The sequence below is a fragment of the Abramis brama genome (assembly GCF_963993115.1).
Source record: "Abramis brama genome assembly, chromosome: 15".
NCBI classification, from domain to species: Eukaryota; Metazoa; Chordata; class Actinopteri; order Cypriniformes; family Leuciscidae; genus Abramis; species Abramis brama.
The window spans coordinates 24,518,959-24,628,377 of NC_139977.1; the positions used below are offsets into that span (position 1 = coordinate 24,518,959).

Genomic DNA, 109,419 nt, shown 5'->3' on the forward strand with positions numbered 1-109,419 from the left:
CTGGTTTGCTCAATTATATCTATGTCTTAAGATGAATTTAGATATCAATCTGTGTGTCATCATGGATATCTAATAAAGAAGTATGACACATAATGGCTGGAATTTGGAGTATTCTAATAATGTTTGAACAGTTTAATGTTTCAGAATGTGTCCTATGTTCTCGAACTTAGTGGCAAAATGTATCTAACCTGCATGCTCTACTAAAACGGACCAGCAAAGAGTTTTTTTCATGAAATCATTATTATTTGCAATATCTGGCCCATTAATATTAATGAAGCTTTTCTTTTGCATTTGTTTTACATATTGAACTTTCTGTTAAACAAAACATTGCTGTCATACCCACCACTTTCCATTGCATTTGTTTTCACAGATATTTTCTGACTGTCTGTAAAATCTGAATGGTGATTGTGCTGTATAGTGATACATGATAAATTACTTTGGTTCCTGAATGTTTTTTAAAAGAGAAAGCAGCCATCTGTATTTACATAATGCAGAACCAACAAGTTACTAGAGGGTTTAAACAAATCATGTGTGTTCACATTTTACTGGCTAAACTGAAAGTGAGGAGCATAGAACCATAGAAATTGAGAACAGAGAAACAGAGATTGATTATCTGTTCATAATAAAAAACAGCTGCATGACATTTCCCTCCACAATCTGATTCTTAAAGACAAATCAAACATTCATACAATACTGTTAATCTAAAAAAATATATCTAAATATGTTCAATACATTGTCATTTGAATGGAAGTTTCCTCTCTCCACTTCAGTAACTGATGACTGACTTTTACATTGTCAAGCGGCTATATCCTATGTTTTTATGAATCATTATGTGTAGCCTACACTCATATGTACAGTATGGACAACCATTTGTGAGGTGTTTATTGTCAGAGATGTCTGAAGTTTACTAACAATATACATGTAAAGTGAAATATATTCGCTGATGCTCTGATATAATAAATGCATCATCAAACATACTAGTCACATTTTTTTTTTGGATGTTTTATTTTATTATTTTCTTTATTAAGGAAATATGTTCACATATGTAATTTCTATTGAAATGTAGAAAACATAGGCCTAATTTACAAAAAGTCATGATGATAAAGGAATGTTTAACCGTTTCAAAACAAGTTGAGCTACTAACCGCATGTGATAGTTTCGAATGTCACAGATATCTGACAAATCTGACATGTCTCAAACAGAAGTAAAGCAAAGGTAACAATGCAAATAATGCATTATGGAAGGTTTAAAAAAATAATATGCAGGTTGTATTTTTATTAAAGCTTTCCAATTATTTGATTCTTCCATAGTTTATTTGATTTGTGCAAATCATCCTTTAGCAGCATGATTGCACCTCTTATTGGAACACTTATTGTAATAACACGAATATATTAAGTTGGCCTGAATAAAATTAGACCACTGTCTACAAAAATATGTAAAGTATCACCACTCCTCCATCGAGCTGTCGGGCGGGACGTGAAACCCCCTCGGGACCTAGGGAGCGGGACAGGTTTAGAAGGGGAAGAAGTGGTGGAAAACACAGGGGAAGAGAGGGAGAGAGAGAGAGAGAGAGAGAGAGAGAAGCTGCTGGTAGGGGTTTGCCGACCCCGGGGCACGTCACCATCTGGGCCTACGACAGTTCGATGGCCTGGTTCAGCGACGTCGGGCGGTGGCACTGGACCCACTGCACGGTCTTTCTCGGCAGCCGCGCTACGAACTGCTCCAGCACCACCTTGTCGATGACCTCTTTGAGATCGCTTCCCCCGGCCATCAGCCATTTGCGGCAGGAGTCCCGGAGTTTTTGCGCCATTACGAAAGGTCAGCTGGTTTCTCCGAGGTCCAGCGATCGGAACCACTGTCGGTGTTGTTCTGGACTCCGACCGACCCGCTGCAGGATGGCGTGCTTCAGGTCTTCATAGACCAGGAGGTTCTGGATTGGTAGTTGCTCTGCGGGTACCTGCGCCTCTCCGGAGAGCAGAGAAATCATCTGAACTGACCAGTCTGTGGGTGCCCACCCACAGGCCTCAGTGGACCTCTCGAATAGGTCCAAGAAAGCCTCTGGATCATCCTGGGGTCCCATCTTGTTTAGAGGCCCGTGAGTGGGTGGGGCTGGGGCAGGTGGAGTGGCCCAAACCTCCCGATCAATCCAGCTCCGGAACAGCTCGCGGTCTTCCTGCTGGGCTTGGACAAGGACTCGGAACCGTCGCTCCTGGTCGTCCCTCATGCCCAGCAGTGCTTTATGGTGTTCCCGGTGAAGACTCGCGAGCGAATGGATGATGTCCACAAACAGCGATGGCGGCGGAAACTGCATGACGGTGGCAGCTTCTTCCTTCCCGGGTTTCGGCACCAGTGTGATGAGGTTCAGTGTTTGGCAGGAAGAAGACAGGGTTGGCGTGACGGGACTCGTACGTTTTATTGTGAAAATTCAAAACAATAAACAAAACAAAAGGTGCGCAGATAGCGCATTCACCGTAGCCTCGCTACAGCACTAAACAATCTCACATTAATATTCTTTCTGCGTGTCATCAACTCTTTCCACTTGTAACGACACTGACCGTCTGTCCGGTCAGATGTTCTGAAGTAGCGAATCATGATTGTTCTTCTCATGCTGACTAAATATGAACACTACACGTTCATATTCAGAAAGCCCTAATTGACTAGCTTTCTGACACAAGTCTCTACAAGCAGGCCCTGGTTAATGTTTTACCCGACCTAATGAAATCAACGAACAGGCCCCTGTTTGTTTCTCATACTATCACGTGCTGCGACCACAATTCCCTTACTGTGTCTAACGTTTGTTCTTTGTGTACTGAAGGAAAATTGCAAGACTTACCCCATTCAGTTGTTTTGGGACAACTAGGACTATCTTGCTTCTCTCAGCAAAATTATATGACGCCTCAGGCTGTCAAGTTAGTCTGCCCACAGAACTACCTTTGTTTTTGCCGAGTAACACATTCTCAAATAGCCCCCAACCCCTCACGTGGTATGCACCACGAGATGCAACAGATGCCGACCTCACAGATACACACACACATTGACATATATGGACTTCCACTAGTAAAATTTCATTTTACTAACTATTAAAAATGTACAAAGAGTGTTCCAGGTGATTTGCATGTTCACCAGTGTGATATTAGAATAGTTGTGTTTTTGAATTACAGTGATGTAATCTTTAAGTGCCTTGGTTCAACAAAAGAATGTATCTCTATGTTGCTATCTTTGTCAATATACGTCCTTAGTATTGTTTTGATCTCCTCTGCATGACGAAGAAGATTTTTGATAAGAGACTGTGATAAACGTTATGGTTCCATGCGTTTTTAATTCCCTGAGCATAATATCATACTTTGCCCCCTCGTGACTCCACACGAGGGTCGGGCTACATTAACACACAAGAAAATCTTCTGCTCGGAATGCTCTAAGAGGATTCGTCGACCACGAAAAAGGGGACGGTACACGGGACACTGATAAAAGCCTAAACCTTCAGTTTCCTCTCTCTCTTCTCCCTCCTCAAAAACTTTGGAAACCCAAGTCCGGACCGGCTTCGGCCTGCTTCTCTTTTCTTCTCTTTTATTTCTTTTTATGTTTTTCTATAGTCTAGTTTCGTTTTCCTATTCGCCTCTGTTCATTCACGGGCTGAATGAACTTAGCCTGAATCATTCCCGGCAACTTCACCTCAAAGAAAGAGACTCTTTGAACCTCCCGCGCTCGCGCTCGCATGGAAGACACAGCACGCGCTCACCGAAGCAAGCCCTGCTTTCTTAAAGAGACACACGCACGACTCTGCGTTCTTCAGCAACAAAGAGAACCATTTTGCAAGATAAGTTTATTGAACTTTTAATGTGATTTGATTCCTTGCTGTCTCTCAAGGTTACTGTCTGTGATTTTTGCCATGCTGAGATCATTTCGGTGATCTCTCTCATCCTGAACTTTAGTTTCACTTTCTCCCTTTCATCCTCTCCCTCTCTCATCTGTTATTCGTTTAGTCTTGTATTTTGTTTACGTGTCCTGTACATACATATTTACTCGTGTAAATTGTAGTATTTTGTATTCATTAGTTCCATGTATAGTCCAATTATTAAAATTCATACTTGATTGATTCTGTCTGCCTGCTCATAACTAAAGTCAATGAGATGTTTTCGATCTTAAGCTACAAAGCTGATTTGTTACTTTAAGTAACCTAATCTTATAAGAACAGGAGAGTTGTTTTTATGGCCAGAAAATAGCTTTCTTCAAATTATAAGAAAGAGATAATTTTTGTTGGGAAATTGTTAAGTTAATCTTACGGCCGTTTTGCTGGACAAAGTTTTCCCGTTTGATGATTATTCATTTCCATTAAGGGTTATCTCATAATCGATCTGGAATAGGATTAGTATATGAATGATGAATTATAATTAGTTGTGATTGATTATTCAGATATACAAATCGATCTATTTTCAACTTCGAATAAATTAATGTAACTGTATTATGCAAAATATTAATCATATTCATGATTAATTATTAAAATTCCCTATAAATCATTTGAGCTAATGTTAAATGTACTACTAATGCCAGTGCGGTTACACACTTGATCAGCTCAGACTCATTCCACTATGTTGTCGGCCACTCTTTCCACTTGATGACGGCCTACGAGTCCTCAGTCCTTCTCTCTCTCCCTCTCTCTCACTCCACACCGGCTTATATCCGGGCTCTCCTCGCCAATTACTGCAACAAGACACAGGTGTTCGTCATTTGCTCATCTCCTTTCTCTCTCTCCTGTTAGAGACCTCGCAGAACCACGCCCCCTTGCCACAATCATACATCTGGCAAGTTATTTTGGCAATAACGACAAGTAACCAAATTCAAGGTTATTTTGGCTAGAAGTGTGTTACTCATAGCCGGACTATATCAGGTCTATAATTAACCTAGACGGTGAAATGGCGGCTATTGCTTGCTGGGTTATGTCGCTGCTGAGCAAGTACAATAATTGATTTAGCATAGTCAAAATAACAAACAAAAGGACAAGCTGCTGCTGCAAAAAATGGTAGAATCCCTGTATCAGATCTCTACAGGTGCTGCTGGGACGGAGGAGGAATAGACAAAAGTTTTCATAATTGCTCAACTGGGCGATCAAAGCCTAGGCTAGGGTACAAGATTCATGGGCTGTGTCTGCAATCTTAAAAATGCTTCATCGGAGGATGCATTGAAAGGAAGGAAGGCATCAAGGATTGTCCAAATCCAACGTTTGCTTGACTTTGTGTCTCCTGAGATAATTCACTCAAAAAAATTAACTTGGTTGGTGTCAGTTTTACTAAATAATTTCTTGTTCACTTTACTTAACAAACACAAGTAACTGCATAGAATTAATTTAACTTAGTAATTTCAACAAAAGACAAGGCCAAGATCTTGTCATCTTTACATCGTTTTTGTTCAGTCAACAAAATTGTTCAGTGAAACCACAAATGCAAGAAAACCAAAACGGATTTCCCTTTGCACACACCGTATGCAAATGCAGCAGCGCGAAAGACAGACGAACGTTGAGGAGATGACGAAATTGGAGACTTCATTTGTGAGGTTTGAATAATTTGCTTGAATCATTTTCCATCCTGAAAAATACTTTACTCTAAATTGTATTACTTCGAGATGTCAGTTTATGTCAGAGAACGTGTTTTTCATTGTAGCCTAGATGAGCTGAGCTGAGCTGTGAAAGGCAGACGAACCAGATCGAATGTTTTGGCAACTTTGTAAGGTAACGTTAACTTAACGTATTAATATTTTGAAATCATTTGACATCTCGATAAATGCTGTCAAAACATAATTAAATGTGGAAATGCAGGTTAATGTTTCTTTTTTCTCTTTTAGTGCATAAATGTGTGTAACTTAATTTTTTTTTTTTTTTTTTAAACAGTTTTGTCATTTCTTTCAGTGGATAAAATGTGTTTAACTTAGTTATTTTATATATTTGAAAATAATTTGCCGTGTCTTGTCATCTTAACTTTAGGTGTTTTTGTTCAGTCAACAAATCATTGTTCAGTGAAACGTACACGCACACACACACACACACACAAAACACCAGGGCTGCGTTCAGCCCCGACAAAACGTTGCACAACGTTTTTTAAACAGAAACGGTGATGCGTTGAACACACTGTTCTGATGACGCAAGAGTTGCAACTATGGCAGCTGAGAAGGCTATTCTTTGTGTTCTTTGTGAAGAATTTTCGGAGCCTGATGAAGTCGGTATAAATATGTGTTTAATACTACAAAATATGCCCGATGTTACAGTTACTGCACTTGCCGCCCAGAACAAAAGAGAACATCCCCGTCGAGTGAAGGGATTGCTGAAACTGAAATGGAAACACACATATTACTCTAATTCAGACTAAAACACATCTATTTAGCCTCACATACTGACTTTATTTGTAGTTCATACTGTTTTAATACCCTGTATTTTCTTTCTCCTTTTTAGGAAAAGCACTTAATTACCATTGTTTATTTCTATACCAAATGTCATACACTTGCAATGAAGCTAAAAATATAAGCAACTACATCATGTTGATAACCTATATTTTTACAATAAAACAAACATGTCTTCTAATATCCTCAGTTGTTGCGTATACCGAGCTGCACCGAAGACATTTGTAAATTACTTTCCTTGAACCCATTGTGCGAGTTCACTTTAATACCGTGTGCTTTATATAGGCTACATGTTGCTGCTGATTGGACTGCAGTTCTGACACACCCACCAAACAAGAGAAAACGTATCTCAAACCCCGTTGCACACCAGTGCACGCCGTTTCCAGGAAACATGACGTTCAACCCGGAAACCGTAGCAAAACGTTGCGCACCGTTTTGAACTTGAACGCGCCCCTGGATGTCCCTTTGCACCCAATGTATGCAAATGCAGCAGCGCCAAAGACAGACACGTTGAGGAGATGACGACATTGGCGATTTTTTTTTTTTTTACATTGGCGACTTTGTGAGGTATTTTGTTTAAATTATTTGCCATCCTGAAAAATAAAAAGGATATGTAGTACACTATAAAGTTTTATTGTCAGTTTATGTCATAAGCTGCGGTTACACGAAATTATTAATTCCGATCGATGATTCCGTATGTTATAGTATTTGCATAAACGCTAAATAAAGTAAGTTAATCAAATTGATGTGCGCGTTTATGTTGCAAGTATCAAATCGAAAATGATATTTTCACTTGCGTAGACGGCACAAACCAACCAAACATTATACAGTTTCAGAAAGCAAGCGAATTACTAACGGATTATAAGTAGGCTAACATTAGCCATGTAAACGCAGCTAATGACTGGCTCTGCTTTTCTATTACAATATAACGTTATATGTTTATTTTATTTTATTGTATTGTAGAGCTGTTGCTGAGCTGTGAAAGGCAGATGCACCCGATTTAATAATTACTTTAGCAATTTAAAGTGATGTATAGCTATTTTTAAAATCCTTTGTCCTTATGACATATTTGTTGGAGTCTGGACATGCATCTTGAGTTTTTTTTTTAAAATTTTAATCAGTTATGTGAAGGACAACCATCAAACAATTAAACAGAAAATGGACAAAACCTTTGCTTACAGACGACATGAAGTAGTCCAAGATATACCATTCATTGCCAAATTCAAAAGCAGATGACCAGCTCTATTTGTGAAGATCAGGCAAGTTTAATAGCTGGATTTGCTGTTAATAGTAACTAGCCTCCCTCATGTCACATTATGCTTTTTTGTTCTTGTCCATTTAGGCTACATGTTGTTTTCTGTAGAATAATGAACAGTGCCATTCTTAAAATGTACATTATCCTTATGTCTTATTGTTATGTCTCTTAAATCTCTAGATGGCTATTGAGTTCACTCAAATCACCACCCTTCCACTGATTCAAACATTCATGTCAAAACTGGATGGCTACGCTAACACACTGGCCAAAGTCTTCAGGGAAAAAGGAGGAGCTGCAGGGCGCAAGATCAGTGAATTGATGTCTGCCATTGACAAGGTTTGTGATGTGTTGATTGTGAATGATATCTATAAATGATTTATGTTAAATAAATAGTTAATTTGGACGAAAATCATATCACGTTTTTTTTTCAGGAAAATCACGATTCACGATTTTATTGTGATTCTTTTTCATGTTGCTTTTACTATTTTGCAGGTGACTGAGCCATGCAGCCAAACTTACAAGGAAACAAAATACAAATAAAAAAAAAGAATGGCAGACATTTAGGCCAAAGTGGCGAAGATTGCATTCAAAAAAGAAATTAAATGAACACATAAAAATAAAACAATACATGGACTTTATTGTATAATACATTGATTCTTATTAAAGTTCTCAGTCAAGAGCAGTGAGTGTTTTTCTCCTTGTTTTTTTTTTATTTTTTTTTATTAACATATTAAAGGGATAGTTTGCCCAAAATGAAAATTGTCATCATTTACTCTCAAGTTGTTTTAAACCCAAAATATTTTTGAAAACAAAAGTTATTTTGATGAATGTGGGTATCCAAACAGTTGCTAGTCCCCAGTGACTTCCATAGTATAGTTTTTCCTACTCTGGAAGTTAAAGGGGACCAGCAACTGTTTGGATAGCCACATTCTTCAAAATAACTTCTTTTTTGTTCAGCACAAGAAATTAAAAACAGGTTTGAAACAACTTTAGGGTAAGTAAATAATAACAGAATTTGCATATTTGGAACTATTCCTTGAAGGACAACACGGCAGCATGTTTACTATAGGCTATACTGTCACTTAAAGACCGGCACGCATCTAATAATGCATATGACATGCACCCAATTTTCTCTCAAATGTTTGCTTTCAATTTAGACATAACCAACTGTGTTTATGTAAACCTATATAACCTGTATTTGACAGTGTTAGCGCAATAAGACTCGAAAGATGACTAGTCCAGTAACCAGACTCTGTTTGACAGGCTTTTAGTGCCTGTGAGCTTTGCGTGTACGCGCTCAGAAAACCACATGTTAGAACAGCGCATCAGCACGCGAATGAAGTGTTTAACTGGCAAGGCAAATAATGAACTTTTGTGAACTGATGTGTCCCGTGAGTGTAACTCTACCTCTGCATTAACATGTGATGTGAATGTACGTCACGGTGTACAGAATGTTGGGACAGAGGCGCCAGGACTGCAACTGATAGAATGCACTGATAGTTGCATGATGCAATGATATTTCTTTAAAAGCAGATCGTGGAGACAATTAAATTGTGATATTGCATACCCCTTATGCTATCCTTAGTTCAAACCGGTAATACTTGTATTAGTGCTGGTTGGACTCTGTGGGTTAATAGGTGGTGCTATTTTGTAATTTTCACTGCACAATTGCATGCACAACATAAGGCAGTTTGATTCTAGTTGTACGAGTGAGCAAATATGTGATCTAAAACACATAAATAAAATACACGCTCTCCTTTATTTTCTCATTTTAATTTTAATATTTGGATGTTCAGTCTTAGATGCGGGGTATTTTTATTAAGTGTCACAAGCAAGTATTATTGTTTGTTACAACGACAACAGCTTGTGCGTCTCTGTTGAAAAAGTACTTGGAACACATGAGAGGCAGCAACATCATGAGAAAAGTTTGCCACATATACAGTGTAAGATGCCCTTTAGGTGACTGTCTTTTTTTTTAAGCTATTCTATTCATTATGATATTAATATAGGAAGTGTTGTTGTCAAAGTAAGTTTCATGTTTTAAAACTGTTTAACTTTTGTTGTTTGTTTTAGGACAATGACTTGGAGAAAGCTAAGAGAGACATGGTTAATACAGTCACTGGTATTTTCATTGTCCGAGCTGAAGGTGAACGACCTGAACAACCACCATTGGATGTTGGGATCCTTGTTGAAGGAGTGAAAGTGCTTCAGCAGCTAGGAGATGTCACCAAGGCTTGTGCTCTCCTCTTAGCAGTAATATATAGCTTGAATCTGAGCTATCCATCTGATCTCAAGTATACCTTTGAGTTTCTTCAAAAGGTGTTAATGTAACTTGATGCAAGCAAACAAACTTGTGGAATAATTCATCAATGTTTAGTTCTCATTCCAGTACAATGCTGCTGTTTATATATTGTTTTTGTTTTTATGTATAAAAAACGTGCCAGTCATAAATATTCCTTTCTGTAAGGGTCAAGTTCTGTAGCACTTTGTAGAATTTATTGAAAAAAAAAAAAAAGACAGAAAATTACAAGTTTAAGGTTGAATTGCAAATAAAAAGCTTTTTGTTTCTGAAAAATAGTAGTCTGATTATTTAAAGGTTTTCTTGAACACTTGTATGGCAAAGTATTGTAATTAAAAAGCAACTGAAATCCTTAATGTCTATTGCACACTAAATGTTCGTAAATTTAACATAACATTAAGTATATGTAATTGTGACTTTACTAGGATTTATTTAGTCCATGCAACATTTAAATTGTCAACACAAACAATTTAGTAAATGCAACTTAAATTTTCTTGTTGTTATTACTGTTGTATTTAAGGAGTTTTTGTCAACTTTACACAAACTTTTTTAGTAAATACAACTTACATTTTGTTTGTTGCAATTACTTAAAAGTTTTTTTTTTAAAGTAACAAGTCAAGTCATCTGCCTAGTTTTCAGATGCAGCGCAGCCGTGCTTATGTGGATTAGGAACCATTTTGACTAATGCCAAGGCACTGAAAGGACAAATCAGCAGTTTCAAGACTGAACTATGTATAAATATTAGATGAAAAACTTCAACTAAATAAAAATGAGAAATGTTGCCTAGCCTTGCAAACTAACTGAAATAACCCAGATTTTTTTATGTAGTATTTCTTTTCATGTCAGCACATTGTTTAGAGCATAAGAAACAAATTGTAAAGAAAAAAAAAAAAACATTTTTGAAAAATGATATTCTATTAAAATGTTCTGCTATGTCCTCTGGAGTGGACACGAGGACTCAGATGTTTTAAAAATAAAACCACATGAAATGACGACATGTATAGGCAAAACCAATGGGATTTCTTTTCATTCACCGACCAATTTTTAGGTTGTATAAAGATGATTTTCAACTATGTTATAAAAAGTTATAACGGAATGAATTGATACACCATTTTATTTTATGCAATGTGTGGGTAAATGGCCATAAATGGGTTTTCCCATTCAATACAATGTATCAATAATTTGCATATTAATGTGTTCTTGGGGCAACATGTAATGAAAAAAGAAGTGTAATAACAAAAGTAATATTTGGCAACATTTTAATAATAATATCTAATATTTCATAGGAATATTGATGTATAATTTCTTTACCTATTCACTTTTTGTGTCTCCCAAAGTGCCGGATAAACATGTTTGCTTTCAATTTAGACATAACCAACTGTGTTTATGTAAACCTATATAACCTGTATTTGACAGTGTTAGCGCAATAAGACTCGAAAGATGACTAGTCCAGTAACCAGGGACAGGCTCTGTTTGACAGGCTTTTAGTGCCTGTGAGCTTTGCGTGTACGCGCTCAGAAAACCACACGTTAGAACAGTGCATCAGCACGCGAATGAAGTGTTTAACTGGCAAGGCAAATAATGAACTTTTGTGAACTGATGTGTCCCGTGAGTGTAACTCTACCTCTGCATTAACATGTGATGTGAATGTACGTCACGGTGTACAGAATGTTGGGACAGAGGCGCCAGGACTGCAACTGATAGAGGTCCTGGGGTCTCATTTATAACCGTTGCGTACGCACAAAACAGGCCCTGAAAGAGGCGTACGCCACTTCCGACGCATAAGTTGTGATTTATAAAAACAAACTTGACAGGAAAATTTGCGCACCTGCACGCAAACTCTGACCCATGCGTACAAACGTTTTAGAGATGGAGCAGTTTGGCGACACCGATGGTGAGCTGGAGTTAAGTGTCTTTTTAGTCACTTTTAGACAGAAAATCTAAAGAAAATGAAACATATACAGAAAGATAATACAAATATAATTTCACGCACCAAGCCTGTCACTTGAAGCAAATATCCATCCCTTCTTAAATGTCCGCGCCAGCGAGCGCGTTGGGCCGTTTAGTGAAACTCTCGCAGTTTAAATAAATAAAATAATGATTTAAACTATTTTTTACTTCTGATATAAACATTTAGATTAAATATGCCATTCAAATTAATGGAGTTAAACACTTAACATGAAATCATTACTGAAAAGTTACAAAAAAAAATTATATTCAATCAATAGAAATATTTGTTGTGGATGCGATTGTTTTTGAACACTTTTCCTGTGGCGTGCTGTGTTTTAATGTTTTAACCACAGAGATAATTGCTTATCATGATAATACCAGATTGTCTGAGAAAATAGTTTTGTGCAAATAATGCCCAAGGCCTATCTGTTTCCATTAAAAATATAAATCAATTAAAAATACAATTCGGCCAGTGGAAAAGATTGAGAAAAACTTTCTCTGAAATGTATTTTACACTATTTGATTTATGTAGGCTATTAAAAAACAAGGCAAGGATAGGCAACTACTTGATTTTTATTAATGTAATGAGTCTTAAACCGTTAAACGTTATCACGTGGATGAATAATCATATGCAAATGATATGCAGATGAGGATCTGCATAGTAAAACTAGGCATTGTAAGCTCCATATATGGTTATTTCGGGGTGGAGACGCATGTGCGCACAATCTTCCGCTGACTGTGATTTATAAAGTGAATTCTGCGCAGGTTCTGCCGTACGAACGGTTTTATAAGTCTGAATATTTTTTTGCGTACGCCATTTTTGGCTTTCGGGCGCACGTACACTTTTAGTAAGGATCCTACGCACAGTTTTATAAATGAGACCCCTGGTGTCCTCTGCATTGGGCATGTATGAAATCAATGCTCAGCACTAAATTAATAGGCTTTCAGTCATTTCTAAAGACCAAGGAGAAGTTGTTGTCCTGGTGAAATCTCCAAACATTTGTTGACAAAATACAACCACTCAGGTGAAATTTAGTTTGAGCTACTGAGTTTGTCCAGCACCTCCTTTGACTGAGGATTTTTTTTTTTTTTTTTTAAGTCCATATTTTACACCCCATTCGTTGAAAGTGCACTAAAAACAGTGCGCATGAACACACTCATTACATTATAAAGTAAACGACTCAAAAACGGTTACCTGGGCATTATTTTGCTTTTGGTTTTGTTGGATGCCTACTGTTTCTCTTACTTTGCTTCGTTTTTTCGACTTAGCTTCTGTGATGAGCACAAGTTTAGTCAAATATGCGCCTTCATTTTCACTTTAACGTTGACATTTTCGTCTTGATTGGGAATGATATCCATCTTTCCTATCTTAGCGCATACCAAACATGTTAAAATATTATAAAATAACCACATATCATATACAAATGTCTTTACAAACTAAAACTGCAGCACTGCATTCGGTTTAACGAAACACAATTTAACGAATCTGCAACTCTGAAACGCAAAGTTCTTCAACACGCCATATTTGTTTCAGCAGTGTGTTGATATGTGTTGGAGCAATTGCTAGCTGATATATATTATCCCACTTCTCTCACCTTTAAAGAAATGGTTATACATTTCTAAAAGTCTATCGCTTATTTTGCGTGTCTAGCGGATATTATCTGGAATGTACCGGCGCGGGGGGAGCAAGAAGGATCATAATAAAGCGGCTAAGGAGCAGAGCGACAGTAGCAAGTATGCGGAGCTGCTGGTGTTCGGCTACGCCTGTAAGCTGTTCCGGGACGATGAGAGGGCCAGCTACCACGAGCAGGGCAAACACCTTATCCCATGGATGGGGGACAAGAACATCATGATCGATAGGTCGGTTAAACAAACCTAATGGGAATCATTACTTAACCAACTTAATGTCTTCCAAAGGGACCCTGGATGTATTGTTGTTTTGCAGCACAGAAGGAGCTGATGGCATTGTGTGATGTTTACATGGCCAAACGTGAATAAAAGGAACTTGACAATGACAGATCTAAGATAACTTGCTTGGATTGTGATTATTTTTTGTAAGCTCAATGCAATGACAGAACTGTCAAATGGAATCAACAAGAACTTTAAACCAGCCTAAGATGGTTTGCTGGTCTTAACTGGTTTAAGTTGGTCTTCCAGCATGGCCAAGATGGTCATTAGCTGGTCTTCTGGCCAAGCTGGTTCTCAGCTTGTCTCCCAGCCTGCCAGCTAAAAAAGTGCCCAGACGCCTTTAAAACCATCTGAGAGACCAGCTAACCAGCTTAGGCTGGTTTAAGATGTTGTTTTTTCTCTGTAGGGTTAGGGGAAATTTGAAATCCGAGGCAGAGTCCTTGCTCACCTGGCGCCCTCAATTATACAATTTAAAATATAAAAGTCACATTGACTAGTTAAGTTTAAATGACTATCTATTTAATTATTTGGTGGTTAGAATAATTGAATTAGAAACATAATATGAACCTTTTGTACTGGTCATGTGAAGCCTCTGCTTCTTAACACTTAGTGAATTTGCTGTGGTCACATTTGTTGCATTTATATGATTAAATGAAAATCACAGCAAATTCACGTAAGATAAGCCTGCTACTGTAAATAAGTCCGTGCATTAAGGTGGTTCTCACATATGATGTGATCTATGAATGGAATCCCATTATATGAATTCTGTCTTTGTGCATAGATCCAAATAAGTCTAACGTTGTTCTTTTGCAGGAAGTACTTTTAACAAGTTGTCAGTCAAATATTGTGTTCTTTATCTGCTTTCTCTCTTCCTCAACACTTTTTCCAGTTCAGCTGCAGACGTTTTTAAAAAAAACGTGAAAATTGGTAATGAGCCAGGAGTGTGTTGAAACGCAGCGGGTTGCATTGAGCCACCTTAATCTGCATGGATCTGTTTCTTGTTTCCAATGTGTATGTGTGTGTCTCTCTATCACGTAATGCAGAACTTATTTCCTCAGCAATTAAGGCTAAGGGGTCCCTCCAGGCCCCGATTGCCACCTCATCGCCCACTTCTCTCTTTTGCCGAAGAAACTGGAACTGAGAAGTGGAATACAGGAGCGAGCGCAGGAAAATTTCCTCCATATGGGTTCTTACGGATAGGTATTTATGTGCTCGGGCTTGTGTGGATGTACTTCTTTTGCAGTAAATGTAGGAATGATGATGGCAGTTGTCTCAATAAGTCTCAGTTGTCTGACAAGGGTACAAGTTGGAATGGTTTGTTGAACCATGTAAGGTAAGAAGAGAGTTGTTGTTTGCGTTTTATTTTTATCTATTCGCCTGTTGCGTCTTTTTATGGTTTTAGTGAAGAATTAGATGGATTTAATAAGTTTATCATGCAAGTGCACTCACCTGTTGAGCCGTATGCCCTATGGAGTGCATCATATAGGCCATCTGCCTTTTGCTGCCCAGGCATCTCCTCATGCAAACCTTGTAAGCAAAGTAGAATTTTGAAAGAAAACCATATATGTGAATATACGAACAAAAGGCTTTACTTTTAGGGTTCTCCAGTGTGGTGAGTATTTGTTGTATGTAATCCAATGTTAAATTCCTCTCACCTTTAACCACATGATTCGTATTGCAGGTACGATGGCCGTGGTCATTTACATGATCTTTCGGAATATGACGCAGGCTCGTGGAATCACGACTACCAGCTGTCTGAGGAGGAGGCCAGGATAGAGGCTCTGTGTGATGAGGAGAGGTACCTGGCCATGCACACCGATCTACTGGAAGAGGAGGCCAGACAAGGTAAACGCACAGCGATCTATGAGCTCAGTCAATTTTTATGTATAATTCAAACCTGTGAAGTTCACGTCAGCTCGAGTGCAGTGTTGATTTATTTTTACACAGCTTAATGCTTTTTTGTATTTCTAAGTCAGTGGCAACTGGTTTAGGATGCGTTTGGGCATTGTTTACTGTGGTTTATTTGAAACAATAATAGTTTTCTTAAAGCATTTTTCCAAAAGATTTTAATAATCATTTTCAGTTTTCTTCAAAAATATTTTTTGTAAAAATACTGAATAGCATTTTCACTAGCAGTTGCAGACTTTTGGACCCCACTTAAACCCAATTAAATGCATTTTTTGTGCTATTTTATTAACTCATAAACTATATAGTTTCTCTGTTACCTCTGCATGTTCTGAAACCATGATATCTTTTATGTTTTTCTTGTCCTTGTGAGTTTTTTTTTTTCATTGGGATGCATATATAAAAGTAGAAAAGCATGAAGAGACCATTTTATAGCAGCACTTAAAAAACAAACAAACAAAATGATAACCTTTTCAGTTGGAATTGGAAATAATTAATCTAGCTTGTTTTTGTCTAAGTGGATAACCAGCACTCTTCAGTAAATCATGCTTTTCATGGTTTTTGACTTGTGCAGTCAGACTTTATGCATTCCTCTAATACTTGATTGTATTACGTTTCAAGAATAGTGAAAGGTACTTGGTTAGAATTGTTTGTGTGAAGAGTGTAAAACTGACATGGTTTGTTTTTTAGAATAAATATAAGTTGTGTTGCAGAGTGTGAAAGTGTTCTTGTTGGGTTATACTAGGTCACCAGACTGGCTCCTGGTTTTGTTTTTATGTGTTTGTTAAAGCTTGTTCTGGAATGTTCAGGTTTGTCACTTTGATTGATTGACAAGATTGACACCCAGCAATTAAACTGTTAATTCAGTGAAGTGCATTAATGTAACACCTAGGGTTGGCTCGATACCACAATTTTGTACCACAAAAATGTCAAAATCTAATACCTTTGGATTGGCCATGCCGTGGTTTCCAACGTACACTTATCTAAAGTAACATTAAATTAAAACAGAGGTAAAACACACACAAATTTAGATTGGTCAAGCAGCATTTGCTGTTCTAAACGGAAATTCACTTCTTGTCTTTGCAAACCAAGTACACTTGAATCAGTGCCAAATATTAGTCGTCACTAATCTGACGCAAAACTTGCGGGAACATACGAATCCGTTTAATCTACTTGGGGAAACCATTTTAGAGTCAGTCGGAATAAACTCAAATGTAACAATTTATTATGTCAGGTAAATGTATCATGCCAATTTCATAATCATTTCAAAGATAATAAATACAAAACATCAAATGCTCTGGAATAAAGAGAAAAGATGCGAACCTGACATTAGAAAAGACATGATGCTGAGTGGCCGAGACCACTCTCAAAGAGCAGTGATTTGTAAAAAGAGCAAAAGAGCTGCGATTTGTAGCTCCATACTAATTTGAGCTACAAATCGCCCTGAGCCTCTTGTTGCATTTCTTTATATAGACAGAAACTTCTTTCACACGGAAACATTTGCTAACAATTGGAATTTGCATTCAGAGTTTACACCTTTTGGGAGCAGGATGCCACTTGTTTGGAAGACACACCCTCCTCTGTGTGCGAGTTATCTCTAAACTCTTAAATACCTTATTACCTTTTGGTTTACTTCTTTGGGAATGAGACATTTGTACCAGTCGCACTGAGACATTTCAAATGATACCAAACATGTGTAATGTGTACTGTATGATAATTATTCACATTAAACCATGTAGATTCTTGGGTAAATTTTGGTGATCTCAGCATGAGAGAGAAGGATTGGGGGAAGAGGGAAAGATATGTAGATTAGGATGATTCTGAGGTGAGACTTGCATCTCGAATGGTGCACAAGAGTGAGTTAGACAGGAGAAACTGGAAGAACTGGAAGAGAGGGCAACTCTCTGAGAAAACAAAGGAAATTAACATTTTAACTCACTCTTGTGCACCATTCGAGATGCAAGTCTCACCTCAGAATCATCCTAATCTACATCTCTTTCCCTCTTCCCCCAATCCTTCTCTCTCATGCTGAGATCACCAAAATTTACCCAAGAATCTACATGGTTTAATGTGAATAATTATCATACAGTACACATTACATATGTTTGGTATCATTTGAAATGTCTCAGTGCGACTGGTACAAATGTCTCATTCCCAAAGAAGTAAACCAAAAGGTAATAAGGTATTTAAGAGTTTAGAGATAACTCGCACACAGAGGAGGGTGTGTCTTCCAGACAAGTGGCATCCTGCTCCCAAAAGGTGTAAACTCTGAATGCAAATTACAATTGTTAGCAAATGTTTCCGTGTGAAAGAAGTTTCTGTCTATATAAAGAAATGCAACAAGAGGCTCAGGGCGATTTGTAGCTCAAATTAGTATGGACGGAGCTACAAATCGCAACACTCTGCAGTAACAAATGTGATGCTTGTTTTCAAGCATAAATATAAGAACAACATAATAGCACTTCTCATTGCTCCATACTAGTAAAACTGAAGTGATACAATTAAAATAGTATTTGTTATTATTGAATTGTACAAAATGTGCAATCTTCATACAAAAAGTAGCACATTACATATAGAACAAGTGGCAGACCTATTCGTTTGCATTTAGCTACACTCCAAGACTTGATGCACAGATCTATATTGACATACAGTAACAGATTGTTTCCTGTCTGTTGCCATAGTTACCACTGTCAATCATCACAGTTTCGGATTCAATCCCGCATTTAAATAAGGCTGTCATTTCAGAAACTTTGCAATGGGCAGTTAGCAGCATGATGCATGCATATTGTATACAAAAAGCAAGCAAAGAGGGCTCCCAGTACAATCACTGAATCTCAGCGCTCCTAAACTCCTGTTTTAATCGATGAAGCTGACAACACTGCACAGTGAATCTCTTTTTTACATTGTGATGTTTTTTTTAATATAATGAAATGATTCACAAACTTGCTGAACTCCATGAGCTCGTTCTAAACAAATATACAACGTTTTTATCTGATGAGCAGCCGGTTTCTCATCAGTTTGGATAACACTGTCATAAAGCGATGAACTTCGGAACAGCAGCGAATCAAGTACCAAAATGAGCAAAGTCATGATATTGTACCATTTGGAATATAATATACTGATATTTTTCAGTACCGGTATGATTAACACAAGATACATCAAATATGTGTTATGAGAAAACAATAAGCTATATATTACTTCGGATGTACTGAAATATCATCCAAAAATATCATAAAACTTTATGTATGTGTATGTATAAGCTATTTTCCAAGTCACTTTTTAAAGCTGGAACGATCTGTTTTTTTTTGTTGTTTTTTTTATCACTTCTGTTGGAATGTTTATAAACATTTTCAGAATGTTGTTTGGTAACTAGTTAGTCTTCGGGCTATGCTGGTGAGTCAAGTGGAGCTAGTATTATCGCACATTATAATAACTTGATATATGCATCACAAGGTTCAAAAGTGATGTTCTTTAGCTCAATTCGCAGTTTAACCATCTTTAAACAGAGGTGCGCAGTAAGTGGGAGTGAATTATGATGTCCTTTGCTGATGGTGTTTGCCCTTCGGGGGAGACCTAACTTCATTCAACTTTTATCAATCCGTCTACATTAACATCCTATAAACTGTAATAAAGCATTTTGATTGTTTAATATTGGACTGTCCTTTTGCTCAATTGCAGTTTTGGTAGTTGTGATTCTGTAGTGAAATCGTTAAAGATGAGAAGAAACTGTGGCTGTTTGGATGTGCAGATTGGTATGAATATATGTTTCTTTGTAGACTGTGTTTCCAGAAGGTCAGTTTTAGGTAAACTTTTGTTTAGGTGAGTGTGTGTTTTAGGCTTTACATTAAATACAGCAACAGAGTTGCTTTGCCACTGTCATCAGCACACACCTTGTTTTCTTTCAGCTATGCATGAGAATCAATACAGTTTCTGTGCTGCATTTGCAGTATAAAGTTGGCTATGGATCAGTTTTTCTCAACTCCAGGCCTGGGGAATGTGAAACCAGAATGTTTTATATGTCTCACTAATTAAATCACCCGAATCAAATCAGTTTCTTTGTGTGTTGAGGGAACGTAACATGGACTGAAGACATGAAACAAAACAAAAACGTTACATTATGTCACAAGATGCGACCCTAAAAACATATAATACGCATGCAACTTCGTTTTCACAAATTTGCATTTTTGAAGTTCTAGGAACATTTTTGAAGTTTACAAAAGACAATAACAGTATTGTTTTAAAAAGGTGTACTTTGAAACCAGTTTTCAAAAAGTTTGCCGTTGTCGTGTAAAATTATTCCGTTTTTAGTTTAAAAAAAGTGTCATGTAAACGGCCCCTAAATATTATAGTGATGACATCTTTTTTTAATATGTATAAATATTATAAACGATAACATTATACATTTAATAAAATGGTTCAGCAAAATGAAAGAACTCATTACAATGCAAGTGAGTGAAAGTTTATTGCTAATTGCCAAGTCGCAGTAAAGACATTTTATAATGTTACATAAGATTTTTGTTTCAAATAAATGCTGTTCTTTTGAACTTTCTATTCATCAAAAAATCCTGAAAAGTAATGATCATGGTTTTCACAAAAATATCAAGTAGCACAACAGTTTTCAACATTGATAAGAAATGTTTCTTGAGCAACAAAGTTGCATATTAGAATGATTTCTGAAAAAACATGTGACAAAATTCAGCTTTGCCATCACTTGAAATAAATTAGCCTACATATTATTTTTTATAGAAAATAGTTGTTTTCAAGCCTTTGGTGAGCATAAAAGACTTCTTTCAAATCAAAAGCATTAAAAATATCTTACCCAACTTTGAACAATGCAAACTAAAAAATTAGATAGCACACCTAAAGATAGAAATGTTTAACTTACTAAACTATTTTCTATCTAAATTAAGGCTAGTCAAATAATGTATTGTTGGATCAGTGTTTTAGTCCCAACATTAGAATGTTCAAACTTTGAGGCAATGTGAATCAGCTGTAAAATTGTGGTGAACATTGCAATTAATTCAGAAGTTAAGTTGAGTTTTGTTCATGAGAATCTTTTGTTCTGTTTGCAGAGGAGGAGTATAAAAGGCTGAGCGAAGCTTTGGCCGATGAAGGCACCTACAGCGCAGTGGCCTTCCGTTACAGTGCAGACTACTACGACCCCTCCCAGCCCACTGAGGAAGAGGAGGCCAACAGAGAAGCAGGTGGGATCCGTACAAGTCTAGAAACCACACAACTTCAAAAACCACATACTTACTTTGAACTGCTGCTCGAGTCTGCCTAAGGAGATTCAGTTTCTGTGACAAGTTTCTGTTCTTCTCAGACATACTTTAGCCTACAAACTTCAAAATGCTCCGGGATGAAATGAGGCCATTTCCCTTAGGTCAAATAAGTATGGTTTTTGAGCCTCAAGGCACTGAAAAGCTCAAAGTTTTTTTTAAAGAAAATGAGCGTGGCAAGCAGTGGATATGCAAAGACTGTTAATGACCAGCACTGCTTTATAAACACTGAAGCCTAGAATTAGTTTGAGTCCTCAAAGCTCGTCTCGAGCGGAAATATGGTGACAAATGAGATTCTAAAACAAACCGCAATCACCTTCGATGCTTTCGTAATCCTCATTCATACCTGCTTGCAACAGTACTCTGTAGAGAACAAGACACTTGGCCTATTGACGCACAGTCCTTATCCACACACACACACACACACACACACACTCAACTAGTGTCATTGATTTCTTTTTCTCACTGTGACAATGAAGAATTCATCATTTTTGTAGGAGCTGAACTGGAAGCCAGACAGCATTTTTCCCCCCTCATCAGAGTAAGATTGTTCGCGATTGTCAGCCTCAGACATCACGGCCCACAGTCCTTTACCATCTTGATATTGCCCTCAAAATTGGAAAGTACTTTTTCATTGTCGCAAGCTGTAATCTGATCGGCTGGCTTTACACAACTTCCAAAAATAAGGGCCCACAGGATTTCTTTTTTTTTATCAGTTCACTTGGAAATAAAGTCATGTTTACAAGGTACCAGTGCCTAGTTGCAAGAAATTCTAAAGTGAAAAACAAAAAAAAACTAAAAAAATTATTTGTAATTGTAGTGGAATATTACTAGAGGAGTTCTTAACTCAATAAAGTTTTGAGCATCTAGGTGCGGGTTTATAGAACAAGCCCTTGTGAAGGTCGAAATAATTTAGTTGATTTGCCAGTTTAATGGCGTCTTATATTATGCCGCGTTCCAGGCAACCTGTAACCCGTGTTTTTCCAACTCGTAACTGGGAGTACATCGATCTAGTACGAGTTCACGGGTGGGAAGTCACGGGTTTGACTGCCGTTCCAGTGCACTTTCACGGGTATAAGGTTGGAAAAACACGGGTTACAGGTTGCCTGGAACGATGTACTCCCAGTTACGAGTTGGAAAAACACGGGTTACAGGTTGCCTGGAACGCGGCATTAGAAATATATTAGAATTTTTGTTTAAGGAATTTAGAAGCAAGATAACTTGATATCCATGAGCAGTGCAGCATTTTTTTGTTTTGTTTTTTTGAGTTATATCTATTAAATTTCCTGTGCTTGTTACTTTTGATATACATTTTCAGCTAATTCTCCAGTGTTTTCTGTTCAAAGAAAAGCCTTGTTTTAATGGCAGTCTATAATAATTATGGTATGATCTAAACATAAAAACAAAAGAAATTGTGTCCAGTCATTTACATGTTGTTCTGATGTTCTCATTGTGCGGGTGGCTCTTGGCTAAAATAATCTGCACTGTTGACCAGACCTTATGCCGTTTACTCAAAGATCTAGCTTTGTGAGACTATGTGAGATGCTTCAATTGCTAGGTTGTCTTTTGTAATCACCTACGTAAAAAAGTTAAGCCCACATGACAACTGACTATTTGTTGGAAAGGTTTAGAAGGGCTGTTTGATTTGTTAATGTGCCACTTGTAACAACTAAATTTATCTCCCACAATATCTTTGGCTCTTGCACATTATTGCACCAGCAATGTATTTCCATCTCGAGCCTCCATTTCCTTTCACACTGAATTCAGCATAAAATTTTAATTTGGTCTTTACCTGTCCTGGCCAATTCATGGAGGCCGAGGGTTGAAGAGTGCACGGAGGCAGCAGCGGTAAACGGAGATGACGGGGTTTGTGGTCTCTCAGGAAGTTGGAGTAACTCAAAATGAAACTTATAGAGCCTCCAGTTCTTACTTAAAGAAGATTCATAGTTGCATCTGTGTTTTTTTCCTCCCCCTCTTGCACCTCTGATTATTTTGTGCTACTTCTGCCTTGTCGATCTGATTTTGTGGGTTCATTCTGTTTTTCCCTCACCTTTGCCTTTCTCTCAGATCAAGAGCAGGCGGAGGAAGAGAGTGAGGAGCCGTTTGTGGCGCCCCCTGGCCTCCTCATCCCTCCAGATGTAGAGCTGGTAAATAAATTATGAACCATACCTATTTTGCAAAGTTTACTTGGGGATTCAGCAATAATTATTTTTTTGTTATGGCCTTTAATAGATAAATGGCCTATGGCTTTTCTGTACTATTGTGTCTAAATAAATTAAAATTCAACAATACAATAATTTTTTGTTAAATGTTATAAGTGAATTTTAGCATCACAATATTATACTGTACAGCATGCAAATGGATATTCATTTGGAGATTTGCTAAAGATTACATATAGCATTATTGTTAAAAGTGTTTTTAAAAATTAACTTTAAGTGATTTTAAATGCTATAACAAGTGAATTTAGGCATCACAGTGTTATAACGTACAGCATGAAATGGATATTCATGTATAGATTTGATAAATATTACATATAGTTATTTTTTTACATTAAAATATCCAGTAAAATATAGGCTATTAAATACTAAAATGATTTATTTAATTATTTATATAATTATAATGACGATGCAGATAAATTAAGTAAAATAAAAGTCTAATATTTGCAGATAATCAATATGGAACCAATATTTTGTGCATTCCTACTTATAATCACCATTACCTGCATTACTTACTTTGATTAAATATGTACTTGATTTGGTTTTCTGTTGTTGGATGTCTGTTAACTTAAACCGAAAATGTGTAGCTTTGCACTCGACAAGAGGCCATTTATGACTATCTAGCAAATAAAGACTTTATTCTGTTCTTTTCTATTCAGAAGATTGTGATTTGATTCGAGCTATAAAGATCTTCCTTTGTATAACCTGTGCGCATGGTGGGATGCTAACGTCAATATGGGCTTTTATAACTGCAGGATCCCTCGTTTCAAAGCCACATGTAATCACTGATGATTTTTTTTACTGTCCATAGCTGAAAGAAAGTTGATCCAACCAAATTATTCTTCTATAAAAGCTCTAATGCCCCTCCTTTATCCTCTTAAACCAAGGATTTGCCAGCACTTTCCCAGCAAGGCCTACTGGAAACATGGCAACATATATACTTATCCATCCAGTGAGCCACTTGTTGTGAAAAGAACAACCCTAACCTGCTCTTTCTTTGTTGGTGGGAGTGATCTTCGTCTCAAGGTTGAAATATAAGTGGAAGCCTTCAGTTTCTTAGGCTTGAATACTCCAATTAGTTTCAAGTCTGCAAGGTTCTTTGACGGAGCCTTGTGAATTATTAATCTTCAGCTGCTCTGATTACCTTGCTTATTGTACAGCACATAGCTTGAAGCAACAAAAGAATCCGATTTTGAAGACGACCGTTAAGTTGTTCATCTTCAAATTAGCAAGTCATTATTTGACTCTCTTGGTCTCTGAGGCTTTGAAAGCAATAGATTCTCTGTTTACCTGGACATTGGAGCCAAAATACAGCCCTTTGAAAAGTTATCATGCAATATTCATACTTCCCTCTAATGAAGGATGTGTGTCATTTTCACAACTGTGACGCTATTGGAACCATTTGTCATTTAAAATATGGCATTGCCATTAATCAGTTCAGCACATGAATATGATTTTGTCTGCAGCTTGAAAGATGTGTGACTATTTTAAATCTGTGTGTGTAGCTGGAAATGAATTAATGACGTCCCTGGTTAGATTCATGAAGCGCCGGCCCACACTCACACATCAATTGTTTGTGTGTTGAACTGCAGTATCTAGAAAATCTTGTGCCTGAAGTCATTGATGATGAATGTTCTTTACCAGTTTTTCCCTATACAAATTTTCTAATTAATCTTTATTTATATATTTTTTTTTTCATAATGGCATATATTCTCTCATAAGCTTTTTCAGAATTTCAGTCTTGTTTACCACATTTCTTTGCCATTTATTTCAGCCTGCGACCACCAAGACGCATGCTATTATTGAGCGCACCGCCAACTTCGTATGCAAGCAAGGGGCCCAATTTGAAATTGTGCTGAAGGCAAAGCAGTCTGGGAACTCTCAGTTTGATTTCCTGCGGTTCGACCACTACCTGAACCCTTACTACAAACACATTTTACGAGCTATGAAGGAGGGGAGATACACCCCGGCCTCAGAGGGCAAGCATGACCAGCAACAGGGTAAGTTTTTCATGTGTTACAGTTTATTAGGTTGTCCTTTGTTTTTAAGCAATTGTTGAAGTCAACTAGAAATTCTGACCCCTTATATTTATACACATTGTCCTTTTTTTCCCCACAATTCATTGGTGCGTATCATTATAAACAAACCAAAAAAACCTAACCAACCCCAAACTTTTGAACGGTATATATCACCATTATACAAATGAAATGGGTTGCGAATTCAGTTTGATATTGACTTAAATTAATGAATTTCATTTCTCTGGGTGCATTTCTCTCATTTTGTATATATTAAAAAAATTAACAAGAGTCAATTGTTTTTAAAATAACAAACAGATCTGAACAAATGTGACATTTCTGAAGTCAGTTAACAACCCAAACAATTGGTCCTTTTTAAAACAGAATCAAAGTCAGATGATTCTGATGATGATGATGGGGATGGAAACTACCTGCACCCGAGTTTGTTTGCATCCAAGAAGTGTTCTCGTCTGGAGGAAATAATCAAGGTATGACTTCAAACATACCCAATGCTGCTTAGAAATATTAATACATGCTTTTGACATTTTCAGACTGATTATGTACCTTGCACCTTGTATCAAATATTGTAAAATGCGTGTTCATAACTAAAACAGCAATGCCATGTAATTTAGCCCTTTGCTATGCACACTGTGCTTACACACACTTATTTGCACTCACTTAACCCAGTTAAATAGGTGGTTACCATTATTTTCTAATTTAATTGATAAGTGTTGAAATTCATACATTTCAAAATTAGTGTCAGATTGCTCTTAAGTTGTTGTATTTTTTGGCAGAACTGGGCCTGATATGAAAGCATCTGACATCAAAGTGTTCCCTTTTTATATATTTGTTCAAATAAGGATATCTCATCAGATGGTTAAGCTTTGAGTTCTTCATCTAATATTCTGTATGTTTAATCTGAGATGCTCTGTCATTTTTAGAGAGTGGCACAGAGAGTCATTGGAGATAAAAGCTTGTAAAATAAACTGATGTTGTCTGATTTGGTTTCCTAATAGAAGTCTTCAGCTCTTTGCTTGATGGTATAAGTTGGCTTTTCAATCATGAACTTTAACTTTTGCAATGCTTGTCTAATTTATTTAAAGGAGCTCACTTATGGTTATTACAGTCAAATACTGCCAGACTTGTCAGACATTATAAAACTAAGTTTTCTGCTGCAAAAGGAAGAGTGACTGTTGAACATTCATCTCAGGTCTTATGCTTGAGATCCCTCGGTGTGTCATGTTTTTCTGTGGCTTAGTCAACCTGTGTGTTCTGGTTCTTCCAGAATATGGGATTAATGCCACTCACATGGTATGGTGGATTGATAACTTAATAGCAGCTCAGGTAACTAGTCATACATTCTTAGGGGCTGTTTTCAAATAAAAAAACGACACCTTATTCAATTGAAAACGTATGCGTTTTGGCCATTCATTTGCACAACAGCGACATTTTGGGGGCCTGAAAACACGAATTTTTGAATATTGGATTTATAGTGCAAGTTTTTGAAAACGGTACTGTTTTTGTCTGTGTTAACTACAAAATTGCGAATTTGTGAAAACGGTGACGCCATGCGCATGCATATTACATGCTTAGTCTATAATAGTGTTTCTTTAGGTATTGTCAACTACTGGCCTGGCAGCATACTACAGCGTTTTTAGTCGTCTTTGCGGATTCCGCATGAACTGGGATCGTTCTGACAACGTTGTCGTCTGTATGCGAAAAATGTAAATGAAAAACTTTTAGTACATCGTTAATCACGAAAGCAGCATTATTAAGTTTGCTGGGCATTTGAAAATAATAAATTGCACACATTGCTAAATATTGCTTACTATAATCACATTTATGCAATGTAATTACATTTATTTAAATTTATGTAATGAAATTATAGTTATATAGAAGTTGTCATAATGTTATATAATGTAATTCACATTAAAAGTTATAACATCTACATTTATTAGGTTTATTATGTTTTTAATTAGTAATACATTTTACAGCTGTAATGAAATTCCAGGACAGCTATAAATTCAGAAACAGACTTGCTGGAAAAATGATGGCATATGGTGGTTTGTTTTTTAATTTTCACCTCATTTAAAATTATTTGTCCAAGACTTATCACAAATCATTCTCACAATTTCCACAAGACCTCATTTATGTTAGCCAGCTAAATGACTTCCTTGACGTATTTAAATCATCAGAGGTTGCTCTAGGAATGTTCAATCCATCACAGCAAACCAGATGTTTAGTTTTTGTAAGGCATAAAAACATAAGATCAACAAACTTTTTGCCTTATAGCTTTACCTTATATGTTATTATAATTTTGTCCTTTCTCTTACATTTTTTTTTTTTTTTCAGTCTGTTTGTTTGGAAATATTAAAAATGGAGCCAATTTCGTACTCACAGGTTAGAACCTTTTACCCAGAGAGCTCATTTATTGGAAGCTTGAAATATGAGCCTTTGAGGAATCATTTCTGCTTATGTGATGAGAATTCAAGAGCTCACACTTGTAAGATAGCACCTCTAGTGGTGAAAAGTAGTACTGCAGATTCAGCTGAAAAAGCTTGTGTTGAAGGAATGGTTCAGGCAAAAATGAAAATTCTGTCATTGTTTACTCACCCTCCTGTTGTATCTTAAAATATATGTTTGTTATTCAGTGAGCAACAGGCAAGCAAACTGGATTTTTAAGATATTTTGTCATAGTTCGGTGCAGACATGTTGAGACTAGACAGGAAATGCACTGGAAGACAAAAAAAGCTGTCTGCATCTGTTGAACAGTACTTAAAAGGTCACCTCCTTAGAGGACAGAAGGGATTCCAGTAAAGTGCGTGTTCAGCACTTTGTCTAAAAAGAAGTGGTCTCGCAGGGTAGGGAAAGGATCCGTTCATGCAGGACTGCAACAAGCAGAACTGATGACAGCGTTCAAAAGTCTATAAAGCATGGAGTGACATCCAGTGGCAGGAAGTACAGAGGAGAGACGAGTGCAGACTTGAAATCTTTGGTTAATATGGACGTCCCAGTATGTTAGACATCTTTTTCTTACATTGTTAGACTGGCTACCTGATACACAATTGGAGCGGTGTCTCACGTGGACAAGGAAAATAATTAAATGCAGTCAAACTGCAAGCATTTTGAAAGGATCTGCCACAGAGCCACCTGAAATAACTACAAAACAATGTGCTCCAGTGAATTGCTTCCAAGGGGAAACACAAAATACTGGCTAGGTTTATAACCTGATTTGTTGACTTAACTCAATTGTATGGTTACACGCAAATAAATCTTTTCTGTTTTGTTTAAACAGCTTTACACACGTTTTCTGGGTGAGAAATATATACATATTGAGGAAAGCCCATTGACCATGTTTTCATGTGTCATAGCCTCTGCAGGTCATTGATCCAGATCACCCGTTGGCAGCGCTCGTTCGAAAAGCCAAACAGGAGAATAATGGTGCTGTGGCGATAGCGGCCAAAGCAGAGGAAGAGCATCAGCCGCCGGCAGTAGCAACACAGATGGAATACAGCTCCGACCGTGAGTATGATGCCACATCAACATCTATATAGTTAAACAAAAGGAACAGCTTTTTAGAAGTTACAAGAGCTTTTGGCTTCACAATTAATTCAAATAAATACAAAATCATGATATGCATTTATTATTAATAATAATAACTAGGGGTATAACAATATATCGTGTCACAATATATCGTAATACAAAAATGCAACAATATGTATCGTGGATGGTGACAATCTGTATTGAGTATAGTTCACCCAAAATGAAAATTACTGTGTGAGGAAAAAAGTTTTAGTATCAGTACTACATTAAACTACTATATATAATGTTATATAATGTATAATAATGCAATGAGGGAATATTTGTGGTTCCTGATAATGGCAAAATGTCTTATGTTACCAGTAAAAAGTGGCCTATACATTAGAGTGCAAGCATATTCATTTAAAGTAATTATGTATTTTCAGCTTCAGAATCATAAATATTTTTATTCTGATGTCATCATTTTACTAAAGCGCTTTATAAAAATATTTATCTGCCTCATATACTGTTAGTCATTTTGTTTGTTCTATTGAAAGAACTGATTTGTGTTTTAACACATGGTGAACATAAATGGGCTTGACATTTGCAGTGTGCTTAGACTTACAATGCACCATAAAGCTTGACACAAACTGAACCTGCAGCATGATAGAGTTCTGTTTGTCTTTTTTGGATGTGGTCGGTAGTACTTGGCATAACTCATTCTGATGAAAAAGACGTATTTCTTCTCGAGATGAGCCGTTAATGGAAGTGGACTACAATGCCAGCTCTTTAAAGATTGTGGCAAATCATTAACATCTTGAATTCATTTTAGGATGATCGATTTTCAGGGCATCCTTGACTGAACATGGCAATGAAGCTGACCTTCCAATATGAGCAAAGTTCATTAAATGAAGTACTAAAGCAGGCAGACTGCCCTCCTTATCTTCAGTCAGTTCTAATTCAACAACTTTACAACTTTAAAGGCAGTTTTTCTTTCACCACTTGAATTGATTATTGATAATTCTTGATAATTCTCACTACATCCTCAGATTTTTGCAGCTGTTGTGCAATGGATCACAGACGTGTCCGTTGTGCGTGTGATTTCAATGGCGAAACAAAGGCCCTCAAATTGGTCTATAAGTTTGTCAGTAATAACATCTGCTCCTAATGAGTGAGTTTTTAAGCAGTCTGATCCACAGATGCGTGCTTTCTGTTCGCGCTGCCAAAATGAATGCACCTGATGCTCAAAAAGCAATTTTAGAAGTAAACCAAAAAGTAATCAGTGGTCATTTAGAATAATATTGAATTTGCTTGATACTGCAGCACTTGCTTGCAGTGTAGAACCCGTTATGCGGCAATCGAGCAACGTCAAAACTATGACTTACTATTATAATAATCAACAGGGCACTGACACAAATAAGAGATTTGTGCAATGTGGATAGAATTGCTCATTATAATGGGAAAGGAACATTTTGTTGCATCTGTTTTTGCTATTTAAATCTATTAAAAAACAAATAGCTGTTTTGTTTTTGCTGTTGCCAAGAGGACAGATGTGAAGTTGAAGTTTGATTTACTGATAAAACGGCAATGAATTAATTTAGCAACACCGTTCTCAGCTTGTTTTGATTGTGCCTGAATGAGCATGATGTCAAATGTATTTGAATGTGTATTTTATTTTTAGGGCCCAAGCCCTGAAAGGGCGAAGGCCCTATTGGTTTCGTAAGGATTCTTTTTTTTCTTTTTCTTTTTTCTTCATTATTTTTTTTTTTGCCTTTTTGCCACTTTTGGGGCCCTTAACATGCTCAAAAACTCTTGAAACTCTTGAAACAAAAACTCTTGAAACGCTTCCATGTAATAATATGAACCTCAGTACACATATAGATCTCATCGGGCCGCACAACTTTCGTGCTCTAAGTTTTACAAAAGCCCAACAGGAAGTCGGTTATTATACGTTGTTTGGAAAACGCATACAATGGAATGTGAAATACTCCTCCTAGGGAATTCATCCGATCACCACCAAACTCGGTGTGAATGAAGTCAAGACATTGAGGATGAATTCTTGCGAACAGATTTTTGATATCTCGAACGGTTTGGCCGTGGCGAGGAAACGAATTTATGGCGAATAATGGGACACAGGAAGTGTGTTATAACTTCTGCATACATTATCTGATCTTGCTGAAACTTCAGCAGTGTGTTCGTTGTCAGAGGCCGATCACATGGATGTGACTATTGTGAGTCAAAGTTATAGCACCACCAACTGGCAGCAGGAAGTGTGTCACTTTCAAAATGCTTTGAAATCACCCTCTTATTTTTGCCCGATTTGCTTAAAACTTTATTAAGTGATGTGGGAAGACTGTTCCATACCTTTGACCCTCTGTATAATACACTAAACTGTGTTTGAGTCGTACGAGAGTAGGGAGAGAGTTAAAGTGATAGTTCCTTAATTCTTTCTTCTGCTGAACACAAAAGATGATATTTTGAAGAATGTTAGAAGCCAAACAGTTGATGTACCCCATTGACTTCCGTAGTATTTTGTTTCCATACTATGGAAGTCAGTGGGGCCCACCAACTGTTTAGTTACCATTATTGTTCAGCAGAGGAAGGAATTTCATGCAGGATCAACTTGAGGGTGAGTAAATGATGACAGAATATTCATTTTTGGGTGAACTATTCCTTTAACAGTAGCAACACTGAATCAGGCATAATTATGCTTACAATTACTTGTGTAATGCTATTTGGTAAAATAAAGCTGCTGCTTGTCTTCGTAATTTGGCTGGGCAGTTCCCAATGTTGAACTGATTATAGGTAGTAGGACAATTATGACCAAAAAAAAAAAAGTTTCCCTACTACATACCCAGAGCTTTATCCTCTCACCTGGTCGTACTAAAAAAAACCGTTAGAAACTGCGCAGACATATTATGACGGCAAGCACTGGCAGATTTATTTTGACCAAAGAGTATAACAGAAAGTTTTTGTCCTCCAGAGTCCCATGGCGTTTAATCTTCCATTTGCTGTTAGCTGGTTCTCTTGCTTTAACTCGCAAGGTTTTAAGGTACTGTGGGGAACGAGCAATTCGCCTTTGATTGGAAATAGAGAATTTAGCGCTCAGCTGTTGAAACACTCAAGCTGGGACTGCTGATTTGTCTCAATTAGCTTGACTGAAAGAGCACCACTGGTTTCTTGAGGGAAGTGTCACAGGATTACAGTGCCCGAAGGCGATGCAGTGGGCCAGTTTCTCAAAAGAAAAGCTACTTTGACTGCAAATGTGTATTTTCTAGGATTAACCCTCTGAGGTCTGAGCTGTTTTCTGGGCCCTGGAGGTGTTCTGACATGCTCTGACATTTCTGGTTATTTCTGTTACTTGTGACATTTTCATGGCTAAAGTCTAATTACACTGTATTCAGCACAAACTCTGCTACAATAATATATCAGCAGCATGTATGTAAAAGTTTGTAGTTTTGAGATAATGACATTTATGCGTGGTTTTTGAAAATACAAAAAAAAATTATCACTGAAATAAGGCCATGAAACCCATACTGATTATTTCTTCACAAGACTTTTGAAAATTGTATGACGTAGCCTAGAATATTTGCTGCAAAACTATGTGAAAATCACCCTGACTGCTCATTCAGATAAGACAATATATTGATTTAAAAATTTTACGACGTGTTTTGTGTGAAAAAGCCTTATGCGAGAGCTCATTAATATGTAAGCTTTTCTCACCTGAGAAAGACAAAGAACCTCCCCTAACGGCCCTATTAGGAGCTATCAGGCCCCTATCATTCTGAGCAACCTTGCACAATACTGTAAATGAGGAGATTTAAAAAATAATGGCTTTTAAATTGTTTGGATTTATTTACAACACAACATAATCCAAAGATACACAACAAATGCCAAAAAAGCACTTCAAAGACAGAGACCTTTGTGCCATTCCTAAAAACATTGTACATACCTTTCATTTCCAAGATTTTCACTTTACCATGTTCACGTACTGAGACTCATGTGAATGTTGAAGTCCTCAGTGGCATCTGGGACCTGAAAAAAAAAAAAGTGAACATACTGATATCAAGAGAAAGGCCTGCACGATTTTGGAAATAAATATTAGATTTTTCTGGTTAAAATTGCTTTTTAAAATTGCTTTTTAAAATTCACAGAATACACACACACACACACGTTTCCAACGATATATAATATAATGAACACCAGGTTTGTTGTGCCTTGTAGGCATAAGGTATATGCGCAGTGCGGATAAAATAATAATAACAATAAATAACCTATAGCAGCCTATAAATCTTCCAAAAGAAGCTAGAGAAAAATATATTGATTATCATGTTACTTCAAATGTTTCCATCCGTTATGATGATATGAAATGAGATAATAATAAAAACATGAAGCCGTTTGGTGCGTTTTGCTTTCATCCAAAATATGATACATTCAAACGCGATCGCTTGCAAAATATGATACATTCAAACGCGATCGCTTGCAAAATATGATACATTCAAACGCGATCACTCTCAAATATAAAACATTATGGTTACCATAAACATATCTATGTTTGAGCAGATATCCACAAACACAGTAAACACGGGTCTAAATATTATAATATTCCCCATATATCTAGCAACAGTTCAGCTGCAACGTGACATTTATGCAACAATAACAAACTAGGCTATGTAAGAATTTCTTACCTTATCTTTCTTGTCTTCAAATCGCGGTCTTCTTCTTCTGAGGTACCCTAAATCCAATGTAAGCTCAGGCACGTCTTTCAAACTCGACGAAAAGTGAAGTGAAGTGTTTTGTTGTTGAGGTAACGAGCGCGTTCGCGTTCCATGTGGAGATTTGCATGTGAATATCTTTTGCGCGAGTAGGCGTGGCCAAATTAACTGTAATGAGCAAGCATTTGAGAAGCTGGACATCTTGTTGGTTTTATACAAATTACTTAAACAGAGAATATTTGTTTTCGTTTTGAATCCGATCATTTAAAAGTACACACTTAAATGTTTATAAAGGTATATGGCTCATAAATGTGTGACAAGTATTCGCTGAGTTTTGTTTCAGTTTATAGACGTGCTCAAGAAAAAAAAGTTCACCGCGACGGAGAGGCAGAAAGCACACCCTGTTTATTTTCTTTATTTTACAAAAGCACAATGTTTTGATTTGATTGTAAGTGGACACATACAAAAGGAGAAATATCACAGATTCTTTTTTTATATTTCTTTTTTCTGTATGACCATAAATGATGGAGTAATTTAAGTTTATAGTGCTACAATGTGGAGAAAATCCGGCAAAACGCGTCGGCGCGTTTGTCGACCTCAGAGGGTTAACAGCATTACAAAGAGGTTCTGTAGGCTTAACCACAGTCATCCTATAATATTTGTCCAAATGTGAAGGTAATTTTTCCAAGGCTTTGTATCTGAGGTTTGCTGTGTATTTGTCTTAGAGGGATGTTTGGCATTAAATTTGAAGTTTGTTTTAACATTGTTCCCTTTCTTCTCAAATCAAGTTGGAATTAGTTCCCCTGCTTGATCTATTTTAAACTGGTTGCTATCAAGTTCCAACCATGTGGTACGACAAAAGGAGAAAACGTTTTATAAAAACGGATTCCTTTGGTTAACTGGTGGTGGGATGTCATGAGACTCATGGAAGTGCACTCTCAGCGGGATTGAGAGACGTGCACGGCTGGCTGACCTCAAGCCTTCTTGGGAATCCTTATTTACGGCCAGTGGCCATAGCTTGGGCAGACTTCAGATTTATTACGTTACGCACGGCGTTCTGCTCGTTTGTCCCAGAATGCTCTGCTCATTCCCTGTGAGTCACCCTGGCGCCACATCACACACTGTGCCAGCTTCGCCCTCCCCATTACTCCAGTAAGACATCGCTCTTCTGCTGGAAAGAGCAGGCTATTCTGTCCATTTCACACTGCTAGAACAATTACACTGTCATTTCACTAGGGTTCAGTAGACCTTGTTGTTCCACATCCATTCAGCTTGCATGATTAATGCAGTTTATTAAGTATGTTGACAGTAGGGAGGTGTGACCTTTGAACTGCTCAGTTACTGGACTAAGTGTCTGCCAAAATCCCAGCAGATTACGTTGTCTGTTTTATATAATGAGTCATGATGTGTTGTAAAATGAGTGTTTTTAGTGTTCAGAGTACTTTTCTTTGTGGTTTTACTGTGTCATTGTGTCGGTGGTTAGAACTTGTCAGGAGGAACTGCATAATTAGGTTAATATAGTATTGGTATAGAACACCATACTAAACTACTCTGACATTATTTCCTGTACAGCAAAGGAATTGTTTTATCTGGGTTGTGGTTGTACAGTTGAATGACTCTTCTGAGTCAGTTCTTTGAAATGAATTAAACCACTCACAAATGAGTCACAGATGAACTCACTGGTCTAAAACGGATTACTTTCTCTTTGAATCAGTTGAAATGGTTTTTGAACGAACTAACTCACTGTAATACTGTTTATATACAGTACTGTTCAAAATGTTTGGAGTCTGTAAGATTTTTTTTTGAAAGATGTCTCTTATTGTCTTATTTATTTAATTAAAAATACAGTAAAAACAGTAATGTTTCCTAGATGAATATATTTAAAATGTAATGCAAATTTAAATTTATTCTTGTGATGGCAAAGCTGAATTTTCAGCATCATTTCTCCAGTCATTCTCCATAATTTCTCCAGTCTTCAGTGTCACACGTCACTTGCTCAAGAATCATTTCTTGCTATTACAAATGTTGAAAACGGTTGATGTTTTTTTTAATTCACTTCAAGTGTCAGAATCGGTTTATTCTTTGCAAATCCCATCTCATCCCGTTAGGACGTGTCTGTTAACCTCTGTATTACACTACATGCTCAGTTCAATTCTTAGGATTATTCTGGGTTACGGCCTCTCTGAGGTGACTTGTGAGATTCAGAAAATAATTAATTAAAGAGAACTCACTCAGACTTATTTGCCTGAGTAAGCATAATTTTGTTTGCGTTTGAGACGTGTTCCCTCAGGCATTGGGGATTATGTGTTGATTCTTCAGGCTAATCTTTCTCAAATAGCGCTCGAGTCAAATCCAGCAGCAGATGCCTGACTCTGGATCTTCCACAGCTCTCTACCTCTTAATCTCCACAGGGAGATGTCATAAATGATTAGATCCCATCATTGAAAATGAAGTTTGAGATGGAGGAAGGACCTATTAGTTATGAAATGTGTGAATTCTGCTGTGGCTTAATGGGGCAGTGATGTCATTCAGTTATATGATTGTGATATATGCCAGCAGCCATATCACCCTGTAGCCCAAGACTGGTTGCCCACTGAAGCTAAGCAGGGCTGAGCCTGGTTAGTACCTGGATGGGAGACCTCCTGAGAAAACCAGGTTGCTGCTGGAAGAGGTGTTAGTGAGGCCAGCAGGGGGCGCTCACCCTGTGGCCTGTGTGGGTCCTAACACCCCAGTGTAGTGATGGGGACACTATACTGTCAAAGAGCACCGTCCTTTGGATGAGACGTTAAATCGAGGTCCTGGCTCTCTGAGGTCATTAAAAATCCCAGGATGTCCTTCGAAAGAGTACAGGTTTAACCCCGACATCCTGGCCATATTTGCCCCATGGCCTCTGTCCATGATGGCCTCATAATCATCCCTATATACTGATTGGCTTCCTCACTGTCTCCTCACCACTAGTAAGCTGGTGTGTGGTGGGCTTTCTGGCGCAATATGGCTGCCGTCGCATCATCCAGGTGGATGCTGCACATTGGTGGTGGTTGAGGAGATTCTCCCCTTCCATGTTAAGCGCTTTGATTACCCAGAAAAGCACTATATAAATGTAACGAATTATTATTATTATTATTATACTCTGATGGAAATAGGCCTGTTAAAATGATTATATAATCGTCTGTGTATGATTATTTGATTTAAATGCCAAAATTTGATTAACGCGTGACTTCCAGTTCCAAACACAAATTGCAATAAAAATGATTTTTATTTTAATAATTTAAATGTTTATATATGTTTGTGTATTTCTGGAAATATTATAGTAAAATATAATTTTTTGATAGCTCAAATTAAGTTACGAGGATTTTGACCAGCGAATTTCAGAGAATTTAGGACCTACGTGTTTTGTCCATCATTAGAACGGCCGCATCTGAGGTAGTAAATGCATTGTGTTACATTTTCATCAACTTACGGGTTATGAAGTACACTGTAGCTATGTGGGCACTCAGTTTTTTCAGTCATTTTGACAAAATTTCATGTTATTAAAGATGAAGTGCTACACACAGGCTTATTAAATGGTTAGAAAATTCTGTCATCATTTACTCACCCTCATATCTTTCCAAACCCGTAAGACTTTTGTTCAACTTCGGAAAACAAATAAAGATCTTTTTGATGAAATCTGAGATTTTCTATCCCTCCATTGACAGCCTACGCAACTACCACTTTCAAGCCCCAGAAAGGTAGTACAGACATCATTAAAGTAATCCATGTGACTTCAGTGGTTTAAACTCAATTTTATGAAGCAACACGAATGCTTTGTTTGCGAAAAAACAAAAACATAATTTACCTCTTTATTTACGAAATTTTAATCTCCAACAACATCTGCTCTCGTCAACAACATGTATGCGTTGTAGTGCTCTCGTGAACACACGTTGAACTGTTTTACTGACAGTTTGAGGATCCACTGGAGATTCAAGATTTAGTCACAAGTTTAGTTACGTAAAGGGTAACCAATAGTAAGGATTTATATTAATAAAAATGACGAAATCTGGGTATACCAGGTTTCCGCCCGACAGCGACAACAGATATATGATATATATAGTTAATTTTTACCATACTGTGTGCTGCTCAAGGGGTATATTTTGCAATAATGACTGGCTGACTTTGCATCATCCCACTTACTACAGTCTAGCATATAAATGGAGATGAAATATGTTTTATAGTATCGTTTTGTAATATTGATCTTGTTTCATTAAATTTTATGAGTCACATCTCAAATAAAATGTTGGAGATACACTTGCCACACACATCTCTCGCTCTCTCCTTCGTTCTCTTCTCCAAGAATCTCGTTTGCTGCTCTTTCTTTTTCTTTCTTTCTGCTATTTTCTGTTTGACTCTTGTGCTCATTTTCTCTTGCTCCTTTCTCCCCACACTCCCATGCACGTTCAAACATTCACAGTCAGTCATGAAGTAAATGTAGTTGTGTCCAGATTCCCAGCGCCCCTCTCCTCCCTCTCCCCTTCCTCTTTCAGCTCACTTTGATGTGTGGCTGCAGTCAGACAGAATGCTAAACTCGCCCAAATGAGCAGGACTCTTGGTCTCTTCTAGGTCCTGAACAGCCCTGACTTCAAGAGTACTCAGGAGATGGCATTGCTTTAATTCCTTTATCTTTAAAATCTCTTTATTGTTTCTTTTTTAGAATGTCATCATTGTCAGAGTGCTGCAGGTTCATGTCTTTACCTTTATGAAGTCTAAACACCTCTGTGCACACTTAAAGGAATAGTGTACTCAAATTTTTTTTTTTCATTTACTTGCACTCATGTTGTTCTAAACCTGTATGAGGGTAAGTAAATAATGACAGATTTTTATTCTTTGGTGAACTAAAGCTTTAAGCTTCTAAAAAAATGTGCACACAGCAGCCTAATGGCACAGATTTGGTTGTATTGTTAACAGAGCTTGAACTCGCGGCTCTGTTTGCATTGCGTTCTTATTAAACTGCTTTGTTTAATGGTTCTTTTTTGCCACAGTAACAGTTGACTGAAGGAAAGGAGCAGCGCTTGACTGTAATTAGGCTTTATTAAGTGTTTTTCAAGAACTATGTCTTTACATGCTTGCCATCTCAACATGAGGACAGTCTGATCCTAATTATTTGTGGTAGAGCAGAACAAACGAATGTGATTTTTCTCTTCCGCTCGCTTTTTATCTTCTGCTTGAAAAAGAAATTTAATTATGCGGACAGTGATCTAAACGTAGATTATTTTAATACTTAATTTGCATCAGCAGTTCCCTCCGTGTACTTCCCTTGCCGTATAACCAAAGCAGAAATACTATCAATGACTAATGTTTAATGCAGGGCTCGACAAATATCACCAAAATGAAGCTCCGTCTTTACATTGCAAATGGGGCAGAGAAAATGAGCCAGATATATAATAATGATTTATAAAAATTGTGGAACTACTGTGTGTTACCGTTCAAAGGTTTAGGGACACTTATTTTACGTGCATCATATTTAAGAATTCTGTGTGGTGTGTGTGTGTGTGTGTTACAGCCATGTACTATGGCTACTGTATGTTGCCTGATGGTACATATTGCCTTGCACCACCGCCACCTGGGATTGACGCCAGCGCCTATTACACCTCGCTGCCACCTGCCATGATGTCAGCTCCTCCTGCATCTTGTCCTCCTCCTCCCCCTGGCACCACACCTTTGTTGGATCCTGTAGCTGCAATCCCATCAGCCCCTGCTGCAGGTCCAGTCACGGTGTCAGCTCCTGCGTCTGCTCCACTCTCCCAATCTGCTCCTGCCGTCCCTCCAACTTCCAGGTAAGCATCTGTTTTTGCTTTCTGTAGATATTGAAGTATTTCAAAAATCCTATATGTGTCTTTTATTTTTCTTTTCATCCATCAGTTCTCGGCCCCCTCAAACCACAGTCGCCCCGACGGTGGTGGCCGCTGCCGCCCCTGTTGCAGCCATCATCCCTCCGCCTCCTGACATCCAACCTGTCATTGACAAACTAGCCGAATATGTGGCCAGAAACGGGGTGAAATTTGAGACGAGTGTGCGTGCCAAGAATGACCCAAGGTAAGCAATTATGCTCCTGCTTGTTACAGTCATCCCTACTGATACGACGGTCTCACTGCTCCAATTAAATTACTGTAATATGTAATAACTATAAACCACTCTCTGTGTGTGTCTTCTTCACCCTAAAGGTTTGACTTCCTGCAGTCCTGGCACCAGTACAATTCCTATTACGAGTTTAAAAAGCACTACTTCATGCAGAAAGAAGGCCTGAGTGTGCAGGAGGTAGTTTAATCTTTCTTTTTAATTTCTCTTTCCTTTTCTTTTCTCGCACGCTAGTTTTTATCTCTTTTAAATTAATTTCTAATTACACTGAAATGTATTTGTGTAGCAGATGCAGGTACATTTATTACAGCAACAGCTCCTACTAGCAAACTGTTTTGCATGTATATGCGATGCTTATAGCACAATATGACCTATTTAGCATCTCAATAACTACTCATTTGGTTTCAGAAATTGATGTTTACCAACTTAAATAATCATGTTTCATAACCTTCAAGGTTTTTAATACTTGGTGGCTCTTCTCCAAGGCCACTTCTGTGGATTCTGCATTGCTTATTCACCCCCATATATTTCTGTTCATTAATTTCTCACATTTTCAAGGAGAGAGCCTTGATTTGACATTTGCTGACTTGCATCAGTAGAAATATTAAGAAACATCAGTATGCAAAAATGTAGTACATGGATTTTGAGAGAAATGTAGTGTTTTATCAACTGTTCAAGATGGTAACTTTTGTGAGTGATGGTTTCTTGTGTACCGGTAGGATAAAACAATTGTAATATAGATGCAAGAAAAACCCCAGCTTAATGCAGATGAATTATTAGTCAGTGCAGTAGGCAGATTAGCACCTTATGGTCCTCTTTAGTAATGTAGAAACTGTGCGATACAATACTATAATGCAATTCAGTTTAATGGTAATTCAATAAGGCAGTTCAGGACAGTGTAAAGGGTGTAATATAAGGGCAATTAGTAAACAATAGAGGGTTTCATGCAGTCAATACAGAAACAGTTTTACTTTGATCCTTGCTCTACTTTAACACTGGCATACTGTGGAAGGAGATTGAGCAGCTGTTTTTCAGAGCAGATATATTAGAGGTTGCTAATCATTTGTTGAAGAGCATTCTTTTAGCTGAATCGGTTTAATTTGACTTGATTTTCTAGAATAATCCGTCAATTATCATTTAATTTGCCCTTATAATGCTACTTTAAAAGGATTCTAATTTTGTTTTGGAGTCTCCTACAATAGATTTGCATGCATCCAATTCCAATGTAAAAAAAACACTTAAGTTTTCTCATAATATACTTTGCAACATCACCTCATTTCTCAAAGAGTCTGAAAACGGTTTGTTCGCTCTAAACCACAACTTACCGTAAGCCTACTCTGCTCTGATTGGTTAGACGGCCCTGTCTTTTGTGATTGGTCTAGCGCATGTTGGAAACAAAATTTCTGCTTCTGAGGTTTCCTCATCACTTGATACACAGTGATACAAACGATGGTGACAGTTTTTCCGTGTCAATTCCAGCGCGAGTCCTCAGCCTTTTGAAGTGCATGCAAATTAGATTCACAGCGTCTTCTCGACAACACGAACCAAACTCTTCCAGGCCTCAACTACAGCAACAGTGTTTGAGGGCGGGTCAAAGTAGACATCATTCGCAAAGACCAATGTAAACCATAGGCTGGCATTATGCACATTTGTTACATTGTTACAAAGGTATGTAAGAGGAAGTAAGACTGGAATTGCTGATGACTCGTTTCAGCAGTTCAGAATTGATTCTTTTTTAAGGAGACAATAACTTTTTTTGTCATGTGCTTTGATTTGTAAAACTTTGCAGACATTTTACCTTCACAAACAGTTATATTACACACTGCATGAAAGGTAATATTCGAAAAAACATAATGTGGCACTTTAAATTGAATGATTAGTTGTCCATTTTTAACTAGAATTTAAATAAAAATACTTAGTATTTTCCAAATATTGCATAACGTTTTCAGAAAGTGTTTTAGTATGAACATTTAATTTAATAATATTTTTTACCGTTAATAATTGTTTAAAGCTAATAAAACTTAATAAGCTTAATCAGTTAAACATTGAATTAATCATTTATTCATTAAAGCTGAAGTGTGTTAGCCTGGGAAAACCCAGACGAACTTCCGGCAAATTTAGATTTGCTCTGCAAGTCAGTCTGGCCAAGAGCCCATTCAAGCCCATTTCCAATCTTTCCAAATCTTGGCACCAATCACAAACGTTGAGGCGGGCTTTACGCAATGACGATCGCTCAGATTGGTTTTAGGTCTATCCAATTGCGCCTAGAGGCATTTGAGCGACGTCCGTTGGTGACGCCCCTTTGGAAATGGGATGTGAATGAAGCTTCCCCAGACCCACTTTCAGTTATGACTGAGAAGGGTCTGGTGTAAACCAGGCTTGAAGTGTGTAGTTATTTCAATATTAAAATAGTCTCTCCTATCCCTGTATCTTTTTAATTTGATTTAATTTTCTAAAATGCAGTCGATTATCATTAAAAACAATTAGTTGTCCATTTTCAACTAGAATTTAAACGAAAAATACTTACAAATTTATTAGAATTTTCCTCATAATTCATTACTTGTATGTTTAATTATGTTTATCCAATAAAACATGAATCTTAATCAGTTAAATTATTAACATTGAAGCACTCATTGATTTATCATTAAAACTAAAATGTTCAATCTTAAAATAATCTCTCCTATCCCTGTTTCATGTGCAGAGACAACTAACTAAACTATACACTCAATCAGTGGTATTATTTTGGGCCAGGACTCTTTGTTTGATTTTTTTTCATTATGTTTTTACCAAATTATTTTTGCAAATCCATTTGCCGCAGAAATTACACACTTCAGCTGTGTGTCTTCAGGTAAATCCATCTTGATATGTTTACCAGTCAATTAGTCATGGTGATGTGAAAAAGATGTCAAGAAGGACAGAAATAATAAGGGCTCGTAATTCCGTCCTTGATTATAATTTTTTTGGCCAAATTTTTTTCTTTTTTATTTGTTTTCATCTGTATTTTGCCTCTAATGGTGTGTGCGATGCTGTAAATCCATTATGCCAAGACTACTTGTTGTTTTCCCTGTCATTACTGATAATTAACTCACTGGTCATTCTTAATGCATCGAGAGGCAAGATAGACTTAACTGCAGCTGCGCATTATTGAATATAGAGAACGTTCCAGTGAATTGAATTAGAATAAGAGGGCTTTTATGGATGCATCTGCCTGTAAGTGCTCAGAGTGGCCTCTCTGTAATTCTCCCACGCATGGCACTGGCTAATACAATTTTTGAAAGCAAGTGATAGACTGGCATAATGTTTATTGTAGAAATGAGGCGGGATTCTTCATGGTTTTGAATGGAACGCATGCATGCTTTAAGCGATTGTTTACCTCTGGTCTCCGTAAGTGAATCTAAGGCCAATGTTCCCATTCTCTGCTTTACATTGATATTGCACTTGTACTGTTTAACATTGAAGTGATCTAAATTCCCAATATATCTCCTTAACAATAATATTCTGTTTACAGTTTGGTTCAGAAGCACTTGTGCTCGGTAGCTCAAGCAGTAGAGCATTACTGAGGTTTTGATTCCCAGGGAAAGTATGGAACTAATGAAATGTAAACTTTGAATGCACTGTTAGTTGCTTTAGGTAAAACACTCTGCCAAATGCATAAATGTTAATGTAAGGAGCACAGTCAAATGGTTTTAAAGACCATAATTTTAATGTGTTCATCTGAATATTTGTTACATGTTTGTCCAAGGGGACTAAATTTCTGGGTTAAAGGAAGACATTAAAGATGCAGTAAGTGATTTCTAAGAAACGCTGTTGAAAGTGGATTGGACAGAGCAGCACAACACACAGCCAATCAGCAGTAGGGGGCGTATACACTCGTGATGGAGGAGGAGAGAGAGTGAGCAAGAGGGAGATTTGAAGAAAGACTGTATAAAGAGAGATGGCTGAGAGACATTACAAAAGAGGTCAGAGGAGTCTCACTGGAAATAGAAGGGTTATGATCAGGCAAGGACCAGCAATGTAAGCGGGAAAGCCTGAAAACGGGCACTGAGGTCGCTTTGTTTTTGCTCCATATGCGATTAACAATGGTTTTGCTGTTTCACAGAACCAAAATAGGCTGTTGTTATAATGTAAGCTATAAAAACAGGACGGTTTTGAGTGTCATTGTTTGTCTGGAGCTGGTGTGCTGCTGGTTACAAACATTGAACTCTTGTTTGTATATACTCTTGTGTACTGTATGTTCATTTTTTGTTCTTCCTTGTCATTCATCATCTTCGTTTTATTTTTCGCAAAGCATTATTTTGCTTCACTTTAGCTATGATAAAGAGATATCCACTCTTGCTTTGCGTGCCCTTGCATTTTGGGGGTGGAGCAATGAAGGGAGGGGTGTGTTTGTTTGATTTCAGATATCAACAGTGTTTCTTAAAATACGCTTACTGCACCTCTAAGCATGTGCAAATTAAGGAATCCTTTTATTGTAAAGGCGTCGTTCATGAATATTTATTAAGTTACTTGACTGGACTCCCATGGAAGGTTGCCAAGCAACTTCTGCATGATCTAATTAATATTCGCTATACCTTGAATTCATTGGGCGTACATGCATAAAAAGGTTATTTGTTTAGAAACAGCTAGATGAAGCATGACACAATGGAATAGAAAAATGGATGGAATGTAAGACGTACTTGCATATACTGTATATTAGCAAACTTTTACATGCTGTCTGTTCAATCACAATGTGGAATGTAATTTGCATAGTTTAAGGTGTTTTTATTCTGATGGTTTTATACAAATTCATATTAAGTGTTGATTTGTTTTCATATGTCACTCTTACACACATTGAGTTGAGTCTGTAGCTGCTGATTTTCCACAGTGTGTGATCATGACTGAAGATCCTCCTTCCCTTAATGAGACCGTCGGCTGCGAGCTCTGGCTGTGTGTCTCTGTCGGTATTTGTTTTGGTCAGAAATGTGAGGATCAGGCTCTGATGTGTGGTTTTGTGTGTGATGCACTGCTTTCATCCAAGGCTAAGCAAAGACTACGGGAGCTCAGATGAAATCAAATCCTTATTTAGCTTCCATGTCATAGTCATCTCTGCTAATTTGGACTGTGTGTTTTTTAGGGTAGATCTTCTAGTTTGGTCAATTCTCTCATCGGTAGAGGTTGTACTTTTTCATTCTTGCTTGGGATTTAAATATGATTAATCATTAAGTAACACGTTTAAAAAATACACTATTAATCAAACCCCCTGATCCATACTTAAATTGTGATTTATTTTATTTTTTTCCACCATTGGTGCAATTAAAGCCTGATTTAATATGATTAATTAATCAGGCGTATGTAATTAATTAAATTTTAAAAAAATTAGATTGACAGTCCTTGTTCTAACCAGTCTTCAAACCAGTTTTATTGGTTGCCTATAGGGCTGCACGATATCCACGACATTTGAAAACAGTTTCACCAGATGGATAGCTTTATTTGGAAAGAATTAATCATTCTAGTATGATTGGGTTGATTTTGTAGGAGAGTAACAAGTTACAAGCATAGATAAATACAAATAAAATAAACAGTGCTTCAGTTTGTGTTTATGTCTATGTTTTTCAGGTAATTCTAACTGTATTTAGGTATAGAAATTATCTAATAATTAATTTAATAATATAAATTAATAATAATATAACGATAATCAAATGTAAAATAAGACTGCATAGTCTTCACTGTATTAAATTTAAATTAAATTTAAGCTACAGAAGTGATTTTAAGAGCCAAATTACAGATCCAATATAATGATAAGCATCCGTTTACGTTTACGTAAGCCAGAAGCGACTGTGTTTATTACGAGGATACTCGCCGAGATTTTGACATAGCTTTGCATGTGTGTGTCCGTTCAAGCACAAATAGATGGTAAAAGAACGGAATTTGGTGTTCGCGTTCTGTCTGCACAGCTCTGTGTGCGCACAGAAAACAGCACGCAAGTTCTGAATTGAGTTCTCTTTCGCGTTTTCTTGCACTTGAATGGTTTAAAATCGCTTGAATGTTTAAACTGACTGGACCTAAACACAGGCAAATGATAGACTTTCACTCTATGATGGTTAAACCTTGCAATTAATCTGAGAATCATGTGCGTTTCAAAGCTGGTGCCTTGTCCGTATGGATCACATATCAACTACGATCCCTATATTTGACATTGCATTCTGCGATGTGACTATCGCAGATGCATACATCGCAATATTGATGCTAAAACGATGTATCGTTCAGCCCTATTGTCTATGGTCAGGAATGTTTAGACGTAGGGGCTGTTTTACATATAGTTGCAATTGAATATTGTCTTGAATTGTTTCCTGTAGAGTTAGCATAGCTGGTACACTTAAAAATGAAGATTCTTTTTGTGAACAGTTCTTAAAAGAACCATTTTTTCTTAGTGTGAATAATAATCAGAGGTTTTTTTCACTATAAAGAAACTTTTATGCAATGGAAAGTTTCCATGTATGCTAAAGGTTATTTATGCCCAAAATAAGCTTTGTTTTCAAGAGTGTACCATCACTATGTCAGAAGAGATGTTAGATCTACAGCCTACATCTCTCAAATATAGAGTTAGGGAGTAATAAGTAATGAAAGAAAATTGGAGCTTATAACATTGAAGACAAACAGAGGAAGAAAGTGTTTTGGTGAGAAAATTAGATGAAATGTTCCATTGTCGCAATCAACTCATCAATGCTGTGTTCACAGCAGGATCTGTTGTTATTTGCTTGCCCTGCCTGTAATATCGTCTCCAGAGACAGAGCTAGGCTACGGCTTTAGCTAATTTCCTCACTTTTTCCTCACTTTTTGTATTGTAAGCTGTGCAATTTTTTTGTTTATTCATTTTGAATGTCTTCCACTCTTAATTGTACTTCCAGCTGGGTGGCAATCATTCCAGTTGCCGCATGTGCTGAACGCTTCCCAAACTCTTAAAGCTTTGGCTTTGCTTTGGGTGCATAAAATTCACCATGCATTCCCCAAATTAACTGGGTAGATCAAGTTATATACAGTGGCCCCAAGAAGTATTTGGATTCTTTTGGATGCTTAAATGGATAGTTCACTCAAAAATGAAAAGTTTTGTCATCATTTAATCACTCTCATGTCGTTCCAAACCAGTATGACCTACTTTCTTCTGTGGAATACAGAATATTATGAAAAATGTCGTTTTTTTTTTTTTTTGTCCATGCAATCAAAGAAAGTTTACTGACCCAAACATTCTTCAAAATCTCTCCTGTCATTCACAAAAAAAGTTTTATATAAGTTTTTAACATATGGGTGAGTAAATGATGACATTTTTCTTTTTTGGCTGAACTATCCCTTTAAATCACTCTTAAAATGATCAACTATGTATTAACTCAAGTGGCATAAGCAAAAAAATAATGCTAGAGATCTTCTGAGAACTTCACTTTTCTTTCTCTTGATTTGATATATTTATTTATGTAATGTAATGGCAGAAAAATACAGTTTCATGCCCCGGTAATTTTTATGGACAGTACATTTTCTCAAATCGAGGCTGTTGTCAAGAAAAGTTTTGCACACTGAATTGTTTTTTCTGCTTGAGTAGTTTAATATCTTAAATTGTGCGTTTTATCATGTCATTAGAAGAAAACTTATAGAAAAACTGAACCATGTCTAAGCATTGTAAGATGACGTGAGTTTACAGTGCATCTGCATTCATGCACACTTAACTGCTCTTTAATTCAAGTCAGTTTGGAGGATTTTTATTTGCACGGTCAGGATAGAAATTCGGAGGTTCAGAGGAAGGACAGAGGAACCCCCAAGCCTCTGAAAATCAATTTATTCTTGTAACATTTTTGTATGCATACCTCAAGGACACCATCCCACAACCAATTGCTTTGAGTTTCACACTACACTTTAGTAGTTTATTTGGACAGTCATATTTCACTAACTAATCCCTCATTAAAACCCATGTCCTACCAAATGCCAGAAAGCCTTTTTTCTTCTTATGGGTGAATAAAAGTTATCCAATTTTATGTTCCTTTTTTGTCACTAATTCAGGGTCCACAGAGGACGTTTGGCGTGATTCGCAAAGTTCAGCAGCCCTGTAAATTCGTCGGTCTCAGCCAGCATTTAAACTTGATCTTCTGGGATCTTCTTCAAAGCAGATGACATTTGGTTCAGATTTGACTGTCTGACTGTTCTAAGTCAGCTATATGTAACCACATTTCACGTGTTTTTCCCTCTTCGTATTTCTTTTTTTTATATATGAGGGAACTTGTGCTGTATAAAGCTTTTACAAGGCAGAATTGTGTCTGGAGACTCTCAGAGACTGCTGTGGATTGACTTTTAGAGGATAATGTATTATCCTGGATGGTTCAGGGGCTTTGAATTATTTTTAAGGTCAGGTAAGAAGTTTGACCTTAAAGCTGGCAGGTTATGAAAGTCCCGATTCTTGTAATTGCGACCCGGTCTCATATTTAAAACCGTCTGCTTTAGCCATCATCACAGTTCTTGAAGTGTTCTCTTTGAAGAACATGTATTCTTGTTTAATAAGGTCTTTTAAAACATGGTTATGGTTGTCTCAGGGTCCATTGTCCTTTTTTATTTCTCCTCATCAGACCTTTCTCAGACAAGATTTACATGTCAGTTGAACAGTTCCATTAAAACAAGTCTAGTATGGCACTAAATGGCAGTAAACTGTGTCTGGTGAGTTCCAGATCAACGATAGCATAGAGTTGTTGTTTTTCTGGTTTTATTAATGGTCTAATTATTAGATTTTTCAGTTTAACCATACAACTACTCAAGTTTCCCCTCTTAAGTTAATTTGAATGAAATCGACTAAGTTTTGTTCTTGTGTGGCATTCTAGGAACCTTAGTGGGATTTTAATTTTTGCTTGCTTTGGTGAGGTCCTTGTTAATATTTCCCTGTGTAATAATCAAGGCGTTTGGCTGGTCCCTGAACTTCATAAATCATCAATAATGTTTTTGTGCTGCAGCCTTTGAGTTTCTCCATAAGACATAATGCTGCACCGCCAGCGGTTCCAGCTTTGAGGTTTTGGCACACTCTCATGTTTAAATGAAATGGTCGGCCTTTTTGCTGCTTTTAATGAGAAGTGGAAACATTTCCCTGCAGTTCCAGACCTCTGTGTAACTGAGCTTTAATTTGATGCCCCCCCCCCCCCCACACACACACACACACTGTGTTTGATGCATGCAATAGCAAGGACTGGTTTGATATTTTATTTGTCATAAAAGTGCATATCTATGCCATAAACAACTATATATATCCATTTTATTTTCCTTTTCCCCACAAACATGTTATTAAAAATTTGATCAAAATGTTCTTCTTTTTTCTCCACAATACTACATTTCCACCCTCTACTCTGAGCGACTATTTTTGCACATTAGAAGGATTTCTGAACTACACAGAGTTTTCTTCTGCAACAGAGCATATCTTTTTCTCATTACACTGCTCTCTAGAGCAGAGGTTCCCAACCCACCCGCTCTGCACATTTTGAATTGCTGCACCCAAATTCGCATACTATCTGTCCTAAATAGTATTTGAAATTAGAATTTTAGTGTGTCCCAAATTGTAGTATGTTGAAAGTAGTTTATGAGTATTCCAAAGTTACCGAGTTAGAATCCGAAGGGCAGATCTATATTTCATGTTCTTTTTATTTATTTATTTGGTTCTGTTATTTATTTATAATATCCTTGTAATCATGAACAAGAATAATGAACTGCCATTATCACAAAATAAACTTCAAGGTCTTACTAGACCGCTCCACTTTGCTTTGGGATCCTGATCACCCTGTTTAACCGGCACTACTCTTAACATATAATCTGAGATATTTTTTTAAATAAATTATACAAACATTTTTATTTTTCCTCTCTGCTCTCTTTCTCCCAGCTCTTGCCTCTACCAATATTTCATGTTTTTTCTTAATTTAGTAAATTAAAGCTTTCGTTTTTAGAAGTGTTTCGTTTTTCTACCCTCTGGCATGGTTTCGGCATTCCCTTTCATATCCAGCAGACTGCTTTAAAAACATGAAAAGTGAAAGACAGGAATTATCTTTGTTGTGGCTTAGTAAAGGAAAAACATTTGCATGTCTTGCGTACGCATTTCAAAATATCTACCAAATATATCATGCTGAAAATTGCATTAATCTAAAAATCTTTTTGAATTAGACTTATTTTTTGTTTAATCAAAAGAATATATTTTGATGATTAGGGCTGTTCCTAAGACCTGGAGGAGGTTAAAAGAAGGTGGCTGTAATAATCCCTTCATGTTTTATTTTGGCAGACGGATATGTGCTACTCATGTCAGTGACTTTGAGAAGTGCCTCTGAGCACCAGTATCTCAGCTACGACAGCAACGCTTAAAGGCTGTCTGCACATTTTTAGCAGCATGCCATTTTACAGACCCCTCTAGGGCACTTTTTCCACGGCTAAATCATTTTTGATCCTGTGTCCCTCTCTCTTTTTATGTACATCCAAGGCTACTGCTTCCCTTTGGTTTTTGGTGACTTAAAATACTTGAAGAAGGAATAAAATCCACAGGCTCTTGAATATAGACTACAGACAGTATGAGGAGGAGGAGACGACTGACCACTCGTAGAAGGATGTCGTTCTTTTTCTTTTTTTCTTTTTCTTTTTTATAAAAAGGAAGGTATTCCTTTAATGTAAAAGAGCCAAATTACTTATTGGTAAAGGCATATCCTGGTCTAATTGCTTAAGAGGATTAGCTAGATTATACTCGTATATTGAATTATTTGAGCTAAATAATTAAATTATTACCATAGTTGTCAGATTTAATTGGTTATTTGTTATGTTTTTGTATATTTACAGTACTTTTTAAAAAGTTTGAGTTTAAGTTCACCCAGGCGGCATTTATTTAATCAAAAATTTAAAAAACTAAACTAGAAAAACAGCAATCTTTGTGAAATATCATTACAATTTAAAGGGTTAGTTCACCCAAAAATGAAAATTCTGTCAGTAATTACTCACCCTCATGTTGTTCAACCCCGTAAGACTTTCGTTCTTCTTCGGAACACAAATTAAGATATTTTTGATGAAATCTGAGAGCTGTCTGACTCCTCCATAGGCTTCTATGTTATTGAAACTTGCCGGCCCAGAAAAGTTAGTAAAGACAATGTTTAAAATAGTCCAAGTGACTACAGTGGCTCAACCATAAGTTTATCAAGCGACAAGAATACTTTTTGTGCGCAAAAAAACAGAAATAACGACTTTATTCAACTATTCATTTTCTTCTATGTGGGCCTCTTGAGTGAGTTCACGTAGTGTAACAGCGCATCGCTTCTGTGTTGTACGTCACACGCATCACACACATGACCAGCGTCGGCCAATAGTGAGCCTACGTTCTGACGTACAACACAGAAGCTCAAATTTGTGTTAAAATGCATAGTTGGATGGACATTGTCACATTAATTTATTGTCACTCACAACTTTCTCACATACAACGTGATCTCTTCACCTCCACTCCTGGCTGTGACTCTCGCATAAGTTCACTTAAGGACCAACCGAGGTGCCTGGGTATCTGCTTTTTTTTCAAACCCTAATACTCCCGTATTCTCTCTCATACCTACTTTAAAAGCACAGTCTGTAATTACTGCATCTGGCTGGCCATTAGCGACGGTGTAAGAACAAACAGCAGCTCTTCCTGTTCGCTTTTGTGGTGATTAAGCAGGCATATTTGAAAACCCAAACCTCTTTTTTAAGCCTCTGAGCTGAGTCTTTGTCTTTGACTGTCTGCTTCATCAATTATAGATTATATCTGTAATTAGTCTCTCCACCAATCCTAGCATTTTGTATGCAGTAACCTCGTTTATTATGTCTCTTTTAGTTGTAAAGAAAATTATCCTGTGTATTTAATCAAAGTCTTGGTGATAACAGTCTTACAGTATGAACATTCCATTATTTCAGAAGAAAGTTATTTCATCTCATCTCTCAGTTTGTAAAAATTATAAATGGGTCACAATGAACAACTAGCTTTACACTTTATACTTATGTAAATGCTTAAAATACTTTTTTACAGCATTTATTAATCTAGATTAATGTTAATTCATAAACACACTATTGTTCATTGTTAATCATGTTTATTCATAAAACATTGTCGAATTGTAATTATACAACTTGTGCTTTACACTGATATTAACATTCGTTGACAAATGCTATAAAAGTAGTTTCTTGTTAGTTTCCTTATACATAATAAATTCACTAATGTTAACAAATTGAACCTTATTGTAAAGTTACAGTTTTTCTTATATTTTCGTTTGTAGTTATTTTTATGAGGCAAGACATTGCTAAAAATGCCTGTTGTTTCTAGTTTATCCACAATACTTGAAATATGTTGTATTAACATGACAGCAGTGAAAGTGCTAATCTTAGCTGTGCATATCCAGTCTTTCAACTTTGCTTTGACCATCCTCATACAACTGTAGTCACTTTATCAAACTTTGAAAATTGCCTCAATCTTAATCAAACTTTTTATAAAAAAAAATCACCTGTCAAGTTTATAATGTATATTTCATCAGATTCAAATTGGACGACTACAGGGACTCATCTCAAGATCACTCATTTAACAGTTCATCTATTGCCAAAATTATGAAAAAGAAAGCTCAGTAAAGAATAGAAAATTATTGAAAATGTTCAAATCAGGAATGTCAGAATCAGAATGCGTAGTTTGTGCATAAAAAAAAAAGTTTGTCAAAACTCTTTGAACGATGTTCACTAACCCGGCAAAGTTTTTCAATTGGATTGTCATTTATTCTCTTTTAGCTCTGCTTCTCATAAATACTACCATGTTTTGTGCACATTATTTTTTGACACACATCGATGTCGTGTTATTAAAATGATGTGGATTTAAAAACAGATGGACCGTAAGGTAATAGTTATTTATTTCTTAGCCAGCGTGTATTCAGTGAAGTGATTGATGCCAAGGAGTGCGTTATGTAGATGTTTTTAGTTCTGATATTTCAACCGACCGCCAGCCTAATGTTTTGAAATGCGTAATAACGTACGTAAGGGGTGAACTGTTTGATTTTTGGGTAATTATAAAATGGGCTGGAGATGTTCTAAATGCTTTTTGTGTAGTTAATTATACTCATTTTACGGAAGTTTAGTTCGTGGCTTAAATAAATGGCATATTACTCAAAGTATGACATGTTTGGCTTGTCAAAATGTCAAATTCATTTTTTTTTTTTACCGGGAAAGAAATGGTTTGGATGCACAAAGTTGTTTTTATTGTCTCTTATAACAAAAATCTTTTATTTAAACCCATGAAAATGCTGATCTTGTTGTAAATAATAGTGAAAAATCACTTTTTAACACTGTTGTTACATTAATTACCCCTTAGCAGATTTTGACTAGAAAGGTTTTAGCAAAAATATGAGCTTAACATTTTTGCCTTAAGTCTAGCCCATACAGCTCCATTGGAAATGCATGTATACATGTTTTTAGTTTGTTTTTACATACAAATTGAGAGATATCTTTCTCTTCCTCTCTCTTTCTCATTCGCTCCCTTATCTCTCACTCTCTTCAGCTACTAGCAATCCTTTTAATCGTCATCCTTAACATATCAAGATGCATTTTTATACCCCAATTAGCTCTGTGCTTGCAGCTCGGAAGGCATTGTTCTTGATTTGCGCCCGTTTTTCTTTGCTCGGTCTGCAGTACTTCAGCTCACCTTTGAAGAGGTGAAACACCAGTCACCCTGCTTTCTTTGTTTGCTTCCTTCCATTGTGTTTTCCTCTGGGGAAATGAACCTGGATTGCACCTCTCCTCCCTCAACTCACCCTGCTGTCTCTTTTTATTCCAATTTGTTTTGTGCCCTTTTTGTATCCAGTGTTGTGGTAGTGCCCTGCTGTGTCATGTCGGCAGTGGATTCGTCAGATAACCCAGCCGTCCTCGGGCCACTGCATTGATGGCTTTATTAGTGGAAATAATCAAACTGTTCACAACACAAGTCCTCCAGCAGCTCATTTAGACTGATTAACTAAAGGAACAGGGGCAGCATCTCTAAAAGAGTCACCAGTTTCTTTAAAGCAGAATATTACTGTTGATGTTCTTCTCGGTCTCTTGATTTTGTTGTCTTCCTCTATCTGGAGAGCACTTTGGTTCTACTTTTGACTTTTCAGATAAGAACCCTACTTTTGTTGTCTAAAAACTCTGTTTTTGTTTTCACTTTCTGCATTCTCTGCCACCTGAACTTTTAGTGAATCTTTACAAGTTGTTACGAAAGCAGTTTTGCCACTGCTCAGAAAACATTGTACTTGCAGTGAGACATTTTTACGTTGGAGTTTTCTGTCTGTTTGATGTCAAAGTTCAGTTCGGTTTGCATGAAAGTTACTTTCTGAGTTAGGATGTGAGAAACCGCACTGAGAAAGTCTTGAAGATGCATGTTAGAAAACATTCTGGTTTAATTTACCCAAGTGATGCTCGTCTCTGCAGAAAATGCCTTAGGTGGGCAGCTTGTATTCTTTGCATCTTGGATGCAAGACAAACGCAATAAGCATGTAGGCAAGACACAACCATTTGCTTTTGCAAAGGCACATTTTCTTACAACATGTAAATTGGCATAACTTTTATGTTTTAACACATAATTCTATCATGTTTGTTCTCATTTTTCAGCTTAAGATATGAATTGAAATGTAATGCAGTCAGTAGAAATATCGGAGCATCTTCAAATAAGAACTGTTGCTTAAACAGTAGTGCAGTTTTGAATAGTGGCATATACCTAATGTTACAAAGAAAGGTGTTAAGCAGCATTTTGGTGCTTTGGTTTCATTGGTTATCTTTTGTTATATTTGCTTGTTGTTAAAGGTCCCGTTCTTCGTGATCCCATGTTTCAAACTTTAGTTAGTGTGTAATGTTGTTGTTAGAGTATAAATAATATCTGTAAAATTATAAAGCTCAAAGTTCAATGCCAAGCGAGATATTTTATTTAACAGAAGTTGACTACATCGAACGGCTGGATTGGACTACACCCCTCTACTTCCTTCTTTAATGACGTCATTAAAACCGTTTTTTGACTAACCTCCGCCCACAGGAATACAGGCGTATTGATGGTGAAATGTCAACAGACGTGGTTGATGTTTATCTATAATCGGATACTGCAAAAGTTTAATTCGAAGTTGTTAGTTTGCTCTGTCCATTTCACCACGGACTGTTTTTCTAACCTGGGATAATATCAAGCAGGCTTCTCTCAGCGTTTCATACTTACGAAGGGGGCAATTTCAACTATATTCCAGCAAGCGGTAAGTAACGTTAGTGATTTACTATGGAAGTAGCGATCAACTTCACATCGTTTCTCTTTGTAGGATGAAAATAATCTTACTTAAACTGTGATTAATATACAGAAAGCGATCAAAGAACAATCCCTTTCAAATCGCCCAAGCTGTCAATCACACAGCGCGAGTTTATCTGGACACTTGCCAAAACTCGTTATGAAATCAATGACGCTGTTACACTGCACAACGAAGCTCTTACTGTATTTATATACCTCATGTTTGCATTGGTGAAATCATTAGTGAGAGTGCAGAAACTGCGTTGCAATGATAAGATCTTTTTTCACGCGATCAACAGACTGTCATCTGCTCAATGCTCATCACTGCAACCTTTTATGTGATTGAAATAGATCTAAATACTTAAAAAAAACTTCTCACGATTCGTTAATCCCGATAGCTGTAATAGTAAAAACGTATAATAGCTGTAATAGTAAAAGTTTTCCAGATAGTTCTACATGTAATGCCAGATATTTCATATGCAAGGCAAGCATGTCAGCCAATCACAGCAGTGGGCGTTTACTCTGAAGTCTCTCAGCAGACACGCCCCTTCAAACAGAGCGTTCAAATCAGGGGATGAAATCAGGCTAGGAAATATGCCTTTTATTTCTAAATTATAACAATTTTTGATCTAAAAAACATACTAACATTATAAGGGCACCCCAGGAAACATTATAAAATAATAAAATAATCCATGGAATGGGACCTTTAATAAGTAATTTACAGCTTTATCCCCGTTTTTTTAAAGTGTCATCTTTTCTTTAAAATGTTCTTTGAAAGGTTAACAAAAGGGATTTTTTTTTTTTTATAAAAAAAACTTCACCTTCTTGCATTAAAGTCTTCTTAGTTTTGTTTGTTCACTTATCACAGTTCAAAAAAAGGTTAACCTTTTCTGTTGTTTAACAAAAACTTTATTGAGAAAGTTAAACAATCAAATTGCATGTCATCCTTCAGCTCTTTTTTCTTTTTTTTTTTGGTTCAGATTTTTTATTCAACTTATAAGTATGTAGGTTTCAGTCCTGTACCAAATAGACAAAAAACATGTGTCAAGAAAAAAAGTCAAGCGAACAATATATTCCTGTTTTTATTCCTTCTCCTCCCAAGTTGTTACTTAGCAACCGAGCTAAACAGCTGTCGCTAGTATTCATGGTGGAACTGTGCTGATGGCGCAATCGCACCGCTGTTCGCAACCAATTAATACAATGTGATGTCAGGGGATTGGGGCGGAAATGTGAACTCAGAAATCTGAAAATATTCTGAGATTTAGTACATTGTGTGAAGAGAGAAATTTTGTTAGTGAATAGTCTGATTTAACAAGATCAACTTAATAGTGTATTTAATTATCCGTGTATCATATTTTCTTAGAGATGATGGCAGAGTTATATTTCCTATAGCATCAGAATCTCTTTGTAATCGTTCATGAGAGACACATGTCATTTTACTCTGAATTACAGCATTCTAACTCTTCCGTAGGCACATTGCTCATCCGTGGTTTGCTATTGTAGAGCTACTTCCACATGCCATGGTCCATCAGCATGCATTTCTTCTGCTGACTTTACCCATAAACAGGATTAAGGGATTATTGCCTTTATATGAGAGAATGAAGACATTCAGTATGGCACCATCTCTGCAGGGGAGAACGTGTTTAAGAAAATCTAGGAAATGTTGCTCTGAGGGGGAGTCTATACAACAGCCCTTGATTTGTTATTAATGTTCATTTGATATTAATTTGGTGATATAAGTTGACAACAGAGGTCTCTACCGAAGGATTCTCTGGAAACCACAGCACACTGAAGTTCACGTTTTTCAAGCAGAGCAAACAGGCGGAAACAAATACACTGCTCAGGAGAGTGCTTGTAATTCAGATCAGTTTTTTTTCCTCTAGGTAGGAGTAGTGATGGGAATTTTAAGAAATGTAATGATTTTGCCTAAACGCCTCCACTAACAAATCTTTTTTCGACTTTTGAAGAACCATGACATAATTAATACTGAATATATTGAACCATATATAGCCCCCTCTATTTTATATACATGTATTAATTGTTGTTGTTGTTGTTGTTGTTATTATTATATACATTGCTGTTTTTTTATTATAATTGTTATTATTATTAATAAATTATATATTATTATTTATTAAAATTATTATTAAGCAGTAAGCAGTGAGGTTTGAGGCTCATTTGTTTTCATTTTATTATTAATTAGAAGCAGTGAGAATTGAGGCTCATTTGTTTTCATTTTCTTTTTCTTGTTTTTGCAATGGATTCATTAAAAAGAAATGTCTTAAAAGAGTGATTATTTTGTGTAATGGAGATTTTTCTTTCTTTCTTTCTTTCTTTCTTTCTTTCTTAAATGTATCTGAATAAGGTTCTTGAAACTGGTTCTTGTTTCTCAGCACTAAGTTGGAGTACAGGCTACTCTGAAACATTCTCTCTCCCCACACAGTGTCTCTTTTTCCCACACAGTGTCTCTCTTCACTTTTTTATCGAGTGTCTGGTCACAGATCCAATCTCCCACTTTAATTCCTTCATCATGTCTTTCATCTGTGGGTGATCGATTCTTAACTGGGTTTAATGTCCCCCTGACCCTTCATCTTACCCAGGGCTACAATGAGGATCTACAGACACTTCTTAATAGAGCTGTAAAATATTGAAAACTTCCATTAGGGACACTAAACTTTTAGAATCTCTCTCTTTTGTCCTCTCACGTTTTTTTTTCTTGTTACATAAAAAACCCGGCAGCGAGATTACATGGGATTATCACAGCATGTGTGATTCTCTTTATTATTTGTGTCAATACCTATTAGCGTACAGCAGTGTAGAATATTCATTTTTTACTCTTGCGCTGACTCAAATAAAAGAATAAAACACAAAGATTTGGGTCAGTATGAGGAAAACAACAACTCATTAGTGTGGGGAACACTGTACCTCATTAAAGTGTGGAGTTTTTCACCATAAAACAGTGTGGAATTAGACATTTTGAGCATGCAGTCTGCTGGCAGATGGTTGATAAACGAGAGCATCAGGCTTGCATTTCTCTCACGCCACACAACCGTGAAGGAGCTTTCCGTCGTACTTTCCCTCTGCTGTAGAACGTTGCTGAGATTATACTCGTCCATCAGCGTTGCTTCCAGTGTGATTCTCAAACCCTGAATCTCATCCTAATAGAGCTCAGGCCAAAATCCATATAGCAAGTGGGAAATGCTCTTCTTTCGTCTCTTCATTGTTTAAAGGTGACATAAGGAAATTTCTGAGGCATACATCATAGTTGCAAAAATAATATATTTTTTTCCAAACAAGGCATACTTGTATTTGTTTCTGCATATTGAACTGGAAGTGAAGAAAGATTTTTTTCTCTTATTGGATGAATGGATGGCAGGAAGAATGAAGGTTAAAATGGGAGAAAGAATGGCAGGAAGAAAGAAGGGTAAAATTGATGGAAGGATGGCAGTAAGAAAGACAAAGTAAAATGAAAGGAAGGATGATAGGAAAGAAGAAGGGAAGGTTAAAATGGAAATAAGGATGGCAGGAAGAAGAAAGGCTAAAATGAAAGGCAAAATAAAAGGAAGGAAGGATTGCAGGGAAAAAGAAGGGTAAAATGGAAAGGATGGCAGGTAGAAAGAAAGGTAAAATGACAAAGTAGGCAGGAAAGACTGTAAAATATCAAAGGAAGGCAGGAATGAATGTAAATTGACTGGAAGCAAGGCAGCAAAGAATGTAAAAGGGTAAGGAAGGAAAGGCAAAAACAAAAGCAAGGAAGGGAAATAAAGCAGGAAGGAAGGAAAGTAAAGAAAGCTAAAAGGAAGAGAAAGAAAAGATTCTCTCTCAGACTCTTCCTGTAGCCTGAACTCTTTCTATATCCCCCTGTTCATCCCCATCTTCCCTGTGAAACGGTACATTTAAGGAATTACTGGCTCAGAATTACCACATGTCCGGTACAAAGAAAGTCCTTTAAAATGCTGTCACGCTTTTGAAAGAGCCTTTGTCTAAAAATTGAGAGCTCAGGATTTCCATCCTTGAGCTGTGTCTGCAAAGTAAAGTAACTTTGTGTCTCTCTTCTCTGTCTCTGTTCCTGTTGTCCCGGCTTCACAGGGTTCCTTGCTTTACAGCAGTAGGGGGGACAGCACAGCGGACTGCTCTTCTGACAAGCAGCAGAATGATGGCAAGCTCCTTAAAGGTAAGGCAGCTCTGCTCTCCATGACCCCCCCACCACCTGACCTCAGAACATCCTTTTCATCCACATTGACATTTCAGAATGTCCTCATGCAGCTACGTTACAACATCGTCCCATATCTCTCCATCTTTACATTACTCAGGCTAGGGCTGCACGATTAATCGCAATGAAACCGCACGCGATTTGGCAAAGGCTGCGATTATTTTATGCGCAGTTTGTCAGTGCAGCACGGTTGATTGGTAGTAAATGCTGCTCCATCTGAAAGCCAGAGGGCGCTCTCACGCAGACACGCCAAATATGCCCCACCGCTAAAGTACAATAAAGCACATCATTCCAGGAAATCCCTATCAGGCATCATCGCTGTAGCTGAATAAGCAGAAGATTGAAACGCTTTGATTGATTAAACATGACTAATAAACACACGACTGCCTTATACTGTGTAAGAAGCCACATCATTCCACAGAAGGATGCTCAACTGTCATTTATGAAGTGATTTTGACGTAAAAGCATGTTATTAAATGTTGTCTGTTGTTGGACAAGAGGTTCATAAATGCTTCTCATGTTTGGAAAGATGTTTGACGTGTGTTGTTTTTTCAAATGCACATTATAAGTGACTCAAACTCGCAGTGCTTTCAGATGAAGCAGCGTTTACAGAGCCGTACATCAGTGACAAGCTGCGCATAAAAAACAATCGCAGACTTTGCGATTTCAAAACATGCGATTACATGTAAATTGCGATTATTCGTGCAGCCCTAGCTCAGGCTGTTTCACTTAGCTGACCCCTCTGTCTCCACTGATGTTCATTTAGAGGAGCTATTGGACTTAATGATCATGTCATGTGTTTGACCGTAATTACAGTAATTGTGCAGTAGACTTGTGCTAGGTGAGGAAGGTTAAAGACATTTACTAAATAAAATGTGTCTATTATCACCCACTGCCCAGCGTCTTTTGCACCTATCTGCTTTGCCATAAAGTCAAAAGAAAATGACCTTTTACCTCTGGAGAAGAATCGTGTGCGGCTGGACGACGACTCTGATGAGGATGGGATGAAGGGGGAGGTGCAAGAGGGAGTAGAGTTGGCCATAGGATTGGTTGAGGCAGCCAGAGAGCCGCCTCAGCCTCCGTTGGCTGAGGAGAAGAAACCTGGACTGTCCTTGGAAGAGCAAGAGGCCAAACAAGGTAAATCAAGATTTTTTACTTTAAATTTTAGTTCACCCAAAAATTAACTTTCTGTCAGCATTTACACACACATGTTGATCCAAACTCAGTGGAACGCTGAAAGGTGAAATTTGAAAGGAAGGAAGTTCAGGAAATGGGAAGGAAGGAAGGTCAGGAACGGGGAAGGAAGGAAGATGGAGCATAAAACGGGAAGGAATGTTGGAAGGAAGATAAACCGTAAAACAGGATGAGGGAAGGAATTTTGGAAGGAAGATAGAACGTAAAACGAGAAGAGGGAAGGAATGTTGGAAGGAAGATAGAAAAGATAGAACGTGAAACGGGAAGAGGGAAGGAATGTTGGAAATAAGACAGAACGTAAAACAGGAAGAGGGAAGGAATGTTGGAAGGGAGATAGAATATAAAACGGGAAGAGGGAAGGAATGTTGGAAGGAAGATAGGAAGGAAGATAGGAATGAAAGAAAAAAGGTAAGACAGGAAAATTGAAAAGGATGGATAAATCAAGGATGGGAAAAGGTTTGTTAGGATCAAGAAACTGGAAGATTTAAGGAAGGTAGGAAGGAAGAAAGAATGAAGAACAGGAAGAGGGAAATAATGTTGGAAGGAAGAATGAATGAATGAAGGACAGGAAGGATTAGGAAACAGAACAGGAAAAAGAAAGAGAAAATGAGGAACAGGAAGAGGTAAAGAAGAAAGTATCAAGGAAGAAAGAATGAAGGATTATAAGAGGGAAGCAAAGAGAAAGTGAAGGAAGAAGAAACAGAACTAGAAGAGGGAAATAAGGAAAAAGGATCAAGGAAGGAAGAAATAACTAAGAATGAAGAAGGAAGAGATAGGAAGAAATTAAGGACAGGAAGAGGGAAGGAAGGAAAGGAAGAGGGAAAATGTAGATTTAGAACATGGCAGGAGTAAAGGAAGACAAGAAATAAAGGCAGGCAGGCAGGAAGGAACAAGTAAGTAAAGAAAAAAGAAGGGAGGATAATATTTTAATATTATAAATAAATTATTTTATATTAATATAAAATTTGCCATTTTTGAGCTTGAAGGTCTGAAGTTCAGAAGTTTCATAAGTAATTCCTAATTGAAATAAGCCCTTGTTTGCTGTTTTCAAGGCTGTTCTTTTATAATGTTCATAAAAATTGTTCAAACAGAAAAGATGAGTCAGTTTGTGGAGTATTACAAAAATAACTCATGCTGATTTCCTTCACTGTAATTGTTGCAGCTCAAATGTAATTTCTCAATGGCCAGAAGCTTAGAAGCCAAACATATTTTACTGTAACAAGATAATAAATATTGCGAAACAAACAGTAGTTTATCATGATCGCATTCAGCCAAGAGTTACCGGATTTCGCTCCACTTCTCGGACTTCTTTGTTCTTTTGACCCTCAGAGACTTTACATAGTGAGATGATCTGATCGCTGTCACATCACCATGACTGGCAGCGTATTCAATTATTTCGGCGAGGGCCAGGGCCGTAATGTAATAGATCTATCCATATGGACTATGCTCACCAGCGGCAGTAACTGTCTCCCATAATTAAGAGGGAGTGTTTCACACAGTTAAAACAAGCAGGACACCACTCAATCAAAGATGCCGACAGTATCTTCAAAGAAAATGAGAAATGCAGGTGTGCATGAGAGATTGAAAATGTGTTTTGAGCTAAAAACAGAATACACCTTGTGTTTTCAGTCAAGTCTCTTATGCTCACCAAAGCTGCATTTATTTGATCAAAATGCAGTAAAAACAATAATATTTTGCAATATTACAGTTTAAAAATGTTCTATTTTAATACATTTTAAAATGTAATTTATTCATGTTGAATTTTCTGTAGGCATTACAGCAGTCTTCAGTGTCACATGATCCTTCATATTTTTTTGTAGAAACCATAATACATTTTTTATGGATTATTTGATGAATGGGAAGTTCGAAAGAACAGCATTTATTTAAATTTGTATAATACACTAAGACTTTATGGTCACTATTAATCAGTTAAATAGGTCCTTGCTTTATAGTTTTAAAATATTATCAGCTCTTGAATGTTTTTAGTTTTCATGATAAAAAATTTAAAGGGATAGTGCACCTAAAAATGAAAGTTCTGCATAATTTTTAATCACTCTCATGCCATTCCAAACCCATTCTTCCTTATAACACAAAAGGACAAATTTTGAATAATGAACTGGCCACTGTTTTCCAATATATAATGAATGTCAATAGAATGTCTCCAATATGACTTGTATAGCTCTAAACACATCTGATTTGATATATTATGATATAATTTGGGACTCAAATTTAAGTTAGAATTCATAGACAATCTTGCCATTTGCCAACCATATCCATTCAAACAAGTTTGAGGTCTACAGCCCCAGTGCTAATTTACTCTTATTAAATGGAAAAGGGTCGAGCCAGGATATTGTTCAATATTTTATGTTCTATGGAAGACAGCAAGTCAAATGAGTTTGAAATGACAATGAAGGTGAGTAAATGATGATAGAGGTTCATTTTTGTTTGAACTATTCCTTTAACAAGAGATACACATTTCGTTCTAACATGTAGGCTTTGCATTGGTTTTCTTGTTCCTCATTAAAAATTCATTTGTTTAAACCTTATCAATGACACCGGACTGCACATGGCAGACTCTCCGTCCAAACGCTGAGCTGTAATGCTCCTGGAACGCAGGGGTAATTACAGTAATAAGACCAGATGCCCAGAGGAAGTTTACTGCGTGGGGGAAGTGAAATAAATGGCGCTGCAGCAAAGAAGACCTCGCTCAGTGGCAAACTAGCTTAGATTGCATGACTATCGACCCATCCGTACTGGAGGAACATAATCTGTATTGATGAACTGTTAAAGAATCACAGATGCACAATTCAGCACACACTCAGTCTGTTTTCATGTGTCCGTCTATTACCTTTAGTTTATTTACTGAATGGAGTGAGTTTGTGTGATCATGAGTGAGAGTTTTATTGGGTCGACTCTCTGCTGTCTCTTGCGGTTGTGTGTTGTGAAAGCTGAGAGGCAAAGTATTTACACCCCTTGTGTTTCCCTCAGAAGCTTACCTGTTTATGTTACAAATTGTAGTTTCAAAAGGTAGCCTTATTGGATTTTGTCAGTGTTATTCGCAGCCTCAATTGCTCATTGACTTCTGAAGTGTGTAGATGAGAAAATATGCAAGAGAAGGACATTTGCAGGAAAAAGCAGACAATTACTTGAGTCGTTGCTTTGAGAAATGCCACAAGAAAATTACAGGTGTTAAGTGCTGGGGGTTGCATTGAAAGTGCTTGTCACACATGTAAAGTTATTGCAGTCTTTTATCTAGGGATGAGCACAAGCGCTCAGAAAAGATAGAATGATTAGTTATATAAAAACAAATAAACTACATGGGATGATTTGTTTGCAACTTCAATGCAACTCTAGTTATAAGAACTACTATTACAAAAACTATACGTACTAAATGTGCCAAAATGGCTCATCATTTTTAATTTTCTACAATTTAGTTGATACATTGTAGAATAGATGACCTCTGAAGGAAAACACAGTCATTATTTACTCACCCGTATGAATTTCTTTCTCAAGTGGAACACAAAAAGGGATTTATTTTATTAACATTCTATCTTTTTATTATTATTATTATTATTATTATTATTATTATTTAATTTTAGTTTAAGTTTGAGTGATTTTGTTATGTGCTTTTGACAGTTTTGTTATTATTTCTATTTGCTATATAGCTTTAATTTTTTTTAAAGTTTTAGTATTTTTTTTTTTTTGAGTTTTAGTAAAAAAAAAATTAAATCATTTATTTTTTCCAACTTATATATATTATTTAGAACAAATTAAAAATATAAAATGAATAATTAAAAAATAATTTAAAAAAGTATCTGAAATGTGGAGATCTGCCCTAGATCTCATGATAGAAGTGTCAGTGTCCAATTTGTGAGCATGCCATATCAGATCTTTTCAATGAATTTGGTGGTTCAGCTAACAAAATCCATTTAAATGATTCATACATAAATTGGTCTGATCTGGTTCTCACTAAATCAGCTAAAGACGTATATTTGTACAATTAATATGTACAATTCTTTCATTTTCTTGAAATGGTTTAAGAGTCTCTGCTCGTCATTTCATTGTGGTTTGTCTCTAAGCTCCCTCATTAAGTAGATGGCACAGTGCCGTGCATTAATAGAAGACTAGGTTAAATCTTAACAGGACGTCAAGGCTGCAAGATCGTTTCAGGGCGGTGCGAATAACTTGTGATTTTGAGCTTCATTAAGGAACATCTCTCACAAATTTCGTTCCTAACTCTGTCTCTCGCTGCAACACTTAGTATTATTTTCTCAAAATGACGTAATGGAGATGCCTCTGTTCTCTCTCCAGTTGTGTTTGTTCCGGAGTTGTATGTGATTGTTCGTGGCAGGGGACCTATTTTTAGTGCGAATGCTGACAGGGCCCTCTACTTGTTCTTGTATAATATAATGTTTTTTCCCCCTCTTTTTGTTTTGTTATCACTGTTCCCATGAACAAAACTTGAGAAATTATACATGAGTGCACTGCCTACTTGAACTAGATAAATTGAGACACTGTCAACTATTATACAATCAGTAGCCAGGCAGCCTTTAACACCTAAGCAGAGAGTGAATGTTATTTTTATCGTGTTAAATGCGAAACATTAAAATGTGACGCATCGTTATCTTGTAGCTTTTTAAGCTTTATGCAGATTTTATGAGGCACGCGGGCTTACAAAACCAGGTAAGTCACGAGTGACCTCATCTAGAAATACTTTGTGTTTGCGTACTCACTGCACCTCTGCATGCTCACTCGCACATGCTTTTAGTTTTTAGAGCATATGGTGTATATCTAGACAAATGTGTGTGTCTGACCTCTCTTCCCTTTTCTTTTCCAGCTAAACAGAAGCTGGAGGACCGGTTAGCAGCAGCAGCGAGAGAGAAACTGGCCCAGGCCTCCAAAGAGTCAAAAGAGCGGCAGCTTCAGGCTGAGCGCAAAAGGAAAGCCGCCCTCTTCCTGCAGACCCTGCGAGGGCCGGAGGCTGAACTCAAGCGTACCGAGGAAACTGCTGCTGCGTCTGAGGTTTGTTTGTTTGTGTGTGTGTGTGTGTGTGTGTGTGTGTGTGTTTTTCAGCATTGCCCATCTACCTCCACATATACCTAGACAGCCTCTGAATTCCAGCACTACACCTAAAAATGTGGTCACCTACAATTGTTACTTTGAAGAGCTATTTTACCTGATTGAACCCATAAAAATGTGTTTTATTGGTATTGGTGATGCTAAATAATATTTTTTTGATGCGAATAAAACTAGTTATCTTTTTTCAGAGAAATATGCACTGAATTGGAAGTATGTAGTTGAGACTAATTTCATTAACATTTAAACGGACATGTTGTAACAGACTAGTCTAACAAACCCCCAGAACACACAGTCTGTATAAGCAATCCTTTTAAAAATAGACTACTTAATCTATGAATCAAACAGTCAAATCCCATACTGAATGGCACTGAAAAATAGGTTGTACATGCACCTGTGCTTGCTTTCACTTAATCACCGTTAGCCAGTGTAGGCATATTTATTGCAAACTCAATATCATAAACAGAATTCCTCAAATAAAAGTTAACCAAATTAAGTGTCAAGTCAAGGTATTGTTGTTTGTTACCACGGCCACCTCTTGTACGTCTGTATTTGAATGCGCTTCTCCTGCATAAAAAGAATCTGTACACATGACAGGTGGCAAAATCGCAAGAAAAGCTTAATGTGTACCAACAACTATAGATTTTTAGTAGGGTTAGTTCACCTAAAAATGAAAGAATTGTCAAACCCATAAGACTTTCGTTCATCTTCGAAACACAAATGAAGAGATTTTAAAAGAAATCTGAGATATTTCTGTCCTTCCATTGACACTCTGCGCAACTACCACTTTGATGCTTCAAAAAGCTCATAAAGAGATTTTAAAATGAATCCATATGACTCGAGTGGTTTAGTCCAAATATTTTCAAGAGACTCGATTTAAGAGACTTTATATGAGGAATGGATTTAATTTATATGATGAACAGATGTAAAAAAATATATATTTTTGGGTGAACTAACCCTTATTATATATTGACATGGAATCTGTTGTTGTTAAATGAGTTTCATTCATGTTTTCCCTTTAAAATTGTATAAAATGGTAGTAAGCTTAATTGATATATGCCAGTTTTATATATTGCCTACACAAAACTTTAGCCAGTATTTTCGCATTTCGCACCATGTTGGCATTGATCTTTGACTTTTAAACAACTGTTGTTTTACCATGAAGAACGAATTTCTTGCTAACTATAGTGCTTACGCTTGAAAAGAGCTGCCCACTCATCGTTTTCGCTTTCATTGCATTGCTTGACATGCTTGCCCAGGCAAAAATGTCGATGTTCTTGCTCTGCGCTTCAGAATCATGCACCGTGCTATCACGGTTGAAGATCTGAATGTTTTTATTTCATCAGTCAGCATCACATCAGGACTTCTGCTCAATAACGCTGCTCTGGTTTCCTCACGGTTTGTTTAGTCAAGTCCCCCTGTAAAGAAAAGCAACATAGTTTATTGATCCATCAATCTTGTCTTGAAGAAATGCTCATAACTGCACAATGTTTCCTGACAACCAGTTTTTCAGCATTCTCTGGGGGTCAAATGTAACTTTGCGTGTTGACAGAACAAATGAGATTAAATTAGAATGTATATATGTTGTTAATTCTGTCCTAGCTGTATTTTTATGGATTTGAGGAAGGAATAGTTCCTCATTAGTTGTGCAGACAAAGCTGGAGTCTCCCAGGAAAAACGTCTGTTTGTATGCGTTTATCTCGTGTCAGCCCTGATAATTCCTGAATGTCATTTTCCATCGAAGCTTTGACTAAAATGATCAAAATGTCCTCTTTTATTTCACCAATTATGTAACCTGCTTTTCAAAGATGTAGGGTCAGTAAGATCTTTTTGGAAAGAAATTAATACTTGTATTCAGCAAGGATGCATTAAATTGCTCAAAAATTATTTGTTAAAAAAAGATTTCTATTACAAATAAATGCTGTTCTTTAGAACTTTCTGTTCATCAAAGAACCCTGAAAAAAGTATCACGGTTTCCTCATTTCAACATGTATTAATGAGACGTGTTAATTGAGCTTCAAATCAGCATATTAGAATGATTTCTAAAGAATCTTTTGACACTGAAGACGAGTAATGATGCTGAAAATTCAGCTTTGCCATCACAGGAATGAAATTACATTTTAAAATGTATTAAAATAGAAAATAGTTTAAATTGTACAAATATTTAATAATATTACTGTTTAAAAAAAAAAAAAAATCAAATAAATGCAACCCCTGTGAGCTAAAGAGACTTCTTTCAAAAACATTAAAAAAAATCTTAGTGTCCAAACTTTTAAACGGCAGTGTACACCAGAACACATTTCATTTAATAATATAAAATACTAAATGGGTAAAGTTCACACAAAATAGAAAATTGTCATCATGTACTCAACTCATATCACTTCCTTTCTTCTGTTGAACATAAAAGAAGATATTTTAAAGCTTAATACAGCTCCAAAAGCACCATAACATCAGCATAAAACATGCTGGGACGAATAATGACTTATTACAAACGCATGAGTCGCACGGCCCAGTGTTATGATACTTACGTTATGATGCTTTTTTGGATCTTGATGGCTACCTAGTCTCTATTTGTAGTTTGAGCAGCATGAACGTTTTTTAAAATATCTATTTTTATGTTCAACAGAAGAAAGAAAGCCATATAGGTTTGTTGAGACACAATTGACAACTTTAACATTTTTGGGTGACATATTCCTTTAAAGGGATAGTTCGCCCAAAAATGATATTTAAGCCATGATTTACTCACCCTCAAGCCGTTCGAGATGCATATTTCAATCTTTTTTCAGACGAACACATTTTCAGTTATTTTAGAAAATGTCTTAGATCTTTCAGTGGTTATAATGTGAAGCAATGGGGTCCAGCAGATTCAAGTCACAAAATGTGCATGCATCCTTCACAAAAATAATCCATCCGGCTCCAGGGGGATAAACGAAGGCCTTCTGAGGGTAATCCGTGCAGTTTTGTCGTAAAAATATACATATTTAAAACTTTATAAACGAAAATAACTGGCTTCCGGTGGCGGTCGGCGCGCTAAGACATTTTCTAAAATAACTGAAAATGTGCTCGTCTGAAAAAAGATTGACATATGCATCTCGAACGGCTTGAGGGTGAGTAAATCATGGCTTAAATATCATTTTTGGGCGAACTATCCCTTTAAGGAGACAATTATTTGTGACTTGACGCTATGGCTGTGTTTCTCTGAATATTGTGTACGCTGTCTGCTTAGAGGTTTTTTTCAGCAGGTGTTTTTGAGTTCGTAACCATGATCTTCCTCCAACTCTCGCTATAATGGTCGACGCTGCCTGTGTGCAGCTCATATTTCCCCTGATCTTCTCCGCATGCTGCAAACACAGTTTCTCCTCCAGAAAGTTTGTACTGTTGTGTCCACGGAGAGAGAACGAGAAAGGCAGTGTGGAGAGACACCGTTAGGAAAAGTGAGAGAGTAGGAATGTGGTAAAGACTAATCTTGCCGATTGTCTCCACAGGCGTGCGGTTCAGCTCCACATTAATGAGGCCAATGAAGTGTGAAATCAGAAGAAGCAGCTGGTGGATGCAGGACTGCTTCCTCTGGGCTTTTACCTGAGTCTCTCGCTCACATATACACAACACTGCTCGTACGTTCCCTACATCTAATTCATTATGAATGTCCTTCTTCTTCTTCTTGGACACCCAATTACTTGAGCGAGACGTCTTATTTAGTTTCCAACTTATTACTTTGCTTTACCCAAGGCCTGATTTTAGATGCACCTTCGAATAGCTTACAGCAGTTCTGTCATTCACCCTCAGGAAAGAAACACAGACAGTCTGGCTACTCAGGCACAATGCAAGAAAGTGAAGTGCTAAAAACTTTCTCTCGTGTCTAAATCTTTTTTTTTTTTCCTAACCAGCTGTCCACAACATCTTTTGCCTGAATCTTTGTCCTAAATCTGTGAATCTATTTAGTTTGTTTGTTTTTTTTTGCAGTCTAATTAAGAAACAATATAGACAAAAAAAAAAAAAAAAGTTCTGTAATTTTGTTGTTGAACAAATCCTGTCTTGATCGCTTTTTTTTTTTTTTTTGTAGCCATTTATCACTGTGAAATCTCATTGGTCCAAACTCCTGCTCCTCACAACTATACATTAAACATCAAATATCTTCTGATTGGTTGTGGTTGTCACATCATGTGCAGTAGTTTAGCATTTAGTGTGAAAAGACAAATTGCTTGTGTCTGGAAACTTTGCATTGTTCTTGGTTCGGACAGGATGTGATGTTCCTGTCTAAATGCCTGAAGTCCAAGAGCCGTGTTGTGTTTATTATTGTATTGTTATTGTCCTAAAGGCCTGATTTATGTTTATGCAGGCGTATTTGCCTACCTGTAAATATGGATATGTTCTCCCTTTATCTGCTGACTAGACTGTTGAACTGACTTAATGCCTCCAAGGATTTTTGCTGCGTCTTCAATGCAAATCTGTGCGACTGGTCATCGCTCATGACTGCTGTATTATCCTCAGCATTGCCTCACCGTTATCTTTTTCCATTTTTTTTTCCGGTGACTCAGGAGTGGTAATGATTTCAGTCGATTTAAGCTTAATACCAGCTGTGATCTCTGATGGAGCCAGTTGCCAGCATTGATCTTTTCTTCCTTTACCTTTTTAGTGATAAGTAGTGATGCACTGAAGTGAAGAGTCTTGGCAGAAAGGGAAAATTCTTTGGCACTGGGTTGAAAATTGAAAATGCTTGTTTTAAATTAGCCTTTGTTTGGAAAAACTATTCAAATTATTTTATATTCAGTTGGACTGCCAATTCAATAATATGGAGGCTCCAACAACTTTTTTATTTTTTATTAAATGTATTAATTAAATTAAATTCATTTTAAACATTAATAATGCATTTAATATTTTACAAAGTATAAAATCTAAAAACCTTTTGCCAATTTTGTTTCATTTTCAATATTTCATGTCACTGTTGAAAATAGGGTTTTTATTTTTATGAAACATCACAGCGTGAACGTGAACTGGAACCAGCGTAATTATAATGTTTCCTTGAGACTGATTAGTTTACTAGTGGTTCAGACATTCCATTGACTAATCAATTTTGAAAATAGGTATGTTATGCAAAATAGAAACAAGTTTTGTGCAACCCTAATTCCTTTCTGGATCTTTCTGCAGGTCTCTTAGATGAGAAAACAGCACAATTGAGAGACCGCACAGAGCTCCCTCTGTGTTTGCAGCTCTCACCATCCAGACAGCCTTCGGTGATTTACTGATTGCTATGGCAACAAAAAATCAAATCTAGCCATTTCAGCATGCATCAGGTTATGTTCCCTTGCTTTTACTAAACCAAGGACGTGCTACAATGTCTGCATATTATTTTAATAACTGCAAATAGCTGGTTTACACAGAACTCTACAGGGGCTAGGGTGGGCATACATTTTTGCGTTGTTGAACCAACAGCCGTCTCGTTTCATCCCAGCTGGCCGTGACTACAGCCCTGTTTGATCAATAAGAGTTTTCTGTTTCTTCTGGAGAATGTGTAGAGTGCTTCTGGCAGAGCTCGTATTTGTAGCAGTTCATCTCTTGTTTGCTGGAGAACACGGTCGTGCCACAAGATCACAGAAAACAGAGAAAATAAAATAGCCTTGATCTGCACTGCTGTCGCAGGGGTTAGGAGGTTAGATTTAGTGTGACTGGCAGGAGCGCTTTATAGTGGAAATAAGACCCTGCTAATTGTTTGATGTTTAGCTACAACCTTTCATCGCACTAAATGCTGTTTGGCAGGTCTCTCTCAGAAAATGCCAAGTTGAAACGGGAAATGTGGACAGTCATCTGTGCATCCAGGTGGCACGCCACAGTGAAGCCTAGCAGAGTCTCTCTGCTTCCATCAGCAACTTCTTCCATATTTTATTTCTTTTTTCAATTATTCTGCTCATTCTGTTTTATTTTATATCTTTTTTTGTATTCATTATTTGTATCATTTGTATATATTTTTATTATTATTTTATCCAGTTTATTTCCCATTTTTATTTTTATTTTATTATTTTTTTTCATTTAACTTTGCCTTTTCCCCTCATTACTAATATGAGACAGATTTTGAACTGGAAAAAAATGTGTATGTATGTAAATCAGAAAATAAGCAAGTATCATGCATAATGGAAACCAATATTAATTAAAATTAGTTAGCTAGATAAAATAATAAAGATGAATATTATTATTACATTTTTAATGATTCTTTTTAAATAATAATTAATAATAATAAATGACTACTTTTATTTTTATTACCTTTTAACTAATCAATGAAGTCACTTTCCAAGACTTTTAATTGTTCTTTCTCACACATACACTCCTGTTAATATTGGTTTTTGAATAATAGTTTATTAATAATTAAATAAGCTTCATCAGAAAGTAAGCAAGTATAATACATAATGGAAACTAAAATTGATTAGTTAGTTAGCTGAGCATAAATAATGGACAAAGAACATCTGCCTAAGCGCAGTTTATATGCAACTGTTTCTCAGTCTGTCCAAAGCTTTGGTAGGAATTAGTGAAAATATGTGTATATGAATCGATAAAAGCTGATACAGGGATACGGTTGTCCAGTTTCAGCATTTTATGCAATTGTTCTCATATTTACTGCTCTTAATGATTGGAATCAAAGCAGCCAAAGACATTTATTGTTTAGGATGGGAGAGTGAGAGGGAATAAGATCAGAACATTCAAACATGCATTTAGTTCGTGAGCGCCTAAAGCTCAACATGTTTTTTGCTGTGACCACTATAATGTTGTGATGAATGTCAATATTCATGTTTGTTCGTGATCATTGTGCGATTTTGTTCAAGGCTTCAGATACGCTGTGATTTTGAAACCGTTTTCTCCTGATGGCGTCGGTTTTGTCAAATAGTCTGCTGTGTTGTTTGCGTTTGCATTTGCTCGAGTGAAGTGATTGATAATGTTTTAGCATCTGTACAGCTGAATGAAAATGACAGACTACTTTGCGAAAATGGAAAATTCAATATTCAGGAACATTTGTTGTCGTTTCTTTTCTTTTCCCATTTTAGGTTAGCCCCTATCCAAAATGCTATTCTTTAACCACAGAATTCAGACATAGAATGTTGTCTAGACAAGCATGATTAGAAATATTATAAAATAGTGGTTTATGTATTATTTAAAAACAGGGATCTGTAAATATTCTGTCCTTAAATGGCCAAAAAGTTAAATGTTCACTTTCTACAGTTTGCTTTGGCCTTCAGTGTTGTGATGTAGTTCTGTTAAAGATTTGTTTACTGTAGCTTAATATATATATATATATATATAAACAATTCTAGGCTAGGTGACAACAACGACACAAGCCTACATGCTAGAAACTGTCAAAAAAAGTTTGGTTCTGTTTGTGCACTGACAGTTGCATCTCTCGCTTGTTTACAATTTGCTATATAGTGAATTCCATGTTGTGGCTGATGATATACAGTTCTCAAGGAATACAGTCTCAAGTGTCATTAGTCCACTAAACATGTTTTTTGAAACGGACAACTAGAGTTTGAGACCCATGTTGAGTCTGGAGGCTGCCTTCAAGCACTGCCTTCATGAAAGAATTATGATATCAACCTTAGCAATTCTGTGTTCAAGATCTAAAATAAGACGAAAGACCGAACCTGTGAATCAGCTTGCGTCTTTAGGAAGCGTCGTAGAAAGAACATGGCAGCCCACAGAAGAAAGAAAAACACTAGACAAAGAAGAGCACCTGTGTCTGCATTGCTCAGCTGCTATTTGTAGTTTTACAGAAATGCACCTTCTGTGCAACAAGAAAAGCAGGTTTTTCCTGCGTTTCTGAGAGTTGTAGCCAGAGGGTTTGAAAATCAAAACAAAGTGAGCATGTCACGTCATGTACATCAAAAAATCCGTTTGGAAATAAAACTCTAAATAGAGTTTTTTATTATTATTTATTTTTTAGTTATTGCATTTTATTCACTTCATTCCAATTTCTTATTTTAAATCTTGCTAATTTAACCCTGTTTTTCGTTGTTCGGCCATTTTTTAAATTCTAGATTTTATTTTTATTTTTTAAAATATTTTTACTCCATCTGAATGGTACAGAACTTGGTATGTGAACACTTGCTATGTGAACACACAAAATATTTTTTCAATATTGTTTAGTACCATGACGTTCCCTCAAAATACTAAATATAAAAGCAAAAATATAGTTGCATACATGGTATTTGGTGTTTTATGACTGCGAAGCCGACAAGTGTAAGCCCCAAATGAACAGAACCATTGGATGTTCTGCCTCTATTTTTGTAATCCTGTTGCAACAGTTTCTGTGTATAGTAGTCCAAAAAACAGTCCATTTGGGGTTTTCCCTTCAGACAAGAACAAAATACTCCAAATTAGCACTTCAGTGCTAAATCAGTGCAGTGCTTTTCTATGCTTCACTGCCATTGAATGTTCTGCCAATAGCAGTACATCTTCAGGAAGGAAACATATGGTTTGGAGTAAGCGTCCTCTGACCACTGTTCCAGTGTCAGACATTGGCATGTTTACTGGCAAAAACAAAAGCGTCCAATCTGGAACAAGACAGAGATTTGTGCTTATGGATCTGTCTGTCACTATGAGAGGGGTATCAGCACAGCTAATCCTGTAGTTGCTCTATGTAGTGTCCGTGTGCAACCTCACGCCTCTGTGCTCTTTTCCTTTAAACAAATAGTTTGTCCGCAGTGTAATCCCCCACTTAACACCCACAGCCATGCGTTAGTTTAGCATTGATTGATGGACTTAGACAGATTACAGTTAAAAAGACCATAATCCTGACGAGAACCGACTAACCTTCATTGTGGCTCTCTGATTTTCTTCTGAAGTGGGCAGTTGCTATAAGGCAAACTAGTTTAAATAGCTCTTATTGCTATTGGACACGTGGCTTAGTGGATCGCCAATGGACCCTTTTCACAGAATGTGATTATGCATTTAAATTGTAAATCTAGCAAGTTTATATATATATATAAATATATATTAGTGCTGTCAAATCGATTAATCGCATCTAACAATAAAGTTTGTGTTTATATAATATATGTGTGTGTGTACACACAGACAGGAGATTCACAGACAGTGCGTCTGTACTGCACTTAGTTCTCTTTTGTGTCTTGTCATGCTTGAATGGTTTAAAAGCATTTGCATGAATAAGAGCGTGATCATATATGTAATGCTTGTTAAAAGATGATGGGAAAAAAATGGATGCTGCATTTAATTAAACTGTTTAATGCATTAAACTGAAAAAAGAAAATCGCATACATTAACAGCCCTAGTTATACTGTATCACTTTGTGATTACATTTCAGAAAACTAGTGAACGCTTCTGTGTGTGAGTTTTTTAAGGGTGTGACATCTTTCTCTCTTCTGACCACTGTAATCAATCGTTCTATTTTTTTACTTTCTTGGAAAGTCAAATAAACGCTATGGATTTTATTTTGCTATTGGAGCAAATGGTAACACAAAAATTATATTTATTGTAGTTTCAGCACTATAGATGTTTACCCAAGTATGACGACTCCCGCTTCTGAGAACCCTGGAGATGTGAAATGGGTCTATTGTCTGTGACGCGTCGAGGTTTGAGTTGGAAATGAAATAAAAATAATTTACAAAAATAAGAATAACTCTAATTGTACTGCAGCATTCTTAAAAAATAATAATAACTTAACACTTTTTTGTTCGTTTTATTGTGTGACTTTTATTCGTTTTATTGTGTTATTTTTTTGAGAAGTCAAAAATTAATATAGGCCGGCGACTAATAAAAACAGACAGTGGCGGACGTAAAAACCTACTATGAAATGGAGGGCCTATTTTCAGCTAAGGCAAATAATTTACTGGAGCCATCCTTTTCCCTGCTCATAGTCACAAGACAGAATTAAAAAGGGGAATGGAATCGATAGACCCAGAGGAACTGAGGCGATCTGAAACTGTTGAGGCTCTCTGCAACTGTGCCTGTGCTCGCTCTAATTAGTTTATACATAAATCCATGGCAAAGATTAAAGAGCCCACTATAACTTTTATCCTGACCTAAATGGAGTAAATTGGCTACGGATTAGCTCTCAGCAAAAAGAAGAATTTTTACCTCGGCAAAGACCTTGTTTTTACCAGTGGACCGTTTGTCACAAATCCCAAATGCCATTCAAAAGCGAGAAACTTATTTTTTAAGGGATAGTTTACCCATAACTGAAAAGCCTTTCATCATTTACATCCCCTTTTTAAACTTGTTCGACTCCAAAAAGGATATACTCTCCTTATACTCTCCTAAAAATAAAAATTCTTTATTGGCATCAATGATTCCATAAAGAACCTTTTACATTCATGGAACCTTTCCATTGCACAAAAGGCTTTTTATAGTGGAAAAGGGTTAATTAAAATGTTTTTACATATTTAAAAAATGGAAAACAATGTTCTGTTTCTATAGAATGAAAGTGAATGGTGACCATTGCTGCTTTTCAATGTAAGATTTTTAATGAGTAACAATGTAAATTTCCATCTGTTGTTTATACAAAGACTCAGAAGATAGCACAAGAGTCCCATGGACTACTTTTATGATACTTTTGTGTTAATTTTTTCTGCACCTTTGGTCCCCATCCACTTCCAGTGTATGGGAAAGAGTAGCTCAGGCATTCTGCTAAATACCTCTCCACTGAAGAAAGGAAGTCATGCGGCTTTTGGATTGACGATGAGTAAATGCTCATTTTTATAGCGTTTCTACTCACTTTTTCTCTCTCCCATTCTTGTATGGTTCATTGAAGGGCTCAAATTGTGCATGTGCAGATGATGTCAAAGAGAGGTTGCGTCAGTCCCTGGTGTGCTGGCATTTTAACACTGAGCTCTTAAGACTCAATAGCAATATCAGCATGGCTGCGTTTGTGTTTGCATGTCAATGCTTTTGTATTTGTTTATCTGGAAAACTATATATTTGCTATGCAGTCTTAAAATATCCACCTCCTGGCTCGCTGGACAGGAAAATTTAGATGTGTCTCAGGTTTTCACTCAATATGATTTCGAGAATTATTCTGGGTGAATAAATAAACAGGTGGCATGTAATCATTAAAGCCATATTTTTCACCTTGAGTGTATTCGGATTAATTAGGAAATGTTCCAGCTTGCAGAAAATCTTTGTGCCAGCTGGTCGTTCTGCCGTCTTTCTTTGTCGAACGCACCGTAAATTGTTCATGGTGGACTGCCAAATCTCCAGCGACCCTTGTGTCATCAGTCTTAGGTTGACTGCTTTATTGCTGTGGCTTTTACTTTAATCCTGTTTCTTATTATTGACCTTTCATTATTAAATGGAACACACTGGAATAGAGGCGCTTATAGGATGCCGTATCTTTCCGTTCTTTTTGAAAGATAAGAACATCAGATGTGACAATATGACCACCTTGTTGACCTTCGCTTTTGATTTAGTGTATTCGTTTTTCATTCTGTGCGTGCCATTTGAGTCAACCGCAAACTGTCACTGTTTAAGAAAGAACAATACCCAGAAGCCACTCTAGATCTCACAACGGCCGAAATAGAAACCAGGCCAGTTCCCACCTCCCTTATTATGTGTTTCTTGTCTTTATTTTAAGATTCCAATTGGTTTTATTTTCAGCATTGCTGCCTTTTCCCTTTGAAGAGCAGGTTGTGTGCGTGGTGTGAGGGTTTTCAACTTGGTGCCCGTGGTGAAATATAGAAAACAGAAGTCAACTTGGTGTCCGTGGTGAGATATAGAAAACTGAATTTTACAGCATTTATTAATCTAGGTTAATGTACAATTTAAGATAACTGATCATCATTTTAAAATATAATGTATTCCTCTGAGCTTTAATGTGCTTTAACTTGGTATTTTTTCAACACTGCTTAATGTATAATGGTACACTCTCCAAAGTCATGCATAGCTGGACTAAAACAACCAACTACAGTTTGGTTTGTTTTTTACATCCATTTTGGAGTGCGTTTGTCCAAATGCCCCCCAAAATCTGTTTATATCTTTAAATGATTTGATTCCACTAACTTGGCAACCTTTGGCAAATCCAGTGAGTATTACATCCTCACAAGCATTGTTAGATCAGCCCAGTACCTTGTAAACATGACTTTGTTTTATTTTTAGGCAAACTGGTAAAAAAATAAAAAAAATACTTGTGTGCTGTTACAGTTCTTGCCAAGTCAGCCAATCAGATTAGAGCTTGCCAGTTTAATAAAGACAAGTGCTTTCCGTTTTTTAACCAGTATTTATCAGACAGTGAGTATATGAGCAGCGGCCATCTGACACTAAGACTAAGGTCCTCCCTAATGTCACATTTGCACTCTCTTTCTTGTGTGAAAAGTTTTGGATGTGAAGGTGAAGCTGTCAGGACCCGTTTGATGTGCCCTTAGTGTGCGTCTGTGTATTTGAGCATGTTCACACTCCCAGTTGCACACACTTCTGCCCCAGGGCTGTGGCGCTTCTCTTCCTCTGATGTGTGATTTACCATTTAATTGATTGGTCTCTTTGTATCTGGGCTGTTCTTTAAAAAAATTGAACGCTCTCCTGAGAGAGGTGTTTCCGACAGGTACTGCTTTAACAAGACAGTCGGCACTCAAGAGGAAACTCTCTTCTGATTAGTGACAAAAGCAGGGGTGCAGAGGTGAGACTCAGTGCTGTCGCACCTCTCTTTTGTCTGTGCAAAACGAGGATGCAAGGATTGAAGGTGTGTTACTGAAGCGTGTAGTGTGTATCATGGCTGATATAAAGATTTCTGAAGCTGTTGGTGTAAACTCTTTGCTTGGTTGACAATCTGAAAATTTGTAGGCTGTTCCTCAATTAGTTGTTTTCAGTTTTCCCTCCTATCCCAGCTTTATATGCAGAGAAATCAGTAAGCCATTCATAGACTGCGTGCTTGTGGTGCTTTCAAAACATAGCTTTGTTTGTTTGAGAATCCCAACCAGCCCAACACGGCAACAAGGAGTCAACCAATGGTGTGATTTTTGGGGTGGGCTATCTGTTTGTTCTGACCAATGGAAGAAGAGGAGTGTTTCTTTCAAAAATGAAAATTGTCTTAATTTTCTCCCTCATATCGTTCCAAGCCTGTAGGACTTTATTTATTCTTTGGAACACATCTGACCTTGACGGACTGAACAGGCCAAATGAACCAGAAAAGATTTCCACGTGAAAGGCGGCAGAACCTCAGAGCACACCTACCTATTACGGAATCGCCACGGATCTATGGTTGTACAAAGGTGTTTACCAGCCATAGCTAACTTTTCCGGAAAGCTGTTTTGAACTGCCAAAACTAACTGCAAACGAAGTTCGTTTTGGCCTGATTTTGTTCTAAATGACTTCACATCAGTTCGTTCTTCAATTTAGCTTGAAGTATATCGGGCCGGCCTTTAGTCTGTAAAATGCACACAAAGTGATTTTAAAATGTTTATCTTTGCAAGTATTCACATAAACAATACAGTCATTTATGTTTCACCCAGTTGGGAAATCTGATAAATATATTGGATCCATTCATTAGGTTTCTGTAGTATTTCTTCACTTAGACAGATCTACCTGAACAATTTAAAGCACTCTTTATTTCATTTTTGTCTTTGTTCTATTATAATTATTTGTCATTTTGCCTGTAATTAGTTTCTTAAAATAGTTATATTGTGGTATGTAGTTATCATAAAAATGTAATTACTAATTTCACCCCTCTTTGGACCTCATTGACTTTCATTGTATGGACAAAAACACTTATTCAAACATCTTTTTTTGTGTTACACAGAAGACAGTCATACAGGTTTGGAATGACATGAAGGAATAAATGAGGACAGAATTTTCATTATTGTAATAACCATCGATTTAAAAACATTTTTTTTGTGTTAGTTTGGTTCGTTTTAGAATGGCTGATAATTTAGTTTTCGTCCATATAATTTCATGTAATTGCAACAAGTCACCAGGTGGAGTTTTTCCAACAAATTAGCTTTTCAGCGATGTTATAGGGTTCACAAAGAACCCCTTGTGTTGCCGTTACTCTACCAGGCAGGCAGCTTCTGACAGATGTCCATTCATCATATTGGCATACTGCAGAAAAACAAGCCAATTATTTGGACTTAAAAGCGGTATTTCTAACCCTCTGAAGATAAGAGCTCCACCAGCATTGAAACTTTCATAGATTGACATTCATAATGACTAGCCAGTTTTTAGATTATTCATTGTTTACTTGATTCATGTGAACACATCCGTCATTCACTGCTCATCCACCAATATTGATCAGAAGACAGGACTGAATTCAGACATTTGTTGAAACTTGCTGAAATGCAGCCATTTCCATTTAAAGCGCAGTTGTTCAGTATATCCATATTCGGTGGGAATTAGTAACTTGTAATCACTCACTTTTAAAACCTTATTATTATTATTATTTAGGATGAAGACTTGATGTCATACAGTTACTGGTGTGCATACAGTATGTGTGCCTTTCACATTTATCTGGATTTCTGCATTAATAGGAATTATATTCAATAGACAAACACATTCTATTACATATAACTCACAAGCGATGATATATATTTTTGTGTCTTTATTGAGCACATTGTTTACAGCACAGGGTGGAAAAGGTATTCAAATCATTACATTTAATAACATGTTGATCCTCGTTTGAAAGCAACATCTTGCAATTGATGATGAAATGTGCACAAATGTCGAGCAATATTTCAATTGCTTTTTACTAATCTGTTTCAGTTCAGCAGTATTCTTTTAATGTCTTGTATAAAACGCTCTCTTGAAGGACACATTCAAGCATCTCAATCAGGTTGTGGTCAATAATCTTCTGTTGAAGGCTTTCCGTTTTACTCCTGTGCTTTGGGCTTCAGTTGGCGGTCAGATGACCTTACATTCTCTTACAATATGTCCTGATAAACTTGGGAATTAATTTTTACATTGATGATCGCAAGCTGTTCAGACCCTGATGCATAAAAGCAGCCCAAATCCATGATGGCCCCTCCACTGCTGTGCTGTGCCTTTTTTCTCCCCACAGTGTTTTTTTTTTTTTTTTCAACCAACTCAACTTGAGTTTTATCTATCCACTGAATATTTTGCACAGTAAGCGGTGGAACATCCAGGTGCTGTTTTGCAAATTTGCGGGTGTTATTTTCGAAAGAAAAATACCTAAGACTGGTCAACAACAAGGCTTTTAGACCCTTTCAGTTTTATTTAGGTCAACAGTTCTCAATCTTAGATGTTCGCAGCATTCTTTTGGCTGTGGTATGTTTCACATAAGGCAGTGCTTTTAGTGATTAGAAAAGCCCAAATTCCCTTTTAAGGACAGGGCGACTGACCTCCGATATTGACATATTAATTGAACTCAAGGTTAGCTGACTCCTGTGAAGTCATTAACCTACTGTAGGTGTTCACATACGTTTTTCTCCCTGCAATGTGAACTGTGTTCACAAAAATGTTCCTTTGTTTGTTTATTTGTGTGTTATTTGTTTAAGCAGACTGTGTTTGCCTATTATTATGACTTCAAAAATCCTGTTAAATCCAAAGGGTTCACATACTTGTCCATGCATCTCTGTTATTAAAGACAGGATGCTGCATCACTCAGATGATTGAATCGAAAATTGGGACCAGCTTGCATTGTTTGCACGGACTAAGGGAATTTACTCTGAACTGGCCTCTCAGTCATTTGTTTTCCTATAATCCCTCATTTGCCATCCAACATGATCCAATAGCTTTACCGCTTCCTTTCAATTGCTTACTATTTCTCTCCCCTTCCAACTCTCATAAATCTACAAATCATCAAATCATTCTCCCAGCAGCATTTACTTAGTTTTGCATTTTCACTGTCCAGTGGATGTCAAGCGATTTGGCAGGTACTCAACCGTGTACATGGTGGCTTTCAGAATCTTTAAAATCCTTTCATCGTTAGCTGACCTCAATCAGAGATCCCATGAGAGGAAAGTGTCCTAATGCTCTAAACGAATGTCGAGATTAAAGCTTTCTCATGGTCCCTAAGACCACCACAACAATCCTTTTAGTGGAGTCGCAGGTTATAAACAATGTTAAAAATGCTTCAAACATTTACTACCATGGTTTAGAGATCATGCATATCAAAATGCTGAATTTGTGTTTTAGAGGAAAAACTTTTTCCTTGTTGGCAAAGAAAATTCTGGAATTAAATATGAAGACCATTCTTTCGTAATTACGAAGATAATAGCTTTTTAGACTCCCATTAGATGTGACATATTGTGTGCAGAGAGAAATCGTAAATAAACTCTACTCCCCTTTCCCTGAAGTGCCTTTGGAGCAATTGTCCTAAACTCCAAAATCACCAGCTGCTCCTTAGAAAATTAGAATAACAATAGCCTTTCGTTTAGAGCAGCTAAAGCGAATCATAAATAATGGTTCATTCCAGGCAGCCCAAGCTAATTAGCGTAGCGTAGAGTGTCAGCTCGATGTCTTTGCCAGAGTCGCTGTGCCTCAGTATCCGAGGAGTCCCGGGAGAGCGAAGTAAACTGTGGAGAAGATCAAAGAGACTCATTCTAGGTGTCATTATTTGAATTAAAAAGGGTGTCTGAACTTTTGCTGGCTATAGGAGAGAGAGAGGTTGACTATCCAGAGTGTTGTGCCACTGCTCATTCATTTAAATGGCTCTCATAACACATGCCAAAAATGCCTTGTGCAGTCGGTCTTTGGGGAAAATCTGTATGATTGAGGTGATCATGTCAAAATTTGAGGAAGATAGACTCTCCTCTGATGATGCTTACCTGCCTTTTGTGACCTGGATTTATGCTTACTGTGAAACATATATACAAGAAAATGGCTGCTGGCTGTAATTGCACACTACCACATGAGACACTTCCTCCATGACTTTTCTCCCAGCTGTCAGTCCGAACACTTGTGATCCAGTAGAAATGGTTTTAAAAGCGCTAAAGAAAAACTACTGTGGTCAAAACTTCGGTTTCTGACAGTGTCTCTAAAGAATGTGAACTAAATAGCGGCAATTTACCCCACTTACATTTGTTTTTCTCTGCAAGTATGAGAAACAGATGGATTAAATATGCTGCGCACTCTCACTGCAGATGGAGCAGATGATTTTAGCACTGGGTTTTAATGACTCTGTATATTTGCTCTTCTGTTTTTCTAGGTACCACCTCATTCCATTTACTTGTCACAACCCCTGAGAAGCTTCTATTATGTCCTCTGACAGAATGTCTTATTCTCTATATATGTACATACGTATATATATATATATGTATATATGGGTTTGTGATTTTGTACCATGTACCACGTCTTAAACGTTTTTATTTAGGTGACCTTGCTGTTTGCCTTGCCACTCAATCTTTCTTGCTCTCTCCCTTTCACTTGGATGAAGCCTTCAGCAGCTGGTTTTCGTCCTGTAGGGATTTAGATGAGCACTTTCCCCTTATTAACATGTGCAATGACTAAGCTCTCTAACTTTGCTGACCTGGCATTCTCTGCTCCTCTTCCTGAGTGTGTATTAGTGGTACTTAATAAGGAAGGCATCACTATCGCTCATACCTTGAGCTATGGATTTCAACAAACCCCTGACCCTCCCTAATTGTTAAACTTATTAAGTCGTCCTATGCAACTTGTCCTATGAAGTTTGTGCTCACATCATATGGCATGTTATGCTATTATTTTTATAAGAAATAAGAAACATGTTAGACAATAAAATAGTCGAAAAATTCCACACATTTGCATTGGAGGTGGCACCCAAGCCAGTAACCAATATCATAGAGACTTGAGGCTTTCCTCCTTTGCCCTAGCAACTGCATAGCAATGCTCTAGCAACCAAATTTTCTTCATAAAATGTAAAAATATTCACGTCTGATTACGTGGACTCTAGCAAGCATGATATTTCAGAGGGCACATTGTCCCTATCTCTTGAAACCTTGGGCATTATCTAGCCAAATGTCAACCCTTAAAATCAAACCCAACCCTGCATCCCATTATGTAACTCCAGCTAGAGAGTTATCAAATTGAATACACTTTGTAATCTCCCATCTACACCACCTACTTCAACACCCTTTTGCCCTGAGCAGCGCTATCTTTTACGTAAGAGACCTTCCCATCCGAGATAGAAAGAGAAGAACACTATTTCGAGATTAATTGGGGCACATTTAAAAATACTTTAGGATGATATTGCGTCCTGGTTCAGTGCTCCAGAGCTGTTTTTTATGACCTGTAGCCCTTTAAATTTTGAGCCTGACTTGACTGAGCACAGCACATGCTGTCGTCTCTCGTCTTTTCTGCCTTGTGATAAAATAGACTTTTTATTTCCTTGCGTGTGATGAACCGAGACCCGCAGATGTGGTTTCGACGGCTTGAGCTTCAATGTTGATTGATGAAATTCCATTTCTGATGTGAATCCAACAGCAGAAGGGATCACATTTTACCAGACAGACACATATTAAAGTTATTATGATTGAAGAGAATGGCCAATTATGTTTCTTTCAGGCCCTTAATATACCGCGAAACACCCAGTATTTTTAATTAGTGCTATTTCGGGGGTGGAAGGAGTGAAGAGTAGCTTATTAGACTCAGGCACTGCTCTAGGGGAGCGTCCACATACATACTAACACTGCTTCCTTTCACATGGAGACATACACTGATGGCGAAAACCTTTCTAAATTGGATATGGTCCCCGAGACCACTCAAAGCCAGTTGTGGCTCTATTGATTGGGGCAGATGCGCAAATTTAGAAAGCCAGTGGGACCACCTTTCATCTCATATGTGCCATATTTTTGTCCATAGAAAGCATTCTGATTGGATTTTGCTCATTAAAATGTCAGTTTTCTTTCATGTGCCCGTCTCGGTTGTGCTTCAGGTCTCGTTTGTCTGATCCCTCTTCCTTTGTTGTGTCTCTACAGCCATTGGTGTCGACCCTTCCCATGAGCGGTATCCCTCAACATGCTTCTCGTATACCAGGCTTTGACTATCAGCCCCTGGAAAACGCTCTATCGAGGAGCGCTAACACCCCTGCTCCTCATGTGACCACCTCTTCTGCCTCGTCTTCCTCTCGTGGGCCCGAAAGAGACCGGGATAAGGATCGAGAACGGGACAAAAGGAAGAAGAAACACAAGAGAAGGTCTCGGTCCAGGTCCCGTTCACGCTCCAGATCCAAATCCAAAACCAAGCACTCTTTGCCCAGTGCCTACCGCTCCTTCAGGAGATCCAGGTATACGCTCTAGAGTTGTAACATGTTTCCAGGAACGATTTAAACTGTTAAAAAGAGCTTGCTAATTGCAATGCCTCTGGCCACATTTACTGAAATGTAATTATGTTTTTAAACTGCCCTTTCCATCTTTTTATCCATCCAAAAATGTGTTAATCTAATTGGCCTTTTAAGTTAAATGTAAAATGTGGTTTTAGGGCTTAAAAGTTGGAATGAATTATTGAAAATTTCACTTATTAAACTTAGAAATACAGGAAAAGGTATGTGAACCCTGGTGTTTACTGTGGGTTTCTGCATAAATTGGCCCTAAAATGTGATCTGATCTTGTCACAACTATAGACAAACACAATCTGCTTAAACAAATAAAACACAAACCATGAGACATTTTTATTGAACGTACCAAAATGTTTAATTCTGGTATCATTTATTCACCCTCATGTTGTTCCAAACCTGACTTTTTTTTTCTTCTTCTGAACACAAAAGAAGATATTTTGAATAAAACTTGTAACCAAGCTGTTTTGATTACCATTGACTTCCATTTTATGGCCACAGAGAAAAACACTGAGAAATTTCTCAAAATATCTTCTTTTATGTTCATCAGAAGATAAAGTCATACTGGTTTGGAACAATATGAGGATGAGTAAATATAGTTTTGCTAAATGTACATCATTTTCATTTTTGGGTGAACTATCACTACATTTAGGGTCTCTGTGTTCATCAAACGATTCCTGTAATTGCAGATCAGATTTTCAGATAGGAATTCAGGAAGAATTTAGGAGGGATTGTAGAAATCAAAGGTAAAGCCAAGGGTTCACATACTTTTTCCTGCATCTGTAAATGATAAAAACATATGAGGAGAGTGGCTTGTCAAAAGTTTTGTAGCCCACCTCTAAACTTTTGTTCACCCCTCAGCCGCCCTCATTTTTCGTCCTCTTTGATGGAAATCAAGACTGATTTGTCATTATCCAATGCTGAAGTTCAAGTAATTACAATCCCCTCATCACGACCGTCCTGACATGCCATAATTTAATTTCTGGAGATTAAATCATTTCGGCCCCAGGATTTAAATCACTTAGATGCTGTAAAAAGTTTTCTGGCTCTTTTCCTTGGTTATATTTCCATTCAAACTTGCCAAACAAGGTTAAAAAGTGTTGCTATAACTCAGATCAACCTCCCAGTTGAAATAATTGGAAGGAGTAAAACCACTTCCTCTAATACCAGATAAGGAATGGCCCTCTCCCTCTCTCTCTCTCTCTCTCTCTCTCTCTCTCTCTCTCTCTCTCTCTCTCTCTCTCTCTCTCTCTCTCTCTCTCTCTCTCTCTCTCTCTCTCTCTCTCTCTCCCTCCCTCCCTCCCTCCCTCTCTCTCTCTCTCTCTCTCTCTCTCTCTATTTATTATATAAAAAAATTATTATTTTTTTATATTATTTTAGAATAAATCTTGTGTCTGTGCAAGTGAGAGATTGAGATGGTTTTGGGCAGAAGCTCTTCTTAGACTACTAATCTAGTTTGGCTGAGCCCCTGTGGTTCTCTGTAGATATCGCCTTGGCCTAAGCCATGTTCTCCAGCTAAGAGCTGTATGAGAAATCTTCCTATCCCTGATGGTTTTCTTATTCCTCTGTTATTGAACTGCAGTTCATCCGCTTACTTCATAGGCTTCACACTGTTGCGCAGACTGCAGCGTCTGCATTAAGATGACAATCCCATCTTCTTCTAATCCAGATCGTCCCACATCCATGTTAATTTCTCATCGGGTATGGCTCCATCATGGCTTTCTAGTGTTGCCCTTTCCCAATAATCCTCAGATGACCTGAGATAATGAAAGCGTCTGTAGTGGCACTACACCTTGGTCCACACTCACCCTGTCTGTCATCTCCCTCCACAACCATGTCATTAGCAGGCCTGGATGCATACTTTTCTCAAGCCAGAAACGTGACCTTGTGGTTTTGACCTTGTTCCCTGATTGCTGTCAAGTGTTGGAGGGGCTTCAGACCACGAGTGTTTGTTTTACAGCAGGTCAGCTCGTGTTTGGACTGAGTCCTGTTCAAGTGTGTCTGTGAGCATCGCCACTTCAGCAAAGAAAATGACTATTGAATGTGTTCAGCCGTCACCTTTTGTACTCTTCGCCAGTAATTGCCATTCTTTTTGAGCTTATTTTTAGCTTGAGGGGAATTTAATAAACTATTTGTCATGTAGGCATGAGAATATTGAGGTAAAAAGCTAAAGTGCATGTCAAGTTTTCAAATGCTTTGTAGCAGGTTTTTTTAGAATGTTTTTAGGTCTAGATCTGATTCTTAATTGTAATTAATTGTAATTGGTTTAAATTGTAATTCTCTTACATATTAGGGATGCACTAGTGTGTGTGTGTTCATTTATTTTTTAATATTGGATTTGCACTACCATTCAAAGATTTGGGGTCAGTAAGATTGACATAGAAACATTATTATTGTCTTAACTGTCACTTTTGCTCATTTTAATGCATCTTTGCTGAATTAAAATATATATAAAAAAAAAACTGGTTTACCCCAAACTTTTGAATATGTCTATATAAATCTGTGTATATATAACTGCTCAGTTTTAATTATTTTTATTATACCATATGCAAATCAATGCAAGAGAAAAGTAACATTAACAAGATGGTTAGTACTGTACATAAATGTCAAAACAATTTCCTAGTAAGATTACAGTAAAATGGCTTTTTTTTATCACCATTTTATCTTTTTAATAGTGACTACAGCAATTTTGCATCAGTTTACCTTATTTAGTGAAGTATCTAGCCTTTATTTTGTCAATAATTGTAAAATTGTAAATGTAAAACACTACAAAGAAACCAGAAAACCACTTATTTGGATAGCTTTATACTTGTAGTGGTTTAAAACAAACATTAACACAAACCTGAGCCTGTTGTGTCTGTTTTTTGTATTGTAGCTTGTATTAATAAGAAGCCCATATCTCAGTCGGTGACTCTGACACTGAACATGGACATTGAATTTGTAATACTAGGGCCAGAAGTAATTATAAATCTCCTGTTTTCAGACATCAAACATGGCCAGTGTTGTGCCTCTAATTTTTGATAGTGCTAATAATAATGGTGTCAGTGTTTAAGCTACTCACTCATTTTTATTTGCTTCCTCCTGACACTTGACATTTCTTGTTTCCAGACGGCACATCAACACCAGAGACCAGGTTAACATTTATTCTTAATGAGTATATCTGTCCAGTGTAGCGGAAAAAGAATAGAAAAATTATTATAATAAATTATAATAAATAGATGCAAATGTATTATGGGGGGGGGGGGATTGTTTTCTCTAAATCAAATAATATCTTTGACACCCCTTCAGCAGATTATTAATAATGTCTGTTTTTCTTCTTCCTGTCTGTATATATTTTTTCTCTCTGTTCCTGATTCATTGCTTTTCTACTTTTCAGTATGTTCTTAGTTTTTCGTGTGTGTGTGCGTGCATACAGTACAAGGTATTTATTTTAATTCACATTATCCTTCTGCGTGGGTCTATACATTTATGATTACATTTCAACCCACGCACACCTGTTAATAACGGCCTATCCATTTTGTTACAGAAATGTGTTCGTCAACATTAGATTGAATTTTCCAAGGTTCAGTGAGGCTCATTTTGTACTGTTATTGAACGTTAAAATTATGATGTGATTAAATTAACGTTTTTAATATGCAACACTTTTTTTAATCACTATTTTTTATTTATATAGAAGATTTTGAATTGAGATCGAAGAATCCACTAGATTGCGATATGCAGTTGTGATGTATTGTCAGTAGTCGAAGACGAGCGATACAAAACAACACACTGTTCCATGAACCGTAAACAAAGCAGCAAATTATTATCATGTTTGATTTGGTTCTTGTTCTAAACTTTGCAAACGCTGCTTTTCTTCTTCTATCCTTCTGAGCGAATGTCCTGTAAATGACATGACTCAGTGCTGCCCTCTGACATCTTGTATAGAAAAGCATTGTACTGCTCATCGTGTCAAACCTCGTCCATTTTCTTTAATGCCTTAATGCACTACTAGCTGTCAGTGAAATCTACTATAAATGTGCCACTTGCGTCTTCATTGTGAGCTGTAAATTGTAACTACCGTCACCTTTGGCATTTAAAATTTGCCATTTGAGATGTGTCTCAGACGGCTTGCACTGGATATTTGCCCACATTTTCGTGGTCCACATCATTTCTTCAGTTTATTGCAGTGTTTACAGTGGTTACTTCTGTGTATGTCTACTGTTAGTCTATGACTGTCAAAGATAAAAGTGTGATTTATCACCACACCTATTTCACACACTTATTTTTAAGAGCTCAACTACTTATTTTTTAGAACTCTCTTCATCTCTCAAAAAGGTTTTGAAGAGATAATGGAGAGCAGAGAACCATCATCTTCTGTCACTTAACTTAACAGCATCGATGAGTCTAATGTGTGGGATGATTTCTTGAGCAGAAGTCAGTTCTAACTTGACCATGTTTTTTCTTTGCCTTCTCTTTCTTTCCTTCTAATCTCTCCTCCTCTCTCAGGTCTCAGTCTCGTTCCCCCGGCCGCAGAGACCGACGAGCTCGCTCTTCGGAGAGAAAGCGTGACGAGAGGGAGAAGGAGAGCTACGGTCCAAGCACCTTCCGCCTTGGCAGCAACCCAACGCTTGGCAGGAAGCGCTCTAGATCAAGGTGAGTCTGGCACTTACGCCACATCAGACCTCAAAAGGACCATTTTTTGGATCACTGTTTTGTTTTTGTTTTTGTTTTACCTGCTCTGCCATTTTAGTAATGCATTTGTTTAAATGTATTTTATAGACATTTACGCAAATATTGTTTTTTTTATGTAGAAGTTTGGGGGTCAGTAAGATCATTTTAATTTATTTTTTAAAGAAAATTTTACTTTTATTCAGCAAAGATGCATTAAATTGATCAAAAGTGACAGTAAAGACTTTTACATTGTTGCAAAAGATTTCTGTTCAAATAAATGTTCTTTTGAACTTTCTATTCATCAGAGAATGCTGAAAAAATTGTATCGTGAGAATATTAATCAGCACAAACGTTTTCAACATAAACATAATAAGAAAAGTTTCTTGAGCAGCATATCAGCATGAATATATGATTATATCATATAGAATGATTTCTGAAGGGTCATGTGACACTGAAGACTGACGTAATGATGCTAAAAATTCAGCTTTGCCATCACAGGAATAAATAACATTTTAAAATATATTAAAATAGAAAACAATTATTTTAAACGGTAATATTTCACAATGTTCCTGTTTTTACTGTATTTTTTTATCAAATAAATGCAGCCTTGGTGAGCATAAGATACTTCTTTGAAAAACATTACAAAATCCCACCAACTCCAGGTGTGAAATAATTTTTCTGTGTTTTATTATTATTTTAATACTAAATATTTACTCTGTTTACACTGGCACATGCTGTGAATACAAAATCTAATGACAGCAGGAAGAACATGTGTTTGTATTAACAGCAGCTGTGATAAGGCCTCTTTTTAAACGCTCTAGCTTTATATGGCATGTGTGCCGCTGTTCACAGTTGGTAAAAAGTGCTTTCCTGGTGTTTCCCCAGAGTCTGCACCAAGCATGATCTTTTTCATTCGCTGTAATCCTTCTATTGAAGAGTCCTGTGAGACTACACTCCATGACACTGCTATCATCACCCTTCCCTCTCTCTCATTTCCTCTACATCACCATTATTTTCTTACCGACATCTATAAGGCGCTAAAGCACAGCAGAAAGAGGTGGTCGTGACGACTTCTCAGATCTCAACTGGCTTTTGTGTCACTGGTCTTTATCTGGGCGGCCCACTCTCTCCAGTACTTTTATGGCTTAGCTGAGACGTTTCTCCTTATTCTGCTGCCGTGGAGGATGCAGGAAGCGTGGACAAGCTTTTTAAACATTCCCTTCAAAGGGATAAAAAAGCTCAGCATCTTGACCCTTTTTGAACCAAGAGAGGAATTGAGGATAAGAGATAGATGGTTAGATCACTTGCAGGGTTTCAGTGAGGGTTGGTTTGTTAGAGTGATGATAGAAGCATCTTGGATGTAAAACATAACAGTTGGGGTACGGAAGTGTAATATAATTTATTTTCTTCGTAGAGTCGTATATTGTTAGCAAAATATGTAAACCTTTCAAGGCAGACCAGCCACAAGCTCTGAGGTTAAGCACTAGTGACTGCGATTTTAACTGCAAAAAAGAAAGGTATTTATAGCCTAGTTCCTTGTAAAGAACTAGACTACCCATGATTTTGAAGAGAGATTCACTAGCTAGAAAAATCCTAATCCTATGCATTTAATATATCTGATTATTGTACTGTAAATATACACACATAAAGTACAATGATTCGATTCAAATAATAGAAAATATATATAACACCATTAATTATAATTGTCATTTGCCACTGTTTATGAAATGAGTAGTTTCTTCCTTCATAAAGATGTTAAGTTCTCAGTATTGTACCTTTTGTCTTTTTTATGATTTTTATTTATGGCTTAGATTGTGTTTTCCAGGGTTTACTGAGGCTCATTTCGTATCGTTATTGCGTTATCATATCTTAAAAATAAGTATGATGTGGGAATTCTTAGTTAGAATTAGATTAAAATTGCATGAAATTAATATTTATAAAATATTTCATCAACATCTCAGAGTCAGAGCTGAATGGCTTTATTTATATCTTAAATAATTCTTTTCAAACGTTTTGGAGAAAAATAATGCAGAAAAATACTTCTAGAAGTCACTGTTGTAGTCCATACTGCTCCCTTGTACAATAAACTAATAGGTAATCTTAACCTTGCCATTCAGATACAGTAAGTGAGAGAGGTATTATGTGTGTTCATCTATTTTTAGATTAACTGAGATCCGTTTTCCTGTATTGATTCAATTAGTCACAATACAGTATTGTGGAATTCTTGGCACGTCTGCAGGAGTGCATTTTTAACCTTGTGTCCACTCTCCAAACAGATCTTGTCATTTTGCTACATTGCCACATATAATTAGAGGTCACTATGTCCATTAACTAAAGTCTAGTGCTCCTTTAGAAATGTATTTTTCCCGCTAAAGGACATACCCAATATATTCAAATAAAATATTCATAAAAGACAGCCTTGGCGATAAAGGCCCCTTGATTTGGTCTTTTCTCTCTGGAGAGAGAGTATGTGCGGATGGCCTATTTGAGTCCCCTCGCTGATGCAGTGGTGGATCAGCAGGGGTCTCTGTAAAGGGACATGTGGATGTTTTAAGACTCCACATTGTGCCACAGTGTTACCTCCTGTCACACAGTGACTCTCACTTCACCGCACCGTCCCCAGAGCCGCAAGAAAAAAGTTCTATCATATGAACTTAAAGGAATAGCTCATGAAAAGTGACACTATTTTGTTTTATTTATTTATTGTTGTTTTAAACCCATATGACTTGCTGTCCTCTGTGGAGCATGAAAAGAAAAAAAGCACCATAAAAGTAGTCCATATCTTGTGTGCAATATTCCAAATCTTCTGAAGCCATAACTTTGTGTTAGAAAGGCAAGGCAAGGCAAAGCAAGGCAAGTTTATTTATATAGTACATTTCATACACAGAGGTGTAACCAAACATAATGCAACAAATCTGAATGTGCATGTTTTGGGTTGATCTATTACTTCAATACATCTCGTTTACAGATCGCCTCATGAAAAGAAGAAGAGGAAGAGTTCAAAGTCATCGCACCGTTTTAAGGGTTCCTCCGTTTCGCCCTCGGCATCCCCTGACAGAAGCGGAGCCGTGGCCAGAGTCTCTGCAAGCCCCTCCCCTGCCACAAGCCCCGCCTCCAGCTTGGGGAGGTCCAGGTAAAGGGCACAATCAGTTCCTTTAGTGAACAATCAGTCAGCATGAACCTCGCAAGAGAGTCACCCACTCTCTGAAGCTCAGTCTGCTTCAGTCAGAATCATAGATTTCAACCATATTTTTTCCCACTTTGTTGCAATATTAATTTAAGCTTTGCCAGGAGCACTGTGTGTGAGACACAAAGACAGTCTGCACTCTAGCTTTTTGATTTGAAAGATATTATGGTTTTAGGTATGACTTGACAACTTGAGTAATTGTTGAAGGAAGCATGAAAGTCTCAGACGCTCAAAATCAGGCATTATGACATTTTAATTAAATGGTTTGACAGCATAATCTCTATGAATTGCAAAAGGAACGCCATAGTTTTTCTACATTATGGATAGGTTTTGATTCAAAAACTGGGGAGAACACACTGCACAGGGTTATTGGATACAGGGACAGACTTTTTTTTCCTCACAACTTCTCAAGTTTCATCAAAAGTTGCTTTAAACTCCCTCGGCCTTCAGTTGTTTTTTGCTGCTGCTGCTGCTTTTACCTCCCTCTGTGCGTCTCTCTCTAAACTTTGTTTCATTTGTGCAGTTGTTGTGTCTCTTCCGGCGTTGGGTGAATATTTCATGACCTTCTTCTGGTCGCTCAGTTTCAGCCTGAGATGTCTGTGGTGGTTACATACTCACCAGTCATCATGAATACTGTATTGCGGTGTTTTTCACAAACCTGGCCAATTGGCAGATCTCTGTCTTTCTGTCACCGTCTCACTGTCTCTTTCTTTTTTACTTTTGTTGTAGCGTTTTTGCTGGGTTACCAAAGAGGTCTATTAAAGGGTTAGTTCACCCAAAAATTCTGTCAGTAATTACTCACCCTCATGTTGTTCCAACCCCGTAAGACTTTCGTTCATCTTCGGAACACAAATTAAGATATTTTTGATGAAATCTGAGAGCTGGCTCACTCTTTCATAGGCTGCTAGGTAATCGATATCTGCCATCCCAGAAAAGTTAGTAAAGAGATTCGTTAAAATAGTCCAAGTGACTACAGTGGCTCAACCTTAAGTTCATCAAGCGACTTTATTCAACTATTAATTTTCTTCTGTGTGGGCCTCTGAGTGAGTTCAGGTAGTGTAACAGCGCAGCGCTTCTGGGTTGTACGTTAGAACATTGGCTCACTATTGGCCGACGCTGGTCATGCGTGTGATGCTGGCCAATAGTAAGTCTACGTTCTGACGTACAACCCAGAAGCGCTGCGCTGTTACACTACATGAACTCACTTAGAGGCCCACACAGAAGAAAATTAATAGTTGAATAAAGCCATTATTTTTGTTTTTGCGCACAAAAAGTATTCTTGTGTTTTCAAGTATTCATCTTGTCGGATGGCAGATATCGATTACCTAGCAGCCTATGGAGGAGTGAACCAGCTCTCAGATTTCATAAAAAATATCTTAATGTGTGTTCCGAAGATGAACGAAAGTCTTACGGGGTTGGAACAACATGAGGGTGAGTAATTTTCATTTTTTGGTGAACTATCCCTTTAAACGCTTACAAAAGAATTCTGAATACAGATGCATTGTTGAATAAATATGCTACGAACATCCAATATTGACTTGTTGGTTGTATTAAAAACACAGCTAAAAATGTATGAGTCAGCCTTTAGTCATTTCGGCCCCAATGAATTCTATTATTTTCTTTTCTGTGAATGCACACATGTATTTCTCTTCTGTAAAACACTTTGTGAACACTTTTTAAAAGGTGCTATATAAATAAAGCTTTACTTTTGTTTGTTAAACAGGGATGGCTCTCAGGAGAAAGACAAGCAAGTGTCCTCCACTATTGTCTCTTCAGTGCAAACCAAAATCACTCAGGTATGTCATTAAGAAATGATAAATTTGCATATAACAACAACACTTTTGTGTAAACTAGGGCTTTTAATTGATTCGAATTAATTACACGATATGCCACTTCAATTCACTCACAATTTCATACATCAATATTTGCAGAGAAATACCAATAAAGAGATATTTGTTAAGACGGAATTTTTTTAATTTATATATATTTTTCCTTTTTATAAGATAGGATATAGGAGATTTATCAGGATTACTTTTTGACCAAATAACATTTTTTGTTTTTTCTGGACGGTCAAGATTGACCATTGTTTCTTATCTTGCTGAGCACTTTTTCAGCATCTCACCACATTGAAAGTTAAAATACATAAGTTATTTTTAAGAATGTGTCTCAACACCCTGGATACTTTTTCCATTCCGCAGCATCTTGGGTTTTATTGTTAGAACACATTCATGTGAACGGACTGATATTTTTTGACTAAAAGCTTGATTGCAATTTGTACGTTAAGCAGTTTCGGGCTGAATTAATTTGTAGGGTTGTGAATTTAGAATAAACCTCTGACCAGAATGCTTGAGGAATATCAATACAGTGTTGGCTTGCAAACACTGTAATAAACAAAAAAAAAAACTTTCTCTACCTCTCTCAGTATAATTCAGCGCCTAAGGGGAAAACAGACTGAAATTGTGTAGCAGAGCTGATGAAACCCTTAGACGCTTAGTAAGGCTTTAATATATGTAATTTAGAGCCCGACGCTCTCAGTGGTCTGTGTTTGCTGAGCCTTACGTGCTGAAACTGAGAAATACGTTGATTTGGTTGCATGACCCTGTCACCAGGCGTGGGTATGTAGGTGTGTGTGTGTGAGTATGTGTAGAGAAAGGGAGCTTGTCGCTATCGCATTTTGATTCAATGCAGCCGCCAATCTGCAGCTCTGTTATGATCTCTGGCCTTGTGCAGTAAGGATGAAACGCAGAGTGCGCTCTCTTTCCTTCCCTTTGCTTATTGTTATACAGAGCAGACGAAAGGTAGCTACTGTATGTAAAGAAAGTCAGTTGTGTCAGAGAAAAGGATGCGAGAAATGCATAAAAAGATAAACAATGTGCACTGCGTTTCACTCGCAACCATCTGATCCTCAGCAAAAAGAAGTCAGCTGCATAACAGTCTTTTTATTTTAGCCTTCTCTGTTCTAAAAAAGTCTACGGTCTTGACATGGTTTCAGATCTTTTGGAAACCTGATTCACTTCCCTTTTCTCCCGGCATACGAAATCAATTCTGACACCTCAGAACTGGGGCAGGACTTCCAGGGGGCAACTTCTTGCAAAAACGAGTCGGCTCTTATTAAAACCAGCAACTGCTGCTCGAATCAATAGAAGCATGGTTCACCTTGACAAATAACTACCGGCAGGAACTTATGCAGGCCTGTGCATGCTTACATTTCAGTTGCGTGAGGAAGTCCCTCCGTCCCCAGTTGCCCCCTCTAGCCCAGGCAATGAAAGCTCCGGGTCGCACAGACCACCCGTAGATCCTGTGGTAGGGAAGCAGGTTTCAGCTCAGCTCAGTTTGATCCTTTGCCTGCAGCCCTACCTCACACATCTATGATCGGATCCTCCAGAGGAGAATGTTCCAGCTCTGACATGCACATCCTGACTATTGATAGAGGAAGAAGTGCTCTCATGAGACGCTCCGATGGAGACTGGTGGGGATTTTTACAACCGGCAAATGAAAAGCTGTAACATTAAAGGCTGGGGAAGCGCGTTCTCGATCTTAGCACCACTCCCCTGGGTTTTTTACGAACCCTCGTGTGCCTGTCAGCCGAACAACAAGGGAGGCTGGTTTATGGTTCTCCCTAAGGAACAGAATAGTCTCTTTTTCTTTTCTTGTGCTCTGTGCTGTCCTCCTCCATCCTTAACATTATTTTCTTATTTTCCACTGATTAGCATGGGTGGCATGTTAAGGGTGGCAGGTGACTGATGGTTTGATCTGGAGGCGTTTATGGTTTGCAAAATGCATCCTGGCAGGTTATTGAGTGCATTACTGTTGTTGTGCGTAAGATAAAACACTGTGATCCAAACTACTGTGACTCTGGGGGAAAAAGACATCTTGTACTAACTGACTGAGTCAGAATGTTGAAGTCTTTTCATGCCTGTACTGAATAGGACAGTATGCAGATCAGACAGGAAGGCATGGAGACCTCAAGCCAGGAGTCGAACTCAGGTCAACCGGAGGAACAGTTGCATTATATGTCGGAGTGCTGCCCACAAGGGTATTGGCTCAGACAGACCATTGTTTTAAAAAAATAAAAAATAATTGGAGTGAGTTCAGAGTGATATTGAGTGTGAGATTTCAAAATTGCTTTTAAATGGCCTGGGCCTGTGATTGAACTGCCACCTCTTTGAACTCGAAGTGGGGCGATTCTCTGGACTCTAAAAATGCAGGTACGAATGTGGGTTATCTCTCAAATTGCTTTGAGGTCTGGACCCAAATAGCTACAGAGAAACCAACTGCAAAAAGCAGTTCTCAGTCACAATTACAACTAGCTCTTGTTTGGTCGTTTAAAGTCAGAAAGCAACAATGCAAATATTTACATTGTGCGAGAGTTCCATATTCTCAGATATCCTCACACTTCAGCCAGTTGTGGTCTCATAATGAGTTCTAATCATACTGAAGTTGTCCTCCTTTCATTGCAGTAATCTGCTCGGGTCAGCTGGAAGCTCAGAGAGCCTTTTATCCCAGCTTAGTCCTGTCACTCGAATGTACTGGATCAACACACTATGAGCAAGAGAGACATATTTTTACTGGTTCCTCTTTTTTTCTTTTTTTTCATGTACATGCGTTTGAGTACTGGTTTGTGTTTTGTTGTCATGCATTTCGATATTATAACAATACACATTTTGGGGTGCAATTACTGCTTGCCTTGCATGCTTATCTAGATCAGCATTAAGCAAAATTAAGATTTGGCTCCCTTTATAATCATGAGTTGGAATTTGAATGAAATTAGCCAAGATAGATAGATAGATAGACAGACAGCCAGACAGACAGACAGACAGACCACAAACCTTGTTTTCAAATACTGTCTTTTTTAAGATTAAGTTTTTATTTGATACCTTATTTCATATTCAATAATTGAACTGGCAATTGAAAAGGCATTTTAAATTATATTCTGAATGGCACACAATCCCAGTCCTTGATTTTGTCCGTTTTGATCACTGTCGTCAGCCTCTGTACACTATTTAATGCGATCCATGTAAATGTGTTTTCACTCCCCCAAAATGACTTTCATAATGATTTCACCCTGTGAAGGACAACAGCAAACCCTTCTCTCCAGAGGCACATTGGTCCTTGCCTGTGGTGTTTGTGCTTTTCTTGACCACTTGTTTGTTTAATGATTAATTCTACAGGGGCTTTATTGGAAATTCAGGGTTAATAACTTTCCTTCGACTGGATGAGGGGGTGGAAGGCAGCGGTGTCTTTAGTTCTGCAAACGTCAATGAGCAAACCTTGCTCCTATGACAACCGTGCAATTCAGCCATGTGTTTCGAAGGATCATTTGACTGATTTGATATATAATGGCAAGTTATGCTGAAGTAAAGAACCTTGAAGTAAATGTATGCTGGCAGGGAAAGGTGTAATTGCCAGAAAACTGTAGCTTATTAACTGATATGTTCTTACGCGTAATATTACATTTTATAGGAATATTCCGGGTTTAGTACAGGTGAGCTCAATCTCTGGACATTTTTGGCATGATGTTGATTACCACAAAAATTATTCCCACTTGACCCTTTTCTTTAACACACAAAAAAAGACATTATTTTCGTGTGAATAATTTGCTTACTAAACTATTCTATATTCCATTTTACAATTTCATTGTCATGTCACCTAAAACCCTAAAACAACCGTAAAAAAATAAGAACTACTGTACTTGACAGCTCAAGTAATACAGGTTCTAACAGAATTTCTAAACCGTCTAGAAATTGGCCCCATTCACTTCCATTTTCAAACGAGGGATATTTTTGTGTGTAACCAACATTATTGAGCTTAACTTCTATTATTCCTTTTAGTGTTTTTTCTTTGGAGTTTCTTTGATGTTAATTCCATTCGTATGAAATCACTGACACTAGTTAATGTGCATATTCATTAAGCAAATGTTTATTCAAGTGCCAAGCCACGGCACGTCTCTGGTGTCACATTCTCTCTATGGACTCTTAGCATGCAAAAAGCCTTGGGTAACATAACCTGAGCCACATTGAATGAAGAGAGGCATTTGAAGAGCAGGAATCTAGTTTGCCAATAGCCTTCTTTTCTATAGAACGCCACTAGACATCCGTATCCATATTTAGCACGTAGGATTCTCATACATACAAAGCCAAAAGCCAATCTGAATTTCAAATTGCGCAAAGTTGTCTGCAAGCTTATGAATTCATGTTTCTGTTTTCTTGTCCTGTGTTTATGCTATGATTAGTGTCTCTCGCAAACTCTCCCTTGCGAATAGTGAACGTTTTCTCCATTTCTCCTTTCTTGTAGGACCTCATGGCGAAAGTGCGAGCAATGCTTGCTGCCTCCAAAGGCCTTCAGCCGAACTCCTCCTGAGAGAGTTCCGCAACATCCAGGCGGGATCAGTCTACATCTCGCACGGCAGCAACAGCCTTCCGGGCGACTACTGGACTGCTGTTCGCCTGATAAGCTGCACAATGCTGGGCGCTTTTATCCCTTTATGTATGCCTGGTTTGGACCTTGCGTTAGTTAGATGTTTTTATTTCGCCTCCAGATAAGCATTAGGCATGGAGATCTTCTTTATTTTGAAGATGCAGGTGTAGAAAGACACAATACCAGCAGCAGATGGTGGAGCCTCGGTGTGTGTTTTAGCTGTAAGGCAACAACAAGAAAGAAGTTTTAAAGGCGTAATTCCTTGGATGCAACTAAAAACAAATTTAAATTACGTTCTGATGACTGAGCTTTTTCCTTTGTAATATTGTGTCTTGCAGAGGGACACAGTTATATCCTTCTGTGAAGGATAATACTGTTTATTTTCTCACCTATCTCCTTTTTTCCTCTCTCTGTCTGAGCTCCTTCCGATATGAAGTCGTCGGCTTTCTTGCTTCTGTTTTTTTTTTTTTAATATGTGGCCTTTGGTTTTTCATTTCTAAGTTTGTACGGGCCTAATTTTGAAGCTACTTTATAAATCCCTCAATAAAGTATGAATTATCCAACACGAGTGTGGTTGCTTTACTTTCCTCGAGCGACATTCGTCATGTTCGCGTCCTGCTCCGTCTGTTTTTCATTTCCTGCACCTGAGAGCTTTGGCCTTTCGACCGTCGGTGCATGTACTGCATCCCAACATGCACTCTGCGTGATAATTAGACCCCATGTTCTGCTGAAGGGTCCGTATGAGTGGCGCCCCCCCAGGAATGAGAGAGCATGAGCGAATGGTGGGAATCATGGTCTATTTTAAGTGAGCCTTTAATCTCATGGCAGTTCAGCCCGCAGAGGTGATGCGGCGAGTCTCATTTGGTCCTGCAAGAGAGCAAATTGCACTGGTAAGAGATCCCTGGAGCAGATCGGTCCCATCCAAACCCATATTTACGCTCGCTCCCAAACTCTCTCGACATGGAGAACTCAATGCTTTCCCATGTTCAGATCATGTTGAGTCTGATTCAGGTGGCGTTTTCTTGGGAAAATGGGCACAGAGGAAATGTTAAATGTCCATCTGGAGTGCATTTTATTGATCATCTGGGTTTTCATTGTTCACTCTGTCCTGCATGTTCAGCAAACCCTGCAGAGTCTAATCAGGGCACTTAATTTACTACTCATTTTTTATACGGAGTGTCTATTTACAATACTGAGTTGCAAATAGTATCTGCCACTATTATAAATAGCATCTAACTACTAAAAATACTGCTGTTTTTAGTGTAAATAGAATCTATCGCTATTTTCACTTGTGACTAGTGTAAATGGCATATTGTTAAGAAAAATGCTGCCATTTTTATATTGTTAAGAAAATATGCTACTTTCACTGTGTGAATTGAATCTAGTTGCTAGTTGCACTTGCCATCTATTGCTATTTGCACTTAGTGCAAATGGCCACTGTCTTTTTATTTGCATTTATATAATAGAATGTTCCCTTTAGTAAATTGATGCTTAATGTTCCATAATTGCACAAATCATAATAATTGTAATGCCATGTGCTTTTGAAAAGGGCAGCTTTGAACTACACTTAATAATAGACCCTGCATTAGTCTTGTCATTACACAGTTGTTTGGGTATATATGCAAAACAATCACTCACTACCAGTCAGATGTTTGTAAAAAAAAAAGGGGGGGGGGTTTTGCTCATTTATTACTGTGATTTTTTTTTTTTGTTTTTTTTTTTTGTTACTCAAGTCTTCATTGTTACACGATCCTTCAGAAATCATTCTAAAATCCTAATTTGGTGCTCAAGAAACATTTTTGTTTCAAATAAATGCTGTTCTTTTGAACTTTCTATTCCTCAAAGAATAATGGGGAAAAAATGTTTTGTGCAGAGCCTGTTATAATACGTTCACTTTAAAAACAGACATGAATTCCTGATGGCAGTTGTCCCTTTTAGTTTTTCAATATTCTTGAAATAGTTTATCCCATTTTTATTCTTTTATCGAATTCACTTGCTCTTATCACTACATACCAAGTCTTGGAAATTAAAGGCTTTGCTCGACTTCCCATTTCGTTTGTCGCTGTTTGCTGAAGTACAATATTTCAGTGTGACACGGTTGTTCAGGGCAATTTTCAGGCCAAGTCTTTATAGGCAATTAACTAATTATAATCATAAAATGGAACCGTATTAGCTGGATTGAAAATGAAGACGCCATCTCTGGAGGCTTGTTTTTTGCAGTTGACATTGACCTGCTGTCAGAGCCGGTAGACAGAAGATGGGTCGAGTATAAGGCTCCTTGCAGGCTGTGGCGTCTTTTTTCTTTCTCACACGAGTGCCTCTCCATCATTATACAGCAGCAATCTGCTCAGTCATTGCGAGTAAACACAACTCATTTTTTGCCAAGGCTTCACTCATTCCATGCTCATAATGGCCGCAATATTCCCTCCAATAAATGGATTGCCTCGTATAACATTAAGTAATGGATTTATATGCAATTAAATGCACCTCACAACATCATTGATTTGATTCCCAAGGGCTGCATTCAAGGTTTCGCCCATTCACGCTGTCTGAGTTTTTGTGTATCACAAATTAAATGGCTGTGTGCTATCCAAGAAGTCAGTCACAGAGTGGAATGAGGTGGCCGATAAGGTGATTTGTTAACTCTGAGATTTAAGAATTACCGACTTCAATCTGGTCCAGCCAGTGACAATGAAAAACTGGAAGGAACAGCCTTATAGGCAGAAAGTTTGTTGGCTTGTCAATTCAAAGGAAAATACATGCAAAATTTACCATCAAAATCCGAATGACCTTGGGTTGGGTTGAGAATGAAGTTTCATGGCTTGTTTTGAAGTTTTATGTTCCTTCGCTTCCCACCGCAGTGGAAACCCCGCTAAAATGAAAGGAGCCGTGTGGCGACAAATTTGGAAATCGAAGCTGGACCCAATTGAGTATGTAAAATTAAAAATCCAGAAGCGTGTGTTTGATTCTCTTGATGTGGTTATTCAGCAGAGGGTTGTTGCGCTTTTCAAAGTTGTGGCTTGAACTCATTTAACAGCTTTGCTGAATTTCCCCCACAAAAAAAAATCTCAGCCAGCTGTGATATATCCTGAATATTATGAAATAGAAAGGCCTTTTTTGCTGAAAAGAAGAATACGCATGAAAAACCTAATCCTCAAAGGCATTGTTTTATGTGATGTAGGTGCCGTGTTACGGTTTAAACTAAAAACTTAAATGTGGTAATAATAGAGATGTTTTTTCTCCCTATATGCCTTCCTACAAAAGTGGGAGGAGGAATTTGTGATGTGCAGAGATGGAAGTTTCTCAATGTACGTCTTTTATAGCCCAAAACAAATGTATGACATTAGAAAGATGGAATGGATGCATTAGCATGACTGACCAAATCCCTATTCATTCAGTGTTCTTTTAATCCAGTGCCACTGTTAGTCCTCATCAGTGTCTTCTGTTTGTTATCATATTTAAGGTGTCCTGATTAAAGTGCTGCAGACTGTCTTGAGTCTCACTCTAGTCCTTCAAGTATCAATTCTATCCCACACAGCCTCAGGAAATGGGTTGCAGTATCTCTCCAGTGGCGATACCATGTGATCACTCTAGCTGCAGATGTGAGAGATTTGTGAGATGATATCACCAGCTTCCAGTAAGGTCACAGTTAAATGTAGTTTTGTTACATTAATGCTTAACTTTTTTTTTTTTTCACACACATACACTCAAAAATGCGGAGTTGTCAACCCATGTTTGGGTCAAATATGGACAAACTCAAACATTGGTTTAAATTTAATTGATTTGTCCATATCTGACCTAAACATGGGTTGAAACAACCCATCATTTTTTAGAGTATAGCCTACTTATTGAGTGAATAAAGTATAGCGTTATTTGTCTTCAGTTAAAAACAATTCACTTGTTGTGTTAACATAGATGCATTAAATTATTAAAAATCACGCAGAAAGCCTATCTCTATAAATGTACAGTACTTAATTTAAAGAGCACTTGTTTCCTCAGTTTCAAGCGATGGTGTGAGATGACCTCTGTCACTTTGGGTAGGCCTATTATTAGTCATTATGATTATTAAAATTCATAATCAGTGTATTAAGTTTTCATTACCACATTGGTGCATTTATATTCCATATTAGGAGTAAAAAACCTTAATCTGGGTGTGCAAGCTGACGTAGATGTTCGTTTATGGATGACAAATGTCAAAATTTACAAATGAATCTCATAATATATGTCAGCAGCCATATCACCCTGTAGCCCAAGACTGGTTGCCCACTAAAGCTAAGCAGGGCTGAGCCTGGTTAGTACCTGGATGGGAGACCTCCTGAGAAAAACTAGGTTGCTGCTGGAAGAGGTGTTCGTGAGGTCAGCAGGGGGCGCTCACCCTGTGGCCTGTGTGGGTCCTAACACCCCAGTGTAGTGATGGGGACACTACACTGTCAGAGAGCACTGTCCTTTGGATGAGACGTTAAATCGAGGTCCCTGGCTCTCTGTGGTCATTAAAAATCCCAGGATGTCCTTCAAAAGAGTACGGGTTTAACACCGACATCCTGGCCAAATTTGCCCATTGGCCTCTGTCCATCATGGCCTCCTAATCATCCCTATATACTGTGTGGCTTCATATCTTCTCTCCACCAATAAGCTGGTGTGTGTTGGGCGTTCTGGCGCAAAATGGCTGCCGTCGCATCATTCAGGTGGATGCTGCACATTGGTGGTGGCATAAATATATATTTTTTTTTTTTTTCACAGGAAAAGCGCTTAAATGTGTAATTTTGTTGATCAAAGATAAGTTTTAAGGGATACAATTATTGACTACAGGGGACGATATTTTAGTTCATTTTGGTATACAGATTTAGTGATCTTGTACAAAGTAAGCGTATCTTATGTATAATCAGGTGCGTAACAACCATTATAATCATTGTCTGCATTTTGATTTCGAAAAAAAAAACTTGGGAAAACGAATACAAATTAAAGAATCGTTCATGATTTAAGCTTCGCGGGCGAACACGTGACGTGAACAAGTTTGCTGAAAGCAGCGCGCGAACAACGCGCACAGACAACAATGGAGGACGTCGAGATTTTGCTGTACGTTTTTTTTTTTTTTTTTTTTTTTTTTTAAATGTCAGGTTTGGCTGCTGGCATTTTAAACCAAAACCGACTGGACCACGTAGAATGCAGTGAGTAAGGCACAATGACTTATAATATAGGCTTTAGGCCTAATATGGCTCATTAGTATTCAGCTGCTGGCTAAAATGTAACTTATATGTTCAATTATTAAAAAATAAATATGCCCACCCCTATCTTTCTACATTATGGTGGGTTTTCTGAAAACCTGAGATGCATTGCAGCTGTGTTAATAATGCCCCTTGAGTGTTAACTGGTTTGATACATGAGTCTCTGCCTTTACCATCTCAGTTTCTTTCGTAAGGCCAATTTAAATAGGCTCCCTGTAACCTGCTAAGTCAAGCCGACTTGTCTTTTGTGGTGTTAAGACAGTGGTTTGTGGGGTCGAGGGAGAATAAATGGAATATTTTATCAAAGCCATTCTGACTGAAATGTTTCAATGGACATTTGCAAGTCAAATACTCTGTGGGATCGAGGGGCTTGACTAGTGCATGTGTCTTGGGAAATGTTTGACGGCTTTATTCTGATGCTTTATACCTCGACCTCACATTATATCAAAGACTTTGGTTTGATGCATCAATTAGAGAGTATTTATAAAAAGCCCAAATGAAGCCTTGATTCTTATCCATGGCATTGTATTTGAGGAAGTGTGTCCCCAAGGTCCTTCAACTCATAAAGGGTTGATTGAAGTGGGGAGGCTTCATAAATCCTTGTAAATCCATTCCTGGCGCTGAGACTTTCCTCTCATTTTTATAAACACCTAAAGCATTGTTATTTTAGCCGCTGGATTAAGTAGCCTAGCTCTCCTCTAAGTGCTCCATTTCTTCTCTCCTCTGTCTTGTTTATAGAAGTGCTATTCGTCTGTTTCTAGTCCCTGTCCAGAAAGCCTCATTTGTTTAGTGCTAATCTTGAAGAGGGAGATTTTGTTGAGAATTATAGACTTGTATATGAGTCTTATCACACAGCTCAAGGACTCTGGCTGTAAAATGTCAACAGACTACCCAGTTGGCTGAGCTACCTCACATCCATTAAAAGGACAGTACACCCAAAAATGAAATTCTGTCATTTACTCAACCTAGGGTCACAAAATAATGAGGTGTTGTTTGGAGCAAAAATGCCCCCCAAATTCAAGCTAAGCTGCACAGTTTTGCTAAATCTATTATGGCTGTCGCATTTGAAGTCAAATGTACAAATGAATTAAAGGTTTTACACATTTACAGTATTGACCATTATAACCAGTCACACACGTTTATGTTGAGCTAATGAATGAATGGCATAAATATGACATGCGTTTCTCCACAAAAACATTTTATGTATTCTATTAATAATTCCGGACCCCTTAAGGGGGCATGGTGGTGGAAAAAATATAAGATGAAATGGAAGAAGAAGAAAAAAAATTACTATTTATATTATGCAGTTGTACTATAAATACATGTATGCCACCTTTGAGCTGCATTAAACATAACTGCCATGCCAGATGCTGCTTCTGTTTCACCTTTGAAGTTTAAAGATGTTTTTTTTGATGTTGATAATTTTATTGGTTATTATTTTTAATTGAAGTGATTGGTTAAAAGTAAATGACAAAAGACAACACAGAGACATTTAGTTAAGTAGAAAAATGGCGTTGGTGTGTTGTACTGATGGTGTTGTACTGAATTGAACTTGTTTTGGAACCACATGAGAGTGAGTAAATGATGGCAGACTTTCCATTTTTTGGGGGTGAACTGTCCCTTTAAACATGGGTGTCTGCAGAAGTGAAGGTTAATGATGGCTACTGGCACTGCCCACCTCGCTAGATTGAGGACTCAATCAAAATGCCCCCCTCCAAAGTCCATACTCGTAAATTTTTTCTACCCAGTGTGCCCAGCATGCTGCTAAATGTCATTTTAACTTATGACCTTGCGGTAGAGGACCATGTAATGTAAGAGGGGAGAATGCGAGGCTCTAGACACCTGTGAAACAAGCCGCCTGGTCACCCAGCAAAATCACAGAAAAATCACTTTCAGTTTGCGCCTGTCTAATTATCCTCTTATTAACACAAACAAGTGCTTTTCCTCTCCAGGGTGTGCAGATTCACAGGGAGGTGGAATATCTCGCTTTTCTTTTGATTTCGTTGTTTCTGTCATTAACTTCCCACAGCGTCCTAAGAGGATGTTTTCAATCTTGTACTCTTTGTGTTTCTTGTGTAATGAGAGAAAAGAGCATTTAACAGGGTTCGATCACATTCTTGAGCTCGAGCTGCTTAGCTCTGATTTCACTCCCTCTTCAGTGCTGCATGTTCAGACGGATTGAACTCAGAGAGAGTGAACGAGTTCCTCAAGCTTTGTTGCACCTTCTTTCAAAGCCCTATAGGCAGATACTCACTGGAGAAGGTGACCCGTGAGATTTCATTGGCTTTTTTCATTCTCCGTTTAATAGAACTGACTGGATGGGAGACTTTTTAAAAGTAATATCACTCTCCATTTCTCACATGTCTCCCACTTTGGAGTAGGCCTATACAGTACAGTGCATGGATTAAGGGAAGCCTTGTTCCAAATGGCATTTTTAATGTGGGCTTGTTGTCTCATGGTTTTCGCTAACATTCGGTCCTGAGACCACTGTCAAGTCTTTGAGGTGAGTTCAAGTCAAGTTCTGAGACTTGACTTGAACTTATCCTTGAAAGACTCAAGACCATAATTTCTATTAGGGATGCATCAAGATTACATTTCTTGCCAATATTGATAAGCTGACAGTTGTTTTTATGTTGGCTGATAACCGATAAATGACTGATATTACAATTCTATATATTTTGTCCAAACAATTAATAAATAAAACACTAAAAACTAGAATCAATTGTTCTACAAGTGAATTTAGACCATAACATTATAATGTATAGTATGAAAAACGGTTATTAACCCTTAAATGCATACCTTTAGTAACTACCCTCCTCCTCATTCATTTTTTAAAGTTAGACTTCAACCTTCTTAGTATTCCTCAATCAATTCATAATAACAATATAACAAGAAAAAAAAAAAAATAATAATAATATATATATATATATATATATATATATATATATATACATATATATACATATATATACATATACATATATATATATATATATATATACATATGTATATATATGTATATATATATGTATATATATATATATATATATATATATATATATATAAAATAATGCATGCTTTCCCCTTAATGTTTTGTAAAAATTGTATAGGGTCGCTAACTACCCGAGGTGTGTAACAGTGTAAGTATATTTTTTCTGCACAACAATAATTGAATCTTTGAGGACTGAATAAGTAGCCTACAATTCACCTTTATTCCACAAGCAGGCAATGTCTGATACACAATGATGAAGTGACGTTTCACTCATAGGGCCCTATCATACACCCGGCGCCAGGCGCGACACAGGTGTTTTTTGCTAGTTTGCGCCACTACTTTGCGTCCTGCGCCACGTTGTTTAAATAGCAAATGCATTTGCACCCATGGGCGTGCTGGTCTGAAAACGAGGTGTTCAGGCGCATCGTTGGTGCATTGCTATTTTGAGGCAACTGAAATAGACTGCGCCATTGACCAACAAAAACCTGGTCTAAAGTCAATGGCGCAGTATTTTGTTTATTATTTAGAGAGCGCGTAGTAATATGTTCTTGTTACACACACAGGGACGTGCAGCAGCACACAAACATGCCAAAAATGAAAAATTAAAGGATTACAATGTAAATTGTAAATAGCGAATCCGCCATGGCGCGAGTGCAACTGGCTTTTAAAGGGATTGGGAGATGAGAGACTCTGATTGGTTTATTCCACGTCACACCTAAAACACACCCATTACTCATTAAGAGAATAGGGACAACTCTTTTAGACCATGCGCCAGCAAAACTTGGAATGGCCCAGTGATTTACTGCAGAGCAAGTACTGAACGCATTCAAATAATGGTGAAGAAGCTGTCAGCGATCAAAATATTGATTTTGAAAATGATTGTTTTGAGAATATGTTTGAGATCTCGAATGAGCCAGATGCTTAATGTAATGGGAAATGAGCTCTTCTGAGGACAGTGATGATGGTATAAAACATCTGCTTGGAAATGTCTTTGCAGCAATATCCTCCTGGGACCCAAAAAAAAAAAGTTTTTTGAATTTAGTTGTTTTCCATGTCATCACACTGTTTAGAGCACAATAAACAAATGGTAAAAAAAACATTTTTGAAAAATAATATTTTATTCATACGTTATGCTATGTCCTCTGTAGTGGACGCCAGGACTAAGTTGTTTAAAAAATAAAATGACATGAAATTATATGTATAGGCAAAAACAATGGGATTTTTTTTTCAATCACCAATAAATTTGGGGGTTTCAGGATTTTTTCAACCAAAATTTGTATAAAGATTATTCTCAACTATGTTATGAAAGAAATAACGGAATGAATTGATACACCATTTTACTTTATGCAATATGTGGGTAAAATGTCCATAAATTAATATTCCCATTCAATGCAATGTATCTATAAACTGTATCTAATTTGCACCTTAATGTGTTCTTGGAGCAACATTTAATGAAAAAAGAAGTGTAATAATTGGAGTAATAATTGGCAACATTTGAATAATAATATCTAATATTTCATAGGAATATTGACGTGTAATTTATTTCCATATTCACTTGTTGTGTCTCACAAAATGCCTGATAAACATGATTTAAGTCCTGGTGTCCTCTACATTGGACATGTATGAAATCAATGCCCTGTTCTGTAACAGAATTATTATTTTTTATTTGAAACCCCTTAACATTTTCCTGAGATGTTGTTTTATGAAATACAATCTGAAAAGTAGTCCAATTTAAATTATAATTACAATATATTAGCATATTTCCATAAGAATGCTACATTTGATCACTAAATTAATGTCAGACATTTTTAAAGACCAAGGAGAAGTTGTTTTCATGGTGAAACCTCCAAACATTTCGTATCTCTGAAAAGTCCTGAATGTGCTCTTTACAGGACACCCAGGTTGTGTCATGTGACATGTATGATGTCAGAGAAATTCACTAAAATATAATGTCCACTACAGTAGACAAAAGTCTATTCTTGGGTCCCAGGAGGAATATACTGTTAACGAACATCCTGACACCTTACAGGCTGCTGAGAGCGAGATGAGTATGTCAATATGTGCTGAGTGCTTTCCTCTTAATAACAAAATAAACGCACAACAAAATTGACAGCAGTGAGAAAGCAGCAGTTAAGTAAGCATTATCCTGAATGTTGTACAACCATTCGTTTCATGTGTCAGAGAAAAAAACCCCACCAGAGTCCTTCATCAGTCTGCAGGCTTTCATAGACAACCTAGTACATTAAGAATTACATTATTTTGCACCAAAAATGATTATGCATCTAAGTGCAAAGGTAACCTGAATGTAAAAATAGAGTAAATGAGCATTCACAATTAAATCTCCATCAAATAACGATACCATTGAATTCTTTTTGAAATCATCTATGATTAGCAATATGGTTTCAATATACAGTAGGCTACTCTACCATTCAAAAGTTTGGGG

The 109,419-nt window shown here is 37.2% G+C and overlaps 2 protein-coding genes across 4 annotated transcripts; both read left to right on the top strand.

The window, feature by feature from the left end:
* The first annotated feature begins 6,803 nt into the window (after positions 1-6,803).
* On the top strand, positions 6,804-10,083 carry LOC311097858 (uncharacterized protein). Of its 2 annotated transcripts, none has more exons than XR_014609336.1 (3): positions 6,804-6,957; positions 7,826-7,981; positions 8,138-8,321. XR_014609336.1 is itself a non-coding variant. In XM_084137810.1 (3 exons), exons 1-3 carry the CDS (start codon positions 7,623-7,625, stop codon positions 9,974-9,976), a joined length of 441 nt encoding a protein of 146 aa, XP_083993936.1. In that variant the 5' UTR covers positions 7,583-7,622; the 3' UTR covers positions 9,977-10,083. The 2 variants fall into 2 exon arrangements, 1 of the variants encoding a protein (XP_083993936.1); XM_084137810.1 differs by lacking the exons at positions 6,804-6,957; positions 8,138-8,321 and adding exons at positions 7,583-7,649; positions 9,719-10,083.
* Positions 10,084-13,403: 3,320 nt separating this feature from the next.
* sfswap (splicing factor SWAP) lies at positions 13,404-99,322 on the top strand. Of its 2 annotated transcripts, none has more exons than XM_084137057.1 (18): positions 13,404-13,754; positions 15,484-15,647; positions 20,780-20,911; positions 23,054-23,133; positions 24,977-25,202; positions 25,602-25,705; positions 28,589-28,739; positions 38,988-39,261; positions 39,347-39,520; positions 39,649-39,742; positions 58,923-59,007; positions 59,947-60,183; positions 65,078-65,262; positions 84,150-84,457; positions 88,991-89,137; positions 92,124-92,288; positions 94,066-94,138; positions 98,637-99,322. In XM_084137057.1, exons 1-18 carry the CDS (start codon positions 13,561-13,563, stop codon positions 98,700-98,702), a joined length of 2,859 nt encoding a protein of 952 aa, XP_083993183.1. In that variant the 5' UTR covers positions 13,404-13,560; the 3' UTR covers positions 98,703-99,322. The 2 variants fall into 2 exon arrangements, with proteins under 2 accessions (XP_083993183.1, XP_083993184.1); XM_084137058.1 differs by having other exon boundaries at positions 13,430-15,002.
* The last annotated feature ends 10,097 nt before the right edge of the window (positions 99,323-109,419 follow it).

What these genes read in the sequence shown, in the direction of transcription:
- LOC311097858 (XM_084137810.1), top strand. Translation starts at nt 7,623, where the DNA reads ATGACCAGCTCTATTTGTGAAGATCAG. An exon ending in GCTCTATTTGTGAAGATCAG is followed by an intron (nt 7,650 to 7,825) that starts GCAAGTTTAATA and finishes TTAAATCTCTAG; the next exon opens with ATGGCTATTGAGTTCACTCA. An exon ending in TGATGTCTGCCATTGACAAG is followed by an intron (nt 7,982 to 9,718) that starts GTTTGTGATGTG and finishes TGTTTGTTTTAG; the next exon opens with GACAATGACTTGGAGAAAGC.
- sfswap (XM_084137057.1), top strand. Translation starts at nt 13,561, where the DNA reads ATGTACCGGCGCGGGGGGAGCAAGAAGGATCATAATAAAGCGGCTAAG. An exon ending in GATGGAATACAGCTCCGACC is followed by an intron (nt 28,740 to 38,987) that starts GTGAGTATGATG and finishes TGTGTGTTACAG; the next exon opens with CCATGTACTATGGCTACTGT. An exon ending in AGGAAGCGCTCTAGATCAAG is followed by an intron (nt 89,138 to 92,123) that starts GTGAGTCTGGCA and finishes TCTCGTTTACAG; the next exon opens with ATCGCCTCATGAAAAGAAGA.